The 144,179-nt window shown below is 47.1% G+C and overlaps 2 protein-coding genes and 1 long non-coding RNA gene across 3 annotated transcripts; 1 reads left to right on the top strand and 2 right to left on the bottom strand.

Moving 5' to 3' along the window:
* Nucleotides 1–6,938: 6,938 nt before the first annotated feature.
* On the bottom strand, nt 6,939–10,663 carry HSPA8 (heat shock protein family A (Hsp70) member 8). The gene is given in 13 exon segments (XM_030331535.1): nt 6,939–7,251; nt 7,562–7,794; nt 8,002–8,200; nt 8,437–8,512; nt 8,514–8,601; nt 8,604–8,636; nt 8,853–9,251; nt 9,254–9,421; nt 9,511–9,649; nt 9,893–10,018; nt 10,020–10,081; nt 10,084–10,098; nt 10,431–10,663. Coding segments are annotated over 13 exon segments (1,929 nt in total). The 5' UTR covers nt 10,636–10,663; the 3' UTR covers nt 6,939–7,065.
* LOC115524837 lies at nt 9,534–22,385 on the top strand. Its single transcript, XR_003972230.1, has 4 exons — nt 9,534–9,607; nt 9,682–9,687; nt 12,266–12,275; nt 22,376–22,385. It is a non-coding gene; the product is annotated as an uncharacterized LOC115524837 (long non-coding RNA).
* On the bottom strand, nt 15,066–114,109 carry LOC115524835 (CXADR like membrane protein). Its single transcript, XM_030331534.1, is given in 8 exon segments — nt 15,066–17,496; nt 17,499–17,743; nt 18,322–18,463; nt 19,687–19,809; nt 20,271–20,438; nt 21,432–21,633; nt 39,420–39,577; nt 114,039–114,109. Coding segments are annotated over 8 exon segments (1,122 nt in total). The 5' UTR covers nt 114,070–114,109; the 3' UTR covers nt 15,066–17,443.
* Nucleotides 114,110–144,179: the final 30,070 nt, after the last annotated feature.

Here is a 144,179-nt window from a genome sequence, read left to right on the forward strand (position 1 = left end):
ACAGTGGCTTAAGACAGTAACAATCATTTACTTTGGTCATGAACCTGGGGATTGACTGGGCTCTGAGTAAAGATGGAGTCAGTTGATGGCCGGGGCTGGATCATATTCAAGCCTTTGTCACTCACGTGCTTGGGGTGCAGACCAGGACCGCTCAACAGTGGGGGCTCTTCTTCCTATGGGTCTTTCTACTCATGGGCCTCACAGGGGCGGGACTTCCTGAGGAGTAACTGAAGATTCCTACAGTGAGGGGTGACAGCGGCATGGATTTAACAATCTAGACTCGGAAGTTACCCTGAGTTACTTTCTCCGCTTTCTATCTGTTGGAAGCCAGTCCCCAAAGCCAGCCCATATCCACAGGAAGAGGAATTAGATTCCATACCCTCATGGCAAGGAATGTCAAAAAAAAGTTGCAAGAAAAAAAAAAATGCAGACATGTTTTAAAGCCACCACATGGGGGCGCCTGGGTGGCTCAGTCGGTTGAGCCTCCGACTTTGGCTCAGGTCATGATCTCTCAGTCTGAGAGTTCGAGCCCCGCGTCGGGCTGTGTGCTGACAGCTCAGAGCCCGGAGCCTGTTTCAGATTCTGTGTCTCCCTCTCTCTGACCCTCCCCCGTTCATGCTCTGTCTCTCTCTGTCTCAAAAATAAATAAACGTTAAAAAAAAATTAAATAAATAAATAAATAAATAAATAAATAAAGCCACCGCATGAACCAAACAAGTGAAGAACCTGAAATAAAACTCACTTTGGGCCTAAAGAAAAGCATGGTAGAAACAAGAAAGCTTCTGATTAAATGGGAAATGCCACCTAAGACTCAGAGCTTTCCTGAGACTTCTATGGGATTAATCAGCAATGGCAAGTGGGTAAAGACAAGAAAGCAGACTGGGGGTGGGGGGGACTTTTCCCCATCTCATACAAAGTGCTGACCTTACTCACCTAGGGGAGGTCCCCAAAATTTCACGTGCCTTCTCTCTTTCACATCCAATCCTTTTATTTATTTATTGTTTATTTGTTTATTTTTAGAGAGGTGGGTAGGGGCAGAGAAAGGCGGGGGGAGACAGAGAGAATCCCAAGCAGGCTCCACACAGTCAGTGCAGAGCCCAACGCGTAGCTCGAACCCACAAACCATGAGATCATGACCTGAGCCGAAATCAAGAGTCAGAGGCTTCACTGACTGAGCCACCCAGGCAACCCATTTCCGGGCTTTTTAAACATGCTGTTCCCACTGATTGGTATGCCCTTCCTCCTTCCTCGATCTCCTAGTCCTTCTTAGGTTTAGTGTAGCACTTGCCCCTCCGGGAAGCCCTCGTTAACCCCCAAGCCTGGGTCAAGGCCCCTTCTGTGGGGTCCCATAATTCCCTGTACTTCGCCCTTTCTCAAGGCCCATTAGTGTCTTGCTGCCTGTTTGGTTATTGGTCCCTTTACTGCAGTTGAAGCTCCCTGAGGGCACAAGGCACGATTTTGTACACCTTCGTATTCACAGCACCCCTGATAAGGTAGACTGCCGACTTTCAGGGAGGGTGTGGCAGATTTCTGAGCTACAACAGGACTCGAAGCCACACAAGGAGGCGGCTGCGGGATCTCTCGCTTTATCCCAAGGTACGGTTCATCACCTCCCTGCACAGGCAAACTAGAAGTGGGCAGAGCAGATCTAACAGCACGATTAGCCAGTCCCTTGGTGTGAACAGCCAACACTACGATCTGCTCAACCGTGGCCTCCCCTCCAGCCTCCCCAAATCAGCCAACTCCCCTTCGCAGCTCCTCTCCGAGAGCAGATCGACCTGCTTCCCACTAAAACCACAGACGCGATAATAGGAGGGAAAAAAAAAGGGTCGAGGTGGCGAGGGGGGGGCCCAATTGGTGGCAAGGACACGAGCATAGGTTAATGATGCAGACCTCGCCCTGGCCGCCCCAGCCTGGGCTGGGGAAAGTTCATAGTTGATACCCATTAAAGGGCTTAATGAAATAATTATAATTCGCACCCCAGAGCATCAAAGAAATCAATACGGGGGAACTCTGGAGCACTCTGGGGGTGGCACCTCCCTGGCTTCGCAGTTCAGCGCAGCAGGCAGAGCTGGTGGAAGTAAATGCAGTCCACATGGAAGCTGCATTAAAAGAGGGCAGTAATAGATTAAAAGCTGCCGGGATCCTGGCGACAGTCGTCGATATCCTTTATTCCCTACCTCGCTCCAATTCTGCCCCCTCCAGGCACTATTAGCCCAAATCAATGGGCTGTCAATTGACATCACCAGCTCCAGCATTAATGCGAGCTCACAAAAGCAGCCCGGCCCTATATTATCACTTCTCTCGCTTCCAAATTACCACATAATGCAGGCCACCGGCAGCCTGTGACATGTTAACACTACACACGATTTGTGCGGATTGGACTAAACGTTTCACGGCTAAAGATTTCATCAGAGACTTGATGACAGAAATAAACTGCTGCCCACGGGGGAAATCACTGGCAAGAATAGAATTAGGCATTGTTTGGGAATCCGCAGGGATGATGGGCTGGTAAAGGGATTCGAACCCACGACATGTGAGATCATGACCTGAGCTGAAGTTCGGAGGCTTAACCGATGAACCATCCGGGCACCCCTAAATATATTTTAAACATCTTCTGGATACCAGTCCTTTATTAGATATATGGTTTGCAAATGCGGTCTCCAATTCTGTGGGCTTTTTTCACTTCCTTGATGGTATCCTTTATGGAAGTTAATTTTCAGGAAGTCTTTTTGTGGCTTGCGCTTTTGGGGTCGTGTCTAAGAAAACCTTGCCTAACCCAAGTCAAGATTTGGAGCTCTGGGGCTGGCTCCATCCTCTGAATGCCCTGATCTGTGGCCCAGCTCCTTAGAATAGGCCCTATTCCCTCCAAGTTGTGCTGTCTGTCCTCTCGTGGCAAAGACTAGTTGTGCCTCCTCTGCTCACCCAGCCCACCCCCACATACTGCCCCAACTGCAGGGCAACCTAAAGACATCAGGGGGTCCATTAGGCCAAAGATTCCGACAGTCCTGTTGCCGCCAACTTTCATTTGGCTAGACCTATTCCAGGCTTGACTGATCATTTCCTCCTCTCACCAGCTCTAATCCTGGCTCCCAAATTCTGCAAGGAGCCGATCTGTCAGGGGCCTGAGCTCAGCCAGCCAGCCACTCACCACTCCAAGACCCATGACCGTGACCACACCCTCAGAAAGCTCAAAGGGAGTATATTCTACCACCAACCCGTTGGGTGCCTGTTCTACTCCTTTTTCTTTCACTTGTGCCAAACACTAGAAATATAGGAGTGTGTGAATACTCTTGCATTCTTGGGTTTGAGTCTGGGGGTAGGTGGGAATTCAAGCCTTTCATACAAATAGGATTCTCAGGAGAAGTTCAAAATAACACAGAGGCTTAAACTGGGGACAGTGTATCCACTAAGACTATTCTAACCACAGAGATTTAACCCTTTTTCTCCTCTATGGCTTTTTTTTTTTTTTTTTTTTTTTTTGAGAGAAAGTGGGGGAAAGGCAGAGAGGCAGAGAATCCCAAGCAGGTTCTGCCAGCACTGAGCCTGATGCGGGGCCCGATCTCAAGAACTTGAGATCCTGACCTGAGCAGAAATCAGAGTCAAACACTTTCCCGATGGAGCCACCCAGGCGCCCCTTCCTCCCAAGTTTCAAAGTTCTAGATCTAACCACCACCTCCAAACCCCAAGCACTTGGAGACCTCTACTCAAAGCTATAACCCCAACCAGGAAATGCTTTACCTAGAACACGAATGTGAATACACGGGGCTTTCTTCCTCAGCACTTGCTATGCTTCGGGTTAGGCAAAACCTGTACTTTCCTCACCTACCCTTTGCGGTTGCTTTCTAAATAGCTACTGCCATCTAGTGGGAAAAGAGGCCCTTACACCCATATGCAGACCCCACCCCGCCAATGGAAATTCTGAACTTATTTTTCCTATTTATGTTCCACCATCACTCCACGCTACCTTACCAGAATCCAAAAGGCTGTTTTTCCTATGAAAGTAGAGGACCTGAAAAATTATATGTACTCCATAAATATGTTTGAGCAAAGGACTGTTGCAAGTATTACCATGCTATTTTGTACTACGTTTTAAGTATATAAATATTAATGCTGTTGAAAGTAAACGTCTTGCTGTGGCTTTACAGATAAAAACTACGCCCTTGGTAGTTTAACAATTACTGTTGACTAAAAACTTAAGCTATTGCCAAACACATTTAGCTGAAAGCAACACTAACTCTTAAAAAGGTGGAGATGGGAGGAACAGTGCATTTTTTGCTCCCTCTCCCCAGTCCAGTGGGATCCTGTGCAAAATTTAGGAACCAGCCATCAAGCACCATGATGTTACCGCTTATAACCACAACCCCAAATCACCGTTAGTAAAATTGCCTTTGCCACTCTCTATAGATTTACGAGTGCACAGCTGACCATCCACCCATCCTTCTCCTCGAAGGTTGTTTAAAAAAAGTAGGAAAAGTGGAAGCTACCTGTTAACTCTAAACTGAATGTAAGTGGTAAACACTACTGTTCCTTCCTTAGGGCCACCTTCTCTCCATCTTCTAAGCATTCTTCTTACCAGTTTTCCTGCCAGCATGCCATTTTATACTTTACTTCGGAGTTACCAATTTATCTTCAGTCACTCTCTCCTGCTATCCTATAGACACATAAGGCTGAAACACATTTTTACCAGGTTTTCTATCTATACCACAAACCAGGTTTCTCGCACAGCAGGAACCTAATTAATCACAAAAACAAAAGTTGATTTGAATCACTGTGCTTCTCAAATGCCCAGACTGCTGACTACCGCTTGCGAAAGACGAATCTCCAACTGAATACCCAAAGCATTGGGGGGGGGGGAAGGCTGACCATGAACTCAAACAAATGCTCAGATGAGGGCGCCTGGGTGCTCAGTCGGTTGATTGTCTGACTTCAGCTCAGGTCACAATCTCAGAGTCTGTGGGTTCAGGCCCTGTGTCAGGCTCTGTGCTGACAGTTCAGAGCTTGGAGCCTGGAGTCTGCTTCAGATTCTGTCACCCTCTCTCTGCCCCTAAACCGCTCATGCTCGGTCTCTGTCAAAAATAAAAAATTTTTTCAAAAAATGTTCAGATGAATATCGGGACCAAGTTACTAAGTACACAATTGCATGTGTTTTGAGGACCAAGATTATGAAACTCCTTTAAGAAATATTCTTTCCAGTATGAATCCCAGATGCTCTCTGTTGAAAGGAGCCAGAGTTTCAGAATTCACCATGGTAATGAAGGAGCAAAAAATACAGGTTTGGGAATAAAGCCGATCATTACTTGAATATTCCGATCTGCTCTCCTACCGTGCAATTTGAAATCAATGCAACTCCATCTGTGACAACTGTAAACACCACCTTATGCAGATTAATTTTAATTCTAGCAGAGTTAATTTCCACCTTCTCTACAAAGCCCCGTTATTTGCCCTAGCACAGGTATGGCTTCTCCCATTTGCATAAAGGGACTGCCACCACTTTTCAATCTGTTCCACTGATTATACTACTGTTCCTTTTTGAGATCTCAAGTCAGAGTTTTGTTCCAGTTCATAAAGAATGCAGTGACAAAAAGGGATGAAAACAAGTCAGATTAAGAAAACAAATTATATAAATACTCCACCCTGGGCCTTTCCCAAGGATCATGCATTGCTTTCAAATTTTGGATAAGCTAAGGGAAAATAAATATAAATCACATATGGTACCCCAAGTATCCTGTAGACTCCAAGCACTACATGGGCATGGCCATGGCCATAAATCACTGTGTAGTAAAGTCCATGTAGTAATAACCTCATTTAGAGAAAAACCGAGGACTTCTAAACATCTTCACTATACTCACTGAACTAAACAAAGATCATTCTGCAACTACCACTGAAATCCTAATATTAACTGTCGTAACAGGGGTCACCCAGGAACCAACAATTCTATAAAGGCAGGAAAAGATTCCAAGCAGATCTTAAAGTTGGACTGTTCCACTGGGAGCATTAAGACCCCGCCAACACACAGCAGGTTTCTCCTAAACTGACCACCAGATGGCAGGTATGTCACCAGGCACTGTGGGTAACAATCCCTTAACCGGTTTCCTTGAGGGTTCTCAGGACAGAGCTATACACTGCACACAAGGACATTTTGGGACTGAAATTTCGTGGCAGCACTTTTTGTGTAGCTCAACACCTTGGCTAACATTCCTCAAGAACCAAGGCCACGAATGTACAGCTTTGCTCCAAAACCAGGATCAAAGGCAATCTAGTTAAGTGGATTTAAGTGGAAATGTAGCATGTTTGTTCACAAAGTCCCTGAAGGTTAATCGGTGTTTAGATATTAAAGTCACAATTAAATGCTCATGGTTTGATTCTATGGGTAAATAAACCCTACCTTCCTCAAACTCCATTGCCACCCCCTTCAAGTTCCCACCCAGCCAAGTGAGAAAAGGAACAGAACTGTTATCAAACGTGCTGGCGCAGGGCTTTACAGTTCCACACGTGGGTCAGTTTCACATGCTTAATGCTACTTCCATGGACTGCTATTTCACTGTTCAACTGACCATCCAAGCACAAAAAACCCTTCTGATATTTTTAATACTTCTTTCCCATCAACAGTTCTCACAACACTGAAAATCTGCAAATTCAAGTTCACTTTACTATTATCTCAAACCCCAATACAACATTAACATGAATTCATTAACCTGAGGCCTCTTTGAAAGATGTAACTACCCAAATACTATTTTGTGTGATTTGCAGTTAGCCAAATAAATATCCATCCAGTCCCAAACCAAAAATGCCTACTGCCCTTGTATAGACTCAAGACAATCATATGGTGCCAAGTTTAAATACAGTTTTTATTAAGACATTGCATTTTTCCACTTAACAATACAGTGCTTATAAAGTGCAATGTTGTATTTCCTTTCCTTGTGCACATATTCCTATTCAAGTATCAAGAATGCCCAGTTTATTAACTATAGCAGCTCAACTTCACTGCCATGGAATTTGCTACAAATTTGGGTCCTTCAAATGTTTTGTGTGGAACAATGCTAGACCTATTCTCAGGTTGGCTTAATCAACCTCTTCAATGGTGGGCCCAGAGGAGGCACCACCAGAGGGGGGAGCTCCACCACCAGGGAAGCCTCCAGGCATTCCTCCAGGCATGCCTCCTGCACTCTGGTACAGCTTCGTAATGATGGGATTGCAGACCTTCTCCAGCTCTTTCTGCTGATGTTCGAATTCTTCTTTCTCTGCAGTCTGAAGAAGAAAAAACAAAATTCTTTACTGCAGGTTCCTCAAAGAAGGAAACTTCCTACACCAAGTCAACCTGATGTTCCTAAAATGCGAAGACCTACCACCACATAGGAGTCTTAATTACCAACGAACTCTTGGGTCACTCAGACATCCAAGGAAGGAATCTAAGTTGCCAACATCTGAAGTTCTGGTGGAAACCGCGAATGTATGGACCATTCATCATTGTGACCGATTTGTATCGTAAAATCCCATCTAATCTTGCTGAAACCCCATACCCTCCCTTCTCCGCTCTCAATTTTAGAAAATTACAAACCTGGTTCTTATCCAGCCAGTTGATGATCTCATTACACTTGTCCAGAATCTTCTGTTTGTCCTCATCGTTGATTTTACCCTGAAGCTTTTCATCTTCAACAGTTGCTTTCATGTTGAACGCATAAGATTCAAGGGAATTCTTGGAGGACACCTTGTCTCGCTGCTTCTCATCTTCAGCTTTGTACTTCTCAGCTTCCTGGACCATGCGCTCAATGTCTTCCTTGCTCAAGCGACCTGTGGAAGTTAACTGGTCTTTTAGACAGGACTTTTGACATTGAACCTTCAGTTATCCTGCCAACCTTAACCGTTAATGCTCTAAAGCCCATTAGAAGCGAGCCCTTGGGTTCAATGCCCTTAGACAGATTTTAGAAGATCTATGGTCCCTATGACCCCAGACCAGATCTTTTAAGACAAAGGAAAAAGTGCCAAAGTTGTGCCTACCTTTGTCGTTTGTGATGGTGATCTTATTCTCTTTTCCTGTGCTCTTATCCACAGCAGAGACATTGAGAATGCCATTAGCATCAATATCAAAGGTGACCTCAATCTGAGGAACGCCACGGGGGGCAGGAGGTATGCCTGTGAGTTCAAACTTGCCCAGTAGGTTGTTATCCTTGGTCATGGCACGCTCACCTTCATAAACCTTGGTAGGAAATGAGAATTACTAAGGAGTTGCAAGCATCACAGCATACCAGTTTACAGACGTTCAGGTCAACCAGGAAAGACCTCGCTCAGACATCCAAGGAAGAATTGGCCAACACAAGACTTCTGGTGGAAATACGAATGTTTTGGAATCGATCATCATAGCAGGACAAGTCTTCCCAAAATCCATAGGACCTGAAGCATAACTGAATCAGTACCAATACAGTAAAAACATACCTGAATGAGTACACCAGGCTGGTTGTCAGAGTAGGTAGTGAAGGTTTGGGTCTGTTTGGTAGGAATGGTAGTATGCGCTTAATGAGACAGTCATGACTCCACCAGCAGTTTCAATGCCGAGAGAAAGGGGAGTGACATCCAACAGCAGCAAATCTTGAACGTTTCAGATTTGTCTCCAGAAAGGATGGCTGCCTGCACAGCTAAACAAAAACATTTAGTTAAAAAAAAATAAAATAAAAACAACCTCGTTACCTAACAACGTCTATCGCTCAGACATCAAGGAAAGTTAGACAATCATCAGCTTAAGCTTTTGGTGGAAACTACGAATGTTTAAGAACCACTCATCATAGCGAGTCAGCGTGGGGCTTTCAAGACCACCTGTCAGAACCATCTAATTCGAATAGTGGGATTATTACCTGCACCGTAAGCGACAGCCTCATCAGGGTTGATGCTCTTATTCAGCTCCTTCCCATTGAAAAAGTCTTGTAGAAGTTTCTGAATCTTGGGGATACGCGTAGAGCCACCCAACCAAGCAATATCGTGGATCTGAGACTTGTCTAGCTTGGCATCCCGAAGGGCTTTCTCTACAGGGTCCAGCGTGCCACGGAACAGGTCAGCGTTTAATTCTTCAAACCGGGCACGAGTAATAGAGGTATAGAAGTCGATTCCTTCATATAGAGAATCAATCTCAATACTGGCCTGGGTGCTGGAAGAAAGCGTACGCTTGGCGCGCTCGCAAGCGGTACGGAGGCGACGGACCGCCCTCTTGTTCTCGCTGATGTCCTTCTTGTGTTTGCGCTTGAACTCCGCAATAAATGGTTTACCATCCGGTTGTCAAAGTCTTCTCCACCTAAGTGGGTGTCTCCAGCAGTAGATTTGACCTCAAAGATCCCGTCTTCAATAGTGAGGATTGACACATCAAAAGTGCCACCTCCCAAGTCAAAGATCAGCACATTCCTCTCGGCTCCAACCGCAATTAGAATACAGGTGATTACTCATCCAAATCTCCAATGGTTCAAGTCAGTCGTTAAATGAATCCCAGCTCCACAAAGGATACATACCTTTTTGTCTAAGCGTAAGCGATAGCAGCAGCTGTTGGCTCATTGATGATTCTAAGTACATTAAGACCAGCAATAGTTCCAGCATCTTGGTAGCCTGAACGCTGAGAATCGTTAAAATGGCAGGTACTTGTGACTACAGCATTAGTAACAGTCTAGAAGTATAGAAAAAACAAAACCGTGTTAGAGATCGGTTCATAAATTTGGCAATATTCCCATCTCCGTCTACTTCTGCGTGTACTGAAGATAGCAATCACATGCTTTCTAAAGATAAGGTAGTCAGATTACTATGTGTATCCTTCAATCAAACCCCATGCATGAATTCATCAGGAGTCTAGTTCATAATGCTGCAACTTCCAGCCCAGCCACGTGGCCTCTAGGATTAGCAGGCTACTCACCTTCCCAAGGTAAGCCTCTGCGATTTCCTTCATCTTTGTCAAAACCATGGAAGATACCTCCTCTGGATAGAAACTTTTGGTCTCTCCCTTGTATTCTACTTGGACCTTGGGCCTGCCAGCATCATTTCACCACCATGAAGGGCCAATGCTTCATATCAGATTGGACAACAGCGTCGTCGAATCTACGTCAATCTGGCGTTTGGCATCTACAGAAGTTTATCAGGTCAAGCGTTACATTGCATCTACCAAGTAAGAACCCTAGTACACCATTACTGAAATGTGAAGATCAGAGACCTAGCAACCAAACTCCAGATTAGTCAAATGGACTCAAGTTCTCTCTGGCAGAATTGCTCAGATTTCCTAATCGGATACCCTATTTTTAGCATTTAAGAGTACAAAATTACCAGGTAAATTTTTAAAAAGGCTTTTCCTATTTTCAAAACTTTCACGGCTACCTTACATTGATAAACTTTGAACTTTCTCATTCAGCCTACACCACTTAAAACTCAAGGCATGTTGGTCAAAATTAACAGCTTACCAAAAACTGTGTTGGTGGGGTTCATTGCAACTTGATTCTTTGCAGCATCACCGATCAATCGTTCGGTGTCAGTAAAGGCGACATAACTTGGGGTGGTTCGGTTTCCCTGATCATTGGCAATTATTTCCACTTTCCCGTGCTGGAAAACACCCACACAGGAGTAGGTGGTGCCAAGATCAATGCCAACTGCAGGTCCCTTAGACATAGTTGCTGGAAGAAAAAAAAAAGCCCAGGGGTTTGGAAAAAAAAAAAAACACCAGCACTTGGAAACGCTTCCTGCTCCTCAAGCTATCAGGTATGGACACTTTGGTAAGAAGATTACACTCGGCACCTCCCCCCAGAAACACTGCCCTTGTCGGAGAAAACCACGGCGGGAGGGGCCAGAGCGAAAAATGCTGCATTCGGGGTGTTACCGTGCCAACCGCGGGCGAGTCCGGCCCTGAATCAAGCACCTGCCGGAGGGTCTGCGACAGGAGCACGTGGCCTCGACTCGGCGCAACCTTCCCCAACCCCACCCCCCACCCCGTGCTCCGGAGCCAACACAATACGGCCTGCGTGGCGTGCTCAGAAGCCCCTCCCCCCACGTTTGGGCCGTGCCAAAAGCGGCTTCCTCTTTCTGAGAGCCTAGGGAAGGTCCGCTCCAGGGGCCGGCTGGACTTCCCGTGCCCCGCAAACGGATGCGGCCCACGCCCAGCCCTCCCCGCGGGCACCGCCCTGACCCCGCGGCGACCATCACGGCCTGCAGCCCACGTCCCGCTTGCCCCCAAGGCCGGGTTCGCCGCCTCCCCGTAAGGAGCGCGCCCCAGGCGAGCAGGGGCCTGGGGGGCCCCCCACCTACAAGAAAATGATCAGAAGCCTCTGGGCCTCTGCAATCCCCACCAGCCCGGTGGTAGGTTGCCGTTCTTAGAAACTCCCAAAAGCTCAGAAGACAGGCCTTACCTTCAGTATGGCCCGGCCCCGCTTGCAAAGAAACAGCTACCTGGAGAGCTAACGCCGCGTTGAATGAGGCCGGTTTCCGCCCGCACACCCTGTCTTCTTATACCCTGCCTCAGAACCTTCCAGAAGGGGCCCACCCCTGCCGGCTGCCCATCATGACTTCCTCGACCAATGGGCACGCGGCCATCTCTGTGCGCCCCAATGACTAAGCCGGCTCTACCCTCGGGCCTCGCCCACTCCCGCCCCCATCCCACCCCACCTCGCGATGACGCACTCACCCGCAGCGTTCTGGAACTTCATTCTCGCCCCCGCTCTCCGAACGGCCCCGGGGAAAGGGAGGGTGGAGCCGTGAGAGCCCGCGCGCGGGAGTCCTCAGTCCCCCAGGCGCGGGGGGCCGGGCCGGGGGAGGGGGGGGGTGCATCCGCTTCTGCGCATGCGCTCCCCGTCAGCGCGGGCGGGAGCGGACGGAAGGAGATGGAGGAAGAGGGGCGGGCAATTTTGGAACCAGCCAATGACAGCAGCACTAGCCGCAATCTGGATCGACGTGCAACCGGGGTTAGACGAGCGCAGGGCCTGAAGGGAGGGGTCCGGACCCGGCAGCCCGGGAGCGAAGACGGAAGTGGAGCGAGGACAAAATGGCCGCGAAGGTTGTTGCGCCCCCCCCCCCCCCCTCCGTCCTCGTTCTGTTTTCCCCACCCCCCACTTCGGCGTTGTAGAGGCTCATTTAGGCCCTCCCGGATTCCACGTTCCTGTGTTTCGTATCTAGGGTGCCTTTGGGCTAAGTCGGCCTTCTAGGAACCGGGAGGAATGTTCCCACCCCTGAGCGCTACTAGGGTGTCTTGCCCAGGGACACACAGATCTGTGGCTGGAGGGAGCCGCCTGGCCCCACTTGGGTGTAGGAAGAGACAGGTTAGCCAGGCCAAGCCTCCAGAACCCTCAGTCACCGTGGCACCTGGAGGCCGGCAGCCCTCGAGGCCGAGGTTGGAGGGGCTCCGGCTTTTCAGAGCCTTTAAGGCCGGATGCTGTGCCTGGACCCTCGACAAAATAAGTGGCCAAAGCCGCTTCCCTGACCCCAGACAACTCCGCCACTCCCCACCTCCCTCCAAGAACAGGTTTGGCGTCTCGGCTCTGCCTCTGCATTTGCCCAAGTCCCGCACCTCGCAGTTATTTGTGAAAAAGAAAAGCTTAGCCAGATTTTTCCGTGGGGGAGAATCAGGCATTAGGAACCTGGGTTCCGGTAGCCCCGTGTCCTTGATTTAGACTCTCGGAGCTGCTTTTATTTTCAGTAACATGATGTAATGTCTTTCCTGCCTTGACTTATAAAAAACTAAGCGACAGATCGTTCAGAGGCATCTTGAAAACATTACTAATCGAGTCCACGAAACAGTACTACTTAGAATTAAATTGTGGTGCATGGTGGCAGGTATTTAGGCCTTGTCATTCTAAGAGCCTTTCTCAGTACCTGGAAATGTTTTCCAGTGTGTTCTTTCAAACAGGCAGGGCAGCTGATACTCTTATTTGATAGATAAAGGGGCAGATAGATGAAAAGATTTTTTTTAACACTATCTGACACAGTGGTGTGGCCGGAATTAGAAAGACCTTCCAGACAGTGCCTCCAGAAAGGGTGTCACAAGAGTGAGGACACCTTGTCCTTGTCAAAGCCAGTAAAGCCTACAGACGGATTCAAACATACGAAGGAGACATTTTCTTTTCACATTTGCTTTTTCCGGGGCAATGTTGGCTTGAGTACGTGGAGGTATATACTTAATTTCTATCCACCTCCCAAAATATTAACTTTATATGGTGTTTTCGCAGCATATAAAGTGCTTTCATTTGTTATATCGTTCAATCATCAAAACAGTTTTCTGAGATATACATCCGGTGTGAGGAGAAAAATGAGGTTCAGAGATGTTACTTGTGGAAGGATTAACAGCTAGCTGAGCTCAAATGGAACTTAGCTCTTTTGATTCCAGAATCTTTGGTCTGTGTTTGTTTTGTTTTTTTATTTTTTTAATGTTTACTTATTATTCAGAGACGAGCATGAGTGGGGAGGGGCAGAGAGAGAGAGAGGGAGACACAGAATCTGAAACAGTCTCCAGGCTCTGAGCTGTCAGCACAGAGCCTGATGAGGGGCTCGAACTCACAAACCGCAAGATGGTGAGCTGAGCCGAAGTCGGAGGCTCAATGGACTGAGCCACCCAGGTGCCCCTGGTCTGTTTTTTAGTTACACTACAGTGTAATTTTCTTTCTAGAAACACCTATAACTTCAACTCCAGAAAGTGGAAGATGTGTGCTGTGGGAGGTTCCTTTCAATTTTCTTTGGTATCTACAGTCTTCTCCCACTCAACCTATCAAGGACAGTCTCTGAACTATGCCCTACATATCACAGTTTTTAACTAACCTCTGAACTACCCACATTTTAACTACTGAACCATTGGAAAATGGAACAAGGGCCAAACCACCTAACAGCAGTGATTAAAGTAGAGTAGATAACCAGTTTCCAGTCATTCAAAAGTACATTGTAGGACTTGAACTATGCTCTTATTACATAGAATGATTCAGAGTTTGTGGATTTAAAGGTCAGTAAGATGACTGTCCTGTCTCCACCTCTTTAAATGCACAAGGTTTCAAACACATTCAGGATGGAAAATTAAAGTTTGGGGGCATAGGAACTGCAGTGAAGAAGTCTGAGGGCTTGGGTTTCTGACTGGGGAATGGAGTCCTTAACAAATCTGAGCCTGTCACATGTTCTAAGTGCTCTGTGTATATCACCTCCTCTAATTCTGTGAACTTTGTTTCAGATTCATTTGAATGTCTTGTATTTACTTCTTTTGAGATTTATTTGAACCCCCAAGTGTGGAGTTCTGTTGGCACTTGACCTTGGCATAAAATATGTGCTTAAGAAATACTATTTATTTTGGTAAAGTCTTTTAGAGCAGGAACTCTGCCATAATTTGGTATGTCCAGTACTGCTTAGCATCTTGCCTTGTGAGAAAATAGTACTTGGTATATTTGGGACTGAAATCAATAAATAATAGATCCTATGTAGGCTGAGTTCTCCCATTCCTCTTGTGTCAGCAAGCTAATGAACAAATTTCCAGTGCAGGTTATACGAGCTTCACCTTCTACAGTATCACCTTTACTTATTTATTTTTTAATTGCTGATACAGATGCATCTGTAATAAATATTTGGTTTTTGTGATCAAATACAGTCTCACAAGGCAACTTAGAAGTTAAAATATGAACAGTTTAACACCAGAAATGAAGCAAAATTCTCCATCTTTTTGCATGAGCCATTCGGAAAATATTTTTACACAGTGTAACAGCAAGGGCATCAACTTCATTATTTTCCAAATTTCAGTTTGGTTTATATGTTTTATTGAAATGGTTATTCTCTAAACATTCACACCATTCCATCGTTATCTTCTTCCACAAACATTTTTTCCTTCTACCTTTTAGTTATTTTACCATTTTGTTTGTTTCCCATAAAGGATCAAATGTATTTGACTTGCAGTGTTAATGGAATATGGCTTGAAACCTGTAGTGTCTCAAAACTGTATCTTAAGCCCAGAATTTGCCATGTCTGAACCCAAAAGCCAGACTCCAAGAGAAGTGCACTATCATTGCTAAGACTTGAACATCTTATCTCAGAATTTTCAATTCCTTAGAATTTCTCAGATTTTAGGTAGTTATCTGTGATTTTTTTTTTTTTTTTGTAGATTTCCACTATGAATAGATTTCCAAAATAATCTGGATATCCAACTGGTATTTGTCTTTTAATAACTAACAGGCTTAAATAATCTAAATCTCCATATCATGCAAAGGGGACTGATTCCTGCTTTCAAAGGCATAGGCAGGAAACCTTAGGTTCAAAGGTAGAAATAATGATAAGAACAAATTGCTTGTGATGGTACAGCCACAGCCTCCGTAGTGTACTTGTTTGGCTCAGGTACTGTAGGAATAAGAATTCTCAGAATCACATAGCAGAAGTGATATGTTATCACACTACCAGAGGAATAAAAAAGTAGAGTAAGGAAGGGAGTTAATATCTTACAATGAGGCAGTGTTAGTATAAGAAGCATTCCAAATATGCCAGCCTTCTTAAATTAGTAGACATTCTTTACATTACTTCCTCAATGTCTCCTATTTCCCACCTTTTTTTAAAGAGGAAGATAAAACTCAGATTACAATTTTCACCCAGGGATCAACCCCAGTTTCTTAAAGAACCTTAGAAGGAAATGCATTTGCAATATCTGAGGGCTCTATTGTGAGAAACACAGACGTGAAAAAACAGAAATGGGGCAAAATCTCAGATCCACCATTTCTCTTTAAGCATCTGATTCCCATTTTAGAAACCATGCTGTCATCTCCAAATTCCGCATGATTTTTTTCTTCCCTGCAACCTGCTGCCCTTTTAATAATAAATATTTTGCAATACCAACGGTGATCTGGTGACATCTGCACTGGGGTCCTTGCAGGGTGGTTTCAGGTCTCCCACTCTTGCCACATGATCAGACTAACAGAATAGTTGGTCCGTTTTGATTAACAGAACAGTCAAAAGGATTAAAAAGGCAAGTTCTTGTACTGGAGGCTGCTGCTTCCTTTTTATTTTTCACACACCTTTTTTTTTCCCCCATGAATCAACTCTTCTGATGGTTATCCTGGTGAATCATTTCTGTTGTTTCCAGGAGGGTAACAGTTCAAATGTTAGCAGTCACTAATCCAGCCCTGTCCTGCCACCCACTAGTTATCCTCACCAGCTCTTCCTTAAATATAATTCCCTTTCCTTCCAGCCCACACCTGGACTTCCTCAGAGGCTAGGCTGGGAAATTACCGAAATTCTGTGTCACCCTCTCAGGAGAGAATGGTAATGATGTACTTGCAATGCCATTAGGAAACGGTAATCCTTGATCTTTTTGATAATTTAAGGCTTAGAATTATCAAAAGTCCCAGGTTCACGTCCTTGTCCTAAAATGCAAAGAAATGGAGGAAGCTCCAAGTTTGGTATAATAGTAAACTTCTTTATACCGCTCCTTGACATGTTACGGAATATGAAGAGAAAACCGATCTAAGCTCCCTTTCTAGTCATAGTCAATCTTGAAATTCTGATTTCATATGTTCTCAGAAGAGAATGCAAGGATATGTCACATGATCTTTCAGCATCTCTGAACGAGCTCTTTTTCTCTAGAAGACTTCTGAGAACATTGTCAAATGACACATAGTGAATGTTTTCTTGCTCCAGAGATATCCAGCAGGAAAGTCCTTAGAGACATCAGATTTGAGGGAAAGTCCACAATTGTTCCAGTATAGATTTCTGATATCTGTCAGTGACCCTCTGAACATGATTAAGGTGGAAAGTTTTCTGCAGTCCCTGGTCACACGTTTTGGATTCCTCTCTTAGTTCTCTTACTGTTCACTAGAAGTAGGGAGATTAGTAGTGGATAGAGTGGGAAAACTGGCACCGCCCACTAGTTCGGCGCCTTGTGAAATTAACATCCAAACCTTATGGTAAATGAAGTCAGGTCAGAAGAAACGTTACTTCCTTCTTTGAAATTTCTCAGAAGTGATATGCCCAGTACCTGGTGCAGCTAGGTGTAATATAAGGCTGTGGGTTCCCCTTGACTCTGAATAATCACAATAATCCAGTAGATTTGCAGAAATGCATAGAAAATTTATGAACACCACCTCATTTCCCCTTGACTATGGTGAATCAAAGTATTGATACAAAACATTTCCGGTGAGAAGTTTTAAGTGTGTTCAGTTCCCCTTTCCCCAACTTTTTCCACCACAGGTCCTGGCCAACAAACACACAGAGTTGGACCCCCGCTTTTCCCCACTCTGGTCTCAAGGCACCACGAGATGCCTTTTTGGAGATGAGCAGTTTACATCCTTTTTCTTGTTCGGTGTCCTAGAAAGAAAGCACTCATTTCGATCCATTCCACGCAATGCTCACCGCTACTTAAATGACCGGTCATCTGGTTCCAGGGGGTTGTGTGGCTGGTGACTGAGCTTCAATGACTAGAAGAGTCCTAAGATCCTGACTCCTAGGAAAGCACGGGAGTCAAGTCCACTCTAATTCAGACGGTTTGCAAGGCTCTGCTCTGGCTGGGGATCATGCCGGGTGTGGTTCTGCTTTGGTCAGGGTAGCATGGTGGACTTTCTTTGGTTCAGAACCTCTCCCCGCTGGCCCCACCAGGCTGTATGCATGGGTGGCCAGCCCCGGCTGGGGTGCTGCTTCCGTCGACAGCGTCCGCTGGCTGCGTGAGGCACTGTTTGCTGTGGAGCGAGTGGAGGAAGAACCAGAGCGTGAGCTTCGAGAGCCTGAGGAAGAGGAGCTAGGTTTCACCAGGCGGGCTTTCGGGGCTTCCGCATCTTCTCTGAGGAGGAAAAAAACCAGCAAAGGTAAACTTTAACACCGGCAAGACTATGATACACCTTCCACTACGGTTGCTTCCTTCTGAGGCTTCCCAATAAATTCCTCAAGCCGTAAACTTCACATTATATCACTGGAAGGCAGCCATTTAGGGGAAGAGGGACTTCCCCAGTGGCTGAGACTTAGCGGTTGACTTAGGCAAATGGATGTTTTGTTAGCCCTGAAGTCAACTCTATTACTCTGGGAGAGTACACGCTTACCATTGAGATTGATCTGGGGTTTGTCTACGCAAACCCTGTCACGGCCCATCGGTTATGCCCGTTCCTTATTGTAGGCCCTTCGTAAGTGGACACGAATCAGAAGTAATGTAAAGTTGATCTTTTAATTACCAGTTGAGGATAGGCAGTTTCACGATAAAGGCAAGGGAAACCAGACTTTCTGTCCCTAGGCTGGAACTCCTTGCCTACCAGAATAACCCTTTTAACAGATTCACAGTTAAGAGCAAATGGGACATTTATGTTCGCTGGTCACTACGGAGCTGGAAAGGAAGCCTAGGACAAGGGATTTCGGAGGGAGGTTTACCGAATTTCATTAGGTCTCTCTTCTTCCTCATATCTCTCTTTGTCTTTCCTTCGGATTAGCAGCCATACCAGGAGGAATGTCAGCAGGGCTCCAGCCACCATGCCTGTCACCGCTCCTGCAATCATGCCGATGCTTTGTACATCTATTTTCTCAGAAACAAAAGCAGAAGTGAAACCAAACATAAGCTAGGGAACGCATGAACTTAAAAACATAAGCCCTGGGGGCGCCTAGCTGGCTTACTCTTGATTTGAGGACTCTTGATCTTGGGGTCGTGAGTTTGAGCCCCATATAGGGGGTAGAGTTTACTTAAATAAACAAACAAACAAAAAAAACCCCGTAAGTCCTGGACAGGATGGGTATTTCCAGATCTATCTTTCGGAGTTTCCCATTTACCCTTGATGTATGACTGTCCTTCTTGGTATTGAAAGGTGGCAGAATATGCCACCCCAAAATATGCCTCTTTGCCATTAGGACTGTTTTAACCTAATTTTTTTTCTTAATGTTTATTTTTGAGAGAGTACAAGTAGGGGAGGGGCAGAGGCAGAGGGAGACACAGAATCCGAAGCAGGCTCCAGGCTCAGCACAGAGCCTGTCGCGGGGCTCAGACTCACCAACCACAAGACCATGACCTGAGCCAAAGTCGGACACTTAACCGACTGAGCCACCCAGGTGCCCCTAAGCTGATTTTTTTAAAGTAGGCTCCACACCCAGCGTGGTGCTTGAACTCACAACCCTGAGATCAAGAGTCAAGTCCTATGCTCTACTAACTGAGCCAGCCAGATGCCCCCTTAATCTGATTATTTTTGAGAAACAGCAGACACAGGAGAAGTTCTAAAAACAAAGCACAAGTTCCCCTTTTATAAGGGAAATTTACATTTATAAAGGAAATCTGGGGTGCCTGGGTGGCTCAGTCGGTTAAGCATCCAAGTTCGGCTCAGGTCATGATCTCACGGTCTGTGAGTTCGAGCCCCGCGTCGGGCTCTGTGCTGACAGCTCAGAGCCTGGAGCCTGTTTCAGATTCTGTGTCTCCCTCTCTCTCTGACCCTCCCCTGTTCATGTGCTGTCTCTCTCTGTCTCAAAAATAAATAATAAAAAAATGTTAAAAAAAAAAAAAAAAAGGAAATCTCCCTCCGGTCCCCTCCTGGACCTAACACATTTCTTTAGGGAGCTGACAGATTCACACGTTTGTAAATACAGTTAGCTACACCAGTTGAATGGTCACTGCAACTACCGAATTTATTTTCACGGTCACCACGTCCCCCCGGAAAGAAAGATTTTGGCCTTGACCTTACTCTTACTTGCGATGAAAGGTGCTGTACGCCAAACCACGACGCGACCACAGGAATAAACCGTTTGGATACTTACGCTGTACAGTCACTCGCACCACACAGCTTTCCTTCCCGGCCTCGTTGCCTGCTGTGCACTGGTAGAGCCCAGAGGAGGACATGGTGAGATTCTGCAGCAGAACGCGTCCAGGGTTATTGTAGTCTACATAAGCAGAAGGAACGACTGTAATCCCCTGAGTGACAGGGCCTCTGTATTGTTTGCTTCAGTGCATCATTGACCTAAGATTCTCTAACACAATTTGGTGAGGAGGAGATGGTAGATTTCTTGGAAGACGGAAAAGGCAAACATTCTTTTAACGTGTGCGTCCGCCAAGAGTTACAAAAGACTGAACGTGTAAGGGACACCAAACACGATCATTTAGATACAATGGCTACGCAGTATGTTTCTTCCTCATTTCTTCTGCCACTTTTAGGTGTCATTTGAGGAGGGAAAGGATGGATTTTTCTCTTTTCCTGTCCCGGTTGACGGATGAAAAGTAGGAGCTCAGGGAGATTTGGCCGTGCACTCAAGGTCACGTGGTGAGTTGCTGACAAACGGGATTTAGGATTCATGGCTAGAGTACCATTCTGTGGTCTCAGCAGACTGATGGGAAGGTGACTTACCAATCCTGGACCTGGGAGGGAGATGCTCATCCTCTCCCTCCTTCTCCCGAACTCGCTGCCAGTCATACACGATGGGCTTTGTGCCAGAGGCTGACTCACACTGCAGAGTCAGGTCACTTCCTTCCGTCAGCTCTCCTTCCAACTCACACTTGGGCTTTGATGGTCTCACTGGCAAAAAGAAAGAAGCTTCAAAGATGGCCACACACCAGACTCCATGGAAGAACTATGTCCTGTTGAGTTGTTTCTCTAGCTGGCCATCATCTGGTCAACTTTTGGGTGGGGATTCAGTAGCCTTTTGCTACCTAACTATGCTTTACACCACCCCCAGAAATACACGCCCCTCCATCCCCTGTGTGTGCGTGTGTGCACGCGCGTGCGCACGCACACACACACACACACACACACACAAAATTCTGGCTGCTTCCAGTGGTGCTGTTGTAATTTCCAGAGGCTCCCTCAGAAACCTCCTCATCACTTCTCAAAGAGGACACTGTTGTTTAATTAGAAATTTTCGGGGTGTCTGGGTGGCTCAGTCAGTTGAGCGTCTGGCTTCAGCTCAGGTCATGATCTCACGGTTTTTGACTTCGAGCTCCGCGTCGGGCTCTGTGCTGACAGCTCAGAGCCTGGAGCCTGTTTTGGATTCTGTGTTTCCCTCTCTCTCTGCTCCTCCCCTGCTCATGGTCTGTCTGTCTCGCTCTCTCTCAAATAAACATTAAAAAAAATTTTTAAATAAAAAAAAGAAGAAATTTTAGGAAAGTTGAGTGTGATTTTACTAATACCGAAACAGGGACAGAAGTCTGTTAACTCGGAAGCAATTAAATGGAACTCAGCAGCTCTCGCTGTCAGAAACCAGAAAGGGAGTTGAATCGTACCTGCGAGATTTAAGTTAAATACAAGAACACCACTTAAACGTCAAAGGAGATTTACATTTTGTAATGCACTACCAGGGAAAATTGTGATTCTTCTTTCTCCTTTTATCACGTCTAAAATATAGAACATAAACCATAGAACATACACACTTCTTTCCGGAAACTGGACTCGCTGATCTCTGCATGTATGATGCAGGGTATTGAAAACTTTCATATCCCCATGATGCATTTGGCTATTCCTCACAGAGACCTTGTTACTAAGATACAGGCGTTTACCTTGGTGCTGTCTTACCTAAGACTTTTAAGGTGACGTGGCTCCACACATAGCGCCCTGAATTCTTCACCTTGCAGGTGTACCGGCCCTCATCACTGGGCTTCAGAGGCTCAATCTGTAGGGAAGCATCTCCTGCCAGGAAATTGGAAGCAAAGGCCACTCGGCCCTTCTGTTCCTCAGTCAAGTTACTGTAGACATGATGACTGGAGTAAGTGATCACCTGTGGGACAGACCAAGGCAGGGTCAAGCAATGTGGCCCTCAGCCTTCCTCTCTTGCTGATGTCAAGATGAGGGATGAGAACACTCCTAATGGAACAATGCAGCCAAGACTGGGGCTGATTCCAAGGGTCCAAAAGACCTCTGTTCGAAATGAAGTTAAAAGCACAATATGTTTCTCTAGGCCTTTCTCCTCCTTCCCAAAATGGCAACACTTCGTATTTGTGCACGTTTTAATTACAGAGTAGCAACTGTTTCACTAAATTCTCAGAACCATTTCATTTCATTTTTTTTTTTTTAAGGTTTCTTTCTTTCTGAGACAGAGGGAGGGAGACAGAGCAGGAGTGGGGGAGGGGCAGCGAGAGAGGGAGACCCAGAATCGGAAGCAGGCTCCAGGCTCCGAGCCGTCAGCCCAGAGCCTGACTCGGGGCTCGAACTCACGAACTGTGAGATATGACCTGAGCCGAAGCTGGCCGCTCAAGCGACTGAGCCACCCAGGTGCCCCAGAACCATTTCATTCCATAGGTAAGGAATTTTAAACTTGAGTTACTTGTGTAATCATGACCACACAGCTAAGGCAAGGAAGGAAGCTGACGCACAATAAATGTATCAAGAGCTGGCTGTGAGGAGAACTGGCAGAACGGCATGGGAAGGAGACTTTCCAACTTTTGCATTTCCTACGAACTGCATGTGAGCTGTTCAAAATACACCACACTCAGGGCAGCTGGGTGGCTCAGTCAGTTAAGGTCTGACCTCGGCTCAGGTCATGATCTCACAGTTGGTGGGTTTGAGCCCCGTGTCGGGCTCTGTGCTGACGGCTCAGAGCCTGGAGCCTGCTCCGGATTCTGCGTGTCTCTCTCTCTCTGCTGCTCTCCCACTCACACGCGCACACACACACACACCAACTCTCTCTGCTGCTCTCCCACTCACACGCGCACACACACACACACCCACTCTCTCTCTCTCTCTGCCCCTCCCTCACTTGTGCTGTGTCTCTCTGACTCTCTCAAAAATAAACAAACATTAAAACATTTTTTTAAAAAATACACAACACTCCTTGTTCTGGGTGCTTTTACATCTAGCTTATTTCTCACATGATTTTTGCAAGTTAAGTAGCCCTCCTCCTGCCTTATCTGTGGTTTCACTTTCCGTGGTGTCAGTTACCCAAGGTCTGGAAGCAGATGATTGTCCTTCTGACATATTGTCAGAAGGTCAATAGTAGCCTAACACTGTATCACAACGCCTGTGTCGTTCTCCTTGTCCGTCTCATCACAGAGGCACTCTCATCTCACATCATCACAAGAAGAAGGGTGACTATGGTACCATAAGATTTTGAGAGGGGGAGAGAAAAACTATGGTCATATAGCTTTAGGGTCATTTTATTATTAGTTATTTTATTAATGATTGTTAATTTCCTACTCTGCCTTACTTATCAATTAAATGTTATCACAGGTATGTATGTACAGGAAGAAACACAGTGCAGATAGGATTTGGCGTTATTCACAATCTCAGGCATCCAGTGGGGGTTTCAGAACACATCCCACGTGGGTAAGAGGGGGACAGTGTATTCATGATCTCCATTTCACAGACAAGTAGCAGAACTCGGATTTGAACATCACCGTCTAAGGCCATTCAGTTCGTTGTCCCGGTATACCACTTATCTCAGCCACTTCCTGTGGCCATCTCCACTCATTTCACAGCTCATTAACTGCTTTTCTAGAAAGTTTGGAAATGAAGGAGGAAAAGAGACACTATCAAATCAATCTGTTTTGTTCTTACGAAAGTTTAGAGTCCAGGGGGTTCCTGGTTGGCTCAGTCGGTTAAGTGTACAACTCTTGATTTCGGCTCAGGTCATGATCTCACGGTTTGTGAGTTCGAGTCCCACATTGGGCTCTCTGCTGTCAGCATGGAGCCTGCTTGGGATCCTCTGTCCCCCCCCCCCCCGCCCCGCTCCTCTCTGTCCTACCCCTGGTCACTCTCTCTCTCAAAAATAAATAAACGTTAAAAAAAAAAAATCAAAAGTTTAGAGGCCAGCCAAAGGGTTTGGAGGAGTTAAAGAGTAGGAGTCAATGCTTAAAATTCAAGTCTAATACTGAGGACTTCATTGTTTGGCTTTCCTTTGTGGGGGGTGTCACTGACAATTAGTAAAGGGAAGTCGGGTGGAAAAAAAATGACATCCCTTCCTTCCATAAAATACATGTGAGCCATCATGCCTTTGTTTTTCAAGGCAGGGAAACCAAAGTTTAGATCTCCCTAGCAAAAAAAAAAAGAGTTTTTGTGAAGTTTCATCTGCCTGCATCACAGCCCATAGTTCTCGAATCCTTCCTGGGTTCTGTTCCTCCTTTGTCTCACCCCTGTTAGTCACAAAAACCATACTGATCCAGTCCACCAAGACTTCAAGCTATATAACTTCAGCTTTGCCCTTCCTACCACTCATCAATCATATTCTTAAATTCATTTGATTTTAAATGCCAGCAAACATTTTTTTGGAATGACTGCTTCCCATCAGGTCCGGGGGAGGCTATTCAGATGACTAAAACCCTCTTCCTGTGTTCAAGTGATTTAAAATCTAATGGGATTAACAAGGAGAGAAGTATAAACATAGAAAAAGGATTAATTAACTTGAAATAGTATCAGAGAGAATGTCCCAGAAAAGTTGGAAGCATTCGAGTTAGGCTTTGAAAGATAAGTAGATGAAATAAGAGATAACAGAGGCAGGGCGAAGCGGGCTGCAGGGAGCATTCCAGATACACAGAAGGCACTAAAAACAGGCTTGCAGGCATAGGGGAGTCTCCCAGGCACATTTCTGGCTGCAGCTGTTCAAATTGTTTCGCTCCGCTCAAGCCCTGAACCCCGTCCTCCATCACAGGATGCTCTACAATGCATCAAATGCTTTCCTGAAAAGATTTGAAGCCATCCAAGAAAACGTCCATCCGTTCTCTCTCCATTATGTCAAAACCCTTCGGTGGCATCCATGTTACCTTCTCCATCTTTCTGAGAAACGGGTTTTCTCCTTTCTCTGCGTACTCTTTTTCATCAGCAAACATGTATTGCGTTCGCATGGCAGCGTACAGGGCCGGGTGCCGGACAACAAGCAGGAATAAGACACCAGAGCCTACCCTGAGGACCTCACACTCTTGTGGGCGACACGTTGGGGAGAAGAAAGTAAGAGAAAAGTAAAGGTAGACCCTGCAACCGATACTAAACTTAAGACATTTTCGGGGTGCCTGGGTGGCTCGGTTGGTTGAGCGTCCGACTCTTGATTTCAGCTCAGGTCATGATCCCAGGGTCATGGGATGGAGCCCTGTGTTGGGCTCCACGCTGAGCGTGGAACGTGCTTAGGATTCTCTCTCTCTCTCTCTCTCTCTCTCTCTCTCTCCCCTCTACGCCTCCCCCACTCACACGCGCTGTCTCTCTCTCTCTCTAAAATAAAAATAAAAAATAAATAGACTTAAGACATGTTTAGTATTCAATTCCGCCCACTCGTTTCAACCAGCACTACTGTTGTGATCATTCTCATCTCTCTGTGCCAACACAGTTTGGGGCCCCAGTTTCATATTTCCAGCTGCGTGGCTGCGTCTGTATTTCTGCCCTCTGCAGCCTGTAACATTGTAAATTGGATGCCAAGTTAATACCAATGTAAAACTCACAGGGGCTCTTTTCCAGCTCAAAAGCCTTCAGTGGCTCCCGGCCACCTCTGAATGATGACCAGATTCAGTCTAGAGTCCTCACAGTGACCTCTGCTTTACCTTCCCAATCTCAGCTCCTATTGGCCACCTCCCCTACCTGCATACTATCAGGTAACATCATCTCCCTTCCATTAATACAGGTTATGCTTTCTTTGTACTCCATGCCTTTGCCCGCTGCATTTTCCCACACAGAAACTCCCTCTTCTCCATCTCTCCACATAAAGAATTCCCAATCATTCTCTTAAATCCAAAATCAATGTTAACTTCGCGTGACACATTCCCTGTTAATGACACTCAGATTAATGGTCTCTTCTCTTTGCTTTCACCCATAGCGTTTTTTTGTGTTTTGTTTTGTTTTGCAGCATTTTTATGTGAGGAGAAATCGTGAAAGACTTTGGTCTCATAGGTTGCTGGATCCCCTTCCTGTAAGGCTGGGTGTCGTCCAGGAGAGCGTTGAGGGCATTCGGGTTTTATGTGTCTGTTGCCCTGAACGGTCTTTGGCTAGGCTGTTTTGCAACTCGGCAGTCCTTTCGTGAATACACAGTCCCTGAAAACAGACTCTGTACTTGGCACTGTGCTAGAGAGGATACCAATTCAGAGAAAATTGTCTTATGAACGTGTTGAGGACCAGGACGTGCCAAAATACGCCACTTTGCACGTGCCTAAGAATTCATTTCAAATGCTGAAGGCGTTTGAGTTCCTGAAGTTCCTTATCAGACCTAAAAGCAGAGCCTCTCAAAAGAATTTGTCCTAAATCCCCTCCTGAGAGCAACTCTAATCTCTTCGAGGAGACCAGAAATCTGGCACCACACCCCCCACCCGGACAGACAAGGTCACAGACTAGCAGATCTCCCATCTGTTCTTCTGAGGGCCCATTTCTTTTCCTCAGAAGTCATTTGCTTTTCCCTAACTGCCCTCTCTCCTCTTCCCTTTCCCCCACTAAGTTAGGCAGACAGCCGAATTCTAGCCACCACTTGAGGTTACTCATCTGTGGGTATTCACTGCATGCTACATAAATGGTACACAGAAGTTACACACTTGTTTGTCAGTTTCCTGTTAATCTGTCCCTTGAAATATAAGGGTTGTACATCTGAAATATAAGGGTATGTGTCAATTGCATCTCAGTAAAAAACTTTACACTTTTTAAAGAGAGACAACAAACCAACAAAAATCTTTTGTCAGTCCAATTTATAGTGGCCCAGCTGGAGATCCTAGGAAGAGAAAGGGGAAAAGATATTCTTTTCCCTCTCCTGCGGTTTTAAAAGACAACTTAGAAAAGAAAAGGGTAAAGGGCACCTGGGTGGCTCAGTTGGTTAAGCGTCTGGCCTTTGGCTCAGGTCATGATCTCGCAGTTCGTGAGTTCGAACTCCGCGTCGGGCTGGAGCCCGCTTCCAGCTCTGTGTCTCCCTCTCTCTGCCCCTCCACCACCCCTGCTCACATTCTGTCTCTCTCTCCCCAAAATAAATATTAAAAACAAGGGGGAAATTATGACCCTCATATGCATAGAAATAGGCCCATGTTGAAGATTTTATTGCACTCACTAATAAATGATGGAACCAGAAAGATTTTGCAACAGGTTCAAATGAGAATTGGACTAAGATTCATAGTCTCCTTCAGACAAATTTAATTTGCATTTCTACAAACAGGAACCACAGCTATGCGATGGGTAGGAAACAGGGAAATCGCTATGGGCATTCCACGAGTTAATTTCTACTTCTGCAGAAATTAATACGTGAGGAAAATTAGACCCTAATTCATCTCCGGAAAATATGGAGTCTAAGCATGAAGATGATGTGGGAGGGAGGGACCTTGTATGTGGGAGGTGGAAGCAAGTGTTCCTATTGGGGTAGGGGGGGAGCCTCGAAGGGTTAGATTCCTTGAAGACCGCTCCCCTCTGCCCTGCCCCTACTCCCCGACAGCCTCCTCTGTCAGCAGGTGGCTTCACAGTTCAACTCTGCAAATTGAATAAGGTGGTCAAAGTAGACCTTATTGGAAGGAGACAGGACAGTCAATACTTGAGATGTGGAACTAACCTTGGAGCTTTCTAGGAGAAAGAGAGTTCTAAGTGGAGGAAAAAGCCAGTGCAGAGACCCTAAGGCAGAAGAGTGCCTTGACATACTTGCGGACCAGCAGAGAGGTCAGGTGACTGGAGTGAGCCAGGGGAATTGTAAACGACGAAGTCAGGCAGTGGGACCAGATCCTGCGGGGGCGGGGCTCTGGTCCATTATAAAGATGATGATGGCTTTCATTTTGTGGAAGTGGGGGGCTATTATAGGATCTTGAGCAGAATAGCATCATGATATGATTTATTTTGAGAATAGGCTGTAGGAGGCCAAGAGTGGAAATGGGAAAACCAGTCAAGAGGCTATTCTAGTAAAGATCCAGGCAATAGATGCACAGCCTCTACGGTGGTAACAGTGGAAGAGACAAGAAGTGGTCAGATTCAAAGTGTACTTTGAAGATGAAACCAACTGGATCTCCCAATAAACCAACACCCTTCTTTAAGCATTTTTTTAATGTTTATTTTATTTTTGAGACAGAGAGAGACAGAGCATGAGCGGGGGAGGGGCAGAGAGAGAGAGACACACACAGAATCCGAAGCAGGCTCCAGGCTCCGAGCTGTCAGCACAGAGCCCGACGCGGGGCTCGAACTCACGAACCGTGAGATCATAACCTGAGCAGAAGTTGGATGCTTAACCGGCTTAGCCACCCAGGCATCCCGTGACCACCTTATTTAAATGTATATTTGTGGTATGAGAAAAAGAGAGGAGTCCAGGACCACGCTCAGGTGTTTGGCATGAGCCTCTCAAAAGAGAGAACAGCTACTAACCAAGAGAAGAAAGCCAGGGAGAGGAGGTTTGGGGTCAGAGTGTGCACAGTGAGGGGAATTGGGAGTTTGGTTTTCAGATACTTGTTAGACTCCCAGAGGAGGCATAGAGTAAGTAAGCAGTTGCATAAAAATGAGTCAGATATTCGGGGGGGGGGTAGTCCTGGAGATATACATTTGGGAATTCTAAGCTTGTGGATAGTATTTAAGGCCGTGAGACTGGATAAGATCCTGGAGGGCACGAATCTACAGATTAAGAAAAGAAGGCATAAGGAGGCTATCCAAATGGTGGATATCTAAACACAAAGGTTAAAACTCATTAAAATACCACGGGGTGGGGGAGGCGGCTGGGTGGCTCAGTTGGTTAAGCGTCCGGCTCTTGATTTTGGCTCCGGTCATGATCTTGAGGTTTGTGGGATGGAACCCCATTGTCGGGCTCTGTGCTGACAGCGCGGAGCCCACTTGGGATTCCTTCTGTCTTCCTCTCTGCCCCTCCCTCATTCACGCTTTCTCTCTCTCAAAAATAAACATTTAAAAATAAATAAATAAACAAACAAACTTAAAATACCAACCTCAGAGTAAAATTGATAATGCCATCTCGGATCTCTTTCGCTGACTATTCAAGTCCAGCCTTTGCTCACCATTTCCGGCCTCACCCCTGGATGAGACCACCTCTGCCTCCTACCCTCTCTTTCCTAGAGACTCAGTGAGTTGAATCCTGAAACCACCTGCTGAGGCAGGAGGCAGTAGGGGAGTAGGGGCAGGGGGAGCAGCCTCGAAGGGCTTCATTACACTCATTATCATACAAATAGAAGACCTCTCCCTACCCCACCCTGAACACCTGCCCATAGCCTCCCACAGACACCACAGGGAGGTCACTCCTGAACTTCATCTTCACGCAGGGGAATATTCTGGAAAGTACAGGAAATGCATGACTTCAATCAAATGTGCAGTGTTTACTTCCGGACAAAAGTTTTACCTTGAAGTCCTGCATTCTTTTCAACAGGGAGCTGTAAATTACGGGGGCGGCGACAGAGGGAGAGAAAGGGATTTAGCTTCAGGAATTTGGGGTTTAGATCCTAGCTCTGAAATCTGTCTTGGGCAAGGGGCTTCACCTTTTAAAGTCTAAAAGGTATGAAGCCCCGCACGGTCCATGAGTTCGAGCCCCGTGTCGGGTTCTGTGCTGACCGCTCAGAGCCTGGCGCCTGCTTCAGATTCTGTATCTCCCTCTCTCTCTGCCCCTCCCCATGCTACCCTCTGTTTCTCTCTCTCTGAATAAACCTTAAAAATGAATGAATGAATGAATGAATGAATGAATAAATAAATAAATAAATAAATAAATAAAAAGAAGGTTTGAAGCCCAAGTTTTCTGGAGAAGAATTAAGGTCTAATTTTCTTCACGTATTAAAAGAAAATTACAAAAACAATTCTTAGCTCCACAAGCTTATAGTACTAATTTTAAGAGCAGATATCTGTGGAAGGACCTCGTTCCTTTGCTCACTGACCATTCAGTGACTACACTGTGACAAATTCAGCACTCGGCCCCGGAGTTAGGAAAATATGCATCAGGCCTAGAAACGAAAATCCATCAACACGACGCAATACGTTCGGCCAGGGGGTTGTGTTTTTATTTAACAAACACATATGTGGTATTTATTTTGTGCTAGGCACTGTCCTAAATACTTTACAAGTATTAACTCCTCTCATTAAAGAGAAAACCTTGGCAGTGAAACATTCACGAGATTAAGGAGATTAAGGAAGTGAGTCTCTGAGACAAACTGCTTAGATTTAAGGCCGTTCTTTTGTTTCACAAATACTTAGAGAAGGCCTTCAACGAAGTGGGTACATATATCCCAATCTAAAATGGGGCGGCTGCAGTCTGGTCCTACTCAAGTGGGGCTGTTTTTGTGGGCCCTCCTATGTTCACTAACTCATTACTGCATTCCCATGGAGACTGGGCATCCCAGCAAGGAGTTCTTAGGGCCAGGCAGAGGTTTCTTTCCTATTCTTATCCCTTAAAATGTGACCAACCTTGTGTGCCAGGCTACAGCCAGTAATGTGGAGAAGAAAGGCAAAAGAAATATAGATAAAATTAAATTTCCCTACAACTTGCAGCTCATTGGGGCATCTTGGTGGCTCAGCTGGTTAAGCACCCGATTTTGGCTCAGGTCACGATCTCACCGTTCAGGAGTTCGAGCCCTGCGTTGGGCTCTGTGCTGAGAGCCTGGAGACTGCTTCGGATTCTGTTTCTCCCTCTCTCTCTCTCTCTCTGCCCCTCCCCCTCTTGCACCCTGTCTCTCTCTCTCTCTGTCAAAAATAAATAAACATTGGGGCACTTGGGTGGCTCAACCGGTTAAGTGCCCGACTTTGGCTCAGGTCATGATCTCACCGTTTATGAGTTCAAGCCCCACATTGGGCTCTGTGCTGACAGCTCAGAGCCTGGAGCCTACCTCAGACTCTGTCTCCTCTCTCTCTGCCCCTCCCCTGCTCACTCTATGCTTATCTCTCTCAAAAGTAAATAAATATAAAAAGATTTTTTTAATAAATAAAAAAAAGAGAATCATATTTTTTTTTTAAAAAGAAAGGATAGGTTTCTTGGGGGCTAGTGGAAGGAGTGACCATAGAAATGCCAAATCGCTGAGACAATAGCAAGAGGAGGAAATAAGTTAGTGATAGGAAAAAACCTGGAAGGCTGGGATCTTATCTCTTAAGACTGAAAGTTGGGGGCTGATGTATGGAGTAAGATGGGAATGCCTAACAGGTGCCCAATTAATGTCCCTTTCTTTCTGACTTCTTCCTATTACCTCGTAGGTGCATAATCACTACGAGGAAGTTAGTTTGTACTTCCTAGGAAGAATGAAGAGATTCTAAACCTAGAAACCGGTAAAGCGCTGGGTAATTTTTTTTCTTTTCTTTTCTTTTCTTTTCTTTTCTTTTCTTTTCTTTTCTTTTCTTTTCTTTTTATTTATTTTTGAGAGAGAGAGAGAAAGAGAGAGAGAGAGCAGGAGCTCAAGCACGAGCAGGGGAGGAGCAGGGAGAGACAGAATCCCAGGTGCTGTCAGCGGGGAGCCCGAAGCGGTCTCCAACTCGTGAGATCATGAGCCGAAATTGAGAGTCAGATGCTTAACCAACTGAGCCAGCCAGGCACCCCAAGAGCTGGGTAATTTTTATGCATTTTGGGGTTTTGTGGGCTTTGGGAAGTTGGTGAACCTTTACACATAGCAGGTACATACAACCGAAGCGTAAGTTTCATGAAATAGCTTTTCCAGTCGGTGGTAAAAAAAAAAAAAAAAAGAAAAGTCTGCTCACTTAGAATCCACTACAGGGCCTTGATTTTTTTTTTTCAACGTTTATTTATTTTTGGGACAGAGAGAGACAGAGCATGGACGGGGGAGGGGCAGAGAGAGAGGGAGACACAGAATCGGAAACAGGCTCCAGGCTCCGAGCCATCAGCCCAGAGCCCGACGCGGGGCTCGAACTCCCGGACTGCGAGATCGTGACCTGGCTGAGGTCGGACGCTTAACCGACTGCGCCACCCAGGCGCCCCTACAGGGCCTTGATTTTGAAAACCTTAGCCCCAGGGCTGCACCAGGGCACAGTGATTGAGAGTGAGCTGGCTGGAAAGTCCACCGGTTTACATTCCAGTGGGAGCCCCGCCACTTAGAGCTGTGTGATGGGGGTCAGTTAATCAACCTTTCCAAACCTTTAGTTCCTCAATTGTAAAACAGGAATAAGCTACTTCATCGGGTTTTTGTGGCAATGAGAGAATAAGCGCTCACAATTACTTTCATTAGTCTGATTCCGGGTTTACGAAAGCCCCTAAGGTTTCCAAAATTGTCCAGCCCAGTACCCAAACAACATTAGTCATTCCACACATTTGTATATTAAAGCTTCCCTAGCTGAAAGCCTCCATTTGTTTTCCATCACCTGTGTGCCCTATGGACCAAAGCTTAGCCCTCTGAATGTGGCACCTAAGGCCAGTACAGCCTGGACTCCACCTCATCTTTGGTCCCTGTCCTCACCTCTCTGAAGAGCCTAGTCCCCAAATTCGATGTCCCTTGATTCTGGAACAACACCCTCAGATGTGTCTTTGTCTCAGATCATGCAGTCTTCTTCTTTTGAAATGCTTCTCTTTTATTTTTGCCTACACAACACCTACAGGCCTCAAGATCAAGCTCAAGGGCCAGCTTCTCTGTATTCTAGCCTTTCCTGGCTCCCTGTGTAGAATCACTGACTTCCTCCAGCAAGCCTCAGCCCTTTGGGCAAATCTCCACCATAGCACTTAATACATTCAGGCAGGGCTGACTCCTGAGGACTTTTCTCTCCTTTCCCCCAAATCCTGCCCCCCATTATTATTATTATTATTATTATTATTATTTTAGAAGATTTTATTTTTAAGTAATCTCTACACCCAACATGGGACTTGAACTCACAACCCCAAGATCAAGAGTCACATGCTCTACCGACTAAGCCAGCCAGGAGCGCCCCCCCCCACCCCGTCCCATTAATTAATGGAAAGAAAAAAAGGAGCGGGGGGGGGGGAGACAACCAAGGTAAGTAGTTAACATCTTTGGAAAGTGGACATTATACAACTCCATAATAATCTGACTATAATTAAATAACCATGACCTAATATAAGCATTTTACACTCATTTATGACACAGGTTGGGGATCAGTTACAGCCTTGCAGTTTGTCTCCATTTTTTCAGACATACATTTAATCTTAGATACTTGTGTCTCTTTGTTTTGTTGTGTGATTTTTTTTTTTTTTTAGTTTAAAATAGTTTTATAAGGATATGTTATAACATACGACTGTTCACGCCACCAAATTTTGATCATAGAGCTTATTTTGTTTGGCAGCAGCGGGCAGGTTTTCCAAATAGTCATCATTTTTCTCTGGTCTGCACAGACGTCTTCTCATTAGCTGCCTTCTGCTTTTGTTGCATTATCTCAGAGTCCCTCGGCTTTCCCTGAGAGGTAGTCAAGCTATCCTCTTTTTGATGAGGGAGCCTAAGGCCAGCTGACACCCCGCAACCCCCTTCCCCCGCCCCAGGTGGGACCTGTGTGACATTCCTCAGGCACTCCAGGCAGCCCAAGAACAAAGGAAAGAGAAAAACCAATGGTTGACTGATAGAGATCACAGTTAGCCAGGATAGGAGTCTCCCATCACTTTACAAAAGTCTTAGTAAATTACAAGAAAAAAGCAATCTTATCAATAGCCTAATCTCCAGAAACCCATAGACTCAGTTTCCCGGAGCCCCAACATCACCCTCCCCTCCATAGTGCCGCGGGGAACAAAGGCAAGAAAAAAATGGTAAATAAAATTAAGTTTCTTTAGAACCTGCAGCCCACTGACAAATACTTGAGACAGGCAGAGTAAAACATTCCTCCAGGAACTCTCAGTCTTTATGTTAATGCCTTACTGGAGGGAAGATAACTTTAGTTCAACAATAACAAGGCCTCCGCAGTCCTCTTTAGCATATGAAAGTCGTTTTGGGAACCTCCCTTTGGCCTTTACCTCCCCCCCCCCGACTCCACGGGTCCTGTCCCCTGCTTTAATAAAACCACCTTCTCCTCCCAAAGACCTCTCAGGAGTTCTTTCCTGGCCATCGGCACCAGACCACCGCCCACCACCCCAAAACCACATCATTTTCTTTTTCCCTTGCTAATTTCCTGGGGTTTCTTCATGTTTTTCTGGCGGGCAAGTTCTCGCTAATTTCCGAGGGCCATGCAGACCCCGGACCGAGCCCGGAGGAGAGCTACTGGGGAAAGAGCAGCGGCCTCCCAGCTCGCTCAGCGAGGCTGTCGGTCATGCCCACCGGCAGCTCTTGAAGGCGAAGCCCCTAGGGGCGCCCTCTGCAGGGCAGACACCTCTGCTCCTCCCACAGCCCCGCCCGCCGAGGCCCTGCTTTGTTGTGGTTTTAATTCTAGGAAACCCAGAGCTGAGGCTAAGTCCTTGTTCCAGGTGTGACGGGAGAACAGCGCACATACATTCAATCCTTCTGCAAACAGACAACAAATGAAGTACATGAACTGCAGCTGCTGTGGGGCTGTTTGTCTTCTGACATTCCAGGTGGACCCGTTCCCAGCGCATTTTTGAGAGGAGGAGGACGGTTTGTTAGGACCTGATGGAACAGATGGAGCAGCTCAGCTTTCTAGCAGGGGCTCTGCTGCGCCAAGGGCCCCGCGCAGTAATCGTGCAACTGCCTTGAACGGAAACGAACGTAGGCCCCTCTCTGTGGTTTCGATGAGGGTTTTTCCTGTACGGTATCAAAGAAAAGGGGCAAAGGGAGAAAGGATGTGCCAGAGAGGTCTGGCAGGGGAATGAGAACATCCCTGTCCTAATTTCTTCGTCTGAAAAATAGAAGGGAAAGGTGTCCATTGTGTGTGCATTGTGTGGGGGGGAGGTGGTCACTCCGACTTTGGAAATTAACTATGTGCCCATCCCTAGAACCAGGAGGAAAGCTCCAGAGTTCTAGCGGCCATGCTACCCACCTGGACTGAAATTCATATATTCCCCAAACTGCCTACCCACCCCCAAGCGTTTCCGGCACCTCTGAGCATCCTAGACAAAAGGGGTGGAGCCAATTCTGCTCAGATTGAAACGCAAAGCTAAACTTGGGGTCTAGGTCATTGGCTAGCCTACCTTAGGCACCACCTCCGTTCCAGCCCCTCCCGGATTTTTTTCCCACCCTCACTCTCATTCCGGACATGGTGCCAAATTTACCCACTACATTTTTATTATGCCCATCGTGATATTCCAACTACCCATGGCTATAGTTTAAGCCCTTATTGTATAGCTTGAAATTGTTCAACTGATCTTGCTTCCATTCGAGTCTGCTTTAAATCAGTGCGGCGCTGCGCGGGCCGGAGTGATCATCTGAGATGCACATATGTCCCTTTCACTCCTAAAATCCTTCAAGAAACTCCATGACATCATAGAAAAGGATCTGAGCTCCCTAGCATGGTACACAAGACCTTTTTCACGTTCTGGTCCTGCAACCTCTGCTTGCTTACGTTTTGAGCTCCGCCTGTGCTAGCTGCTTACTTTACCGTTTCCCAGAATATTGCAGCCTTTGCGTCTGTGCTCTTGGGGGATCCTCAGGGCAGTGCCTTCTATCAACAGTCAGATCAGCTGTGACTTCTTATAGGGAGCTGCCCTTGGCCTTTCCCCCTCCTCCAACTAATTCTGGCCAGTGGCTCCTCCTTTATGTTCATCTAGAACGCTCTGCTTCTATCATGATCTATGTCAAATTGTCTCTTTACACATTTATCTCTTCAACCACCTCCTTCATGACAGAGTACGTGTATAGTGGGAATCCAGGGTTTATTCAATTTAACCTAAATTGCTTTTTAAAAAAATTTTTTTTTTTCAACGTTTATTTTTTATTTTTGGGACAGAGAGAGACAGAGCATGAACGGGGGAGGGGCAGAGAGAGAGGGAGACACAGAATCGGAAACAGGCTCCAGGCCCTGAGCCATCAGCCCAGAGCCTGACGCGGGGCTCGAACTCCCGGACCGCGAGATCGTGACCTGGCTGAAGTCGGACGCTTAACCGACTGCGCCACCCAGGCGCCCCAAACCTAAATTGCTTTTTGAACTTTTAGAACGTTCAACAGTGCCTGGCTTGTTCCAGCATTAATTAGGGCCCTGGCATAATTCGTTCTGTCTGGAACAATTTTCTTCCCACGTTCTCCTGATTTCCCACATAGCACGTATTATAACTTCAAATTATTTATGAAGGGAACATAGCTAGCAGTTAACAGCCCAGGTACTGACATCACAGTGCCTCATTTCAAACTGCAAAATGGGTGAACTTCTGCATTTTTCTCACTGTGTGTGTGTATGTGCACATGCTGTATGTGGTTCCTTTCTTTTTTGCAAAATAGGACTAGTAATCCTGGTTACGAGGATTAAGTTAAATGAGATCATATGTGCTAAACAGACTTGAACCTGGCAAGTAGCTAATAGTGCTCTCTGCTTAAAAAAATTTTTTTTGTTTGTTTTAAATCACTGAATGGCTGCATTGTAAGCCCCATGAAGGCAGGGACTTGGACATCTTCTTCAGTATTGTAACCCAGTGTCTACCATGGCATACGGTAGGTGCTAAATAAATGCATGTAATCTGAATGACTGAATAAATGATTGATTCTTACTTTGGAGTGTAATAGGAAAAGATAGGATTCAGTAGGCAGAGAGGGAAAGGATAGGACCTGAGGTCCCTGGGGGGCTGGGGGTGGGGGGGGGGAAGCACATATTTTGGAACACCGCTGGGAGTGTCTGACCACAGCAAACTCCCCTGGGCCTAAAGTTCCTCTTAAGACTATAACTCACACCAGGGCGCCTGGGTGGCCCAGTCGGTTAAGCACACGACTTTGGTTCAGGTCATGATCTCGCAGTGTGTGGGTTCGAGCCCCGCGTCGGGCTCTGTGCTGACAGCTTAGAGCCTGGAACCTGCTTCCGATTCTGTGTCTCCCTCTCTCTGTTCTTCCCCTGCTCATGCTCTGTCTCTCTCCCAGCAATAAACATTAAAAAATAAAAAAATTAAAAAAAAAAAAAAAAAGAACGTCAGAGACACCACCTACCCCCCTCAGGATTCCCTCAGGAATTTGATAAAAGACCTAACTAAAATAAGTAGTCATAAAACATATGACCCACAAGGAATGACATGGCCATAGACCACCCCTCATACAGTGCAGTGGTGGCCATCGGGAATGGACAACCCAGCGCCTAGAGCTTATTGAGCCAGAAAGGGTGTGACCTGAGAGGGAACGAGGGGGGAGGGGGGGATGGGAAGGGGAGTGGCAACCAGAACCCTATAAAACAAGGACCCTTGTCTATTGTCGCAGGCATTCACACTTTGAAATGCCCCCTCTCTGGAAAGAGAGCTTCCATACTATTCTTACTCTCTGATTTTCCACTCTAATAAACTTCTGCCTACTGCTCATTCTGCCTCCACCTCTTCATTCTTCCAAGTGGTGAGACAACGAATCCCGGGTATTGAGAAAAAAAATCCTGCGACAGGAGTATGAATTGAAGACAGGTAGGGAACTGTCCCTGCTCCAAACGTCTCTGAAAGGCCTGCTTGAATCAACAATTAACTTCTCAGCCTTATATTCACTTGGCTACATAAGCATGCAACCTTTCTTTTTCTTTAAATGAAAACTCGTGGCTAAAAAGTTAGATGAGCGGAGTTTTTTATTTTTTTAATTTTTATTAGCAGACATGGCTCTTATTTGCTTCATGCAGAACTGAGACTATCATGTCTATGATTGACTAAGACCCCGTTGCAATCAATATGCTCAGGTTAAGGTGACCTTGCTCTCCAGAGAACAGAGAGTCTCAGGACGATGTACTATGAGAACAAAATGACAAAGTGATGTAGGAGCTAAAATCCAACAGTTACCTTGGATATTTTTTTTTTTTTTTTTTTTTTTTTTTAGTGAAAATCTTAGCTTTGGGGCACCTGGGTGGCTCAGTCAGTTGAGCATCAAACTCTTGATTTCAGCTCAGATTATGATCCCAGGGTCACAGAATCGAGCCCCATGTGGGACTCTGTGCTGAGCGCTCCCTCTGCCCTTCTCCCCTGCTTGAGTGCTCTCTCTCTCTAAAAATAATAATAATAATAATAATAATAATTTCTTTAAGAGTGCCTGGGTGGCTCAGTAGGTTAAGCGTCCGGCTTATGCTCAGGTCATGATCTCATGGCTCCTGTGTTTGAGCCCAGGGTCGGGCTCAGTGCGGACAGCTCAGAGCCTGGAGCCTGCTTCGGATTCTGTGTCTCCCTCTCTCTGCCCCTCCCCCGCTGTCACGTGTTTGTGTGTGTGTGTGTGTGTGTGTGTGTGTGTGTGCGCGCGCACGCGCACGCACTCTCTCTCTCAAAAATAAACATTAAAAACATTAAAAAAATTTATAAAAAATAATAAAAACCTTAGCTTCCCCCAGCACAAACCATGGTATGAAATCAGCGGTATAGACAGAGGAGAAGAAAGGACACCTTTCACTTTTTAGTAGGGCAAGAGGTAAAGTCCTGAAAAGGACAAAAAGTCTAAAAAGTCAGCTTCCCTGGTATTCTGTGTGATGTTTTTAAATCACAAAACTTTCGACCAACAGATTTTTATTTATTTATTCTAGATTTTGTTGTTGTTTTTTTAATTTTTTTTTCAACGTTTTTTATTTATTTTTGGGACAGAGAGAGACAGAGCATGAACGGGGGAGGGGCAGAGAGAGAGGGAGACACAGAATCGGAAACAGGCTCCAGGCTCTGAGCCATCAGCCCAGAGCCCGACGCGGGGCTCGAACCCACGGACCGTGAGATCGTGACCTGGCTGAAGTCGGACGCTTAACCGACTGCGCCACCCAGGCGCCCCTAGATTTTGTTTTTTAAGCTATCTTTACACCCAATGCGGGGCTCCATGTCACAACCCCGAGATCAAGAGTTGCACACTTCACCAATGGAGCCAGCCCAGGTGGCCCTCAACCCAAAGAATTTTTAAAAGTCAGTGGGTAAATGGAATAGGAAGAGTTACGCTAGAAAAGCCAGGTGGAGGAAAGGTACAGAGGCTGAATGCAGCCAAGTCAGACAGGATAATACAGTAGCTAACTTAGTTCTCGCTCGGTAGAGACCAGCCCAGCGGATCGTTGGGAGCAAAGCACTCACTACAAGCTCTGTTGACATTGCCCCAAAAGCACAGAAACACCAACGGACCTCCCATCCTGAGCACCGAAGACCCAGGGTCAGTTCCTTCATTTTTCCAACTCCAGAACCCATATCAATTCTTCTGCTGGCCAATTATTGAAGCGTTAACATTTTCAGTCCCGTCCTGCATTGTATGTGGTTTGTCGTATTATATACAATCTCCGAGCTTGCGAGTCATGGCTTTGTGCAAAACTTAAATGTAGGCAGGTGGTAATGGTTTCCGAGGATGGGGAGGAGCAGGCTTCCTAGTATAGATTTGGGGTTCTGGCCACTTGGCTAGGGAGTCAAGCTACTGTATCTTAGCTCCCTTCTTAGGAAAGACACTAATACTGCAGATGCCCTCCTTGGGCAAATGATAGGTGGCTTCCTAGGAGTGTTTGCTTGCCCAAAGAGCACAGACTCTCTTATCTTTAAGACCCAAATACCTTTTCTTATTTATAATGTTTGTATCTGGAGTCTTTCAACTATAAGCCAGATGGAAGAAACAGAAAACTGGAGGACTGAGGGAAGGCGACTGTAGGAGCGTGGGGAGGGGAGCCGGGGGAGGCGAGGGGTCTGGCCAGTTGTACACTCACCACTTTTTGGTTCCCTTCGTTGTCGGTGAGCAGCCATTCGATATCCAGCGTGTCTTTTTCCGGAAGCCCCAGCTGATGGTGACAGGGCAAGGTGACCCTTTCCTCTGCCACTCTCTTGATCTCAGTGTGAGTCCCCAAGGTTCCAACATAGTAGGACACTGGAAAAGAAGAGCCTCTAGTGAGTAATGCAGAAACTGGGTAGCAACGTATAGGAAGCAAATATTACAAATAATAGTTATTGGATGTTCCTGCAGGCAAGGGGCAAATCAAGGTGTCTGAAGAATCCTAGACCAGAAGCACCGGAAGTCCTGGAATCGCACAGTGGTTCCTCCATTAACTGAATTCATTGTATCTTCCATGGCCCCCCAGATTACACTCTTACCTACCTTATTGGTTTTTTATGAGTGATGGAATGACTCAGGTCAACAACTGTGTGATCTGGACCTTCTCTCCCTTACTAGTGGAGGCTTCCTTAAGAACAGAGACCGAAGGAGAAAGGCAGGGGTTGGCATCCTCCCCAGAACAGGCTCTAGGTACCATTTTCACTCCTTGAGCCATCTTAGAGACAGGTGATCCCCCCACAGACCTACAGGGGGTGCAGGATGCCTCAGAGAATAAGTGGGCTCTTATAGGCAGTTACTACTTCCTTTAGGGACACGCATTCTCTTAACCCCAACTTCTATCTTCCATTCTTTATAGTTTCACACCACATGGCTTCAAAATATAGAGGCAACCCTTCCTATCCAAAGTGAAATTCCAAGTTCCCACATTTGGATCCCGTCCCTCCACCCATCCAGTATCCCTTTGGCCACCGGATTTCGGTTCCATTTTTGACTTTCTTTACCTCTAATTTTCATCTTCTTAAAAATATTTTTTAAGTGTTTATTTATTTTTAAGAGAGAGACAGAACGTGAGCGGGGAAGGGGCAGAGAGAGAGGGAGACACAGAATCCAAAGCAGGCTCCAGGCTCTGAGCTGTCAGCCCAGAGTCCAATGCGGGGCTTGAACTCATGAGCTGTGAGATTATGACCTGAGCCGAGGTTGGACGCCTAACCGACCGAGCCACCCAGGCGCCCCTAATTTTCATCTTGTTCCAGGAACGGTATTCCGTCAGCAACTCCGGGCTCCAAAGCTCACCTTCTCTCCTTCCTATTAATCTCAGACATTGTTGGCCATTAAATCCACAGAATTAAAGAACTTCCCCTGGACTCTAGGTATGATGTGTCTGGCGTTAAGGTGGGCTGTAAGGTCCTCCTTTGTCTCCTTACACAGTGACCAAGAAGCTCAGCGTGAAAATGGTCTCTTTCTCTTTCTAGTCACTTACAACATCCCCGTGCCTCATTCGCCATGTAACAGAATCATACAACCTCTGAGTTGCAATAGCCCCCAGCGTCAGGGTTTCTACGAAGTCCCCTTTCCCGGGGAGAACTCACTCTGCCAGTTCAGAGAGTTTTAAGCACTAAGCATCAAGGATCATGACTAACGGAAGCATGTAAGCTACCTTTTTTATTCTGTGTTCATTTCCCAAGATAGATTAGCAGTAACTCTGTGGGAAGGAAAAGAGCCTGAAAAAAGGAAGAAGGGGGCAGGAGAGACTGTAGTTCCCTCTCCGGGGAGGCAGACTGGTTTGATGTTGCAGGGCGGGACCCCCAGAGGCATCCACCCTGGAGAAGCAGCAGGTGGATTCCCAAGCTCGGAGGCAAAGAAAGGAGACCACAGAAACCCGTTGGGCCTAAGAAGGGGCCTTCAGAACCAACGGGATAAGCCCCTTCCGGAGTCTTACTGACACTCCCAGTAAGGTTTCTGTTCTGTTTAGAACGTAAACCTCGTTGAGGGTGGCCGCGGTTTTGTGAGCCCTTTGTGTGCCTTGGCTGAACACTGAGCGCTCAACCCCATGAAGAAAGCGTTGTTATCCGCATCTAGGGATGAAACAGGAAGAGGAGCTCAGCACTTTGCTCAAGGTCACGCCGCTAAAGGTGCCAGATCGGGGGCTCAACCCCAGATCTGTCCTGCTGCAAAGCTCACGCCCTGACGGCCATTCTGTGCCGCGTCCCCCCTGTGTCGTATGCGGCTTCCCGGACACCTGGTTCTCCCATTAGCCTCTAGGCTCCTTGAGGTTAGGTACCATCCACTGCTACGTTCTCAATGCACTCGGCTCAGGGTCTCTCACATCGCAGGTGCTCACTAAATAGTTGTTGGACTGACTCAAATTTAACCTGTGTACTCCTTTCACCTTGAGCGAACTGAGGCCCAGGGATAAAGGAGTCGCCCTGAGGTCCTACAAATCACTTAAAGGCAGAAATAGCCCATACAAAACCCATCCTCCCTCGGTCCCGGGAAAGCACACTTCCTATAGAGCAGCAGGGAGATTAGCCCAAGAAGGAGTTCCGCCTTCTACCCCTGCTCACTTTCCCCTGGACACAACAGTGATCAAATGAAACCAGCATCCCACACCCCTGGCAAAGCGAGAGAACCCAGCACCGATCTGGTGCATACAGTAGGCACTATACGTTAAATACAGGCCAAGAAACAACCAGGCAAGTTGCCGATTGGAGCCACTAGAGGGACTCAAAGGCTCAGATTTGGTGGCTGTCCCCAAAGGAAAGGAACAAAGCGGAGGGTGGTGTATTTTACCAGAGTGCCAAGTTCTATTTATACCATATCCAGAATTAAATACAGCAGGGCAGGGAGGGGGCCAGCCAGCGAATACAAATGACTCCACCAAGGCAGGGAATCTCAGACTTCAGGGGTTTGCTGGGATCCCTGCAAATTTCTCAGATTGCTCCTTCTGTGCTCCCCCCACCCCTCCCCTGTGGCCGATGGCCTGAACACACAGGTGCCTGGGCTCTATTTATAATTCTCAGGCTTGGCAGTGTGTAAGGGGACGGCCAAGCATGTGTCTGTCCACTGCCTGGTGGGTGAGTGGGAAAAGCCAGCCATGGGCTCCCGGGCATCGAAGGATTCATCTTCATCGAGAAAGACCGTAGGAGGGGTGCCTGGGTGGCTCAGTCGGTTAAGCGTCTGACTTCAGCTCTGGTCATGATCTCGCGGTTCGTGAGCTCGAGCCCCGCGTCGGGCTCTGTGCTGACAGCTCAGAGCCTGGAGCCTGTTTCGGATTCTGTGTCTCCCTCTCTCTCTCTCTGTCCCTCCCCTGCTCACACTTTGTGTGTGTGTGTCTCTCTCTCAAAAATAAACGTTAAGAAAAAATTATAAGTCTTAAAAAAAAAAAAAAAAAGAAAGACCTTAAGAGATCATCAAAACTTAACTTAGGAGGAAACCACAACCCAGAGAATTGAAATGTTAAGTCACAGAGTTAGCGGCAGAACTGGTAGTAGGAAGATACAGCTGATCTGGAACAAAGCAGGGTTAGGGACACCGGTGCCCCTCGCAGTCCAAAATCCACGTATAACTTTTGCCTCCCCCAAAACTTAACCGCTAGCCGCCTACCGTTGACGGAAATCTTTACCGACAACACAATCATTTGACACATAGTCTACATGTTATACGTATTATACGCTATATTCTTGCAATAAAGTCTGGTGGGGAAAAGGAAAATACTAAGAAAATCACAGAGAAAACACTTGCACGCTACTGTACTGTCAGAAATCCACATATAAGTGGATCCACACGATTCAAACCGGTGTTGTTCAAGGGTCAACGGAAGTCTCCACTGGGTGTCTGGGACACTCGTGGTAGTTGGTGGCGGGGAGGTGCTGGAAGGTAGCAGGGGTGCAAATCCTCTCTGTGTGCCCGTGCAAGAGGCAGTCATGGAAGCCTTGGGCTCTCCCTGAGGGAAGGCTTCGGCGTGCAACTCAGGCACTTAACACAGGACCTTTGGGAGCCTGAGCTTGGGAGAATTAGCCTCTCTGAACCTCAGTGTTCTCATCTGCAAAATGGGAATTAACCAAGACACTGGAGGTAAGGCACCCAGCTGTGTGATGGCACATGGGAGTCTCCCCCCGCCGCCAAAACGTCAGTTCCCTTCCCCTGCTTTCCTCTACTAGAAGGAGGATTTTTGTTTTCTCTTTGTTTTTAATGTTTATTTATTTTTGAGAGAGAGGGCACAAGCGGGAGAGGGGTAGAGAGACAGAGAGGGAGACAGAGAATCCAAAGCAGGCTCCAGGCTCTGAACTGTTAGCACAGAGCCCGACGTGGGGCTCGAACTCACAAACCATGAGATCACGACCTGAGCTGAAGTCGGATACTTCACCGACTGAGCCACCCAGGCGCCCCCTAAAGATTCTCTTGAACCTCCTTTAAAGAGATGGGGCAGGGGTAACGTTTGGTTTTTCAGCATAAATACTTTTATATAACTGAGGGACATAAGGTATCTGTTTCGAAGGTGAATCCGCTGAGGAGATAATAGTACATTTTAAAAAGGAGGTTTCTATAACCAGTTGACTGTTCCATTCACACAAAAACAGACAGAATCTGAGCCTTTAACCACTTTTATGCTCAGAGAGCCAGCATCGTTTCTGCTGTCAGGTAGACAGATGTCTTGGACGATCCATTCAAACAGGTTCACGCAGTCCAACCACACGAAGCCTCTATTCCTCACACGCTTGTGTCCCATCACATATGGAGGCCATATTTCTGGATCAAACCAATGACATACAGACAATCCTGTCAGCTTGGGCAGACGCGGCAAGAGCAAGAACTTGGCGAACTTTCTCGAAGGGCTCCTCTAGAGCTGCTGGTACCCATCTTGCTCTTGCGGATTCAAGGAGGCAAAAGACCAGGAGAGCTTTTCACAGCAACCAGGATGCTGCATTTAAAATATCTACTTCTCTCTTATTTCCCTAACGGAGAATTCTTCAGCTTCTCAAGGACTCCCTGATGCCCACGGGGTGCAAGGTGCCCTAGGACCTCATGGTTAAGTCTGCACGCTCACTCCCCGCCAAGGATGGACCCTCCAGCACCTGTCGTCGACACAGGCACCCAATGCTCCCTGGCGCCTCCACCTAGGAGAGGCCACAGTGATTGGTGCACAGGTCAACGATAGATAGGTGCTTTTTTTTTGTAAGACTTGAGCTATTTACCAGGCTGTGTAGACACGCAATTTGCAAGTAGCAAAGTTAGAGAGCGGCAGTTAGAGTCACTACCTGATGTCGGGTACAGGAGCTGTGACCTCACCCCGTTCCATGTACAGTGGGGCCCCCACCAATGGGCTTCTGGGGTGGGTAACGCCTCCTTCCACTAGGGATCGTATTTTTCTCAATGGGCCTGTTCGCTTACCTGAATGGGAAGAGAATTTTCTTGTGTTTCCCTTCACATGTTCCAGAAAGCCTCATGAGAATCAAAATCATCAAATGTCCGTCAGGAAAATAAAAAGGACTTGGGAATTTTTTAAATCAACTTCTCTTGCGTTATAGATCCAGAAACTGAGGCTCAGAGAGAAGTGACTCACCCAAAGGCCTCCTGATTTCTAGACTAATGACATACATACATTTCTGTGTGTGTGTGTGTGTGTGTGCACGTGTGTGTTTGCAGGCATGCGCCTTCCTGGCTGTTTCTGGAACACTATGTACAATTCAAGAGACCGCATGATATAATAGAAAGAGCATAAACTTTGGAGTCAGATCAACAGGGACTTAAACAGTACCCATACGTCCAATTAATTTCCTGACCACTCTAGGTCATTTTTCCTCCCTGCAAAACGAGAAGAAAAACATCAACCCGGAAAGACTGTTGTAGGATTATATATGATGTATGTAAAGTGCCTAGCACAGATACACGGTATACAGTAACCAGTCACACATGGTAATTATTATTATTCATAATTCTACAACTGTACTTCAAAAGGCAAGAAAAACCAGAAGAACATGCTGAGGAGATAAAGCAGGATGGTGAGGAGTTTGGAAATCATTTTGCTGGATAACTGTTAGTATTTGGCCGTATTTGCTTTGTCTCTCTCTATATATATGTATATTTTTTGCTGCACTGGTTGAAAGTAAGTCGCAGATAGCAGAACATTTAACCTCTAAATGTTTCAGCAAGCACCTCTGAAAACTAAGGGCATTCTCGGGGCGCCTAGGTGGCTCAGTTGGTTAAGCGTCCGGCTCTTGATTTCGGCTCAGGTCGTGATCTCATGGTTTGTGAGTTCAAGCCCCGAGTCAGGTGCTGCACTGCCATCATGGAGCCTGCTTGGGATTCTCTCTCTCTCTCTCTCTCTCTCTCTCTCTCTCTACCCCTCCCCAGCTTGCGCACACACTCACTCTCAAAATAAATAAACATGAAAAAAAAAAAAACCAACGAAGGGCATTCTTCTACACACCCATAATATCACACCTAAGAAAGTTAATAATAGTATATGGAAGCTCATTTATTTTTTTTTAAGGTTTTTTATTTTTAAGTAATCTCTTCTACACCCAACATGGGGCTCAAACTTACAACCCCGCGATGAAGTCACATGCTCTACTGATTGCGCCAGCCAGGCGCCCCTGGAAGATTGTTTCCGACATGAGTGGGTGAAGGAGGCTCTGGTGATAAGTGGGATTGAGATAGTTCTGGAAAGACAGACATGCTTCTCCTGCGCAGCCCGGAGGTGGTGTAGGGGCAACTTGAACAGAAGGTAGCACGGTCTTCTCCTGTCCCCTCCTTCAAGCTCCCTCACTGACAACTAGAGAAGTCTCTCTTCTATATATTTTGCCTTCCCAACCTACTCCCAGTTCCACCCCAGAATCTCTCGGGCCAGTTCCCTTTATGAGGTCTTCGGAAAAGGAAAACCACATTCACTGTGACCTATTAAGCAACTGATATGCTCTCATGTCTTCTCAAACACAAACATATATTCGATATTTAGAGAAAGCCTACAGCCAACTCAGCGAGGCTTGTGGGTCATCAGTGGAATTTCAGGCATCTGAAAGGGCGGGTGACTTCTTACTTGTGTCCCTTCCGAGGCGACTGTTTGTTCTTGAAGTCCCTAAAATTCGTGGTGTGTGTGTGCAAGGACCCAGGTGGCAGCCTGAGAGGTGGGCTCGGGTCAGGGGGCCAGATATTGAACTTCCTCCCCCTCTCCCGTCTGTGGGTTGGTTTGGGGGATGAAAAGAGAGAAAGGGAGAAGGAAGAGGAAGGAAGAGAGAACAGGAAGATGGAGTGGGGGCGGGGTGAGTGAAGAAGGAGCCTAAGAGCCTGAGCTAGTGGGGGAAGGTCAGAGGAAGAGGGGAATGGAGAGCCTCACACTACAGAAGGCAATTGAAGACATCTTCAGACTAAACACAGATGGATTAAAAGTGATCACCTCCCTTGGCGCGCCTGGGTGGCTCAGTCGGTTGAGCGTCCGACTCTTGATTTCAGCTCGGGTCATGATCCCAGGGTTGTGGGATCCAGCCCCACACTGGGCTCCACACTGAGTGTAAAGCCTGCTTAAGATTTTCTCTCTCTCCCTCTGCCCCTCTCCCCTGCTCATGTGCTTTCTCTCTCTCTAAAATAAAATAAAATAAAATAAAATAAAATAAAATAAAATAATATATAATTATCTTGGGGCACCTGGGTGGCTCAGTTGGTTAAGCGTCTGTCTGGCTCTTGGTTTTGGCTCAGGTCATGATCTCATGGCGGTGAGCCTGCTTGAGATTCTCTCTCTCTCTCTCTCTCTCTCTCTCTCTCTCTCGTGCGCGTGTGCTCGGCCCCTGCTCCCCTGTTCCGCTCTCTCTCTCTCAAATAATAAATTTTAAAAAAGATATATAATTATCTTGCTAGCTGGGATCCTGAGCCAAAAGTGAGATGACATTTAATAGAGACAAATGGTAGAAGTTACAGCTAGACGCAAGCCCAGAGCAGGAAGGCCAGGGGACCTGGGCAGCTACAAGATTTATAGTGACCACCAGTGTGATATGGCTGCAGAGAAAACTGACAAGAGTCTGGGCTGCATTAACAGAGGTCTGAGGTCCCAAATATGGGGTGGCACACTTCCATCGTATTCGATGCTAGCCAGAGGAGGGGGTCTGAAAAACATATCCGATGAATAAGGGTTGACACAATTATAGGGGAAAGCTTAGGAAGATGGGAGGCTAAGGGGCCGCACAGTAGCTACCTTCCAACATTTAAAAGGCTGCAAAACAAGTATTGTTACTTGTAGGGTGTTCTTCTAGAAGGTAGGATTGGGTCCAGATGGCATAATAGCTCGGACCATAAAATGATAGACTGGGAGATCTCCAACACCTCTTTCCAGTTCTCAAATGATATGGTTTTCTTACAAAAGACTTATTCCATTTCAGCTTCCTATGTTGACAGACTTTCTAACAGTCCTGTCTGACAGGAGAATGAGCTGTATCATTTGTTTGTTTGTTTGTTTGTTTACTTATGTGTGTTTATTTATTTTTGAGAGACAGAGAGAGCAAGTGGGGGAGGGGCAGAGAGAGAGAGAGAGAGAGACACAGAGAGAGAGAATTCCAAGCAGGCTCTGCACTGTCAGCACAGAGCCAGATGCAGGGCTCAAACTCACTAACCGTGAGATTGTGACCTGAGCCAAAACCAAGAGTCAGACGATTCACCAACTGAGCCCCCCAGGCACCCCCCTTATTTCGTGGATTTTCCATTACCGGCATCATTCAAGTTGGGGATGCGTCAGGGGCTATAAGAGGGATCCTTATACATGGATGTTGAATCAACATCAAAGTCCTTTCTAACCATAATATTGTCCGAAGTATTAATTGATATATTAATATCCAAGGCATTGTCCTAGCTGAATGGGATGCAAAGTATAAGATAAAATGTATTCTATTGTCAGTATAGTGTGTTTTGTCACCATCAATCATCTCTTATGCAATTTACAGAAATGATCTAGTTTGGTTTCATTGTTATCATTGCTTTTAAAGATTGTTGAGGTACTGTTTGAAAGAATTCAAGGGAACTGACCCGAGCAGTTACATTTCTTTCCTATCTGTGGACGTTTAAATCCACAAGGGGGCAGAATTTACTTAGAGAGGCTTAGCCATGCCTCCTCTTTAATGCAGTTCTTATATTAGTAAGAAGGATGATAATTGACAAAGAATTATAGATGACCTTGGATTTAAGCTTGATAAGCACTTTGTTGCCACTTGTGATTATATACTAAATTTCAAACGATGCACATTTAGTTTTCAAGGGCAACAGGAATCAGAAAATACGGTCAGACGTTTGAGAGGAACCTTATCAAGGAAAGAGAAGCGTATACTATTTTAGTAGCTTAAGTTCACGATTTTAACTTTTTCCAACTGAAATGGATGTTTACCTTGAGATCAAAAACCTTATTTTACTTGTAGAATTTATTATGAAGCAAATCGATTACTCAGGCGCTGTGAAGTATTGTTTTAGCAGAGAGTCAATAAGAAAAGACAAAGGGAAGGAACAAAAATCCATCACAGATGGCTTAGAAGGACTGAGGAATCAGCAAAAGAAATCTCAAGGTCTTTTCAGTCTTGAAGTATAGTCTTTGTTCTAGGCCGGCATCGTACTGAATTACAAAATCCTGGAATGTCCTGGTTATACGTAATCTACAATCTCAAGTTTGGGAAGGGCTCCAGAAGGCCATTGTCTTGCCTTCCGGACAATTTCATATTTAAAACCAGTCTGCTGAAACGTACCAAATAGTTCATGTTCTCTTATTATCATTGAGAATCTGAAATCGTAGCAAAAGTGTTCCAAGATATTGATATCTGTTAGGATCAAATTTTTTAGTATTGTACAATCAGGAGATGCTTAGGGATATTGACTCCTATGTCGTAGGATAATCAGGGATACTGACTTCTATGGAATGTCCTTAAACAAACACCTTATGCTCAATGCTTCAGATTCTGGGTGCCCCCAAAAGAAACATTGACAAAATGGTGGGTAACCCGAGGGGAGTAACTAGAAGTGCACCTTTGTTGGACGAACATGAGTGGCATTCCTGCTACCCTACTAGATGCTGCTGGAAACAAAGATCAATGTCATTGTCTTTTGTCTATAAAGAGATCACAATAATAAAGAAACAAAACAGGTATTCAACAAACCCAGTTCAGGACGGTGTGTGATCAATATCAACGTGACGGTCAGGAAGTGGTAAGGGAATTAAGAAGAGGGAGATCACCAAGGTGATCAGGGATGGCTTCATAGAAGAGGAAGTATTTCACCTGGGCCTTGAAGGATTATTAGTGAATGTGCTGCCGAAGGGAGCACTGGACCCTGAAGAACAGATTGGAATTTTAGCAGTGATAACTGAGGGGATGGCATTCCAAAGACTGAAAATGGCAGCCTGACTGCTTAGGAAACCAGTTGCAAAGCCGACCTCAGTGCTTGACAGATTGGAACATCACCGTGGACCCTTGGTCTTGACAAGTTCCCACGGAATGGGCAGTAATATCACATAAACGGCATGTGAGCTGTGTCACAGTCCTACAGACTGGGGGTTGACTTTGTTGACTGTGCAAGAGTTTTATCCTGATACCTCTAGTAACAATTGTCAGAGAAAGGATACTGACCTGGTCCAGCAGGGGATCAATCACCCTGCTGCTCAGAAATACACTTGTTATCCCTCGGAATTCTGTTCTTGGAAACATGCTAGTACATTTTCCATACACGTATTCGTTTTTATACATGTAGGAAAACCTGTGCAGAGAACCCTACAAGCATGTCTGTGTCCGTACACAGATCAGACAAGAATGTGAGCCTTTTGATTCTGAGACTCTGAGAACTAGATCCCTCACTAACCTATTTCATCGACATGTCTATTTATAGCCTCTGTCTCATTTCAAATGCTAAGTCTCTTTCTAAATCTAAATCTTTTATTACCTTCGGCAGAGATTTGAACAGAGGGAGGAAATTAAAAACACAGTCTTACACTTGAGAATGCGATAGTCCGTTGTTAGGGATTCATGGCAATAGAAAATTGAGATTACGCTGATAAAAATCCACTGATAAATTAAAGCAGCAATTCAGCCATTATCTATCCCATCTACCTTCCTATAAAAACTAATAACAAAGAGAAGATGATCTTCAGAGAGAAGATCTCTTTCTCCCTCAGTCACCTTCTCTAGGGATAGAGAGGAGAGTCATGAAACTTTGAAAATGAATAAAGAAAAAATGTCCACCAAAATGGAGTTGGGAAGTTCTGAAGGGACGTGCTTATGCAGGTACCACTCCTCAAAACTTACTTTACATACCCCAGCAGGAAGAAGGAAGGTTTTCTTCTTGCCCGGCAACAACTCAGCTAATGAGAACCACTGCAACTCAGCCAATGAGAAGTCACCATAACCCCAAATTCTTGCTCTGGTCCAATGGACTTTCATTTAAAACAGCCCCTCCCAACTTCCTTCTTTCCTCTAGAAAAGAATATTCTTCTCCTTTGTTGTCTGGACTTGCCTATGGTTCACCATGCTTTGCATGTCCCAAATTGCAATTCCTCTGCTATTCCTTGATTAACTCATCTTGCTGATAAACTCACTGGTTATTTTCTTTTCAAGGTTCACAAAACAAACAAAAAGAATCAAGCAAGCTGTATTTTCTACTCACAGGCAAATCATTTCCTACATGAGACAAAATGATAGATAATACACATTCGCCATCCAGTATATTTTAAAACCCCTCTATGGAAACATTTCTTAACAATAGCTAGCAATTTTTGAATGCTTATTATGGGCAAGGCATTGTGCTACTTGATTTCTATTCATTTCCATTTTTAAAAAATTTGTAATGTTTATTCATTTTTGAGAGAGAGAGACAGAGACAGAGACAGAGCATGAGCGGGGGAGGGACCAGAGAGAAAGGGAGACACAGAATCCTAAGCAGGCTCCAGGCTCTGAGCTGTCAGCACAGAGCGCAACACGGGGCTTGAACCCACGGACTGTGAGATCGTGACCTGAGCCGAAGTCAGACGCTTAACTGACTGAGCCACCCAGGCACCCCTATTCATTTCCATTTTTAATCTTCTCAACAATCCTGTAAGGTAAGCACTAACTATTATTACCCACACTCTACAGACAGAGACACTGAAATGCAGAGAGATGAATTTGTCCAAGATCACAAAGTTAGTAAGGACTGGTGCCACAGTTCAAACCCAGCCATTTTAACTCTAACATCCATACCCTTAATGGTATATTATACTGCCTCCCAGGATATATATGTAACAAAAATTTTATTGATCGAGTGTCACGCTAGCATTCTTACGAGTTCCCTCAAAGTTTTTCTTCATCTTTTCTACTCTTGGCCACATACAGAATTGCTTCTCAATATCTCTCTACTTATGCTCCCATTTTTTGCATATATAAAAATTCACACTCTTCTTTACTGTTATTTGGAATAGATTAAATACTGTGATTACACAATGGCAGTTTAGAGGACACTTTTAAGAACCTAGATACGAATATAATGCTGATCAAAAGAAGACAGACACAAAACAGTACATACCACGTCATTCTATTTACGTAATGTACAAAAACAGAAAGAATTAGTCTATACTGTCAGAATTCCAAAGAGTGGTTACTCAGAGGAAGAGATGATGAGTAGAAGGGAACGTAGGGAGGCTTCTAAGGTGCTGACTATGTTCTATTTCTTTTCTTTTTTTTTTTTTTAGTTTATTTATTTATTTTGAGAGAGAGAGAGAGAGAGAGAGAGAGAGAGCATGCGTGCATAACTGGGGGAGGGACAGAGAGAGAGAATCCCAAACAGGCTCTGGGCCATTAGTGTGGAGCCCTATCTGGGGCTCAAACTCACAAACAGTGAGATCATGACTTGAGCCAAAATCAAGAGTTGGACCCTTAACCAACTGAGCCTCCCAGGTGCCCCTGTTCTATTTCTTGATTTGGGTGCCTGTTGGGGCATGTTCATTTTGTGAAATTTGTTAAGCTGTACACTTACGGGTTGTGCATTTTATGTATTACACTTTTCACCAATCATCTATTGCTGCATAACAAACTCTTCTAAACTCTGCAGCTCAAAACAACCAACATATCTTATCTCGGAGTGTCTGGGAGGCAGGAATCCGGGCATAGCTCAGCCGGGCAGCTCTGGACTCTCATGAGGTGGAATCAAACTGCTGGATGGGGCTGTGGTCTGATCTGAAGGCTCACCTGAGGCACAGAGAATCCACCTGTCAGCTTACAATGTGGTTGGTGGCAGGTCTCAGCCACCACGTGGGCCTCACCACAGGGCTATATCACCACATGGAAGCTGGCTTCCCTCGGCGTGAGGAATCCAAGAGGGAGCACAAAACAGTGCCTAAGATGGAAACTCAGAGGAGACATCTGTTGCCATATTCTATTTGTTATAAGCAATCAAATCATTCCAGCCCACATTCAAGGAGAGGGGACCAGCAGGAGGCAGGAATCATTAGGGACAATCTTAGAGGCTGTCTACTACCCAACTTAATAAAAGCTTTAAAAATTATACAATAATTTCCTCTACCTCTCCACTCACAATGATAATCATTGTCTTATAGACTTAAAAAGTGCTTTAACCACTCATTAATGTTTTGGTAATCACAACTTCCCTTAAGAGTAGGTGATGACATGAATTTTTCATTCTGTTTTATGGAAATGCAATAATAAGTTTGATATTACCACTTTTATATTTGCATAGCACTGTTCAGATTTCACAGTTCTTCCCCACATGTATTTTCAGTTTTGCTATGCAGAATAAGTGGGAATTATAGTTTAGTGTTAGTTTATCTGAAAGTACTATGAAAATTACAAAAACGTTTTATAATATTAATAATAACTAGCATCTATTGAGCGCTTACTATATACCAGTTACTGTATGCTAAGGAATATTTACATATGTATACATATGGTGTGTGTGTGTGTGTGTGTGTGTGTGTGTATACTTAATCATTCACTTAATCATTTAACCCTATGAGGCAGGGTTTTGCCTCATTTTACAGAACAAAACTGGAGACTCAGAAAGGCTACTAATTTGCTAAGACTCCAGAGCTAATAATATCTAGAGCCAAAATTCCAACCTAAAGATTCTGATGTCAGACTTCCTATGCTCTCCAAAGAAGGTAAACTATAATCTTCATATCACTCTGATAATACATTTTCCTGGAATTATGTCATGGGAATTTTTTTTTTTTTTTTTTTTTTAGATAGAGAGAGTGAGCAAGGGGCAGAGACAGGGAGAGAGAGAGAGAATTCCAGGAGGGGCAGGGAGAGAGAGAGACAGAGAGAGAGTGAGAGAGAGAAGTGGAGCTCACCCCAAGCAGGGCTCGTGCTCATCCCACGTGGGACTCGAACTCATGAACCATGAGATTATGACCTGAGCCAAAGTCAGATGCTTAACTGACTGGGCCACGTAGGTGCCCCATCATGGGAAAATTTTTATAAAAGCTGTGCCATCCTGATCTTGGTGTGTGTTTGGGGGCGGGGGGGGGGGGGCAGAACTGTCTTCAGAGATTATGGCAGGTAGAATGCGAAAGACAGTAATTCCCCATATGGTGTTTGTATCCAACATTAAAGACTATTTTAATCTTTCTCCGAGAGGCTGATGCTACCGAGCTGTGATCATTCAGGTAAAGTGCTTGGAATACATTCTTACTAACATATTCGTAAAAAGCTGACCATATTCATCATACTATTCACTTAACACCAACTCTTTTTAAAGGGCTTAAAAATAATTAGTGTATTAGATAAGCTCTTAAGGACTGCAGTGAGCTTTCATATTCTTCTTACATCAAGTGTATGAGCAGAATTGTAATCAGGTATCGCTCACGCTTCACAGGAAACATAGAGTTTCTCTTCTCCCAGAGACAGATAATGGCAATTAAAAATCTGGACGTTGATCTGTATGCTACTTAATGATGGTATGCAGATAAATCAGCTACAGCAGACGGCAGCTTCTCACATTAAGGTGGCAAGAATAGATCCAGAATTGCGATCTGGCTCCCTGCACTCAGGATATATCCCCGAAGAACATGTCAGTTCTCTGCAAGGGAGGATTCGTAATGCCAAGTAATTTCCCCTAACTTTGCTCTCTTCCTGTTACTCACCCACACCCAGATGACTCACATGGCTGCTTCTTGCTCATTTATTCATTCATTCCCTCATGTATTTATTCAAATGGCCTAATGATGAGTCTTGGCTTTGCAACGCCCAAGAATTGTCTTCCAGATGATCTTCGCCATCAGCAGTGCAAACAGGTTCCGGTTGACCTCCCTTTCCCCCTGCCCCCTGACCAGGTGTATTTCACGCTTACGGGAGAGGACTGGTGAAGAACAAGACATCACCCAAGTGCTTTATAACTTAAGATGGGTGCCTTCCAAATCCAGGTCATTATTAGGACCATGTAAAAAAGCTTTTAAAAAACTTATTGGGATAATATAATATAAGCATATGGTAAACAAACAGAACAAAATGCCATATGGTGAAAAGTCAGCCTCTTGCCCACACCCGGGTCTCAGTTTCCCTCCTACAGGTAACACTTGTTAGTTCCTGTGCATTCTGTGTCTCACGCTTGATTCACGGTTCGGCTGGGTATAGAATGTTAGGCTGGATAGGATTCTCACTCAAATTTCAGAAGGCATGGCTCCATGGACTTCCAGCTTTCCAGGGTTACTGTTGAGAAATCTGATGCCAAATTTAATTCCCATCTTTTGTAAGTGACCTCTTTTTTCTGAAAGTTTTTAGGGTCTTATCTTCATTCCCAGAATGAAGATGGGTGCCCAGATGGGTTTTTGTTTGCAAGGCCCTTGTTCTGTTCATTTCAGTCTGAAAGCCTATTTTATTTAAATGTCAGGAAATGTTATTATACTATTTAAAAATAATTCCTTCCAGAGCGCTGGGTAGCTCAGTCAGCTGGGCATCCGACTCTTGATTTCAACTCAGGTCATGATCTCATGGTTCGTGGGCCCGAGCCCTGCATTGGGCTCCATGCTGACAACCTACGGAGACTGCTTGGGATTCTGTCTCTCTCCCACTCTCTCTGCCCCCTCCCCCTCCCCCCGCATGTGCCCGTGCTCTCTCTTTCAAAGATAGATAAATAAATAAACAAATAAATAAAGAATAATTCCTTTCATTTTATTTTCTTCCCGTTTGTATATATATATGTGTTATATTGATCCTGGATTGATCCTCTATTTTTCATGTTTTTCTCATGGTTTTTGATTGAGTTTTTCCAAGAACTTTTTTCAAAGGCTCTCTCAGGGGATGTTATAAATACGGTAGTTGTTAAAATCAGGGATTCAATATATTTAGTATACACGCCTTTCTAGGTGTATGACCTTTGACACTTCCCTTACCTCTCTGTGCCTCAGCTGTCTCATGTATAAAATGGAGGGGAAATAATGGTACCCAACTCATAGGCATTAAATGAGGAGTAAAGGAATGCTATGCTGGTAAAGTTAGCTTTCATACAAGCCTGGTACACAGTAAATTTTCAATAAAAACTGCTATTATTATTATTATTAATCTGTTCCTTTTGCAAAACATCGTACAATATCTTCCCTTATGTCTCCGAGGATATTAATCACAGGGTTCCCTGCAAAATCTGTTTCTATTTGTTTTCCTCTTACTTTTCGCAAATGGCTTTGTACGGTGGGTTTCTCTGTAGCTTTTTTTTTTCACGGTGGCCTTCCCAAATGTCAGCGTCTGTAGGCTTCTTCTCGGAAGCTGTTCTCTTTCTCCGGAGGAGAATTCTTAAATCACCCATCTGTCAGTGGGAGGTGGGCAGTGGCCCATGATCTCCGAGCTGGGTGAGTAAAGGGGTTGGGGAGTCCAATTTGAAATGCAAATCAAACAGCCTCAGAGAGAAGGCCTCTCAAACTCCCTTCTCCTGTGGGATGGGGGAGGAGCTGGGCCGTTCCATGGACCGTCCAGCAGGAGAACCTGAGATCTTTTTAAAACAGATTTTCATCTGACTCCCCAGCTTTAAGACCATGTCTCTGCTCCGCGTTTTGCTGTATCTGTGGCGCCCCCAGTTCCTGAGACTTTTCGCGAACTGGCTCCCCATCCATAAGCAATGGGGGCTCAGCTTTACTAGATTTAGAATACTCTGTCTTTAACCTGGTCGATACCGCATTCGGGGGAAAAAAATTCATTTTTTGAGATGGGGCACAAGAAAAAGATCACTCTTGAGGTTCCACCTTGAAAAGAAAAAGCCAGTGTTTGCACACAGCCGCAAGACAGCCCCGTTTTTGTGCAGCTCACCCGCACACAGTGGGCGTGCATACACACGCACAGACACGGTTCACCGCGTCCGTTTTGACGTTAAGAACCGGGGCTTGTTCAAGTCACAGGTGCCCCCACGTTCCTCAAGGAGGCGGTTGAATTGCACGTGCACCGCGAGAAAGTGAAAATAAACAAGGAAACAAATATGGCAAGCCCCCTGTCGGGTGTAGAGATTACTTAAAAATCAAATTAAGGGGCGCCTGGGTGGCGCAGTCGGTTAAGCGTCCGACTTCAGCCAGGTCACGATCTCGCGGTCCGTGAGTTCGAGCCCCGCGTCGGTCTCCGGGCTGATGGCTCAGAGCCTGGAGCCTGTTTCCGATTCTGTGTCTCCTTCTCTCTCTGCCCCTCCCCCGTTCATGCTCTGTCTCTCTCTGTCCCAAAAATAAATAAACGTTGAAAAAAAATTAAAAAGAAAAAATCAAATTAAAAAAAAAAAGCAGCCTTAAAAAAAAAAAGAAACAAATACAGCAAATATATGTGCTTGGCATTCAGAACTCGGCCCAAAGCTAACACTTAGGAATTGTCATTAAAGGGGTTTTCACTCCTTACAAAAAGGCCCTCGTTGCATATTTTAAAATTTCAAGATCCCAGAGAATTTGGCAAGTTGATTGTCTCTCCTGCATCTGCTTCGCTTCACCCAAACATTTGTCAGCCTTTCTTTCTCCTTTGTTTCCTCCCTCATTCTCTTGTCCTTGTGGATTTATATCCATTTTACTCCTTCACTTTCATCTCAATGGGATTCGGGGAGCAGAGAAACACAACGGTGTTCCATCGACCACATGACCTCAAACATCAGTAAGTGATTTGGGTGGGGGCAGGTATCGTCTTCGATACTGCCCTGATTTTAACTTTTTTTTTTTTTTTTAATTATAGTTTTTGGGAGAGAGAGAGAGGGAGAGACAGAGCGTGAGTGGGGGAGGGGCAGAGAGAGAGGGCGACACAGGGTCGGAAGCAGGCTCCAGGCTCTGAGCTGTCAGCACAGAGCCTGATGGGGGGCTCGGACTCATGAGCCGTGAGATCATGATCTGAGTTGAAGTCGGACGCTTAACCGACCGAGCCACCCAGGCGCCCCTATTGTCTTCAATACTGTAGACACTTTCTTTTCACCATTTTTGAGAATAACTCAAGGCTTGATAGTATCTGTGGCTTTTTACCCTCCCTCTTCCTCTGTCCAACAGGCAGTCATCTCGGCAGGGCTATGTCCCTCCTCTGGGATCCTGCCATGGAACCCTGTGCCCTTTGGGGTCATTCTTTGTGAACAGAAGTGCTTATTCTTGCACTTGGGATGTGCGCATCGGGACAGGGTGGTCACGCTCCTGCCAGAAAGCATTTCTGCTGGAACAGCCTTTGCTCAGCATGATAGAAGAGGGAAAGGAAGCTGCTGCTTCCCAGCGCATTCTGTCTCTTCTCCATAAGATCTTGCCTGAGAGAAGGGCACAGAAAAATGTGAAAGCAAGTCTCATCTGGAATGAGAAAACCGTGAGTCCTTTTGCTAATCTTGATTTAGGAAATGCACAGAGAAAAGGTGTGCGGGAATTTTGTGAATGTCTTCCTTTCCTTTCCTTTCCTTTCCTTTCCTTCCCTTTTCTTCCCTACCCTTTCCTTTTCCTTCCTTCCTTCCTTCCTTCCCTCCTCCCTTCCTTCCTTCCCTCCCCCCTTCCTTCCTTCCGTCCTTCCCTTCTTCCTCCCTTCCCTTCTGTTCACCAGGCATGTTGCATTTAAGCTATTTTGGTCAGACTGGGGCAAAACGCGTCAAGGTTCTCAGACCACATGAAGGAAGTGCAGAAATCCTGGGGACGAAGTCACTATGCTCAGCATAAATGAAACCCTGTTCTGCCAGACAGAGTTCCTGCCTGTACCCTCCTCTCTTCTGCTGTGTCTGCAACTTGGAAACCCTACCAGAGACTGAGGCCTTCTCAGGACACATGTTTGTTGAACTCTTTCGTTTTCTCTGTGGTCTTTAAAAGCCACTGTGGTTTCTAGTCCTGGAATCAGCTTTTCTGGGCATGATACGTTGGCCTCCAGCTGTGACCTTTCTGGGGCCACGAACTCTAACAGGACTCTAGCAGAGATCTGAAGATTCTCGTTAATGAGTTGGTGGCAAACCCCGTGAGCAGCTGCGGGGGACGGGCAGGCAGACTTCGGTGACTACCAGCTCCTGTAGCGACCAGTGAACCAACCACGTGACCAGGTACCCCTTCCCAGCCTTGCACGGGAATGCTGTGGAAGACAACGGGAGTAGGGTTAACACGGGAGTCCCGGTCCCGTCCTCACGGAGCGTCCAGTAAAGTGCTAAGTTAGATGAAAGAATCAAAGAATACCAGAAGACAGCACAAAAATTGGTACAACCTGGAAAGCCACAGGAACTCAGAGGAGATGGCAGCCTGTGGATGATGAAATCAGTGAAGGATATGAAACTTCCAGTGTGAAAGATCCGAGCATTTCACTGGGTGGGGTGGGTGACAGGGTGAAGGGATTTGGCCAAGCCAGAGAGGCAGGAATGAGTGCTGGACGTTCGAGCAGGAGTGGATTCATCACTCAAGGTTGCAGAGAGGAAGGAGTGAGTCATCTGAGGTGAGATTTACGAGAGGGAAGCTTCTAGAAAAACACTGTTTGAATTGGCCCCTCGAGAATAGCTCTAATTTGTTGTTGTTGTTATTTTTAGTTGAACAACTGTCTCTGTTTTTATGTACAATTTTCCCAGCTCACTGGTTAACCACTGTTTGGGATTAAATCAGAGGCAAGTGGAGACTTATTTTTGCCACCCCCCTCCAACTTTCTTAAATTCCCACGCTTTTGGTGGACTAAGGGACAAGGCTCTATCTCAAAAACTCAGCAGACAGACCTGTGGGGCAGCAGAGGACTGAAGCGCCAAGATGATTGGGCTGCGTCTCTGAAATAATCCAACAGCCACCTGTCCACGTCACCTTTTAAAGTATCTGGTCAGGGGGCACCTGGGTGGTTCAGTCGGTTGGGTGTCCAGCTCTTGATTTTGGCTCAGGTCATGATCTCTTGGTTCGTGAGACTGAGCCCTGCATCGGGCTCTTCACTGAGCATGGATCCTGCTTGGAATTCTCTCTCTCCCTCTCTCTCTGCCCCTCTCCTGCTTACGCTCTCCACCCACCCGCCTCAAAAAAAAAAAAAAAAAACAAAAACCAAAAAACCATTTACAGTATCTGGTCAGGGGGCGCCTGGGTGGCTCAGTCAGTTAAGCTCCCGACTCTTGATATCAGCTCAGGTCATGATCTCACGGTTCATGAGATCAAGCCTCAGGTTGGGCTCTGTGTTGACAATGCGGAGCCTGCTTGGGATTCTCTGTCTCTCTCCCTCTCTCCCTGCCCCTCCCCTACTTGTGAGTGTGCACACTATCTCTCTCTCTTTCTCTCTCTCTCTCTCAAAATAAATAAACATTCAAAACATTCAGGGCATCTGGGCAGCTCAGTGGTTAAGCATCTGACTTCAGCTCAGGTCATGATCTCCCAGTTCGTGGGTTCGAGCCCCACATCAGACACTGTGCTGACAGCTCAGAGCCTGGAGCCTGCTTCAGATTCTGTGACTCCCTCTCTCTCTCTGCCCCTCCCCTACTCGTGCTCTGTCTCTGTCTCTGTCTCTCTCAAAAATAAATACACTTTAAAAAAATAAAATAAAAACATTAAAAAAAAGAATATCTGGTCAGATTATGTCATTTCATGGCCATCATTCATTCATTTATTTTTTTATACGAAATTGATTGTCAAATTGGTTTCCATACAACACCCAGTGCTCATCCCAACAGATGCCCTCCTCAGTGCCCATCACCCACTTTCCCCTCTCCCCCACCCCCCCATCAACCCTCAGTTTATTCTCAGTTTTTAAGAGTCTCTTATGGTTTGCCTCCTTCCCTAACTTTTTTTTTTCCTTCCCCTCCCCCATGGTCTTCTGTTAAGTTTCTCAGGATCCACATAAGAGTGAAACCATATGGTATCTGTCTTTCTCTGTATGGCTTATTTCACTTAGCATCACCCTCTCCAGTTCCATCCACGTTGCTACAAAAGGCCGTATTTCATTCTTTCTCATTGCCACGTAGTATTCCATAGTGTAAATAAACCACAATTTCTTTATCCATTCATCAGTTGATGGACATTTAGGCTCTTTCCATCATTTGGCTATTGTTGAAAGTGCTGCTATAAACATTGGGGTACCAGTGCCCCTATGCATCAGCACTCCTGTATCCCTTGGGTAAATTTCATTTAATAAACACTTCCTGAGCATCTGCTAAGTGTCAGACACTGAGATTGCTGGGGATATAGCAGTGAGAAAAATGGGTGTTCTCCTTATTTTGTACTTCTCAAACAAATATGCTCATCTGCCTGGGGGACATGGGCAGTATGACAGGGCCACAAAAGCTGTAGAATAATCACATAATCAGTATTTTCGGGGAAGCTTGTGGTGAGTAATTGAAAACAAGGACCTGTATATTTTTAAAAATATAGAACACAAAATTCATATGTAGTTTTAAGCTAAAGCAAGACTTTAAAGAAATGCCCTTGTGGCAGGTTATTCTGGGCTGTGTTCCCAAGTCCCCCGGGGTACACATGCATGCTCCTTCCTCTGCCTTTAGGCGTACTTGGGGGGAAAGTCTGCAAAGCATTGCCTTCCTTAACTGCCTCCGATGGCCTCACCTTGGCCTACAGGATCAAGGGGAAACTCCTCTGTGAGCATTCAACGTTCTATATCTGTAAGAGTGGTCCTGGGCCACTTTGCTGAGAACTCACTCTCCCTGCTTCCTAGACCCCCCTCCCACGGCAGGAGTGAGCACGCCCTAAACAGACAATTACTGAGCACCTATTCAGTACCCACCAGCCTCTGTAAAAGTATTAATGAGTTTATTCCTTATCTATCCAGTCATGAATTAAATATTTACCAGTTTTCTACTACTACTGAGCCAGGTTTATGAAGATAATAGTAAGGAAAACAGAGTTAGTCTCTCCCCTAATGAAGCTTATAATTGTCTAAAGAAGACTCACAAGAATAAAAGAAAAATAATGATAAGTATCTAATTATGTTTAATGTGATAAATTAATATGATTAAGTAATTAGATCAAATCTGTAAATGTGATAAATGTTATAAAGGAAAAGCATGGGAAGCTATAAACCTATACTTTCATCATGAAATATATTTGATTTCGTAATATCCTACACAGCTAAATAATTTTTGAGTACAGTAGAATTCTTCCTTTTTAAACTTTTCCTTCACCTATTCAAGCTCTTTTTGAACCATATTGTTAGACTTTTCCACCTTTTGAGATAATGACTTCTTTTCCGTATTGGTAATTAAGACTGCTTGGACAGGGAAGGGGGTACTAAGGGGACAATCTCTTTCACATTTAAAAACCAGAGATCGGGGCACCTGGCTGGCTCAGTCGGTAGAGCATGTGACTCTTGATCTTGGGGTTGCAGGTTCGAGCCCCACGTTGGGTGTAGAGAGTACTTAAAAATAAAATCTCTAAAAAAACCCACACAAACGGAGATAGCTCTTCTGGAGGAATGACAGCAATTCTACACAAAATCTTTCAGAAACCAGAGAAGGAAGGAACACTTCCCACCACATTTTATCAATATTACTCTGATTCCAAAACCCAGATAAAGATATATCACACACACACACACACACACACATCTCACACACAAAAACCACAGACCATGTGAACACGTATGCGATCATTTCTTAACAAAATCAGATCAAGTAACAAATACAAAAAATAATGAATCAGACCAAGTAGGTTTTATCCTCAGAATGTAAGGTTAGTTCAACATTAAAAAAAAAAAAAAAATCATTGTGGGTTGCCTGGGCAGCTCAGTCAGTTAAGCATCCAACTTCAACTCGAGTCATGGTCTCACAGTTGGGTTGGTGAGATCACTTTGGATCCTCTGTCTCCCTCTCTCTGCCCCCCCCCCCCAACACACTCTCTCTCCCTCTCTCTCTCTCTCTCAAAAATAAACATTTTTTAAAAATCATTGTAATTACCCATATTTATAGAAAGAGAGAGAAGCAATATCATTTAAGCAGATCAAGAAAAAGAACATAATAAATTCAACACCCATTCATGAATTAAAAAAAAATTCTCAGCAAACCTGGAAGAAGAGGAACTTCTTAAAAAACAAAACTGAAATAGAACTCCCAGTAAAAAAAATTGGAAGACTAATTTAAAATGTAATCATCAGTGATCTTTTTATTTTTTAATTATTTTTTTTAACGTTTATTTATTTTTGAGACAGAGAGAGACAGAGCATGAACAGGGGAGGGGCAGAGAGACAGGGAGACACAGAATCTGAAACAGGCTCCAGGCTCTGAGCTGTCAGCACAGAGCCCGACGCGGGGCTCGAACCCACGGACCGTGAGATCATGACCTGAGCCGAAGTCGGACGCTTAACCAACCAAGCCACCCAGGTGCCCCATCAGTGATCTTTTTTTTTTTTTTAAACGTTATTTATTTTTGAGACAGAGAGAGACAGAGCATGAACGGGGGAGGGGCAGAGAGAGAGGGAGACACAGAATCTGAAACAGGCTCCAGGCTCTGAGCAGTCAGCACAGAGCCCGACGTGGGGCTCGAACCCACGGACCGTGAGATCATGACCTGAGCCGAAGTCGGACGCTTAACCGACCAAACCACCCAGGCGTCCCATCAGTGATCTTTTTAAAAATCAAGTCATAAACTGTATAGATGTGGGAAGAACCCTGTGGAGCCCCTATGCTCATCATAAAAGTTGTACCTATTTTATAGAGTGGCTGTAAGTATAAAAAGATAGTGCTCACTGAGCTAATTTTATTGAGCACTTGCTAAGTGCTCAGTGAACACTATCTTTTTATACTAACAGCCACCCTATAGAATAGGTACAACTTTTATTCTAATTTTACGGACAATGAAACCAAGGCTTGGAGAAATCAGGTAAATTCCTAAGGAAATATGACTCACAAATGGCACAGCCGGTACTTGAAACTAAGGACCGTGGGCTTAACCACTGTCCTCACAACGTCTAGCCACTTTGCCTTACAGAGTAGGTGACTGAATGTCAGGTCACACCGATGCAAGTTAATGGCAAGACTGGGACAGGAACTCGGGCCTTCTGACTTCCGGGGCGCTGTTTTTTTCCAGAAACTATGTGCTCCTTTCACATCGAATCCTTCCCCCCTCACTCCTCCTTTTCACCAAAACACACATTTTTCCTCCATGGAAGCTCTAGGCCCAAAATACTAGAGAAATAAATATAATTTAGAGAACCAAGGACTGAATTTCATCTCCTACTCTGTTCGCAGTGGAAACCACTAAGCCACAGACAGGAAGCCGCCCACATTCAGAAAAGAACAGGCTGAGGCAGGATCGGGTGGGAGCCTCCCTTCCTAGGAATGGACACGGTGAGAAAGCACATGTGTTAAAAAGAAAAGGAAGTTAAGAAAGTTAGAGGCGGGGATAGAGAATACTGGATGGTATTTACCTTCTAGAAATGTGAAGCTCTGGGGCCCGAACAGGGAAACCCCAAGTGTGTAAGTGCCTCAAGAGGCCTGGGACTGGCCCTTTGGTGACAAAGATCAGTTCCCATCCCAGCGACTCACTCACATGTTACCTAGAACAGCCCGAGAGGTGCTGGGAAGTGACCCCCCGGGGCAAGGAGGCTCAGGTGTTTTGATCTGCGCTCTGGAAAGCTTTGGCAGTGTTACAAAGGAAGAAAAACATCCTTGCAATCCGAGCACTGAGAGTCCAGAAGAACAACGGTGTGGGCTGGATGGTGTCTGAGCAGATCAGGAGGGAAAGAACAAGGTCAGCACACTTTCTTTTACACACGGTGGAAAGCCCCCAAGTGACATTCTCACCTTCCCTGGCAGGCACCCAATGTGACCAACGACATACCCGTGTCTTCTGCACGAGCCGGGAATGTACAGCAAGCATTCTGAATGATGAGGGTTGAGCTTCTGAAAATGGTTGGGGGGTGGAAAGTAGTTCACGAGTCAGAAAACAGTTCAAAGATCTAAAACTTGGTTGAGGGGCCCCCCGGGTGGCTCTGACCGTTAAGCCGTTCGACTCCTGGTTTCAGTTCGGGTCATGATCTCGCGGTTTGTGGGTTCGAGCCCAGTGCTGAACTCTGTGCTGGCAGTGTGGAGCCTGCTGGGATCCTCTCTCTCTCCTTCCTCTCTGCCCCTCCGCCCCCCTCAAAATAAATAAATAAACTTAAAAAATGTATAAAAAATAAAACTTGGTTGGAAGTTGCTTCTTCTAAACACCATCATGGTCTCTCCATGGGGGTGTGATATTCACACCCAACTAAAAAGGTGTGCTAAGACCCAAAAACTCTTTGTTTTTCTTCCCTAAATGGATTTCAAAAATAATAGACATCATTCCAAAATGGGATCTAGATGATTGTTTTTCCTTCCCTCAAACCGCATTTGGTTCGAGTTCTTTGTTCTCCTCCCTCAGATATAAAGGGTACGGAAGAAATTTCACTTGCCCTGTCAGTTCCATTAACAAATATTTCCTGGTAGCCACAGAGGTTAGGCAACAAACAGGGAAAAGAATATTTGGAGTCTTGGAGGGACTATTGCACTCCTCTTAGCTTAATTTTATGTATTTAAGATTAGGAGCAAAGCAAAACAAACAGACGATAACAACAAAATAAGCCCCAAATTTACTTCTCCAAACTCCCAAAATAGTAGGTTTAAAGACAGCATGGAGAACGGTCACCTAAGTGGGCTTGGGTCCAAAAGGAGTCCTTAAGTAAGATCCCCCTCCCCCCCCTTTTTTTTTTCCTTACGTAGATCCTTAACTTTAATAAACCTGGTTTTATTATCCATAAATTGCCTAACAATAGTCCTGATTTCGCTGGTCTATTGTAAGGATTAATCACAGGAAAGCTGGGTTTAAAGCACACAGTATGAAATCTACCTTAGCTATTATAACAAGGAGTACAAAAGTGGAAAGAAAGGAATAATCCTAGTGAGAGGGAGGACATAGAGGCAAGAAACCTCTCAGGAAGCAGCAGAACCAACCCTAAAGACGGAAACAGGGTCTCTAGTTTCTGGACCAAAGTGCAGAAGGACAGGATTTCTATCTTCCTTCAGGCTGACTGAGCCCCACACAGACACAGGCCAGTAAGTGCGCAGCAGCCCTTATTCAGGCATTTGGGAAAGGAATGATTGCTTTGGGGAACTGTCAAAGACAATTACTGTATGATCCCACTTAAGTGTGGAACAGGGGAAGCCGTTTGGAGGGTGGATGTGGAGAAACGATTTCTTTAATAAGTCACCACAGTGTTTCCTATTTCTCTGCACTATGACATTGTAATTGCACCCAAAGGAATTCCAGAGTTGTTGGATGACCCGGAGAAATGCTCAGGGAAAGATGAGAAATTTCCAGGGACTTTAGTAGGGAATTGACAGGAGCTAGGGACTGGAAATTAACTGGAAAAGTAGATGGGGCCAGACCAGGAAGAGTCTGCGCGACATGCTAAGGAGATGAGAATTTCTCCTTGAAGCATGGGCAACCGGGAGCCAGAGGAATTGCAGGCAGGGGTGTCTCATGTCCACATTGACACTCTAGCATGACAGCTCTGTTCGCAGTGTGACAAATTAACTGCAAAGAAGGGGCCTGGATCACGGGGGCCAACTGCAATGAATCTGAGAGCAGCAATAAACAAACGAACTGTTTTTGATCCTGGTGATTTTGAGGTGAATTTCCTTATTCACCTCAAGAATAACAACACGTTGGGCGCCTGGCTGGCTCAGTCCAAAGAGCATGCAAAACTCGATCTCAGGGTCGTGAGTTCAAGCCCCACATTGGGCGTGGAGCCTACTTAAAAAAAGAGAGAGAGAGAGAGAGAGAAGCATAGCAAAATACTCAAGAAAGTTGCCAAACATGATTGCAATGTTCCTGCTGATGTTCTGAGAAAGTAAGGTTGTTCTGTGAAAATGGCAATCCTGATTTGTGGAGTGCAAACAATAGGCACGAATGGCCAAGGCTAAGGGGAGACAGGTTTTTTTTTCTTAATGTGTTTTTATTTTTGAGAGAGAAGACAGAGCGTTAGCGGGGGAGGGGCAGAGAGAGAGGGAGACACAGAATCCAAAGCAGGCTCCAGGCTCTGAGCGGTCAGCACACAGTCTGATGCGGGGCTTGAACCCACGAACCTTGAGATCGTGACCTGAGCCGCAGACAGACGCTTAATGACTGAGTCACCCAGTAGCCCCTAGATCATTACTTTTAAGCAACACTTCTGAAATCTAGGCCCAAAGTGTAACTTTCTCATAACCTGCCTTAAGTGGAATCTCACGTATGGGCTGGCCAACAGCCCTCAGTTTTAGGAATGGCAAGCTGCCCACACCGACTGACAGGGTCTGTCCGCATTCCAAACTGGGCGAGAGCAAACCTCCCCTGTCCAGTTCCTGGAATCCCACAGAAGTTTCCATGCAGCCCTTCTTTTCTAGAAAACCAAATTAATCTTCCACCTTTGAAAGCTTGAATTTCCCCCTACAAACCCCTTTCACATTCAGAAGAAACCGGTTCGAAGCAGGGGAGTGGGCGGGTGGAGGGAGTGAGAGGAGAAAAGGCCTGTGAAGCCTGCGGGGTCCCAGAGGGGAGATGGCCATCTCCCTAAGAATGAACCGTGTCACCAGAAGCTGCGCTGGGGACGTGTGCTCGCTGTTTGCTTTGGCCAGCGCTGGCTGAGAGGTCGCAGGGTTACTTCTCCCCAGGGACCCTGAGCAGGGCCCCAGGCAGCCCCAGCTCCCCCAGCACGCTGCCTGCAGCCTGCAGCCCTCGCCTGGGGCTGCCCTACCATTTCCGGAATGTCCTAGAAAGGGGAAGCCAGCCAGCCCCGAGGGGCCCAGCTCTGAGCAAACAAAGAACTCAGAGGGCCTCCCGAGCTGCTGCTGGGCTTTACGGGGGTGGGCTGGGCGGAAGGCGCAGGGCTGGGGATTGAAACCACATGGGCTGGAGGGTTCGAGAAGGCCTCAGACCCCACCAGGCTTTGGGGCGGAGGAGGGGCAGGCTGTGAGGCCTTTTCCGACTCCAGTCTCCCTCTGCACGGCCCTGGACCACCAGTGTCCCCGCAGAAAAAGCACTATTGTAGCTGGCTTTTTCTTTTTTCTTGTCCCCCTTAATTTAGTGAAAGGTCATTCCTCGCCTCCCACCCCCGAATAACAGAAAATGACCAGAAACACCAAGGCCTGGGGCCTTTGACTCCGAGCCCCGTCTCCTGGATTTTTCTACTTATAGGAGGTTTCCCAACTCCCTCCGGTAAGACAGCAAGAAGGGCCGGATTTGGGGGTGAAGGTCCGGGGCCGGTATGTATATCAAAGTAGTTGTAAGAGACACATTAACCTTTTTTCAATGTAAAACTTCACGGGCGCCTGGGTGGCTCAGTCGGTTAAGCGGCCGACTTCAGCTCAGGTCATGATCTCACGGTCTGTGAGTTTGAGCCCCGCATCAGGCTCTGGGCTGATGGCTCAGAGCTTGGAGCCTGCTTCCGATTCTGTGTCTCCCTCTCTCTCTGCCCCTCCCCCGTTCATGCTCTGTCTCTCTCTGTCTCAAAAATAAATAAACGTTAAAAAAAAAAAACTAAAAAAAAAACTGCGAAGAATTACAAGACTGATACAGAAATATATTCTCTCATTCTCCTCAACCCTCCTCCCCTCCCCCATGTAATTCCTGGTAGCGATTTTAGAAATGTTCTTCTAAAGTTTCCTCTCGGTAGTTATACGTACATGCATGTGTACATATACATAGAAAACTCCGTTTCACATAGAACAAAATGAGATTCGTGTTGCGTGTATGGTTTGCCACTTATTTTCACTAGGCTTTGAAAGTTGTTTCATGCCAGACTATAGAGAGCAAACTTTTGTTCCCAAATTGGATTTATAATTATAAAAAGTGGGGAACAAGCAAGAGAGAGGGATTAGCTATAGTAATTTATCAGCAGTTTTTTTTTTTAAACTTAAAAAAATTTTTTTTTACCTTTATTTATTTTTAAGAGACACAGCACAAGTGGGGAGGGGCAGAGAGAGAAGGAGACACAGCATCCAAAGCAGGCTCCAGGCTGCGAACTGTCAGCACAGAGCCCGACACGGGGCTCGAACCCACAGACAGAGAGATCATGACCTGAGCCAAAGTCGGACGCTCAACCACCTGAGCCACCCAGGTGGCCCTCAGCAGTTGTGACCTATAGGCCAAATCTAGTAACACTTTTCCTGTCCCTGCCCCTGCCCCCCCTTCTGTATGACCCGGAATTAAAAATTAAGAATGGTTTAGGACATCTAGGTGGCTCAGTTGGTTAAGTGTCAGACTTTTGGTTTCAACTCAGTTCACAATCTCACAGTTGGGGCCCTGAAACAGGCTTAGCGCTGACAGCGGGGAGCCTGCCTGGGATCCTCTCTCTCTCTCTCTCTCTCTCTCTCTCTCTCTCTCTCTGCCCCTCCCCCACTCACACACACTCTCTCTCAAAATAAATAAACTTTTTAAAAAGTTAAAAAAAAGAATTTGTTTTTCCACTTTTAAATGGCGGAAATACAAAAAAAGAATAATGTTCTTTGTCACACGAGAATGATACGAAGTTTAACTTCAGTGTCCATAAATCCAGTTCATTGGAACACAGAGCAAATGCATTCCTGTCTGCATCACCCGCGGCTGCCTTCACGCTACAGCGGCCCAGCTGAGTATTTGCAACAGAAATTGCGGGGCCTACAAAGCTTAACATGTTTACTCTCTGGTCCTTTACGGAAATACGGAAATACGGAATACGGAAATACGCAAACTTCTGAGCTGTAGAACAGTTTTCAACTTAGGAGGAACCACCTTGGATGGGAGATTTCAAAAGGCTATTGTATTCTTAGAAATCAAAAAAAGGGGTGCCTGGCTGGCTCAGTCGGTGGAGTATGCGACTCTGAATCTCGGGGTCGTGAGTTCGAGCCCCCGTGGTGGGGGCGGACCCTGCTTAAAAATAAAATCTTAAAACAAAATCAAACATACAACGGAAGAAAGAGGACTGGGCTGGGCGCTAGGGGCCTGGGTTTGAGAGCCGGTGATGTTGTCCTACCTGCAGGAAGGAACTCAGTTTTGTCTCTTTATGGCTGAGTGTCCATATCTGTAATACTGAGGGGTTAGACTGGATCTCGAAGCACCCTTTCAGTGATAACACTTTAAGATTCTAACTCTGTAATTCTTCCGTTCGCTGCGGCTGGCCAGCCATATGTCAGAAGATGGGCTGTCATTAGTTGGAGAGGGAGAACCCTCTAGATTAGCGTGTGGGGCGGTGGTTGGTGCCTCCACCGTCCCGCCATCTGTTGCTTCGCTCCCCTGCTGCCCCGCCTCCCCCAACCTTTGCTAAAAGGCTTCCTCTCGGACAAGTCTAGACCAGAGTTTTTCAACTTTGGTTTGGTTTCGCTTTTTTCAACAAGTCAGCACTGTTGACATTTTGGGCCAGATAATTCTTTGTTGTGGGAGCTGCCCTGTGCTTTATGGGATATATAGCAGCATCCCTGGCCTCTGTGCACTCACTCTACAACCCCTCCTCCCCCATCAAGTTGCAACAATCGAAAGTGTCTTCAGACATGTCCAGATGGTTCCCGGCAAACAAAATGGCCCCCGTTTGAGAATCACCGCTCTCTAGGGTCTCTTTCTAAGCCTGGCTCAAGCTACCAGATTCTGGTTCACAGTGGGCTCTTCCATCTGTGCGTCGGTAAGGCATTTACCCTGTATTGTAATTCAGCACTTAAGCAGAAAAAATTAATTACTGAGTTAATTTAAATAGTTTTTCATAAAGTGGCTCATATTGGTTTGGGTTCATCATTTGCAGTGTGCCGATTTCACCCCCCAAAGCGTAATGAATGTGTTCGGTAGGACAGGGACGGTGTTTTGTAACTTCTTTGATTTCGCATGAGTGCCCACAAAGACTTCAATAGTACTTATTCACACAAATATTCTCCTCTCCACTGTGGCCCAGCAGGACAGCTCTCTGTCAGAGCCAGAGAGAATTAAGTGGATCTGGTCAAAGTTCTTCAGGTGGGACCTTGATCCTGGAGGTCAGGGGTGGGATAAGGGAGGCAATGGGAGATCCAAATGTCTAGGTGCTTCCCTTACGGGTACTCAAATGATCTTAAAGTTGAAATGTGAGCCGAAGATTAAAGAGCAATCTTTAGGGAAGTTTCCATGGCACCTGGCAGAGGAGACAAAGGAACCTATAGTAAGTGGCTTTGACCTCTGAATCCCACAGGCAAAACACTAAGTGGGAGAAGGGGGAAATGAAAGTTGTGGGGTTTCTGTTGTAAAATCACCTAGGAAAAGTTGTGGTTGAGGCTCCTGGGTGGATAGGATTTCTGAAAATAGTCAGTCTGCTGCTGGACATGAGTTCACGATTTCTTAGCTCCAAGCCAAAGTCCTACCTCTCATCTCTGGTGTCTCTTGGGTACGTCCAGGGAGGGACACATCAAGAACCCAGTGAAGGCTCCTGACAACCTATTCCCTGGGCCAATCCTCTCCTGTGTGATGGCACTCCAGAGTTCTGGGGGGTCCTATTTCTAGCCCTACTCCCCAAATTTTTAGCAAGCTGCTTAAGGGCAGGATCCTTATCACTGTCCCTATTTGGTGGAAGGAACAGTGGCCAATGGAATCAGAACACATGGACCTTAGTCCCCTACAAGCTGAGTGACTACTGCTGATCATTTTCCCTGACCCTCACTGCTCATCTCTGATAAGTAGGGATATTGCCATTGTGGTGGATAGACCCTAAGGGGGCCCCCCTAATCCCTACCTCCTGGTATTCATGCTTTTGTGTAATCACTGGCCCTTGAATGTGGGTGGGACCTATAGCTAGCTTCTAACCAATAGAACGTGGCCAAGGAGATGGGCTGTCACTCCCACGATCACATCAAATTATAGGCTCCCACCTAGCAGACTGGAGTTAGAAGCACTCCTGCTGGCCTTGAAGAAGCAAGCTGCCATGTTGTCTGCCTATGGAAAGCGCCACACGACAGGGAACTATAGGTGGTCACTGACAGCAAGCTAGCAAAAGACAGACACTCTCAGTCCTACAACCACAAGAAACCGAATGCTGCCAGCCGCCATGTGAATGGAGAAGCCCATCCTTCCTCAGTTGAGCCCCCAGATGAGAACCCAGCCCTGGCCAACACCTTGACTGTAGCCTTGAGAGGCTCTAAGCAGAGGATTTAGTCAAACCACGTCTGGACTCCTGGCCCACAGAAATTGTGATAATAAATGTGTGTTGTTTTCAGCTGCTAAATTTGTGGTACTTTGTTACACAGCGATAGGTAATTAATACACCTGCCCCTTTGGTCCGTGTGTAAAGGATCTGTAATCTGCAGGGTACGACATACTCACAGCCCAACATCTAGCATAGGGTCAGACACATCACACTCTCGATAGCTCTTTGTGGATGATGACATTCTTGGTCAAATAAGGTTAAAATGGGCATCAAAGTGAGGAAGGATTTTGATGCCTAGGATTCTTCCCTTGGACAGTGGGGATCTTTACCCCCAGAATTCAGACCTTCTAAGAGATGAACAGATCACGCCTCGAAGGACTCCAAGTCTAAACGCTAGATCCCCGAAACCTTCCGCCCTCGCCCCATCTGTATCTCCCTGGCATTTACAGTGGGAAGAGAGTCAACCAGTGTGGTTCTGGTCAGCACTAAACATTTTTTAAATTACCAAGACTTGTCCTTCACCAACTCACTGCCTCTGTTCTGTTGCATAGAGGCTGAGGTCTAGGGTGTCCGCCTGATGTCTTGGCTTCTCGCTGAAACATGAGTAGCACGTTAAGGGCTACTTCCACCCTATCGTGGCTGTAACCACTGCTTTGAAAGGCAAGGGTTATATTCTGTTTCCTGTATAATCAACGCATGTGCTCAAGCAACGGGAATTGGGCTAGGATGTGGGGATGGATGGGCCAGATATCAGGGGCAGGTGCCTAGATGATCACCAGAAGGCATGGCTGTGAAGAATATGCCACAGCACGTGGCTCTGAAAAGCCCACCGAGCCTTGGTGAGAAGGCGTTGTTGTTGTTGTTTAATTTTTTCTTTTTAATTTTTTTTTCAACGTTTATTTATTTTTGGGACAGAGAGAGACAGAGCATGAATGGGGGAGGGGCAGAGAGAGAGGGAGACACAAAATCGGAAACAGGCTCCAGGCCCTGAGCCATCAGCCCAGAGCCCGACGCGGGGCTCGAACTCACGGACCGCGAGATCGTGACCTGAGCTGAAGTCGGACGCTTAACCGACTGCGCCACCCAGGCGCCCCTGTTTAATTTTTTTTAATGTTTATTTCTGAGAGACAGAGAGAGAGAGAGAGAGAGAGCGGGGGAGGGGCAGAGAGAGAAGGAGACACAAAATCCGAAGCAGGCTCCAGGCCCTGAGCTGTCAGCACAGAGCCCGACGTGGGGCTCGACCTCATGAACTGTGAGATCATGACGTGAGCCAACGTCGGACGCTTAACCGACTGGGCCACCCAGGGGCCCCATGTTGTTGCTTTCTTGTTTGCTTGTTTTATAATGTTTATTTATTTATTTTGAGACAGGGAAAAAGCGAGAGAGAGCATGCGTGCGATCGGGGTAAGGGCAGAGAGAGGGAGAGAGAATCCCAAGCAGGCTCCATGCTGCCAGTGCAGAGCCCGACACGGGGCTTGACCTTATGAACCAGGAGATTATGACCGGAGCCGAAACCAAGAGTTGAACACTCAACAGGGGCGCCTGGGTGGCGCAGTCGGTTGAGTGTCCGACTGCAGCCAGGTCACGATCTCGCGGTCCGTGGGTTCGAGCCCCGCGTCGGGCTCTGGGCTGATGGCTCAGAGCCTGGAGCCTGTTTCCGATTCTGTGTCTCCCTCTCTCTCTGCCTCTCCCCCGTTCATGCTCTGTCTCTCTCTGTCCCCAAAAAAATAAATAAACGTTGAAAAAAAAAATTAAAAAAAAAAAAAAGAGTTGGACACTCAACCAACTGAGCCACCCAGGTGCCCCAGGAAGGTGTCGTTTCACATCTGGAAATGTTAGCGTTTGCTTTGGCGGCATGTCGAGGAACTTCTGGAAATCTTAGCACTTCTGCCGCATGCATGCGAATGGGATTTGCTCAGGGTAGTTAAGAGCGTAGGAGAAACTCAACACTAATCAGCAAGACGTCGCTCTTCCACAAAGAGAATAGATTCCTGGGAGGCCGGGCGGTCTGGTGCCCGTCTTGGTAGTTTTCACAAAACTTGCTTATTGAAACAAACTGACTTAGGAGCCCCGGATTACAGTCCTATCCTAAGGGGAAGAAAAGAACAGCAGGCCCACTGATTCTAGCCCATGCAGGCTTCTTGATAAACACGCTGAGAGGAGAACGAGTTGCTCTGATGTACTGGGGTCCTTCCACCTGATCTCACCACGTTCCTTTTACAGCCAGACTTGTCCACTCAGCAGGGGGCCTTCCACGTGCCACGCAGACACACAGCGTGGGGACGGCAGCAGGAAGCAGGACAGGAGAGCATCCGGGAGCTTAGGGGAAAGGACCTCTCCGGCACTAATGGGGAAGGCCATGGAGAAGAAACCACTGGGTTCTGCCTAGAAACCTGTTCCATGAAATCAGTTATTTCGTGTCGCGTGTCCCACTTCCCCAGCAATTCTGTGCGATCGAGTCCACAAGCTTTATGAAGTCCACTCTGTGCATAAGAAAGCAGGCTAATTCTGTACAAAAAGGCCACGGCTGCCTGCAGTGACCCGGTGGTCCAAACCACTTACTTGAAGTTTCTTGGGCTTTGTAGACTTCTCTCTTAGGTTGGATTTACCTGCCTGCACATGAGGCTGTCCTGGGGACACCTGGGAAGTCTCCAACCCTTGTCCTCAAGGTCTTTCCCCTCTGCTTTATATGTTCTTTTCCTCCCCTATGCTCATGTCCCACTTACTCTCGCTCATTCATTCATTCATTCATTCACTCAACAGGTGTTTACTGAGCTTCTAACCCCTGCAGAATGTTACTAGGTACTGGATATACAACGATGGAGAAAAGACTGTCACCTCCCTGGAGGAACTCACAGTCTGGGAGGGGACAGATATATGCACACACAGTTCCGGTACAACATACCAAGGGTCTGTAAGGGGCACGTGCGGACATACCTGCGCTTTTGTTCTCCCTGCTCCTGTGTCCAAGCCGGGAAAGAATCCAAAAGATTAAGTCGTGCCGAGGTCCTGAAGTCCGATGAGACCCAAACACGCTAACCCCTCCCAGAGGCATTTTTTGCTTACTTCCCAGCGTTTTCATTTCTCGCCCGTTTACCGATCAAAAGCAGCACGGTATGTCTGTTTAAAGTGTTCCGGGTCTAGTACCGCTCCTCTAACTCGGGCTGTCACCACCGCACTCCTCTTCTTTCTAATAACTCCCAGCCCCCTGCTCCCCGTCGGCAAGGGGCTCCTCACACACAGCCTGTCAGACTAATTCCCTTGGAGCGAATTCTGATCGCGGCCCTCTCATCCGCTGGCCAAGCAACTTAAACTCCGCCTCGATCTCCGAAACGTATACAATGGTTATGACGATGCCCTGCTGATCCTGTTACGTATTTGTGGCGAAGAAACGGGACGACGTTTGTGAAAAATCCTAACGGGTGTAAGGAGAGATCCCGCGTATGTTATTCTTGTTGTCATTTTACCAGCCAAGTTCAGGGCCCTGCATGGGAGAGAGTCTACCCACAGCCCAACCCTTCACTCTCAAGTTGCAGGCCACTGTCTCAGGCTCGTCCCTCCTCGTGTCTAACAAAATGAATGCTCCAGTCTTACAGGATTGGTCTAATCCACATCGCCCGTGTGCGTCTTCTTAGCATCCCATCTGCACCATTCTCCAGGCGATTCCTTCTGCCTGAAATGTCCTCTCCTCCTCCCCTGTTAACCCCCACTCTACCCTCAACCGAATCGTATCTCCTTTCCTTTTTAGCTGGTTCAGTTTTCACACGCTTCAGGATAGGCTCCTTTCAAACCACACTGGCTCATGGCAATTTCCCCATCCCCTGAGCGCCTTCCCATAATACCACACACCTGGCAGGTAGCACGGCAGCCACATGGATAGATTTGTATCACTTTTCTTTTTTTTTTTTTAATTTTTTTTTTAACATTTATTTATTTTTGAGACAGAGACACAGCATGAACGGGGGAGGGGCAGAGAGAGAGGGAGACACAGAATCAGAAGCAGGCTCCAGGCTCTGAGCCATCAGCCCAGAGCCCGATGCAAACTCACGGACCTCGAGATTGTGACTTGAGCCGAAGTCGGATGCTCAACCGACTGAGCCACCCAGGCGCCCCTTGTATCACTTTTCAATGGGTGTGAATAGTTTCCTCCTCTAAACACCCCTTGCATGGGTTGAGTTATGTCCACCCTCCCTCCCCCCCCAACTTATGAATGTTGAAATCCTAACCCACAGTACCTCAGAATGTGAAGGTATTTGGAAATAAGGTCTTTAAAGGGGAATTAAGTTAAAAGGAGATCATTAACGTGGGTCCTAAGCCAATCTGACCGATGTCTTTACAGAGGAGATGAGGACACAAACAGGTACAGAAGGAAGACTACAGGAAGACACCAGAAGACAACCGTCCACATCCCTGCGGACACCGTGATCTTGGACTTCCAACCTTCAGCATGGTGAGAATGAATTTCTGTGGTTTAAGTCATCCAGTCTGTGGTACTTTGTTATGATGGCAAAGTGACACCACGCTGAAAGGCCGCCATATTCCAATTTTCTCCAGAGCTCAAATAAGGGAAACATTTGCCAAGGACCTTGTCATTTTTTTTCTCACTTGGCTCCGTATCCCCACGCCCCCCAACCCGTATCTTTTCATATGGTGTATCATATACGTCCCACGCAGGCTGTAAATTACTAAAAGTCAGGGCCATGTCGTCTATTACACATACTCAGTAGAGCCCAGTAAGGGACTTTGAGCACAGAGGTTGTATAAGAAATGCCTGAAGGGGGAAGCATGTTGGAAAAGCATTTCAGCCACTGGGCTGATACAGACTGCCCTCAAAGGAAGTTCGTTGAGGACACTCGTTCTTTTTTCTAAAGGTTTTTCTCCAGGAAGTGAACTCTCGTGATGAAACGCATCTGGCTGAGAGCGTACAGAGCAATGACATTAAATGTAATTGACATTAAAGCATCTCCCTGGACTGCGGTTGACGGAGCTCCCAGGCTTCAGCGCTCGGGTTGCACCAAGCACTGACATTCAAGCTTGCCCATCGTCTGGAACACTGAATTCTTCTCCTTTCCCCAGGCACAGAACGGCCTCCAGGGGGTTGAGCAAATAAGAGCTCCAGCTACTTTCTCTTTACGGAGAAAGGTGCAGCTCAAAACTTTTATCTGATCGAGTTCCTTTTTTCTCCTGCCAGCTTCTCCTTTGAGTCCTGTTGCCTGGACCACATAAATCCCCAGAGATGTACCTCCCCCAGTTAAGATTTTGGCAGAAGTATGGAAAATACAAACCCTGTTTTCGTGCCCTTGAATAAAGCAGAGGCAGGCTGGAACATTCAAAAGGAACCCGACTAGGGACTAACAGGGAAGGGGGCAATAGACACGGACACGGACACGGAGCAGAACAACATTTACAAACATTTGTTCTTAAACAATCGGCCCAATTAGCTTGCTCACAGGCACTGTTCTTTCCACCTCTAGGCTGAGTAAATTCCTCTTTAATTCTTTGGCTTTTCTTCCTTTGGTTTTTTGTTTGTTTGTTTGTTTGTTTGTTTGTTTTGGTTTCTTTTCAGAGAAGACGTTGGGATTAGACATCTGTCATATACTGACCTTCTGACCAAATGGTGGGTTGATGGCCTGCCCCGGGGTGAATACAGAGCCCCTGTAATTCTCAGCTCTCCTTCTCCATGGCAGCAAGGCAGAGCATGGCTGAATCATGCTGTCACCCCCTGCTCCGTGCAGGTAGGGTCAAAGATGATCTCCTTGTCCCCTCTCCTGACTTGACTTCTATTTGTTAGTGAGAAGCTAGTTTCTCTTTGGGATTGGAGTGTGGGCCAGCGAACTTGAAGACACAGAACTAGCTCCCTACCTTAAAGCTCTAAATAGCTCTAGAACTTATTGACACATCCGCTAATGGGACAGCCCTTTAAGAAGGCCACATGAGCAATGGCCTGTTCTATGATACTTATGGGCCTCTCTCCATTTGGGGGGTTGGGGGTCTTGCCCATTTGTGCTATCCATGCAGCTGGGGCCTTGCAAAGGTGGATGTTTTATTCCAGAGTTCTGTAATGTCAGACTGAGGGAGACCTTGGATCTCTTATTATGTCCAACATCATGAAATATGGTACAGCACATGAAATGGATAGGGTGACTATTTAGAGTTCAGGGATGGTCACTGGTTTGGAATCAGGAGGTCCAGGTTTGAGCCCTAGATCTATTACTAACTAATCTGAATGAACTTGGATAAATTCCTTCATCTTTCTAAGCCTCTAAAGTAACGATTGCTTTGATTTTCACTGAAATTATCCCAACTCAAGGTGGAAGCACGGATGGTCTTTCACTGATCAGAAGTTCTGATGAGCAGTTATATAGGCTTTAATGAATATACCGGGAAATGAAACATGCAGTTAATGACATTTGTTTGGGGATCAAAGATCTACCTTCCTTCCTTCCTTCCTCCTTCCCCCGTCTTTCTTTCTCTTTTCTTTTTTCTTTTCTTTTCTTTTCTTTTCTTTTTTTATCTCTTTTTCTCTCTGTCTCTCTTTCTTTCTATCTCTACACCCAACGTGGGACTCCAACTTAAAACCCTGAGATCAAGAGTCGCATGCTCTACCGACTGAGCCAGGCAGGTGCCCCTGGGATCAAAAGTATTTCAAAATATAGGGCTCATTGAGAGAAAAATCAGAAGAGCCTTGGGGGTTAAAAAAGTGGGGACCGTTCGACTAGATGCTACGGAAATCCCTCTAGTTGTGACAATTTGGGATTCTTGTCTTGTGTTGTCATCCTATAGAAGTTGTCATTGTACAGACTGGAGAAGGTTGGGGAGGGAAGGAGTATTTACCTGATGAGCACTACTTGTGACACAGCACGTCTGTTCTGTCATTTAACACAACCATCCTGAGGAAGGTGTAACAGACGCAGGATGGAGAAACAGACGCAGAGAGGTTTAGCATGTGCACAGCTTACAACTCGGACTGCACTCTTTAGGGGACACCAGGCATCAGGGCATGAGGACCATAAAGCAATACGTGGGAGAGACCCACATGGGGAGGAACCAAGGCCCCCTGCCCACAGCCAGCACCCTCTAAATACGCCACCTTGGAAGCTGTCGTAGATTGGATGTGTCTCCTCCATTATCATCATGTTGATGCCCTAACCCCCAGTGTGGCTCCATTGAAAGATGCGGCCTCCGGGGCGCCTGGGTGGCGCAGTCGGTTAAGCGTCCGACTTCAGCCAGGTCACGATCTCGCGGTCTGTGAGTTCGAGCCCCGCGTCGGGCTCTGGGCTGATGGCTCAGAGCCTGGAGCCTGTTTCCGATTCTGTGTCTCCCTCTCTCTCTGCCCCTCCCCCGTTCATGCTCTGTCTCTCTCTGTCCCAAAATAAATAAACGTAAAAAAAAAAAAACTAAAAAAAAAAAATAAAAAAAAATAAAACAAAAAAAAAAGAAAAAAAAAAAAAGAAAGATGCGGCCTCCGAGAAAAACAAGTATCATATGACTTCACTCATCTGTGCAATTTAAGAAACACAACAGATGACCAGAGGGGAGGGGAAGGAAAAAGAAGACAAAAACGGAGAGGGAGGCAAACCGTAAGAGAGTCTTCAATACAGAGAACAAACTGGTGGTTGCTGGAGGGGCGGTGGGTGGGGGATGGGCTAACTGGGGGATGGGCATGAAGGAGGGCACTGGTGGGGATGAGCACTGGGTGTCACATGGAAGTGATGAATCACCGGGTTCTACTCCTGAAGACGAGGCTATATACTGTATGTTAACTAACTTGAATTAAAATAAATAAATAAATACATTTGATTAAAAAAAAAAAAAAAGATGGGGCCTCTAAGGAAGTAACTGAGGTTAAATGAGGTCAAAAGGGTGGGGCCCTAATCTGGTAGGATTATTGTCCTTATACAAAGAGACACCAGGGAGAGTGCCTCCCCTCCCCTCCCCCGCCGTGCTGTCCCCTGCACCCGTCCACCGAGAAAAGGCCACGTAAGAACACAGTGAGAAGGTAGCTGTCCACAAGGAAGAGAGTCCCCTAAGAAACCGAATTTGCCAACACCTTGATCGTGGGCTTTTAGCCACCAGACCTGTGAGAACACAACCGCTGGCAAAGCTACCGGGCCCGTGATATTTTTCTTACGGCAGCCCAGTCAGACTAATACGGACAACCAGATCCTTCGGCCCTGCCGAGGCTGCAGATGACCAGCGCCAGCCTGACTGCAGACTCGGGAACAATTGAGGGCCAGAGCCGTCTAGCTAACCTCTTCTGAATCCCTGCCCCACAGAGACGGTGAAACAATCGGTGTTTGTAGTTTTAAGCCCCTAACGTGGGGAGTGGGTCACTGGTTTTGCAGCCAGAGATACTTGATGCCAGGGGACAGGGAGGGGGCCCTATTTATCCCCAGGGCGTTTTGCATAGCAGCAGGAAGGAACCGGCAGTCATGGATGGGGCTTTACTTGTGGGATGGGGCCCAGCTCTGCTCTGTCCTACAGGCAAAAAGCTCATATGATGCTTCCTTCTTTCAGCTCTGCAAAATGGTGGAGAGATGCTTAGCTGTGCTCGGGCCCGCAGAGTAACATCTCCCTAATGATGCTTCCTTCTCCCTAAAAAGATTTGCTGAGCATTCCTCAGCCCTGCTTGTGGCTCCAAGGACCCCCCCCACCCCCCCACCCCCGCCAAGAATATCACCGATTGGACGCTTTCTTTCCAGAACTCTTTTACCTTGCTAATAAATTGTTTGGTTAATGTTTCTATTGAACGCTGAGGCTTATGACCACAGTAACGTTTAACAGTTTGAGAAGCGGCAACACTGAGGGATATACATTCAGTCCTGGCAGAATGTTGGAATCGTGGGGGTTAAACACCTGGGACCCATTTATCGGCGGGCTCCGAGAAGAACTTGGAGAGGTGACTGCCACCGTTGCAGAATTTTCCGAGTGGGTTTAGGACATCAGGCCCAACCTTAAACGATCCCCGTTTAGAATGTCAGAGCTACAGTACCTTAGACGTCACCAGTACCTTAGAAATCAACTTCTTTCTTTATGTCGCAAGTAAAGAAGAAACGAAGGCCCAGGGGCTCAGTGCCCTGCCCACGCGTCAAGTGCCGTGCAGGGAGATGATTCGGCAGGGGCTGGAGCTCTGGCCTTGGCATTTGAAGTGCAGGCTGTTCTAAGTGCCTCCAGGGCTCCCTCCAGAGGAGAGTGTGGAACTATCACCTTCTCCTGTACCAGCACTGTACCACACCCCTCTCTGTGGTCACGCATTTTCTTCTGCTCCTTCCTACCTGGTCCCGTCTGCACAAACCCCAGAAGTTTGGTCACACTGATCACTCAACACCCCCTTTCAAAAGGAATCCATGCTGCTCTGTTCAAACTCTGACGGCCAGCAAGCCTCTGTTAGGGCAGGAAGATGGTGTAAGGGCTAGAAGATAGTGGAGAACGTAGGCACGGTGGAAGGCTTGAGTGCCAATCTCTACCGCCAGAAATCAGACCTGGGGACTCCATGGACAGCACGACCATGGCCTGCTGGCTTTGGGCGGGCCTGTTAACCTAGCCGGGCCCCACCATCTCCCTCTCTAAAAGGCACTGCTCGGGGCACCTAGGTGGCTCGGGCGGTCAAGCGTCCAACTTCGGCTCAGGTCATGATCTTGTGGTCCGTGGGTTCGAGCCCCGTGTCGGGCTCTGTGCTGACAGCTCAGAGTCTGGAGCCTGCTTGGGATACTGTGTCTCCTTCTCTCTCTGCCCCTTCCTTGCTTGTGTTCTCTCTCTCTCTCTCAAAACTAAACATAAAAAAAAGGCACTCCTAGTTATTTTCTCATAAGTTCTGCTGTTGGGTATATCATTTTAGTTGCGCAAAAAACCCACAAAGCCAGTAGACTACCCAAATATTTACAGTCCGTGTGATCAAAGTTTGTTCAACTGTTGACCTCACATTGTGTTGTGGTAAATACGGGGGCTCTGGAGCTAGACGGACCTGGATTTAAAATCTGTGTTATCCCTTCTGGGTGATGGACCTGGCCAAGTTACTTGGCCCCTCTGAGCCCCGGGTTGTTTTCATTTACCAAATATGGTGGTTGTTAGTGCCCAGGTCGCAGGTGGTTATGAGGGTATTAAATAAAATCATCCCATAAAGGACTTCTCAGTGTGGCACAGAGAAAATGTTCAGTGGATATTAGCTATACTTTTTCTATCTTGTATCTAATTCCTTAGCCCCCTTTATGTGCCAGGAATTGTGCTGGGCACTGGGGATTCCAATATAAGAGACAATAATTTTCTCAAGAGGTTCAGGAAGTAGTTCCTATCTAGGCTTGGCTCTAAGACCTTTGGAAAATGTGGGAAAGACCAATGATCTGTCAAAACACTAAAGAAACGAATGTATTTAAATATGGACGTGTGTGTGTTATTTTTAAAAATGATTAAGACACTGTCTGAAAAGCTCAGCAAAAAGCCAGTATCTCCTGGGAGCCATTTAACAGCTATTTTCAGTGAGAAGATAAATATCAGGCTGTGAACTTTCCAGAACGTGCTCATTCACGATTACCTGCAGGCCACTATGAAGACAGAGCTGCTGTCCCCACCCTGGGCGAGCCGGGGCATGAAGGGAAGGAGGGGGGAGAAACAGATCCAGTGGGTGAGAAGGGTGAGTACTGTCCCCTAGGGTCTGTTCAGGTTCCCCATGCACCTACAGGCAACAAGTGATGCCCCAAGCAGGTGTGGGAATCATCTGAGTACGCGTAACGTCTGAACGAGAACATGAGAATACGTGGCTTGCTGAACGGAGTCAATAGATGTTGAAAAGCTGTGTGCTGCGTGGGTTATAATTTCTGTTAGCTTTACTGCTTCAGTCTTAACTATCTCACACTTAACAGAATAGGGATGGTCAACTGACTTTTGGAAGGCAGTGAGGTAAGTGCTGTTCCGGTGGAGACGCCAAGCTGTGCCGGGGGCCACATGGGGGAGGGAGCGGCACCCTGGACCTGATGAAGTGTGGGAACACCCACAGGACAGCTGTGGTGCCCTGCGTCTACAAGGAATGGCGTTTTCCATAATTCTCTGCAAATACTCTCAGTTGAGTCATAACTGTTGCTTAATAAAGTTCTTTTTAGGGCACCTGGGTGGCTCAGTTGGTTAAGCGTCCGACTCTTGATCTTGGCTCAGGTCATGATCTCACAGTTTGGGAGTTTGAGCCCCATGTCAGGCTCTGCACTGACAGGGCGGAGCCTGCTTGGGATTCTCTCTTTCTCTCTCTGCCCTTCCCCCACTCACGCATGTGCCGGCTGTCTCTCTCAAAATAAATAAATAAACTAAGGGGCGCCTGCGTGGCTCAGTCAGTTGAACATCCCACTTCAGCTCACGTCGTGATCTCACGGTTCATGAGTTCGAGCCCTGTATTAGGTTCTTTGCTGTCAGCGTGGAGCCTGCTTTGGATCCTCTGTCCCCACCCTCCTCTCTGCCCCTCCCTTGCTCACACATGTTCTCGCTCTTTCTCTCTCAAAAATAAACATTAAGAAATCTTGCCATTTGCGACTGCGTGGACGGAACTGGAGGGTATTATGCTAAGCGAAATTAGTCAGAAAAAGACAAATATCATATGACTCCGCTCATATGAGGACTTTAAGACAGAACAGATGAACATAAGGAAGGGAAGCAAAAATAATATAAAAACAGGGAGGGGGACAAAACACAAGAGACTCTTTAAATATGGAGAACAAACAGAGGGTTGCTGGAGGGGTTGTGGGAGGGGGGAGGGGCTAAATGGGCAGGGGGTATTAGGGAATCTACTCCTGAAATCATTGTTGCACTAGATGCTAACTAACTTGGATGTAAATTAAAAAAAAAAAATAAATTAAATTTAAAAATAAAATAAAATAAAATAAAATAAATAAACCTCCAAAAAAATTAAATAAATAAATAAATAAATGAACTTTAAAAACCGATCTCTTCCGTTTCTAGTCCAAAAGGGAAGAAACGAGGAGCTCCGCGCCCAGCCCTGGGCTCTGCCTGATGGAATTTGCCGGAGAAGTAGTCTAATAAGACTTGGTCTCCAAGTGCAAGTGACTTATAATCCATGTGGGGAGGGAGAGCTAAGATAGGTGGAGCAAATAATTTTACCCATTAAGTATTTCTCAAGCCCCTGCTGTGCCTGCCTGAGCTGTGATTTCTCTTCCTCACAGCCAGAACCTCACCTCCAGGGCAGTGGTCCTCCAAGAGCCATTTTCAAACAGCTTCAGCATCATCCGCCAACCTGTTACAAATGCAAATTGTCCGTCCCCTCCCGCAGTCCCTGGGGTGGGGCAGGTGCTCTGCGTGTCAACAAGCCCTCAGGTGCATATGACGCGTGCAGGCACTCAAGTTTGGGAACCATCGGATTCAACAGGCCTGGTTGGTGTGGGAGGCCAGAGAACAGCTTGTCCGGGGGCAGCTCCTGGAAGGGCTCGAGCTCACCCTGCATCCTGAAGCTGAGCAGGACCCCAAAGAGCCGTGGGAGGACCTCTGAGGGGACAGACGAGCCAAAGGGCCGGAAACAGGAAGGAATGGAAAGCGTAAAGCCGGTAACCTGCTCTTGACTCAGCCCTGAAGAAGGCATCCCTCTAGTCACTTCACAAACGATTCCTGAGTGTCTACCCTTGCAGCTGATTATTTATGATTGATAACTCGCCAATTTCCAAAAAGGATTCAAGGGGATTTACAGTGTCGCAACACGTCTAACACAGGGGCATAAATAATGCAGGTAGAACAGAGTCCCACTAAAAGAACTGGGAAATAGATCTTTCAGGCACCGGGGATGGATTAACTGAGGGCTTGCTGGGAGCAAGGCCCTGTGCGAGATGCTGTGGGGTTTGCGGAGAGATGAAGGAACGCACAAGGGGAAAGACACACAAATAACCGTATTTGGGCAAAGAGCTGTGCGGGTTTGAGATGTTTCCAGCTGCGGAAGAGGGTGCCCAGGCCTTGAAGGAAGGAGAGGGTTTGGGTGCTGAGATTAGGGCCACGGCTGGGCCTGGGAAGGAGCATCAGCGGAAAGAACAGTGTCTACAAAGTCCCCAAGGCAAGAAGCAATGGAGGTCACGGGTAGGGTAAACCAATGGGAACCATGGGATCTCTCACACCGAAAAAGCTGAGGCTCACTCTTACAGGATCTCAACTTCCGTTAGAGACATTTGCGTCCAGTGTGCTGGTCAGTGGGGAGTCACCGGAGGCGTTACAGCAGGAGAGTAACGTGAAGGAAGTTGCATTTTAGGAAGTTGAATTTAGCAGAAGACTGTAGGATGGGGCGGAAGCAGGGAGTCCAGGAAGGGAGGTCACTGAGGAGCTGGGGTCTCAGCTGTAGAGGAGGAAGGATGGCCTGAGCTGGGGCAGCAGGCACGTAAGGAAGAGAGAGAGTTGAAAGAGAGGCTTTGGAGTTATAATGGACAGCTTGCTACTCAAAGTGTGGTCCTGGGAACAGCAGCACCAGCATAGACTGGGAGCTTATTAGAAATGTGGGGCCTTAGGCCCCACCCAGATCCTTACTGAGTCAGAATCTGCATTAAAATTTTTTTATGTCTATTTATTTATTTATTTTGTGGGGGGGCGGGGAGAGAGAGAGAGAGAGAGAGAGACAGAACGCCAAGCAGGCTCCACGCTGTCAGCACAGAGCCCAATATGGGGTTCAGATTCACAAACCATGAGATCATGACCTGAGTCAAAACCAAGAGTCGGATGCTTAACCGACTGAGTCACCCAGGCGCCCCCAGAATCTGTCCCAGAATTTTAACAAGAACCCTGGGCGGTCTATATTCATAGTAAAGTCAGAGAAGCATTGTTCCTCAGCCCAGACAGCTTACTGACTAAAAGTAGGGAGTAGAGAAAGGAGATTCTAAGGTAATGTCAGATGTTTTGAGGGTTAGATCATAAAGAGTAGGGGGTAGAGTCAGAATAAGTTTGCGCTGAGGTGGAGAAGACCCGACTGATGGCCAGCTTGTGGGTTCAGAAGCCTATAGTAAGAGGGATATGCTGGGAGCCAGAATGTTCGTTTTAATCTTTGTATCTTTATTTTGAGTCCAAACGGTATGGTGTAGCCACTTAAATCATATTATGTACAACTGCTTCTGTAAAATGGAAAAATGATGATATTACCCAGATTTTATAGGGGAAAAAATCCAAATTAAGTCACCAAACATTTGCCAACAATAATGATAATAGTGTTGATAACAACATATATTACCGTTTGTTGAGTGCTTGCTCTGTTCTAGATAAAGTACTAAATAATTTACTTCTATGTAAATCCGTAAGAACAGGCCTGCCCAAAACTGCCTTTTTTGTTGTAAAGTTTTGTACCATATAGTTTATCTACTTATTTGTCTATCTCCCCCGCCCCCCAAAAAAAACCTCGTTGGTTTCCCAGTACTAAATATAAGGTCTTACACTAAACTTGATTTTTTGGGTTTTGTTTCAGTGAATGGAAAACCAATGGAGGGAGAGTAACTACCTGTACAGTGCTTTAAACATCATGCTGTTTGCGCACACATGATGTTTTGTTTATGTATCTGCCTCACATAGGCAGAGACACCTTTCATCATTCTGTTCCCAGTAGTGAACTCAGCATCAAGCATATAGTAAGTGCTCAATAAATTTGGACGAATGAATGATCTTGTAGTTTGCACTCAAAGGTTTTCGAAATGTGATAATCGACTCCTAAAGTTAGTAAAAGGGACCCCGGAACCCCCAGGACTGAAACAACCAAAGAATGTTGTAACATAATCAAGTATGTTTTCATTTGGCCAAAGAACGGATGTCATAACCAAAGAGTCGCGATCTCTATGAAGTTCTAGACAAAGGAAACAGAAAAACGAGGTTTGGGCGGCGTCATTCTACCCTGTGCAGGGAACAGACTGTTCTTCTAATGAAAACAGACACCTCTTCAAGCTGGAGACGGCTTGTCCAGTTACACCAGCCGAATGGAAGGATCCTTCTAGTTACCACAGCATCCCCTGGTCTGTAATCTGCCCTCCTGAGGACCTGTAACCGCCCCTGGCCCCGTGGGAGTGTTCTAAACAAGTAACCAATCTTGGTATAGGCTGCTAAAACCAGCCTGACAGAGTAGAAAGAAGTTTGGATCCCAGCTCCATCACCGCCAAGTCTGAAACCTTGAGCAAGTTCCCTGACTTCCATGAGTGTTCGTTTCTTCATCTGTAAAAGAAGAATGAAACTAACTTCCCGAGGTTATGAACGTTAAGAAACAAAACAGTGTAGGGGCGCCCGAGTGGCTCAGTCGTTGAGCGTCTGACTTCGGCTCAGGTCATGATCTTGCAGTTGACGAGATCGAGCCCCACGTGGGGCTCTGTGCTGACAGCTCAGAGCCTGGAGCCTGCTTCGGATCCTGTGTCTCCCTCTCTCTCTGGCCCTCCCCTGCTCATGCTCTGTCTCTGTCTCTCAAAAATAAATAAACCTTAGAAAAAAAAAATTTTAAAAACAGTGTAGATAAAACCCAGTGTCTAGAACCTAACAAAATAACCATCAATGCTCCCGTCCATCCCTGCTTCTGATCATCCTCCCCCCACCCCCACCCTCGGATATCCCTCTGATGGTTAACAGGGACATATTATTATTCTGCATTCCTGCAGGTGGACGCAGGCCCATGGTGACCACCATGGCCTCAGCAGCAGCAAGCCTGTCTTCATACCCTTATTTGCAGTTTCCAGACTTCCTAGCAATTCCTCCAGCTGACTTTAGGGCCAGTGTTCTTCTCGCCCAACCCCAAGTCTGTAGGACCAGTTCCAGACCCTCTTTTTTACCCTTTCATCCTCCTGGGCACCTAAAGAGCACGAGGTCTACCTAGAACACGTGGAATCTAGTGCGCTCTCCCCTAGCAGAGACCACGGAAGTCCCGACGATGCCAAGGGCAGAACTTGCCACAGGTCAACAACCAGACTGGACTGTGGGTGCTGTAAGCCACCTTTCCCTTTTCCAAGCTCTGTGAAAGGTCTGCTACTTCCAATGTGCAGAAAAGGGTCTTGAGGTAATCTCAAGGGAACGAACAAAAGAAAAATTCAGGGGCATAGGAACGGAATCCCCCACCACAAGGCCATATGGGCTTGTCTAACATTAAAAGTCCACTAAAACCTCTTTTGATTGGTGGCCCTGATCTTTCCATTCGTTCCACCTTCCAACCTCCCTCTGGCACTGGCTTGTTCTTACCCCGCGAGCCTGAAGGGGGAGCCGCCGAGCCCAAATTCTGGGAAATCAGTGGCGTTCGGAGGTAGGGAAGTTTCTAGTAGTTACGGCCTGCCTCCCCTGTGCCAGGTGCCTTTCCTCCAACTTCATCACTTTTGCCCAACCCCAGGGCTACACCCTCTTGAGAAGGATTGACTATAAATGGTCATCAGGGGGAAGCGGCCAGAATGCCAAGAGCTATAAGCCCGACAGAGCTTGTGTATCAGCCTGACAGCTTCAATAGCCCAGAGTCTGCATGGAATCCCAAACAGCCCTTGTTTCTTCCTCCCCAACCACAGGCTGCCTGCCTGCCTCCTTGGCCTTGTTTAAACAAGAGACAGCAGGCTGCGTTTGGACGAGAAGGCTGGTGACCGTTCCTCAGTGCTGGAGAGCAGGTCAGCAAGTCACCGCTCAGACTGAACATGAATTGCTTTCCTGCTTTGGGGGTCTTCCCGGATTCTAGAAAGTGGGGGGCGGAGGAGTTTTATCATTTGAGAAGTCTGCTGCCAGAGGTGAGGCATGACCGTGAGCAGGGTCAATTGCCGGGGACTGCACGTACTAATAATTACAGCAAACGTGACTGTATGCCAGGCCTGGCATTAGGCACACAGAGTGCTCGCCTGGCCCTTGGCACGTAGTAAGTACTCAGTAAGTGACAGCCATTACCAGCAACCATCTTGTAGACCATCCTACAAAAAGATCACCTTTCTTTCTCCTTTGTTTTTTGGCAGCTCAGGATGCAGACACTCAGAGAAGTTCAAAGACTTATTCAAGCCTCCATGGCCAGCAAGTCAGAAAGATGGAGTGCGGAGCCAGGCTGGTTTGGTTGCAGAGATCATTCTGTGCCCCCTATACCGTGGTGGCAAGGAGATGACCACGGATTATGGTCCCAGCTCTGATTATTCCCTCCCCATTCCCCTCCTACATCCTCATTCTGGGCTTGTAGTAGGAGTTGAAATCAGTGACCTCCGAGGATCCTTCCAGTATGACGTGCCGTGACTTGGGATCGCCAGTCTCGGGGAAAGGGGGAGCTCCTCCCTGGCTGAGAAATCTGCCTCCTTCCCTAAGAGAAAGCTGTCACAGATGAGGACAGACGATGGAGTTCCCCGAGAAGAAATGAAGAGCTTGGGCTCTCTTATCAGGCCCTAGGAGGGAAGACAGGCTACCTGGGGTGAAGGACGCTTCGGAGAGCAGAATGCCTGTTCTTGAGCTGACTGAGGCCACCAGGCCACCAAGGTGGCCAAAGGAAGTGGGACCGGAGAAACCTTTTCCAAACAACCCGAGCTGGAAATCTACATTTGGAAATCTACCGCGGTCATTTCCTCTTTCCACTTTATCCACTGCCCTCCCCTAGTCCACTGAGGGATCCATGGCTTTCCATCACAGAGGAGCTGCAGAGGGCGGGGTCATGTATCTGGCCAGGGCAGTGCTGTGGCATCGCACCCCGAAGTCAGGGCCAGGGTACTCCAGCTTCGGCCAGAAGCACCGGAGGACAGCCACCCACACCAGACTCTCCCCCCCATACATCGGGATTCAACTGGCTTCGTTTTGTGGCTTTTCTCTGAAAGTCCTTTCCTTCCAGTCTTGGAAACAACTGTGGTAGCGGGCTAGTTACTGGGAGTCTGAGGACCCTTGGGGCTGCTTTACTCCCCACCACTTCGACTGTGCTGCAGTGCCCCCCGTGAGGGGGATGGGCAGCCAGTCAGTACCCTTCCCAACTCCGCCCTTCCCCAGTCGAAATTCACCTCCTCCAAAAGCCCTCTGAGACTTCAGCACTGTATCCAACAGCACAGCTTTCTGTCCCCACCCCCTCTGCGGAATTTACAAGGTTCACATGCTATTGATTATGTTCTCATGTATATTTCTCTGAGGTTGGTGCTGTGTCTCAGGTTTCTAATTTTTGTTTCCTTCTCTATTTTGTCGACCCATTAGATCAGGAGGACTTTAGGAACAAAAAGCCCTGAGTCTCCTCACCTCCCTCCGTCCTGAGTTTTGCAGCATCCAATCTGGGCTCCGCACAGGGCTCCGCCGTGCGGGTTCATGCAGGGTATGTGGGTACCATGCAGTGGGTTCACTCTGCCCTCATGTCTCCAGGATCGGGGCATAGGAGAGGGCAGTGGGGAAATATCTGGTCTTTAGAGACCCTGGCCCAACAGGGGGGAGGAGGGGCAGAACAGGGCTGGTTCCCCCAAAGCCCAAACGACCAAGCGTCTATTGTTGCCCCCCTGAAAATGAGCTGTCGGGCCCCTGCTGGGGAATAGCCTCACGGAGCTGGGCTTCCCAGAGGCAGCTGGGCTCAGAGGGTCCAGGAGGAGGCGCAAAGAGGGAGAGATGCTGCCTTGGCTGTGAGGGCCTCCGGGACTCCCAGGGGAATCCACAGTCCTCATATATATTTATGTGACTGCAGATGCTAATGAGGGCTGTGGAGCCAAAGCCCTACTGGGCTTCGGGAGCAAACGCCTTACTAGCAACAGTCTCCTTTGTCTGCGGGGCGTTAGGTTCAAATTGCAGATTCTGGGTTTGGAAGTGCAGCTGAACATGGAAAACTGCCCAGGCCTAGAGCTGAATCATAGTGGGCCCTGGGAGAAAGCAGAGTTTCCAACTGCGTTGCCTTGGACGATACACTGAAACCCAGGTCCGGCTGAGGTCACCTTGTCTACCTTCCGGGCTCCCAGAAGGGCAGTGCCCAACTCCTCTTAGGGAGATTCTCACCCCATTCTGAAGGCATCACCCCACCCCACCCCCATCATTCGTCTAGTCCAGTGACAGCAACCTGTGGAAGTTCCTCCTTTTGGCTAACTTAAATCTGGCTGCAATGAAGCCTGCTTTTTCTTGCTGCTTCCAGGGAGGTCAGGCCACAGCCATCTTACAGAGACTACCTACCTGGCCTGGGAACTCCCTGCTGCTTCATCTGTCCCAGCTCAACCACCAGATTTGGTTTTGTTTTTTACCTACTCATCCCTGGGCACCTACAGACAAATGAGTCTCAGACTCCATTCTCCCAGTCGTATGGTCCTATGTGGGGAGAGAGGCAGCGGGGAGGGAGCAAGAGACATAAGGATGCATTTATTACAACAAATTGTTTTGCGCAAATGGCGCTATGGGCAAAGTCTCTGGGAGCAGAGCCAACAGCAACCAGTTCTGCTTGGAACTCAGGGGTAAGATTTCGCAAAGGGGCTCACCTCTGATCTTGGCTATAAAGGTCAAGTAAGACTTTCCCAGGTAAAAAAGGAAGGGAAACTGTGTTTGTTTGTTTGTTTGTTTGTTTGTTTGTTTGTTTAGAGAGAGTGCTAGAGAGAGAGTGAGCGTGCGTGGGGGAGTGGGGCAGAGGGAAAGAGACAGAGAGAGAGAGACAGAGAGAGAGAGAGAGAGAGAGAGAGAGAGAGAATCTCAAACAGGCTCCATGCTTACCATGGAGCTCTACTTGGGGCTCGATCCCACGACCCTGGGATTACAACCTGAGTGGAAATCAAGAGTCGGACTCTCACCCGACTGAGCCACCCAGGTGCCCCAGGAGGGGAAAGGGTGTTGTAAGCAGAGGGAAGACCGTGCATGAAGACTGGAAGATCAAAAGGGTCTGCCCCATGCGGAACAGCAAATCACACGAAGGAGCTTGAACCCTGTCTTCTAGTTTAGAGGCAACAGGCAGCTGAAGCCTGTGCTAAGCCAAGGGGTATTAACCCTCGTCAGCTTTGAGTCATAGAAGGGAACCCTGGAGACAGTACAGGCTGGGCTGGAGAGGGAGCGGGAGAGGAGGAAGGGCCCCTGGGAGCCTCCGGTCTTTTTCCAGCAAAAGAGAAAGCCATTTAAGGAGGGGTGGCCCTTAGATATTTAAGCCATTATTGAAGAAACATTTAAAAATAAAAGTTATACCTACTTATTATACAAAACTTGGCCAATAAGGACAAAATAATGAGGAAAATAACTATCACCAATAAAACTTCCTTACAGCCTTTTTTCGGTGCCTTTACATGAGCGCAAAGTAGCGACTGTACCGTATGCCCAGTTCTGTTGTGTTTTCATCAGTCAACATGATATCATAAGCGTTACCCAAGTCATGAAAATTCTTTGTTATGTCTCGCTAACAGCATTCTATTCGATCGTACAGATCCACGAACATAATTTACTTAGCCATGATCCTATCTGGGGACACTTAGTTTGTGCTGGTGTTTTCACTGCAGTAAACATTTTTGGACATAAACTTGGTACATTCTGTTTATCTCTTCAGCACAGGTTCCCAACAATGGCCAAGACTATGAGTATTTTTAAAATTCCCGAGGCAGAGGCGCCTGGCTGCCTCAGTTGGCTGAGCGTGCAACTCTTGATCTCGGGGTTGTGAGTTCGAGCCTCACGTTGGGTGGAGAGATTACTTAAAAATAAAATCTTAAAATTCCTGAAGCAGACTTCTAAACTATTCCTTAAAGTAGTTTGTGCTACATGTACCCCAATGTTTATAGCGGCACTTTCAACAACAGCCAAATTTTGAAAGGAGCCTAAATGCCCAGCAAGTGATGAATGGATAAAGATGTGGTTTGTATATACAACGGAATACTACTTGGCAATGAGAAAGAATGAAATCATGCCATTTGCAGCAACGTGGATGGAACTGGAAGGCATTATGCTGAGTGAAATAAGTCACTCAGAGAAGGACAGATATCATATGTTTTCACTCATATGTGGATCTTGAGAAACTTAACAGAAGACCATGGGGGAAGGGAAGAGGAAACAAATAGTTACAAAGAGAGAGGGAGGGAGGCAAACCACAAGAGACTCTTAAATACAGAGAACAAACTGAGGGTGGTTGGGGGGGTTGGGGGAGAGGGGAAAAGGGGTGATGGGCATTGAAGAGGGCGCTTATTGGGATGAGCACTGGGTGTTGTACGTATGCGATGAATCACGGGAATCTACCCCACAAACCAAGAGCTCACTGTACACACCATATGTTAGCCAACTTGACAATAAATGATATTAAAATAAATAAATAAATAAATAAATAAATAAATAAATAAAATGACAAAAATAAATAAATTTCAATTTTTGGTTAAAAATAAATAAAATAGTTTGTGCTAACTGTACCCCACTAATCGTAGATGAGCCTTCCTGGAGGGACCTTCTGAAAGCATCATACTCTTCCTCTTCACCGTTCTGATGACACCCTTTCAGGGTGCAGAACATGTCACCCCTGAATACCCTTGGGTCCAGACCAGGAGCCTCTCTCTCCTCTTTATCATTGCCTCAAAGCTAACACCCTCTTTCCCAGATTCCCTAGAATAATGGCCAGTAACAGCAGATATGGTTTGCCTTGATCTCTTAGAAAGAACTCATTTCTGAGGCACCTGGATGGCTCAGCTGGTTGGGTGTCCAGCTCTTGATTTCAGCTCAGGTCATGATCCCAGGGTCTTGGGATCGAGACCCACATTGGGCTCTGCACTGAGCATGAAACCTGCTTAAGATTCTCTCTCTCTCTCTCTCTCTCTCTCTCTCTCTCTCTCCCTCTGCCCCTCTCCCCTACTCGTATGCACTCTCTCTCTCTTTCTCTAAAATAAAAATTAAGAAAGAAAGAAAGAAAGAAAGAAAGAAAGAAAGAAAGAAAGAAAGAAAGAAAGAAAGAAAGAAAGAAAGAAACTCATTTCTGGGATGGGACAACAGGTCCAGGATTATCCCAAAGTGAGCCACGTGTCACTAATGCTCGAAAGATCAGCGCTGGCATTAGTCAGAGCATAGGACTGCTTTTCATGTGGCTGAAGCCACTGCAGAGCCTGATTTCTGGGAGATTCCCTGGTTCTGTCCTGTTACTGCTAAAGTATTTTTATGCTAGTCAGACCACAAACTTGCTCATGTTTGCAAAGCAGTCTTGGATGAATATATTCATGGACGCATGCAGATGTGAGCTGACACGTCTCTTTGTGCATGCCAGATGGAAGTCTGTGCCTAATAACCACAAGGGAATGACTGCACAGCGCCTGGCTCCCGACAGACATTTTAATGTATATGATCTCATCTCGAGAGTTGGTGTGGTTAGGGAAAAGAGCACAGGCTTTGCAACAAGATATGTAGAGGGTGGGGACTTTGGCCAAGTTCCTCCATCTCTAAGCGCCTTGCCTTCCTCCTTTGTGAAATGGGAGTCGTGTCCCCATTTGGCAGATAAGGAAACGGAGCCTCAGTGACAAGTGACATAGCTGATAGAAAAATGGAGCTCTCTGGGGCTCCCTACCTCCCTATCGATCTTAAAATTCCAGCTCCCTACGTCTAAACTTCTGCGAACCTTAAGCTTTCTACCTGATGGAGAGGCCAGGACTTACCTTCTCACACTTACTTAAATGCGTTTCTTACTACGATATGCTTCCTCATATCGCCCTCCAAATCCAGTTCTTTGGGAACAGGAGAGAATTTGAACATTTTTTTTTTTCCATGGGTAATAGGAAGTTCTGACTATGGCCTTCTTTCTTATTCAGGGAAACAAGATGGTCCAGAGGAAGGGACAACACAAGCAAGGGTCATCTGGACTTAAATCATCCTGAATTCTGGCTCCTCTCCCACCTGGATACTAAGGCTCTGTCTCCCGAAATGTAATATTTCTCAGCTAAGCCTGACATTGGGTCTCCTTGAGCTGATTTATTAAGCTTTGGAAAAATAAATAACAGAGTCTCCCACTTGCTTCCTTCTTTTGAAGACGTGTTTGGTCTCTGGGGAGGCTTTGCAGTGGATGACCCCGCTGGCCTGTTCATTTTCTGAAGAAGGCCCTTCTGTCTAGAGGCAGCCTCCTAACATGCTTTATCTTCTCTTTCTATTTCAGGCCCCATGGATTTCCTTTAATCTCGAAATTAAGAAACACTTCGGTTGTGTTTTTTTTTTTTAATGGCTGTTTAGGGTTATTTAATTCATACCCTGTGACTCAATCCAGCATTCTTTCCTCTGGCCAAAGCCATCTGGTTTGTGTTCGTTGTGAAACATGATAATGGGATATTACGTTTTTGAAAGTTCAGGCAGGAAAAGGGAGTGGGGGAGGCTCTATCTTACAAAAGTGGTAGCATTTCCTTCATTGTTCGAGACCCGCAAATGTAGTTGGAAGTACGTTAGCTTTGGCTGGATTGTGATTCACTTGGGCCGTTGCATTTGTCAATGAAGACTCCAAACTCGTGAGTCTCAGGTGCAAGTGGAATCGGAACTCGGGGTGTCCCTCTAGCAAAGACACTTCGGAGGAAGATGTTGGTCACCTGGATCCTGCATAAGAAGCTGGTCTGAAGGATCATATCCTGGCCTCCAGATCAGGTGCAAACTTTCAGGGTCATAGAAAGTTTGATTCCTAGGGCTGTGAGTTACCTCAAAGAAGTTTTCTCATCTGGTGATTTTTTTTTTTCCCCTTTCCTTTCCTTTAAAAAAAAAAAAGTTTACGTATTTATTTATTTAAGTAATCTCTACACCCAACGTGGGGCTCGAACCCTCGACCCCAAGATCAAGAGTTACACATTTCTCCAACGGAGCCAGCCAGGCGCCCCTCATTGATTTTCTAAGTCTGGGGTATAAACTGGCACCTCTGGAACATGAAGACATTTTCATAGCTTCCTAGAGAAGAAAAAATATACATGATGGAATATGAATGGCGTAAAACGAAATAGGAGTAAAACTCCTAAATCGGCGCCCAGCGTAGAGTTAGCACTCAGTCCGTGTTAGTCGTTGTAGACAGAGGGCTGTTCTTGTGTGGTTGTCTTTTTGCCTTTTTGCTATTATTGTTGTTGAAATTCCATTTCCTTTTAGGAATAATTTTAACAGCATGCCGGTAGTTTGTCTTTTCGTTTAATATCTGTAGTCAGCAATATTTGAAAAGTGGGCCCCACATGTATTTGGTCCCTGAAACCTAAAAGTCCGAGAAACACTGATTTAGGCATGCCTATACTTCAGATCAAATTTTGTCTAACCCGTAAATGAATTCCTTTTCGAGTGACCTAACGGAAACTTAACTGCTCGGGCCATTCCACGTTGGCCCACAAGGAATGGATATCTCTGGACAAGGAATTAGAGCGGTGATCCATGAGCTCTACTGCTCTATAGACTTCCTTCCAAGGTTGAGATTGAGCAAATGGGACCCCAGTTGCTGAGCCCCACACCCCCTGGCTGAGAACCGTTCTCTACCCTTCTACTACCTCTTCTCCTGGGTCACTAGCACCTGCTGGAACCACTGGAGGCAGGAGCTGTGTCTCCCTCAAGAGATAGCCTCACCAGTGACAGCAGTCAATTTCCTTCTGTGAGCCAAGCCTGTCAGGCCAAGCCTCACCTTTGCTTAGAATTAACAGTGTATGTGAAGAAGACAGAGCATGTATCTCCTTGGCTCTATTTATATCACACGAGTGAGAATCCTCATTTTGGGTGTAATACTTCACGTGTGACATCTGGTGTGAGAGGCGCCAAGGTAACGTTCGTTCAGCTCTGAGTCCTAGACAAGCCCACTGCAGAGCAGTACCGCTGTTCCTGGAGGTTTAGGACAGGTGCATCATTCATTCATTTGTTCAACAAGTATGGTTGTGTACCATGGGTCAGACACCACAGGGGATGCGAAAACGATCAAACCAGGATCATGCCTTCAGAGAGCTTACAGTGAAAGAAGATGTGCGTGTGGACAATTATGTTTCAGAAGGTAGAAGGTGCTTGCTGACATAATGGAAAGTTGATGGCAGTTTAGAGCAGACAGAGATGACCTCGACTGGGGAGAATGAGAACGCTCTTAGGGTAAAGATGGTATTCAGGCCATTTCAGTCATTCTAGAGTAAGCCCTTTGCGTTCAGAGCCCTTCACTGGGAATCCTCACTACTTAGGGTATTTTGCTCCCTTTGATGCAGTATGTATTGGGGGTGGGGGTTCAGGAGACAAGGACATAGGCTGGGAAGATGGGAGATGGACACTGACCCTGTGGCTCCTGTCTTCTGGGTGTCCTCTTGGAGATTCCAGTGGGTCATCTCATTCTTGCTGAATTGAGAACCCTGAAATTTGAGGCCTTATCTGGAAGACCAGCCCCGCTGGATTCCATTTTACTAAATCCTTCAACCCCAAGAACTTGATGGTTAACTTATTCTTGAACCCAAGTGGAAAGTACATGGGAATCTGGAGAAGCCAAACTGGGCTGCACATGCGAGTGTAGATCAAAATAAATCAGAAAACTATAAGGTAGCATGGAAATCTAAGAGGCTAAAGGGTCCTACCCCACCATCGGGATCATCTGGGTCAACACCTTCCCCAAGGCTTTCTAGGGACTGGAGATGGGTTTTCATCTTCCCTGGGTCCTTCTCCTGCCCACCCTCACAGTGAAGATCAGAATCTCAAAAATTCATTACTAGGGCTGTTATCCTTGTGGATTTGTGACATATATTTAAAATATCTTGATTATGGGGGCACTTGGGTGGCTTAGTCGGTTGAGCATCTGACTCTTGATTTCGGCCCAGGTCATGATCTCACGGTTCCTGGCATTTAGCCCACATCGGGCTCTGTGCTGACAGAGTGGAGCTTGCTTGGGATTGTCTTTCAAAACAATATGTGTGATATATATATATATATATATATATTATGGTTGCAGTTTAATGGTCATATACATATATACATATATGTATTGATTATGGTGGCAGTTTAATGGTCATATACACAAAATTAAATAAATAAATAAATAAATAAATAAATAAATAAATAAATAAATAAATAAATATCTTGGTTATGGTAATAGTTTCATGGACATACATCCACGCCAAAACATAACAAACCATACATTTTAAATATGCATGGTATGTTGTATTTCGGTTATATCGCCATCATTGATGCTGTTTTTTTTAAAGTACTTAGAATTGATGTCAAATAACCTCCCCAGACCAATGCCTTCAATAACTCAAGACCCCACCCCCCTGCATAGATCAGGCTCCCGTTTTGTGCGAAGTCTGTCTGTAGGGGAGGCCATGCGTGCCAACACAATACAGAAAGTTACAATGGGAGGGCAGCCAGATGTGCGTCACTTCCCACTCGGATCCCCACTGTCCTCATTCCATCCAGCGTTCTCCCTCATGTTCACAGTCCAGGAGACCCACGCTCAAATCCTGGCTTGCCGTCACTTACTAACTGAGTGACACTGAACAAGTCACTTCTCTGGGTTTCAGCATTCCGTCCATCTATAACATGGAGACCTCTTAGGGCTCCTACGGAGATTAATTCAGTCTACATATTGTGTGCCTGGCACATCTCATGGCTTCAGTCAATGATGGTGAGCCCGACTATTATGAAAACTAGGGGAAACCGTTCAAGGAAACTGGAGGGTTTGGTTCCAAAAGAGAAGAGCAGGATGGGAGACATACATGAAAGCAACTTCCCTCACTTATTCACAGGGCTTTGGGGGCAGAAAGAAGATATGTGGAGATACTGTGGTAGAAAGGACATTGTCCGTGCAGCCTATTGGCTGTGTATCTTGGGACGAGTTGCTTAACCTCCTCCCTCCGAGCCTCAGTTTCTGTATTTGTAAAATGGGGATTGAGACTACATACTTCAAGGTATGGTTATTGGCCTGAGGTGACACACACATGAAAATATCTAGCACAGCACCCATCATAAAGTGGAGGATCCTTGGGACCCCGGGTGGCTCAGTAGGGTAAGCGTCCGGCTGTTGCTTTTGGCTCGGGTCATGACCTCATGGTTCGTGAGTCCGAGCTTCGTGTCAGGCTCTGTGCTGACAGTGCAGAGCCTGCTTGGGATCCTCTCTCTCCCTCTCTCTCTGCCCCTCCCGCCCCTCTCAAAATAAATAAATAAGCATTTTTTTTTTTTTTTTAATGGAGGGTCCTTTACTTGCAAGGCAACTGTGGCAATTAATCTTTGTAGCCTCGGTTGGGGGCAGTTCCCAGGAAGGGTGACTCCAGCTCAGAGTAGAATGTCCTTCCTGGTAGTAAGAGCCGTCTCAGAGTGGAAGCATTTGTAAGTACTGACTTCCTGTTGTTTGCTCCAATGGAGGACACAGGATCATCTTTGCAATCTCTAATTCAGGTGGCTATATTCCTGCAAACAGTCTTTATTTTTTTTTTTTATTTATTAAAAAAATTTTTTTAATGTTTATTTATTTTTGAGACAGAGAGACAGAGCATGAACGGGGGAGGGTCAGAGAGACAGGGAGACACAGAATTTGAAACAGGCTCCAGGCTCTGAGCAGTCAGCACAGAGCCCGATGCGGGGCTTGAACTCACAGACCGCGAGATCATGACCTGAGCCGAAGTCGGCCGCTTAACCGACTGAGCCACCCAGGCGCCCCATCAAACAGTCTTTAAAAATGCGGGCATGCTTCCAAATCCCTGAGGTTGTGAGCCATTGGAAGGGCCTGGAGCTAGAAGTAGGGACACCGGGCTGGAGTCCCTGCTCTGCTACTAACTATCCACATGATCTAAAGAAAGCCACCTAACCTTGTGAGCCTCAGTTTCTCTCCCTCCATCTCTCCTCTCCTTGCTGAGCGTTATTTTCCACAGACCAGCAGCACTGGCTGGGAATGTGGAAGCAGAATCTGAGCCCCATCCCCCGCCCCAGATCTACCAAATCAGAGCTGCATTTTAACAAGATCCCCAGGTGATTCAAAAGCACCCCAAACTCTGAGAAACACTGGCTTTAGAGGACTTGAGTAGTACTTGAATTTATGGCATCAGCTCTGTGGTCAAACTGCCTGGGTCCAAATCCTAACTTCATGCCTTACCAGCTTTTCAGTCTTCAGCAAGGGCTCAACCTCTGTAGTGTTCCACGTTCGCCTCCGTAAAATGGGATCCTGGTGGTGGCTACTCAGTAGAGTGGCCGTGGAGATGGAATGAAATCATGGGGATGACGATCTTTGCATATAATTGGGCCCATAAATGACTTTTGTCATCTATAAACTTTCTCTGTCGCTATGCATGTCACACAGGAAAGAGCACACGTGTTTATTCGTCACACCTTTCCTGAGCCTCTAGCTCTGTGTCAGGCACTGTTCTTAGCACTGAGGACACAGAAGTCAATGATGCAGGCAAAGTCCAGACTCTCATAGCAAGGAACAATAGAAAAGTGCATGAATGGAGGGAAAACGAGTATTTCCGACTGTGATAAATATCAGGGAGAAAATAGAACAGGGTAAGGTGAGAGTGAGCAGGTAGAACTCTGGTTAGACCAGGGAGGGTGGGTGGAGCTCAGGAAAAGGTCTCACTGAGGCAATAGTTGCACTGAAACCTGGAAGGCAAGGAGCCAGCTTTGCAAAAATCAGGGGCAAAGAGTATTCCTGGGGGAGGGAAAAACAATGCAAAGACCTTGAGCCTGGAGGGACTTTGGCCTCTTGGGGACAGAAGCCTGGGCAGGATCAGAGTGATGTGGGGTCCATTCCCATTCCAGCACAAGGGAAAGCAGTGGGGGCCCAGCCCGAGCAGCAGCAGGGAGCCTGGGGGTGCGGAGCTGAGGGGCAGGTGAGAACCCCAGGAGTGGCTTGGGGCTCTGGCCTCCCACAAAGGAATACCGCAGAGCCCTCCATCTGCAGAGCCAGAAGGATCTAGAAATTCCCCGTTAAAATCTCCCCTCTTGCACGGTGAAGACCCAGGCCCAAAGAGTGAGGTGCTCAAGGTCACTTCTCAACACCACCTGAGGAAGGCCCCCAAAGGGGCCTGTAAACTGAATGAGTGTTATTTCTAGAGTCAGATGGAACAACTATTTCACATGGTCTCTGGCCCCACATCTCGTGCCCTTTCCCCCTCTCTTCCTCTGCTCCGGGCTCTGCCTCTCTGGCTTCCTGCCCCTCCCTGGCCCCAGATGAAATGCCTTCAAGTCATTCTGTATTCACCTCACATTCCTGCTCCACCGTTGGCTGAAGGAAGCGCTCGCACCTCGATGACTACCCTTTCCCAAAACTCCTAGCCACTTCCTGTCCGTACCAAACACTTGGGCATTTTATGACAGTCTGTCCAACATCTTTCACCATTTCCTTCTCCTCGGCCGGTCTGGTCCCCCCACCAGACTTTGATGCGTGGGGTCTTGGGTCACGAACGGGTCCTTCTCTACCCTCGGAACCAAGCACAGAGGGTTGCTTCACGATGGAAATCGGTTATCCTCTTTTAAAATCCACCCACACCCAAGCCCTTCGAGATCCCAGGGAAAACGACGAGCCGAGAAGAAACTGCTACAAAACCGACCGACCTGGGTCACAGGCATCTCCCTTTATTACCACAGAGGTGACGGTTTGATTTCTTGGTGTCAGGGTGGGACGAGTATCACGACAGAAATCAGCTTTGCCCAAAACCGCTCTCACTGAACGGATGAACACATTCATCTCCCCACCTGCCTGTCACCCCGTCCCTGGGGCGGCCCTTATTTCAGAGTCCCTACTGGCCGTGTGACTTGGAAGAGAGAGAAAGTTGACAAATGTGGGTTATGCTTCTTTTAGTCCGAGGCCGCGCTGCCAGCCCAGAAATACGAATGTCTCTTCCTACCTTGCCCGGTGCCTGCGATTTTAACGTCTTGACGGTCAGGCTGCAGGGCCCGGAGACGAGCAGAAGATAACGGGCCAGCACCGTCACGGAAAGGCCTGGGACCAAGGCTTTGACCCCGGTTTGCTTTGAGAAGAGCCAAGGTCTAGAGAAGCTGTTGGGACCTAGCAGGAGCTGGCAACCGCGTCCTCTCCCGGAGTACAGGTTCAATCACTTCTTGTTTGCAAAGCTGGGTTCAGCTCTTGTGACAAGGAGCCAGGCACCAAACGGGAGAAAAAAAAAAAAACCGCATGGGTTCGGAATACCGCTTTTACAGCCTCATTATTCCTTCAATAACTGACCACCGAGGGTGGGTCTGCTCTTCGCCACGCGTAGCTCTGTTGTATGTTAAGTGCGCCCCTGTGCTTTCATTTCAGGTGTTTGAGTCCCCGGCCCCGGGGGGGAGCTTAGCCCGCTGCCACCATTGCATGAAGTCTGGGTAATTGGCTGCTCACTACGGACAGTGCCAGCCTCTCCGGAGTCAAAGGGAGGGTGAGTCCAAGGAACTTCAGAGCCTTAATAAGAACATCATCGTTTCACAGACGGAGAAGCTGAACCCTGGATCATGTCATGCCGAGACAGCATCAAGACACTCTCCCACTTTGCACGCACCCCAGTTGGGTCACACATGGGACCCCTGACTTCTTTCTTCCTCAGCCTATAAGCCTTGTGTGTCTAACGCACATCAGCTGAGGTCACGGCCAAGCTTTTCCCAGGTCAGACAATTCAGGTCCGAATCTGCCATTTCCCCAACTCCTGTCAAAGGTGTCTTAGATCCTGCTCTATGTAGCTTCTCAGATGTTTCTTTTCTTGTTTCTTTTCTTTTTTCTTTTCTTTTCTTTTCTTTTCTTTTCTTTTCTTTTCTTTTCTTTTCTTTCTTTCTTTCTTTCTTTCTTTCTTTCTTTCTTTCTTTCAACGTTTATTTATTTTTGAGACAGAGAGAGACAGAGCACGAGCAGGGGAGGGGCAGAAAGAGAGGAAGACACAGAATCCGAAGCAGGCTCCAGGCTCCGAGCTGTCAGCACATGAGCCCGACGCGGGGCTCGAACTCAAGAGCCGCGAGATCATCACCTGAGCCGAAGTCGGACGCTCAACCGACGGGGCCACCCAGGCGCCCCATTTCTCAGATGTTTCTTATGTTCAGTGGGGATCCCGCACAGACCTTGCAGTGTCTGGTTCAGTGGGGCCTGAGATTCTGCCTGTCTAACCAGCTCCCTGTGATACCGCTGCTGCTGATGTGAGGACCACACTTTGAGTAGCCAGATGGTTGACCAGCAGAATGGTTTTCCCGGGACGGTTGTGGTTTCAGCGCTGAAAATCCTGTGTGTCCACATCCTGAGAAACCCCGTGATCCTGGGCAAATCAGCGTGGTCCGTCACCGCACATACGAGATCTCAAACCTCCCCAGAGAGGAGAGCAGCCATACCGGGCAAGGATCTCTCATTCAGCGCACACTCAGCGAGTTGCCGGGACAACAGACGACAGGGTGGGGGCAGGGAAGAGGCCAGCTCAGGCCCGTGGGATGCTGCTGCTGCCACCCCTAAGGGGGCTCCAGCTCGTGTGGAGAAGTGGCACAAGCAATGATCCGGGGGCCAGGAGAACTGGCTTCTCGTTCTGGCTCTGCTACTAATGGGGACATCCCTTAACCTCTCTGATCCCTCTTCTATAAAATGGAAGCTGCCACACCATGCTGTCATGAAGAGCTAATGTATGCAGAAAAGCACTCAGCCTGGAAATAAAATAAAATAAAATGTAAAAATATCGCTAAAACCCCACCCCTGTTTTCGGTGTTCGTCGGCCGATGAGCGTTTCTTCTGCTCGCCCTGCCTCGGTGACACTGCGCTAGTTAGTGAGGTGCAGGGTAAATCCGCCAAGGCAGAGGAGAAAGGAAGAGAAAGAGGACTTTTAACTCCGTGTGCCCAAGGACGAGCCATTCACCCCCAGAGGGCCAGGGAATGAGTCGGTCAGCATGGCTGGGCTGGCCTTCTCCACTAATGAGGCTACAAGTTCAGATTACGCCGGAAGGGAAAGCCTCAGGTTTCCCAAATTATTACAGCACATGGAACATGGAAAATAAGTCCCCAACGTGTAAAAGGGCTGACGACTATAGGCTCCCCACCACCGGGCGGAAAGCAGAGGGTTTTCAGGGTGTCTGGCCACTTCCTACCTATGCACCTGCTCACCGCACAGCCCTGACCATCCCCTTACAAAGAGAGCGTGTAGTCCTGTTCCAGGAGCGACCAACGGTGGTTGGCCTGCTGGGGGGTAGGGTTTCCAGGCATGCTGGACCGGCTGCTCTATCTGGAAATCTTTCCACCATCTTCTGTTTTGTGCCTAAGATCACCATTTCCTCCTCGGGGTCTTTCTGATGATGAGGAATCCTCATTAAAGATACTTTAGGAATGGGGCGCCTGGGTGGCGCAGTCGGTTAAGCGTCCGACTTCAGCCAGGTCACGATCTCGCGGTCCGGGAGTTCGAGCCCCGCGTCAGGCTCTGGGCTGATGGCTCGGAGCCTGGAGCCTGTTTCCGATTCTGTGTCCCTCTCTCTCTGCCCCTCCCCCGTTCATGCTCTGTCTCTCTCTGTCCCAAAAATGAATAAACGTTGAAAAAAAAATTTAAAAAAAAAAAAAAAAAAAAAAAAAGATACTTTAGGAAGGGACACCTGGGTGGCTCAGTCGATGAAGCATCTGACTCCTGATTTTTGGCTCGGGGCATGATTTCGCAGTTCGTGAGTTCCAGCCCCGCCTCGGGCTCTGCTGCTGACAGCATCGAGCCAGCTTGGGATTCTCTCTCCCTCTGTCTCTGCCCCTCCCCTGCTCACCCTCTCCCGGACCCCTCTCTCTCAAAATAAATAAACTTAAAAAAAAAAAGATGCTCTAGGAAGAGATCAGCTTTTTATTTCTGTAAGCTTATACTTTATATTCATCAACTTTTTCATTCATAAGTTTGTTATTTATTTATTTATTTTTAAATGTTTATTTTAAGAGAGACAGAGTACCAGTGGGGGAGGGGCAGAGGGAGAGGGAAACAGAATCCGAAGCAGGCGCCAGGCTCTGAACTGTCAGCACAGAGCCCGACGCGGGGCTCGAGCCCACGAACAGTGAGATCATGACCTGAGCCGAAATCAAGAGCTGGAGGTTTAACCGACTAAGCCACCCAGGCTCCCCACTCTGTTTTCTCTCTCTCTCTCTCTCTCTCTCTCTCTCTCTGTGTGTCTCTGCCTCTGTGCATGTGTCTGTTTCTGTCTCTCCCTGTGTATCTCATCTCTCTCTGTGTGTTTCTGTGACAGCAGGGCATACTGGGCCCAATGAGAGAACGAAAGAGCGAGGAGAAGGTCAGGTTAACGTGGCAGGCGTGTGAGGGACTGGATTCCTCAGGGCTGGGGAAGCGGCAGGACTCCGGGAACAGGGAGGGAGAGGCAGTGGAGCGGAGAGGGTGGCTGTGGAGAGGTGGCCCCGTTTCTGCCTCTTCTCCTTTGAGGGGAGAGAGGGTAAGGCGGGAGCCTGTTGCGCTTGGCCGTTGGCCGAAGCAGCCTGGGGGGATGAAACTCCACCAGAGGGAAGCAGATGGAGAGCAGGCCTCGGCTGGACACCCAGACCCTACCTGCCTGGCCCAAGGATGCATTCGGAGTGGGAATTCTAGGTCTGCAGAAATCTGGGACGCTCTGCTTAGCCCCGTTCAGTGGAGAGGGCTGTCACACTCTCTGTTGTTCAGGTCAGTGGAAAAAACAGACATTTTCCTTCTCACCTTGAGGTTTTCCCGTCCTCCCAAATTTAAAAAGGAAATATAACTCAACACATCTTGAATGTGGGTGCTGGGCGTGCTGCAGTCTAATTCTGGTCAGGACAAAAGACAGCCTGGAAAGTGGGTGAACGAAGGGCTGACACTTCCTTCGGAGGCCACATCCTCAAAGGCCAGGCACACCTTGGTCCCTGAGCGGCCTCCCGTCTCTTTATTCCCGTCTTCCCTGGATCATTGCTGAAGCAGGAGGCAAACCCAGCTCCAGTCCGTACGACAGAACACCTGACCCCTTGTCTCACTTTGCTGACCTATAAAATGGGATACTGGGGGCGCCTGGGTGGCTCCGTCGGTTAAGAGTCTGTCTCTTGATTTCAGCTCAGGTCATGATCTCATGGCTCATGAGTCCGAGCCCTGTGTCGGGCTCTGTACAGGCGGTGTGGAGCCTCCTTGGGATTCTCTCTTTTTCTCTTTCTCTCTCTCTTTCTGCCCCTCCCTTGCTCACATACTCTCTCTCTCAAACTAAAAATAAACACTAAAAAATAAGAATAATACAATGGGGATAATATCTGCCTCACAGCTTGTTAGGAGGATCCAAGAAACCACTCGTATGGAAGTCCCTAGCACAATGCCTAGTACGTAGCTGATGCTCAATAAAACACTACCTGACGGTGAATGCAGAAATGAGGCACCCAGTGTCTGCCCGGTGGGGGCAGCCCACGTTGGCACAGGCATTCGGGAGCACGTAGCGGCGAGGACAGAGCCTGGGGAAAGAGGGGCTTCACGCTGAGCTACTGTCTCAGCAACCTGCACATAGGGTGCCAGGTGGGGTAAGGAAGGGCACCTCTTGCCCAGGGCTACGTGACGCAAACATTACTCTCCCAGGGCGGCTGCACGCAGTTAGCGGGGGGCACAGATGGGGTCTGTGCACCTGTTGGGGTCCCGGAGCAGGGAGACATTCCCCAGAGGACATCTGGGGACTTGTCTGCATGGGGGAGGAGCAGCAGTGGCCGGAGCTCCACAGGCTGGCCCTGTCGGCCCGGTGTCAGCTGACTTCAAGCAGAATATACCCACATCGGCCAAATCCCCATGGGCCGACCCTCCCCCAGCAAGGACAGTCATGGTCATCGCCACGGCCATTGGATTCCTTTGTCCCAAGCAGGGCGCTGAGATTCTTTATATGCACGACCTCGGGTAACTGTCGCTACAAACCTGTGACATCGTCACTAGGTGCGGTGGCCGGGGAGAAAAGTAAGGGCAGAGGTGAGGGTCACGTGATGGGGAGGTGGCCGAGCAGGGCTTCAAAGCTGGGGTCTGAGGAGCCCGGGGCCCTGGCTCTTACTGAAGTCGCTGCACTGCTGGTCCTTCCATGCTTCCCCTGCTCTTCCCTTGAAGAGTGATTGGAAATAATTGGAACTGTCACTGGAAGTAATGAGAAGTGACAGAGGCTGGGTTAGAGGCTTACTGCTCCCAGTCTGAACGATCCCGACAAAGCCCAGCCTAAATTTAAACAATGAAGTCACAAGGCAATTTCCCCCCCTCTGAGATCTGATTGCCCCGCCCTCCAACCAGAAAAGTAAGACTATGACGGGAGCCGAGTCTCTGCTCAATACAATGGATTTCTCTTGGAACAAAAAGTCCTTCTTGGCTTGATCCTATGTGCTTTCCATGTGGACAAATACCAATTACAGCCGTGGGTGAACAGACCTCTGCTCTTAATCACGAGATCCAAATTCATCGATGTATTTCTTTCTCTTTTTCTTTCCTTTTTTTTTTTTTTTCTAACATCCCCCGAAGGATGAGGCAATAGAGGTAGCTAGGGAGCTGGCAGGCTGTGATGAAGGATGAGACCATAATCTTCAATAGGCAAGGACATCGGGAGGTTCAATCCCTCCAGGAAGCACCTGGCCGAATGCCAAGGACACACACCACTTAAATATCCTTTCTGATGATGATGGGGGGGATCCATCACAGCCCCCACCCACCCCCGAGCTGTTTATTTAGCACCAACCTCAGGATGTGTTAGTGCTGTGAAGGATAGAAGGACAGCTGGCCCAGTCCCTGAAGACCTACACGAGAAGAAATACCCTATTTCCACAAGACAGTTCATAATAAAGTTCCTTTCCTCCTTGGGACTCCTAGAAATCTTGGTACTTTCCTCGACGAGAGCGCTTTCATATATCGGTAATTCCTCGTTTATGCCTATTTCTCCCCCACTGGCCTGAGTTCTTAGGCGGTAGAAACCGTGGCTTTCTCATATCCCGGGGTCTGAGAGCCTACTACGGGACCTGAATCCACGAGGCGCCTCCCTTCTACCTCCCTCGCTGTGTCACTTCAGAAAAACCTCCAAAATCCCCCCACTGACTGGGGAGCCATTCTGAAGATGGTTACCCATTTTCTCTTCCCCGCTTCCCCGTGGGCGCAAGGGAGACCGCTTTCTCCCCTGCCTTCTACTGAAACAAAGCAGCTTTCAGTCTTATCACTCCCAGACTCTGGCTGATGCTGGACACACAGGGATCCAACGGACGGTCACTGACAAAATAAAGGTTGTTTGATTTCAGCATTCCTTCCCATTTTGATCTATACGGTGCCAAAGGAAATAAGCTTTTGTTTTTCTGGAATCCAGATACTTAGGAAGTTCAGATAACCAGATTTTTTTGTTTGTTTGTTTTTTGGTAGAGTCTGCATTCTTTTTTGGAAGGGGAGGCAAAGAAGTCAAAACTGCTGAAAACAGGGATTTAACTAGAAAAGCCACATATAGGGCAAGTCATACCCAATCATACACCTTCGCCACCCATAGCCACAGGACTGTGTGCTCAAGACGATAGTTCACGAATCTGACCCCGAAGCAGGGCAAGGTCTCTTGAATACTAACTACCTCGATATTAATTTGAATAACCTTGGATAACTGACTACAAGAGTCTTCTGCTTAATCAGAAGAGCTAGTAATCCATGTGAGACGTACACAGGAATCCTAAATCATAAACAATAGTCATATTAACCCAACCCACACAAGCCAGATTAACCATTTGAATGGAATAGGGGAAGGGGGTAAGTGACAAATGTCCTCACTGTATTTTCCACCGTAGGGTTTATCCTCTGGCATCCTGTCAATGAAGCCTCTGCTTCTTGGTAATATAGTCTTGATTCTAGAATATTTCCGTCCCTCCTGGTAAATGAAAAGCAAATGGTCTTTGGAATCTGAAGTGCCGGGTTGCTATTCTGGCTCAACTATTTACTAACAGGGTAAGCTTGAGAAACTTACTCGAATTCTCTAAGCCTCAGTTTATTTACCTGTAAAATGGCGTAATAATGACATTTGCCCTCAAAGAGTGATTTAGGGATGAGGTAAAGTATGTTAATAAACTTTGTAAATTGCTCAACCTTGTACGATTGTTAGACATGAATTCTACCGTCATGATAATCTTACCCTTATAATCCTCTCCCAGGTACTACAAGTAACCTAATAATATACAATTCATATCTCGAAACCTAACCACAAGTTCAAAACCGTGCAAGGAACCCGTTAAGCCACATACTTAATAGATCGCTTTATTATATGTGAATTACACCTTATTTTTAATGCTTAATGCTTGCAAATAGTTTCACACAATAGACCCTCTATGCAGAAGTTTACTCTGGTGTCCACGCTGGGGGCTGTTTTGTAGGTAACTCTGCTTAGGATGAGGTCATTTAGGTGAGTATTTCAGTTACTAACCTTCTGGGGCATAGGATTCTAACCACCCATCCTGACCTTGAATGATCTTCTCTCCCTCGTTAACAGTGCCACAGTGCACTTCCATGGTGAAATCTCTGCTCTCTTCGCATTAGGCAGAATGCCCTTCTGGATTTATAATCATATGCAACCAACTGCCATGAGTGGACAGTGTGTGAAAAAAATCAGAAACGCATGCCAACACCCATGTGTTCCTAAAACCCAACCGCATTTAGACCAGCCAGCAAATTCTCAGAATTAAAAAAAAAGAGAGAGACTGTTAATGATGTACAGAAACTTAGAGATAACCTTAGTCTAATGATCTCACATCACAGAAGAAGAAACTGAGGTTCAAAGTGGTAGAATTCACCCAGAATAACCCGGGAAAATTATGAAGGCGCCAGAGCTACTGGTTTTCCAATCTATTCCTTGTAAACACACACACACACACACACACACACACACACACACACTCTTTGGGACTATGGGTATAATTCTCTTTTTCTGAACACACCAGACATTCTACAAGGCACTGCAGAAGTTTCCAGGATTTCCACTTATGATGGCTAAATTGGAATGTTACGACATCTGCCCTATTTTTCAGGCAATTTCTCAACACAAAAACCAATGCCAATTAATCAGCATGTAGCACATTTAACTGAAGCATCTGAAGCGCAGTTGTGATCTTGGAGCTTAACTACACGAGCTGAAAAGGAAGGAGAGACCTTTTCTATTTCAAGAATGTGTGACAGAACAGATTATGGAATCAGGATTCCGGTCTTGGCCTTTCTATGAAGCTAGCTGTTTGACTTCAGCTGAGTCTTTCTGAACTTTGGTTCCTTCTTCACCATAAGAAAAGGAGTAGCATTTACTCGGTCCCGAGGAAGGGCATTAGGACGTCCATGAATCCCTAGAGGTTACAGGCAAAATTCAATGTATATATGCCTTTTTCTAAGAAATGGTTTCATGGGTTTCATCCGATTCTCAGTGGGGTCTGCAATTCCACAATTCTGTGTATATTTTTTTTTCAAGTGGTACTAGTCCCATTTGCATTAATGGACAAGAAAGCACAAAGGCAAGCTGAGTTAAAACTGGGCTCCTCACAATTGTGTCATTCCACAGTCAGAGTGACAATCCTCCAATCTTTCACCTCTCTTGACCTTAAATGTTCCAAAAATCCAACGATCTTAACAAACGGTCCACAGCTTTTAGTCTACGCAAGGTACTGAAAGTGGTACATGGATAAAGGAGACACTGACCTGCCTGCGCGGAGGCAAAGACAAGTCTCCGGATCACTATCATGCCAAGCAGCCTCACAGACAGACGGCTGTGATTCAAAAGAAGGAAAGTGTATCCTGTTGGGGAAATCATGGAAGGGCATACGGAGGAAGCGGTGTTGGGGGTGAGATGTGAAGGGTGAACAAGATTTTGATCTGCTGGGGTAGGGGGAGAATAAGAGGGCATCTCTGGCGGAGGGATTCTCATAGGCCAAAAGAATAGAAACAGAAAGAAGCATGGGGCTTGGGTAAGGCACAGGAAATAATCCAGATTCCCTGCAGAGCTGCCTGGGGTGGGAGGAGAGGACTTGTGAATGACATTGTGTAAAATCTTTGAATGAGAATGGTGTTGGTACTCGATGTTATAAGCAATGGAGATTTCCAAAGGTTTATGGATGAAGGGAGTAAAATCATAGAATTATAGAAATTCTGAATTAAAGATCTCTTTGCCCCTGTTTTAGGGACAAGAGAGTCAGAACAAGAACCCAGAGAGCTTTCCAGATTCCTCAGTCCAAATTCTTTGCATTATACCAGCTGCCTCACGAGGTCCCTCTGGTAGCAGTGTGTAGGGTGGAGAAGGAAGAGTTCAGGCAGGAGACCGATATGGCAGCCATTACAGGAGTCCAAGTGAGAATGTAAGGTGGAATAAAGAGAACCTGAGCATCAGGGGAGGGAGGCAGTCAGAGGAGGGGCTGGGGCTGGGGGAGGCCATGAAATACCCCTTTTCTCTCCTCCATGAAGCTCAGAGCATTACGTGTTCATTCACATCAGAGGGGTGTGGCATTTGATTTCACTCACCGGCAGGTCCAGAGTCAACCGGTCCATCCTTGCTCAGCTTATGAACTCTTAGCCCTCCCAACTCCCCTTCAGTACTGTGCATTCTCTAGAGAAAAGAGGCCAGAAATCACGCCGGCAGTGATCATAAGCAGCCCTGGAACTGTTCCTTTAAGGGACCGGTAGATGATTTTAGGATTCAGGCAACTCTGAGGGTTTTCTTTCTGGCTTTGCTAGAGTGCCAGGCATACCATGGCTCAAAACCACTTAGCAAATGAGGTTCCTCCAGCCCACAGGAGTGCTTCCCTGGGGGCTTCTGACCCATGCAGGAATGTCTGGCATAGAGGGGTCCCTTCCAGTGTTTTTCCCTTCAGTGGCCGGTCTCTGGATCACCAGCATCACCTCAGGTCTGTTGCTTTGTCCCTTGTCCAGACCCGTCAGCTCATCAACTCTGTGACTGGCTCATCTTTCTTGAACTGGGATGTCAGGAGTCTGAGTATGTCTGACCAAGAACATAGGTGTGACAAAAGCTGGAGAGTGTGAATGGCAAACATCCAGTTGTGCAGAATGCTAAGTCTATAGTCTACCTTTTCCCTTCTACGTTGGCCTTTCATTTGTGCCAGTTTCATAAAGACAGAACCAACAAGGGAATCATGAGAAGCAGCTTCAAGGAGAAAGAAAGTATCAACCCAACAGATTATTTTCTTGCCAGAGGAAAGGCCACACGTAACAGGCGTGCAGTAAAGAGGGGACAGTGAATCAGTGACATCTTTTTGATGCTTGTCTTATCAGTTCCTCTTTCTCATGAACCAAGAGGATGACGATCATCGAGGCCAGCCAGTTGATTTCAACGGACCATGTGGGACAGTCACTTTTCACTTTCCACCGTAAACTGTGCCCAAACGGTGCTGGTATGGAGCAGGTGTTCAGACAGGCTTAGCTTAGTTTTCTCTCCCTTCCCCAGACCCCTCACTGGCAGATTCGCTCTGACACCTCAGGCTTCATGACGAGGACTAAACCGGATTTCGCTACAAACAACACCTTCAAGTCCTTCTGTCGTGAAAGAAGGCTGTACTCACTGCGGTTTAGCAAGCCATCTCTTGAGGCAAACAACCTACATTCAAGTCCCATCACCCGTTCACTACGAGCTTACAGCCTCGAGCAAGTTCTCTGACCTCTTTACACCTTGATTTCCATTAAAACGGGGATAATGACAGTGGGTAGCCAATAAGATTGGTGTGAAGGATAAATGAGTTAACAAGGTGGTGCATATCAAGCACCCGGGGTAAGTACTTAAAGAACTCCAGCTGCTTTTCATAAGGGAGCTCTGAAGTTTGAGTCTACTGAACATCTGGTGATTCATAGCTTCGGGCTAGGGGCCAGTAAAGGGGACCAAGGTGCCGTCCAGATACACCAGCTGTGCACCGAAGCAGCACTGCAAGACTCGGCCAAGTATCAAGGACAACACAGTGGTTCCCCACCTGCCCTACTTGAGCAATAGTTTAGGCTAATCCACCTTCTTTATTCCTCTAACCTGGGTGATTATTGGCCCGAGGCTGGCCTCCAAAGGCCTGCACGTGGCCTCCTCCGTTTGTACTTTTAAAAACAAAAGAGAGGGGCGCCTGGGTGGCTCAGTCCGTGCAGTGTCTGACTTCGGCTCAGGTCATGATCTCAGTCCATGAGTTCGAGCCCCGCGTCGGGCTCTGTGCTGACGGCTCAGAGCCTGGAGCCTTCTTTGGATTCTGTGTCTCCCTCTCTCTCTGCCCCTCCCCTGCTCATGCTCTGTCTCTGTCTCAAAAATAAACAAAAACATTAAAAAAAATTTTAAAACAAAAGAGAGACAGAGAGCTCTAGCCATCTGAGTCAGGGTGGCTATTTTGTGCCTCTTCACTTCGATTTGGGTTTGGTTTTTCTATTTCTAGACATCAGGCCCTGTCGCCCTCCCGGTGTTTCGGGCCGTCGGAGCTACATGGGGATTTAGGAACCATCTAATGTGCTTGTTGTGGAGCCAAGGAAACCGAAGCCCTGGGTAGTGAGTAAAGTTGCTCGAGATCACCCAGCTAGTCAGCTCAAAGTCAGGACTCGTTCTGTCGGGAGGTCCGGTGTCCCAGGCCGTGCGCGCTCTACCAAACCCAGCTGGGTTCGGTTTCCTGAATCCTGGCTAACTTTTCTGTCCTGTCCCCAGGGAGCTCCCACCTTCCCTGGTGCACACCACGACTTTTCTTCAGCTCAGCTCCTGCCTGCCCCTGGCGCCTCAGACACTCCTGGTCTTCCTGTCCGCTCTTGCCCACACACATCCTTGATGGGAACTGTCCTGCCCTGTCCTGCAAACCCGACTGCTTCCAGCCCAAGTGCGTCTGCGCCTTAGGGCCTGTGAGGTTTCAGGAGCCCCGCCTGGGTGACATCCAGATGGACACCGGGAAAAGCTCTTCTTTGCCCCAGAACCTGTTCCTCTCTGTTCTTCTCTTCCCACTCCATTTTCCTCTGTCTTCCCGACTCTCTGTTGCTCAATCTCCCTCAGTCTTCCTCCTCTGCTTCCTATCCCCCGGTTCTCCTCTTTTCTCTCCAGCTCCCAGCCCGGTCTCCTTGTCCCTCTTCTCTCCCTCCGTCCTCACTTTCCCGTTCCTGGTCCCGCCTGCGCTCTGCCCCTTTCCCTCTCCTCCTTTTCGTCCCCCCACCCTCCCCCGTCTCTTCCTCCACTCCCTTCCTCTCACCCTTCCACACATCTGTTTCTAATCTGAGCCCTCGAGGCGCCCGTTTGAAACAAAAAAGCTCCCCCCACCCTCAGGAACCTGGCACAAAAATTCCTGAATAAACCTTCCTCCCTCCTCCGATCCTCCCGCTTCCCCAGATACTCCTGAAACTGACCACCAGCCCTCCCCGCCCCCCAACCCTCCGCATCAGACGGTTCACGCCCAAAGTCCCCCCGGAGACGCGCCCCCCCGCCCCCCGCCCCCGGCCCCCCGCCCGCTCCCGGGCCCAGATGTGCGAGCCGCTGGCGATGGCCGACCGGGCGGGTCGCCGCGGCCAGATGTGTGCCCCCGCCCCCCAACCCCGCGCGGCGAGCGGGGACCCGGGCGCCCGCGCTCCCCGGGGGCCGCGGGGACGGCCTTGCGGAGCTGGCCCGCGCTCGCGAGCACTCACCTAGCCAGAGGAGGAGGAGGAGGAGGCTCATCCCGACGCCCCGGGCGCGGGCGCTCCCCCGCTCAGCCGCTGCTGGGCTCCGGGCCGGCGGGGCGCAGCCGACGGACCTCGGGCGAGCCGGGCGCGGCGCCTCGGGGTGCGCGCGGGGCGGCCGCAGCCATGTGCCGGCGCGGGAGCCGTCCCCGCGCCCGGTCCCCGCGCCCCCCGCCACCCCCCCGGCGCCGAGGGGCAGCTCGCGCCCGGACGGGAGCGGGGACCAGGGTCGGGGAGGACAGGGCCAGGCGGGAAGACGCTACCGCTCCGCGGAACACTTTTCCCTGTTAGGAAAGAAAAAAGAAGTGAAGAAAGAGAGGGGGGGGGAGAAAAGAGTGAGCTGGAACCACATGGTCGCCTCCCACCGGCAGCCCCTCCCTCGCCCCCACCCCCCCCCTCCCCGCGCCCGCCCTCGCGCAGCCGGGCCCGCCGCCGGGGCCGGGAGGGCAGGGGGCCGGGCCGCACCGACCCGCGCGGGGGATCGGCCGAGGCCTGGCCGCGCGTCCCCGGCTCCGTTCTCACTTTGTGCCTCTCTCCACTTCTCCCTGGCATCTCGTTTTCTCGCCCTCACTCACCCTCTGGGCTTCCAACTCTCTCCCTCATCTGCCCTCCCTCCCGCCACCGTGTCTCTCTCTCTCTCTCCCTCTCTCTCTTTCTTCATTTCTCTCCCATTTACATTCTTCTGGCCGCTCCCCTCTCACCTCCTCCCTCCTCTCCCTTCTTCCCTCGCTCCTTCTCTCCTCTGCTCGGCCCTCCCTGTCTGGCTGCGTCGTAGGAAAGCGCACGCTGACCATAAGGACGCCCTGCCTGCTTGGGAACCCCAGCCACCCTTCGCCTGGCCCTCCCTTGGCCTTTCGCATTCGCTCCCCCTCTCTCTCTTTCTGCTGTCAGTATTTACAGCAGCCCAGCCTCAGGTCCCCCGGGGGAGTGGGCTGTCCAGACCTCAGTGGAACTGGTCCATTAGGAAGCACTGCACGTGGCTCCGGCCCAAGTATGCATCACTCCCTTCCAGAAAGAAAAGGCAGAAGGCGTGCAATTCCCTCCTCGCCAGGGCCGCGCTCCTGGGCCCCAGGGACCCGCCTGCCGGCCAGTGGCACAGGTGGGAGCCGGCCTAAGGGAGGGAGAGGTCTGCCCTAGAGGGCCCTGGAGCACAGAGGCTAGAGGATACTAGAGGAAAGGGCGGTAGGGGCCGCGCTCGGGTCTCCACTGCCTGGAGCACGACGTGTGGCACACACGCCTCCTGGGCTCTGGGAAACCTTGGAACTGGGCTCTCTGGTCCCCAGACTCTGGATGTTCCTGGAGCGGTGACTTCTCTTTCAGCCACATTGAGGCATGAGGACCCGCTCCTCTCCAGCCTCACTGGTGTCTATGAGTGAGAGCTGCCGCCCCCCGCCCCCCGCGCTGAGAAGTTGGGGATGCTTTCCAAGAGATGAACCCCTCCAGGCCTGTTAGGCTTGCCTGATCGCACATTTGCCCCATTTTTCCAGGCCTCTCTCTAGGAGTCTTAGATCCCAGGAGCTGTATAGTAAGTACCCTCTGGTCCTAAGGAAGACCAACCCATTTCATAGACGAGGAAAGCAGAGGCTTGGAGAGGTAGGGGACTCTCACCACGTTGCTCACCACGTCGCTCAAGGCAGGGGCTGTCGTGGCGGCTTTGGGATCAGCTGTAAGTTCCTTTAGAATGCCAACGTTTATCCGTGTTGTCTCTGCTTCTTCAGTAACGATTTATTCATCTACTGTGCACCAGGTGCTTTTTTTAGGGTGAGGACACAAAGCGAGTAGAACTTGGTTACTGACATTTTTTCAATATTTGGAACTAACATGGCAGGGCACCGACTACAGACCAGGAATTATGTTAATTATTTAACATTTGTCTTTGCATTTAATTCTTAGAGCAATGCTAAGGGATAGGCATTTTTTTTAAATTTTTTTTTAATGTTTATTTTCGAGACAGAGAGAGAGCATGAAGGGGGGAGGGTCAAAGAGAGACAGAGACACAGAATGTGAAGCAGGCTCCAGGCTCCGAGCTGTCAGCACAGAGCCCGACGCGGGGCTCGAACCCACAAACCATGAGATCATGACCCGAGCCAAAGTCGGTTGCCCAACTGACTGAGCCACCCAGGCACCCTGGGATAGGCATTTTAAAAAAAAAAATGTTTATTTACTTTTGAGAGAGAGAGAGAGCAAGTGTGAGTGGGGAAGGGGTGGGGAGACAGAACGAGAGAGAGAGAGAGAGAGAGAGAGAGATAGAGAATCCTAAGCAGGCTCCATGCCATCAGTGCAGAGCCCCACGGGGGGCTTGATCTCGCGAATGAGATCATGACCTGAGGGGAAAGCAAGAGTTGGACACTTACCCGATTGAGCCACCCAGGTGCCAGGAAGAGGCATTTTTAACTCCATCTTAAATGATGAGGAAACCAGAAACTAGAGAGATTAATATTATGCCTCATATCACAAAATATTAAAACCTCTCTCTTTTATTAATATTCTAACTTAATATTCTTTTTTTTAAATGTTTGTTTATTTTTGAGAGAGATAGAGACGGAGCATGAGAGGGGGAGGGGCAGAGAGAGGGGGAGACCAGAATCCAAAGCAGGCTCCAGGCTCCGGGCTGTCAGCACAGAGCCCGACGCGGGGCCCGAACTCACAAACTGCGAGATCGTGACCTGAAGTCGGATGCTCAACCGACTGAGCCACCCAGGCGCCCCTCTAATTTAATAATCTAAAATATTTTTATTTTATATTATAAGATTTAAAAGCTCTCTGACTCTGAGTAGTTTTATCTTCCATTTTGAACCATTTCTGGTTCAATAGGAGAAATCGAAATATTCACAACTATAATTCACATGGGGATGTGTTGAAACAAGGTTTATTCTTAAAGGCTGACAAAGGTGAGAGGGAAAATAGAGAAGGTGGCTTTTTGTTATTTCCACTTTAAAATTTTATTTAGTATTTGGAATAATTTCAGGCTTACAGAAAAGTTGCGAGAACAGTACAAAGAATTCTTGGGTACCCTTCACCCAGATTCCTCCTTTTTCTTTCTTTCTAAGGGAGATATTTTTGCAAAGGTTTTAAAGCCCCATTTCTAATCCCCCTACCACTGTGGCCTTTGTCCTGAACCTTGTGACACCATTTATTGCTTAAGGGCTGGTGTGCACAGGACAGATGTGTGTGGGTGTAAGCATGCGTGTGTTTAAACCTACCATTGCTCAAGCTGGAAGGTAACAAGACTTCACTCCAAGACATGAGTCATCAGCAAAGGAAATGGATCACCTGGGCTGAGATTAGGTCATAAACACTCGGTTTTCCCAGGTCCAAAGTCTTATAACCAGTAGATATTTGGCATATGTTCCTTGGAAAGAGTTTTGTGTCCCTGAAGATGACTGTCCCTTTACCTGAAGCCTCTTGTCTACTATCCCGCATCTGTGGGCCCTGAGTGGACAGTGCCTTGGGACGGTTCATAACTCAGCAGCCCATTGCGTACCTACGCCATAGCCCATGCTGACCCAGCTGGGTGACACGGGAATCGAAAGAGCTATGTGGCAGTCCTTACCCTAAATGGACCTCTCCGTCCCGTGGGAGAGGAAAAGTCAACATGTGAACTGTTTCAGCCACAATATGAGAAAGCTATGTAGTTAAGTGCCTGAATAAATTATCCTGACAGTACGAAACACTGGGCATTCCAAGAAAGGAGGGAGCACTGTAGGCTGGGTGGTGGCGAAGTTTCCCTGGGAGAACAAGGCTGGAGTCAAGCCTCGGGGGATGATGAATAGAATAGAATTTCATTAGATGAGAAGACCTGAGGAGGACCATTGAGGGGGGGGGGGTGGCATTTCTAGACAATGACGCAGAGGTAGAGTTTGGTGTACTGGGGGGTATTGAATGAAATGAAATACATGAAAGGAAAAACCGATGGACAAGCGAAGTCCCCTGGAACAGATAGCCTGAAGCAAAAATGGTGGAGTCCTGAATGCGAGGCAAAGGATTCTGGAAACGATTCTGTGGCTTCTCCAGACTCACTGACAAAACTTTTAGCAGAGGGGACTTTGATGAGAACCATATTTTAGGAAACAGAAATTGGCAGCTTTTGCCCAGAGGTGATCCCAATGACGGCCAAGGGTGGAGGGTTTCTGCACCCCCTTTCCTATCCATCAGGCTCCCTCCCCCATGCATTATGGTGACAGCTAACATTTTCTCAGTGTTTTCTTCTTTTTTTTTAATGTTTATTTATTTATTTTGAGAGAGAGAGAGAGTCAGGGAGTGGGGAAGGGTCAGAGAGAGGGAGAGAGAGAATCCCAAGCAGGCTCCATGCTGTCAGCACAGACCGGATGTGGGGCTCGAACCCACGAACCAAGAGATCAGGACCTGAGCTGAACACAAGAGTCGGATGCTTAACCGACTGAGCCACCCAAGTGCCCAGCTCAGTATCTTCTAAAGTGATAACACATGCAGTTTCAAGACAAGTCCCTTATCCTCCCCACTCAATGGGGGAGCCAAGAGCACCACCCTACATTTCTTTTGTACAGGAATTTTAATTTTTTTTAAAGCTTATTTATTTTGAGAGAGAGAGCATGCGCAAGCATGCATGTGGGAAGGGCAAAGAAAGAGGGAAAGAATCCCAAGCAGCCTCCCTCCGAGTTATCAGTGCCCGACACCAGGCTCAAACTCGGATCCACTCAGGAACTGAATCATGAGATCATGATTTGGGGCTGAAATAAAGAGTCGGATGCTTAACGGACTGAGCCACCCAGGTGCCCCTGTACGGGAATTTTAGAACCACCACAGGGTGCATGAAAACATTAAACGAAAAACCTGAAGCAGAGAAACTGATCAGGACTTGTTGCATCACATGGGGAGATCACATGAGGGTTGTGAAACAAGCAAGGAAGATACTTGGAAGAGAGATTACACAGGTCATAGCCAATGGTCATCGTAGTGGGGGGGATGAAAGAGACACCAAAACTAAGTGATCTCATATATTGTTATATATGCTAAGATTACTAACATTTATTTATTGACCTCCTAGTCAATTCCAGGGCTTAGAAACATCATCAATAAGCCCCACAATACCATATTATAATGAGGACACTAAGGTTCGGAGAGATTAAATCAATTGCTTATAGTTCTATGTAAACAACTGAGGCAGGACGTAAAGTCAGAAGACTGAAAGCCCTTATACCTCACTGTCTTTTGATGATACCACTAACAAACTAGGGAAGTCAAGTAAGTTAACTTATCAGGAAGGGAAAGATACATTTGAGACATGGTAACTTTCAGGGGATGGTAAACCATCATTTGTCATCCATCTATCCATCCATCCATCCATCCATCCATCCATTTTTTCTATTTTTTTCTTCCAATCAGCAATTCAGTGGAAAATCAATGGAAATTCAGTGGAACATCAATGGTGAACAAAGCCAAAGTTGCCCTTGCCCTCCAGATGTTTATGGTGAGTTAAGGAGGATGGATAATTTAAGCAGTCACGATGGGCAATGAGAAGTAATCTGAACGGGAAAGTGCACAGCACCATGGGGCTGATGGCAGGACCCTGCACCCAGTGGAGGAGCCATCCAGGGAGACCTCCCCCGGGGCGGGGCGGGAGAAAGCCCTGTAAACATAGGGGGCGGGGAACAAAGTGACGAAGCTCTTCGTGGGTGGCTTCGAGTAGGTCATCTGGCTTCACCGAGCCTTCCTTTCCTCTTTCCCCAACACTGTTCCGAGGAAGAAAGGAGATTCTGAAGAAAGTGCCTACCCCAGTGTAACCCACAGGAGACTCAGTAAATATTTGTTCCGACAAGATAAGTTGAGTTCATAGGATCCCATTCCCCGCAGTAAAAAGGAGCCAACTTCTGTCTCATTTCCTTTTTCTACTAAAACTAGGTTATCTTTTAATGTTCTTTCTTGTCTCGCAAGGATGCTTCTTGACCTGGCTCTTCAGTGTGCTGGTTCTTTGTCTGGCTGAGCAGTACGAGGCCACGGCTGGCTTGCAGGGTCATGACTGGAGGCTGTGTCTAGGGATCCCTGTGAGCTAATGGGGGCCAAGGAATAAGGAGTTCTTCCAAAGGTAGAGAAAGCATCTCTTTTCCACCCAGAGGGCCGGGGAGTGGGGGAGAAGTGCCAATTGCCGGGCCCTGCTCTGTCCCACCCTGTGAGAGGACAGTCCCCAACTTTGATCCGTGTGGCCAGCTGAGAAGGCAGGATGCACAGACCTGTCCCTCGACCCCATTGGGGTCTGGAGGGGGCCAGTGGGAGAATCAAGAGCCAAGATGAAACACAGAGGCGTATGTAGCTGCTGAGCCGAAGGATGCACAGTCAGAATCTTTACTGCCCCTTCTTCCCAGAGGTCAGCAAGATCTGGGGGTCCCCGGCTTCTCCCTACATCCTACTTTCAATTTCTGCTAAACTCACACCCTCGGAGAGGCAGTTTAGACTTTGGAGGAAGACCGGCTGATTTTATTTTTCGGGGTGCCTGGGTGGCTCAGTCGGTTAAGTGTCCGATTCTTGGTTTCAGCTCAGGTCATGATCTCACAGTTCATGGGTTCAAGCCCCCCATCGGGCTCTGGGCTGACAGTGCAGAGCCTGCCTGGGAGTCTCTCTCTCCCCCTCTCTCTCTGTCCCTCTTACACTTGTGCTGTCTTTGTCTCTCTCAAAGTAAATAAATAAACTTAAATTAAAAAAAAAAAACGGTTTTATTTTTAAGTAATCTCTCCACCCAACACGGGGCTCGAACTTAGAACCCTGAGATACAAGAGCCACACGCTCTACCGACTAAGCTAGCCAGGAGCCAAAGGCAGGCTGGTTTGAGATTCTCGCTAGTCTCCTTACTGTGGCCAACTTGGGCAAGTTTCCTAACCTCTCTCAGCCTCCCCTATTTCAGCTGTAAGATGTCTCTTGGGGTTGATCAGAAGATCCTGTGAAAGCACCTAACACAGGGCACATGGGTGGTGGGTAAGAGTCAAGCTCCCTTCTCTGTTCTCTCTTTATTAATGCGACGGCAAGCCCCCTGACGCCAGTCTACGTGGTAACTGGATCTCTGCATGCTCCTTTCACCCCTCGGAGACTGGGAGGACAGAATCTCCTCCCTTGAAGGGTGAAGTCTTATAGCTTCCCTAGAAACACACAGCAAAAGGAGAAGCAAAAGCATCAGTAGCTTTCTCCCTCACCTCATTCCCCACCTCTGAGTTGGGATCGACGCCAGAAGGTTCTTCTTTGGTTAATGATACTCAGAATTAGGGGCACCTGGGTGGCTCGGCTGGTTAAGTGTCCGACTCTTGATTTCCGCTCCGGTAACGATCTCACGGTTCGTGGATTCAAGCCCCTCAAGGAGCTTCATGCTAGCAGCATGGAGCCTGCTTGGGATTTGAGATTCTCGCTCTCCTTGTCTCTCTCTGCCCTTCTTCTGCTTGTGCTCTCTCTCTCTCAAAATAAGTAAATAAAAACTTAAAAAATTTTTAATATTTATTTTAGAGAGAGAGAGAGAGAGAGAGAGAGAGAGACAGCGTGAGCAGGGGAGGGGCAGAGAGAGAGAGAGAGAGAGAGAGAGAGAGAGAGAGGAAGGCACAGAATCCAAAGCAAGCTCCAAGCTCCGAGCTGTCAGCACAGAGCCCGGCGCGGGGCTCAAACTCATGAACCGTGAGATCATGACCTGATTGGTTAAACCCAGCCGCTTAACCGATTGAGCCACCCAGGCGCTCCGACAAATAAAAACTTAAAAAATATAATAATACTCAGAATTACCCACAAGACCAACTGTCCTAAGGAAGCCAAATGGGAGAACAGTAAGATTAAGCACTAAATTTCAGATCGTCGGATCTAAAGGAGTATTAGGGGCCACTCATCAAACTTGATCATTTTACGGAAAGGACACAAGCTCAGAGAGGAACAGCGCCTCGTCCAGGGCCACACAGCTAAGTTGGTGGCATGGCAGTTATGAGAGCCCTAGTCTGATTCCTAGTCCAGCGTCTCATGCGGGCCCGCTGTGGTCCCCTGGGTAACCAGACCCACGCCTGGCTTCATCCTGCAGCCCAACAGAGACCTGGGTGATTTTTCCGAGAACGCTCCAGCATGTTTCCCTCTGTGACGTGTAAACACATCGCAGAGAATGCAAACTGCCCAGCCAGAAGAGAGAAATAATTCATATCTTTCCGGCTGAGGAGCAGTGACTTGCTGTCCCCAGCTAGCACGAACTCTCGTGTCCTTTTCATTCATTCAGGCCTGAAAGCCGCGTTCCGGCCTGAAAGCCTGCATTAGTTCCCCCTCTGGGCAGCTGCTGTCTCCACTATCAAGCTGGATGGGTCCTTCGAGTTCCTTTCAGTTGAACTTCCTCATTTTGCAGACTTAGCCCCAGACAGGGCATGTGCTGTCTCGGGGGTCACAACTCAAGTTAGAGGCAGAGCCAAGTTTGAGACCAGTTACCCAGCCCCCTTCTCCTTCCAGCTGTGTGCAAATTAGCTTACAGCCTCTTCCTGAACAGTCGGGAATGAGAACAGAAAAATCCATGGTGGCAGAAACAGGTGTGATAGGGCTCAGGGAGGAGCTGGGACACTTTCCTTTTTCTTTCTTTCTTGCTTGCTTTCTCCCTCTCTCTTTTTTCTTTCTTTCTTTCTTTCTTTCTTTCTTTCCTTTCTTCTTTCTCTCTCTCTCTCTCTCTCTCTCTCTCTCCCACCCGCCCTCTCGGGCTCTTTCTTTCTTTCTTTCTTTCTTCCTCCAAATGGATGAGGCTGTCAAAACCACAGCATAAAACTCAAGACAACATATGCAAAGCCTGAACAGGCCACTAGGGTCCTGTGGGGAACGCGTATTTTTGTGGGCTGAGATGCTGAGAGCTGTCAACAGCTGCTTGCAGCTGCTCTGTGGCAAGACTCATGTGTGTGGTGGCCAGGCCGAGGAGACAGGAGGGGAGGAGAAACATTTCCCACCTTCCCAGCTACCACGCACGACACCAACTTGGGTCGTGGTCATGCAGCCCCTTGCATTGTCTGGCATCTGTCCCGACTATACTATTCCCAGGAGCAGGGGTGAGGAACAGGCCAGCTGCGGTCCGAAACCGCTGTGTGAGAGGCAGTGGAGGGTAGGGGATGGAGCCCGACGCGTGACATCAGGAGAGCAGGATTGTATACTACCCGGCACTGGCACTCACCGAGTTACCTTGAGCGAATTGTTTAACCTCAGGCTTCTGTCTGAAGAAAACAGGGATGCTAGTGCTTTGCGAACTCTCAAGTTCTTTACGGATGCGAGGTAAGGATTGTTAAGAGTGTAAATTGCAGGAAATGGAATGACCTAAGTTGAGTTGGTCATTCTTCTCTGGGCCCCCTCTTTCTCAGCTGGAGCAGAGAATCGATCAGTCCAGGAGTGTTTAGTGTCTACCCATGATAGACACAGAAGCAGCAGAACCCGGGCTCAGGACTCAGGGTAGCTCTTCCCCTCTGGCTTCCCCGAGGATGTGCTGAGCACAAAGACAAGTTTGGGTGAGTCTGGTCCCTGGATCCCCCAGCCCCAGTCTCAACACAGCTCTACCATAGAGAGAACTGAAAAAAACCTGAAACCTTTCCAGGGCCTGCCTTGCTCCGGGGAAGTCCATGTGACGTCGTTCTGGCCAACGTGTCAGGAGTAAGAGAAGTTTGCTAAGGAGTTTTTGGTAAATATTTGCTTTATGCTATGTGTAAGCCAGAAATGGATTTTGCCTGTAAAGAACATCCAGTTTTAAGGGGGAGCGTATAATGTGTGTGTGTGTGTGTGTGTGTGTGTGTGTAAGTAATCTCTACACCCCACATGGGGCTCGAACTTACAACCTGGAGGTCAGGAGTGGCATGCCCTACTGACTGAGCCAGCCAGGTGCCCCTAATGTGTTCTTAAATAACCACAAACCTAAGATAAGGCTTTGGCCTAAAACAGGCATAGTCAAGTGCTGTAGAATTTAAAAGGAGGACACTATTATTTCATCCTGTGTAGTCATCAGGGACTGCTTCATGGAGGAGGTGGCATTTGAGATGGATAGAACTTGAACAAGCAAGGTCGGGACAATCAGACATGTTTCCCAGCGACAGACTCACCAGCCCCAAACTTCCCCACTATTCTGAGCCACGTTGTAGGTAATCTAACTGTTCTCGCCAGGTGGAAAAATTATAACTTATAACTCCGGACATAATCAGATATTCCATCTTGTACTCACAGAGCACGTTCTTCAGAGTCCTTTAAAGATACAATCTGAGGGGCGCCTGGGTGGCACAGTCGGTTAAGCGTCAGACTTCAGCCAGGTCACGATCTCGCGGTCCGTGAGTTCGAGCCCCGCGTCAGGCTCTGGGCTGATGGCTCAGAGCCTGGAGCCTGTTTCCGATTCTGTGTCTCCCTCTCTCTCTGCCCCTCCCCCGTTCATGCTCTGTCTCTCTCTGTCCCCCAAAAAAATAAATAAACGTTGGGAAAAAAAAAAAAAAGATACAATCTGAGGCACCTGGGCAGCTCAGTCGGTTGAGCGTCCGACTTCGGCTCAGGTCATGATCTCACAGTTCACGCGTTCGAGCCCTGCACCGGGCTCTGTGCTGACAGCTCAGAGCCTGGAGCCTGCTCTGGATTCTGTGTCTCCCTCTCTCTCTGCCCCTCCCCTGCTCATGCTCTGTCTCCCTCTCTCTCAGAAATAAACATTTAAAAAAAATTTAAAGAGGGCGCCTGGGTGGCGCAGTCGGTTAAGCGTCCGACTTCAGCCAGGTCACGATCTCGCGGTCCGGGAGTTCGAGCCCCGCGTCAGGCTCTGGGCTGATGGCTCGGAGCCTGGAGCCTGTTTCCGATTCTGTGTCTCCCTCTCTCTCTGCCCCTCCCCCGTTCATGCTCTGTCTCTCTCTGTCCCAAAAATAAATAAACGTTGAAAAAAAAAATTAAAAAAAAAAATTAAAAAAAAAAAATTTAAAGATACAATCGAACTCATCCGTCTATAGTGGGCAGGGGTGGATAAACAATAAAGAAGGGGGCTCACAGACATGAAGGGAGGTCTCGAGATTCTAGAGCTGTTTGGAAGGAGAGCCTGCTGATCAGCCTTGAAACGATCTGAGGCACCTGGGCTTGGCCATATCAGCCTTCATGGAACCTTCCACCTTCATCTTTAGCCACGTAGATGCACAGCCTCCCCTGCGTGTGCACTCACACAGTGGCGGTGGGAGGGCTTTATCCAGTATGCATCATCTAACGAATTCCCATGCACAGTGAAGGTACATGAACTTTCTACAAGGAAGCTCTGTGCTTGGGGTTGGTTCATTATCTCTAACAGCAATTCATGGATGAGCCCAAGTAATTCGAGTGCTTTCCCTGGTGACCAGTGAATGCTTTTGTGAGATTCCTGGCTGAGCTTAGGGCTGGCATGTCAAATAGAAGCTAACCTGGTTTCCCAGGGACCATTCTTCAACCCCTCCGAAAAAGCTAACCTGGACAACCACGGGTGGAAAAATCTCCATCCATACATTCAATAGGATGGCTTGTGTAAAACAAACGAACAAAGCCCAGAAAGTAGTAAGTGATGATGAGGATGCGGAGAGATTAAGACCCTTGGGGACCCTAGTTGGGAATATAAAATGGTGCAGCTGTTGCGGAAAAAGGTATGATGATCCCTCAAAAAATTAAACATAGAATTACCATATGGCCCAGCGATTCCACGTCTGGATATATTCTCAAAAGAACTGAAGGCAGGGACCCAAAGAGGTACTTGGACGCCCACGTTCATAACAGCATCGTTTACAATAGCCAAAAGGCAGAAACAACGCAGATGCTCACTGACAGATGAACATATAAACAAAATGTGGCATACCCGTACAACGGAATATTATTCAGCCTTTAAAAGGAAGGAAATTCTGTCCCGTGCTACCACATGGATGAACATTAAGGACACTATGCTAAGTGACATAAGCCAGTCACAAAAGGACAAATATTGTATGATTCCACTTATATGAAGGACGTAGAGTGGTCAAATTCAGACAGAAAGGAGAACAAGACTTTCCAGGGGGCTGGGGGCAGGAGGGAATGGTGTTTAATGGGTACAGCATTTCAGCTTTGCAAGATGAAAGGATTTCTGGAGATGGGTGGTGGTGGTGGTGGCCTAATGATTTGAACGCACTTAATGCCACTGAATTGTACACTTAAAAAATGGCTAAGATGATAAATTTAATGTTACATGCATTTGGCCACAGTAAGAAAAATTTTTCCTCTACAACGTTGGTTCCTTTTTAAAAAATCTACTCCTAGGAGAGCCTGGGTGGCTCAGTCGGTTAGGCATCAGACTTCAGCTCAGGTCATGATCTTGTGGTTTGTGAGTTCGAGTCTAGCATTAGGCTCTGTGCGGACAGCTCGGAGCCTGGAGCCTGCTTTGGATTCTGTGTCCCCCTAGCTCTCTGCCCCTCCCCCACTTGTACTCTGTCTCTTTCATAAATATATAAATACATAAAAATTTTTAAAATCTACTCCCAAATGGTCCAGCTCAGCCGTGACCTAGTCTACCTTTTGGAGATTATTAATAGAACTCAAATCGCTAAATCTTGAATCAGAAAGCCCAGATTCAAATCTCAGTTCTACTGCTTGTTAGCTGTTTGATCTTGTTCTTACTGAGCCTCAATTTCCTGGTCTTTGGTCAAATATAAGATCAATTTTGACTATTTCCTCAGGCAGATATGAAGATCCAATGAGATAATTTATGCATGTGGTGAGCAAACTGCAGAACACGAAACAAACATGAGAGACTTTTTTTCCGGAGAACAATGAGGTTCTCTCTGGGGCCTACTGCAATATTTTCCAACTTTTCTTGCCAAAAATTTCCTTCAATCACACCTAAATTCCTTCTAATCCAGCTTCAGCCAGCTTGGACCTAACCTTTCCATTGGGACATCTCCAAATTCCTGGTTTAGAGATCCTTCCATCTGGCGGGCGTCAAAGAGGACAGTAGGAACCATTAACAGAACCATTTGGAACCGGTAACTTTTGGGGCCCGAGGACAGAATTCTTCTCCAGGTCCGATTTGGCTTGCAAATTCCTGGCTGTCATAGCAACCCCAAAAGCAAAGGAGGACTGTTTCGCATCATCTTTGACAGCAGCCTGGGCTGGGAGTGCACTCAGGTTGGCCCAAGTAAACAGCGTTCAGTGGTAACCACTCTGTGCCCCTCTCTCTGGGCCGAGGGGTGGGGGGAGGCAGGGAGCTGGCCAGCCTCAAGCCCTCTGGCCGCACTGCTTCCCTCCTGGTGTCACCCAGCTCCCCATCTGCTTCTCATCTCCCAGCGGCTTGGCCAGATCCAGAGTGGGGAGGGGTTTCCGGAGGAGGCCCACCTGGGAGATGAAATTAACGCCACCACGGGAGCAACGACGGCACCTTGCGTCAAGATGTAGGAGGATGACTTGGGGAGGAGGTGGTCGATGGCACTTTCACGGTGTTTCAAGCGTCCCCGTTAATTTCACAGTTGGCCTCGGCTGACCCCACTCCAGTGTTTGCAACCGGGCCCATTTGTCTCTAGGGATGATCTAAAAATGTTGAAGATCTTAAAAAAAAAAAAAAAAGTAACCAGCTTCACAATATGAAAAGAAAACATGAAAACAAAATTAAGCTACCTCACTAAATCTACAAAGACGTTATTATGCCATTTTAATGGTTACATTTACCACCCGATTTTTACCTACCCAGAGAACAATTCACAGGCTAGTTTTTCCTCATGGGCGCAATTCCCGAGTGGGTACGATAACTGCCGAGGAATCATTGTTAGGCCAAATTAGAAAAGTAAAACTATAGGGGCGCCTGGGTGGCTCAGTCGGTTGAGTATCCGACTTTGGCTCAGGGCATGATCTTGCAGTCCGTGAGTTCGAGCCCCACATCGGGCTCTGTGCTGACAGCTCAGAGTCTGGAGCCTGTTTCCGATTCTGTGTCTCCCTCTCTCTCTGACCCTCCCCCATTCATGCTCTGTCTCTCTCTGTCGCAAAAATAAATAAATGTTAAAAAAAATTTTTTTTAAAATACTGCAAGATTTTTGTAGTTAAAAAAGTTAGATTTGCGGTATGTTTTAATATGCTTCATAGAAAGTGGTCTGAGGGTTCTAAAAGGCCTATGGAGGCCTCAAAATGTTCCCGCTTATTGCTTATAAGTTGATTTCTTTTTCCTTTCTCTTTCTCTTACTCTTGTTTCTTTCCTTCTTCCTCCTTCTCTCCCTCCTCCTTTCCCTTTCTTTCCCCCCTTCCCTTCCCTTCCTCCTTTCCTTCCCTTCCCTTCCTCCTTCCTTCCTCCCTTCCTTCCTCTTTTCTTTCTCCTCTTTTCTTCCTTCCTCCTCTTTTCTTTCTTCCTCTTTTCCTTTCTACCACAGAGCACAGTACTATTGCTCCCTGATACCGAAGCAGTATGAAATCGTACAGAGGATCTATGTACTCAGACAGCTTGTGTTCTCATCCTAGGAACCTGGACACATTGCTACCTGCCTGGTCCTCTGCTATCCATGTATCCACTTATAAACCAGTAACCATTGCTTCTAAGACTTCTTGCGCCAGTTAGACTAAAGCATTGGACAAAATTAAGTTGTTCTTAATACCGATATAAACACCCACCCCATTTCGCTCGTCATCACCAAACAGTAATATGTCTTCTAGCCACTGGAATATTCCTCCTCTAAGATGCGCAGAAGCCATGTCTGTGTTTCTAGTTCTTTCTGTATTCAGGCAAGTGCGGTATCCTGTCCAAAAGTCAATGTTGTTAAACCTATCTGATTATCATGTTTCTCCTCTCCGTGGGCGATGTTCAAAATTACTGTGCACGTGTCAACTAATTCTGGAGACTTTCTGTCGTGTTCAGTATCATCTCTTTAGGTGCTGGATCATGCGCGGGGCTCAGGGGCCTTTCAGAGGAGGACTCAGGGAAGTTGGGGGACTCCAACGAGCCTAGACAGTAATTGCTGAAATTTGTCAATGTGGAACAGTGCAGAAGATGTACTCTTAGAATAGAAATATTCCAATGTTGGGGCGCCTGGGTGGCTCAGTCGGTTAAGCATCCGACTTCAGCTCAGGTCACGATCTCACAGTCTGTGGGTTCAAGCCCCGCATCGGGCTCTGTGCTGACAGCTCAGAGCCTGGAGCCTGCTTCCGATTCTGTGTCTCCCTCTCTCTCTGTCCCTCCCCTGCTCATGCTCTGTCTCTCTCTGTCGCGAAAATAAATAAAAACATTTAAAAAAATTAAAAAAAAAGAAATATTCCAATGTTTAGTAATGAGCATCCCAACTGAATATCAGCCTTCCTCACCCCATCGTAATCCATTATTAATTTCTGCATTTATTCTGTCAACACTTAATTTTGACCCGCTTCTTGTGCAAAGCAACAGGTTAGACCCAATGGGGGATATTAAGAAGAATAAAGAAACATGCCCTAAGGAAACAGCTGGTCTCGTAAGAGAGCTATGGCATATGAACAAATGGCCTCAGTGAGGACAGTGCATGAAAAATGTCATAAGAAAAGTATACTTGACTTGGGGGTCAAGAGCGTGAAGTCACCTCGGGCTAGAAAGATCATGGAGGACTTCACGGAGAAGGTAACTTCTGAGCTGGGGCCTTGAAGGATGGGTAACATTACAATACATGAATAAGAAAGACATGGCCAGGGCAGAGAGGCTCAGAGGAGGTGGAATAGAATTTTGGAGGGTCCAAGTCGTGACATTTGGGGTGCATAAGACACTTGTGGGTACAGGTAGCCCAATGGGGTGGCATTGGGCCAAATCGCTGGGAAAATGTCTAGGCTTTACTCAGTAGGCACAGGAAGCTGTTAGTTTTTGACCCAGGGAGCAACACAGTCCTCACGAAGTTTGATCAGATTCACATGTATACACCTTAAAGGAAGGCAGTGGGATTGGAAATGGTTGAGGAGAGCGGGTAGAGTGCGCTGGGACCAACTGGGGATGGAAAGTTCGCCTTCAAGGCATGCAGTGTCCCAGGTGAGAGGTAAAGAGGGCTGAGCTGGGACAGAGGCAGTATGTCTAAGGAAGACATGACGAGTCTCAACCTGTGAATTGACAGTCATGAGATGTAGTGATTGATTAGAAGAGCAGGAGTATGGGAAGGGAGAGAGAGAAGTCAATTGCCACGTTGGTCTCAAGCCAGGACAAAAAGAAGAGTTACCATTCTTCTTTTTTTAATGTTTACTTATTTTGAGAGAGAGAGAGAGAGAGAGAGAGAATGAGGGGGAAGGGGCAGAGAGAGGGAGAGAGAGAGAGAATCCCAAGCAGGCTTCGCATGTCAGCACAGAGCCCAACACGGGGCTCGAACTCTCGAACCGTGAGATCATGACCTGAGCCGTCAAGAGTCGGACGTTCAACCAACTGAGCCACCCAGGCGCCCCAAGAAGAATTACCATCTAAGATCAGAAAGAAACACAGAAGCCAGGAGAAGGAGCTGCTTGCGAGGAGGACCCAGTGAATGCATTTACGTTGAGCTTGAGTAACGAAAAGGACACCCTGCTGGGATGTGCGCTGGTCTTCTAGCTTCAACGTGGATTATTAGTTATCTACACCAGGAGGGACCCGAGCTGCCCCCTGGGGCAAGACTGCTAACAGACAGTGAAAACTAATGAGCAAACAGGGTGGTTAAGGACACTGAGATCTCCGGGCACCATCAGGGCAAAGGGGAAGGCCAGAGGGTGGGGCACGGTGGAACAGCAGGTTGAACCAAACTTTCAGAGTTGAAATCTTCTAGATCAGACTTTCAAATATAGCCACTTGATGATAAGTCCTGGTGCAGCGGTTCCCTCACCCGGCGATACAGCAGAGTCACAGGAGAGCTTTTAGTAGGACATATTCTTGTGATCCCCACCCCCCACCCCGGATTCCAGTTCTCAGGCGTTAGTCTGGTGGGATTAACGCCTCTCATCTCTGCTTAGCCTGGGTCCTGGTTGGTTGCCGCAGAGCTGATCCTGTAGGTGAGAACCTGATGTTCCTGGTCTCCTCCTCCTCCTCCCCTTCCTCGTCCTTCTGAGTGGAGAGAAGACAGCTACATGGAGGGTCTGGTCCTCAGGTTGGCAAGAGTTCTGCAGAGAGGTGAAGGTGAGCATCCTGCCAGGGAGCCCTCGGCAGAGAAGTGATAGCGACGTCCTGGCTGTGGACCGACCACCAAAGGGCAGAGCGGAAAGAAGAAGAAAACCGAGTACCAGCACTGTGCGTCCTGCTGTGTGCCGATTCCCTCACACCGCCTTCCTTCTCAAAGACAGTCTAAGCTCCATGAGGGCGAGAATTTCTTAAAAATCTCTATGGCACATTTCCAACCTAAAAAAGAAGAAGAGAGAGGGTAGTGTGATGTGCCCCCATAGCTCCTCTGATCTCCTATTTTGCAATCCAACAGCCCCTGGTGAGAAGAATAGTCTCTGAGGATGGGAAGGAGGGATCAAGGAAGAATCATCAGTTTACCCTAATTCCTCTTTTAGACACAGAGGCCGTCATAAACGTTGCTCTTTCAAAATGCCACCAAGTCTCCGAGCAACATCTACAGACTCTAACAAAACGAAATACACAAGAGGCTCTTGTTAGACCAGTTAGAATCAGAAGGGCTGCAATCTGAGTTTACGAGTGTACTTTCTGCATTCAGCAGCCTGGTCCGAATCATAAACAAATGATAATTCTGCTCCGGAGGGCGAGGCTCTGGAGAGCAGAAATATGTGCATGGTTCAAGGGGCTCAGGGCAGTAGGTAGGAGCTAGTGAGCCTGGGTGGTCTCCAACTGGAAGACTGAAAAAAATTGTTTTCATGTTTTATTTACTTTTGAGAGAGCGCGCACACAAGCAGGGGAAGGGCGGAGAGAGAGGGAGACAGAGGATCCGAAGCGGGCTCCATGCTGACAGCAGTGAGCCCGATGTGGGGCTCAAATTCATGAACCGTGAGATCATGACCTGAGCCGGAGTCCGAAGTGCAGAGGACTGAGCCACCCAGGTGCCCCACCAACTGGAAGATTTTCCCTCTGCTACTCTTCCCTCTCATGGAAATCTCTCTGTTCCAAGGTCACTGCACACCCCTCCCCTGGCCTGCCCCTCCTGTAGCCCCACTTCCATACCCAATTATGGAGCAGAAAAACTAAACTGAGCAAAAGAATTTGGGGAAAACTCAAGTATTCATAAATCCCCTTAAACCCACTAGTCTTCTGGGGATCGGGAGTGGGAGAGGCTGGAGACTCATGGCTGGTGGGAATATACGCAAAGGAGAAGGGCTGCGGAGAAGGCTGGAAGGAACTGTGGCTGCAGAGGGAAGCTACTGCAGAGGGCGTGTCCTCTTTTAGATGCCATCCAAGGAGTTCCGGTCCCCCGGGTGCTGAAAGGGCCCCAGTCAAGTGTGGAAGCTTCTGGGCAGTGACTTGATCACCAAGATGTCATGAACAATATCACAGTAAGCTGCTAACATTATGGTGCCTTTTATTCATTTAGTTTAAATGTTCATTTATTTTGAGAGAGAGAGAGAGGGAGGGAGGGTGTGCACGCACAGGGGAGGGGCGCGGAGAGAGGGAGAGAGAGAATCCCAAGGAGGCTCCGTTCAGCACGAAATCACGACCTTAGCCCAAATCAAGAGTCAGACACTTAACTGACTGAGCCACCCAGGCGCCCCTACAGTGCCTTCAGGATGGGATACTTAAGCCTCTTGCGTTATGGGAACCACAGAATAAATATGGGACATCTTGAGGGAATTCAAATTTACCAAAGATTTTTTTTTTTTTTTTGGTGGTGGTGGGGGGACCATTATTCTTCATATTGAAATAATCTTGGATATCTGACGGAATAGCATGCAAGACTTCCATGAATTTATGAAGCTACACACAAGAATTGAAGTGTCCCCTCCAAATGAATCAATCAATGAGTGAATGAAGCGTCCCAATTGTCGAGGTCTTTTTGGAGAGTTGTTTTCTTTCTTCTGCCTTCAGGGCTATTCGGGGAAAGTTTTGACAGGCACTGCCCTGACGTTTCACGGGACAGGTGAGTTACCATGAGTTTGCGGGTGTCTGTCCATCTGACGCGTCAGTTCGCGTCTCCTGCCAGCCTGTGAAGTTGGCGGTTTTGGGGTCTCCAGGGATGTTCTCACCCTTTCCTCTCTCCGAGCCTTTGTTCAAACTGTCACTTACGTCTGGACAAGCTCTCGCTTCTTGACAGCCACATCCCATTCTCTTCCTCTCCTCATAACGCAATCCAAGGCCCTTTTGTCCAGGAGCCCTTCTCCCAGTTAAGAGAATCGGCCCTCAGAAGAGAATCTGTTAGGGAATGAACAAATCACAGGGACCTAAGGTACAGCACAGGGAACACAGTCAACGGTCCCGTGACGGCGTTGTGCGGTGACAGGCAGTAGCTGCACTCGGGGTGAGCGTAACACAGACTCGGTGAATCGCTGCGTGGCACGTATACGTCAATCAGTCCATCAATCAAAATTCAAAAAAATAAATCGAATGAGAAAGAGAGGAGCTGAAGGAAGGGCCAGGCTGCGACGCCAAAAACGATTCTGCTACTAAATATTTGCCTCGTTTGGTACACGACTTTACAGTGTTTCCAACTGTCAGAGGCATGTCTTATTTAGAAATCATTACGGGGCGCCTGGCTGGCTTCATCAGTTAAGAGTCAGACTCTTGCTCTCAGCTCAGGTCTTGATCTCCGGGTCGTGAGTTCAAGCTCCACGTTGGGCTCTGCTGGGCTTGGAGCCCACTTCACAGCAACAACAAAAAGAAATCACTACAACCCTAAGAAGTATAGAGGTCAAGGCTTTTTTTGTTAATAATTTTTTTAATATTGATTACATATTACAATAATATTTTGCATACATCAGGTTAAATAAAATCTATTATTTTGGGGTCCACCTGACGTCGGCTCAGGTCGTGATCTCACGGTTCGTGGGTTCGAGCCCCGCGTCTGGCTCTGTGCTGACAGCCCAGAGCCTGAAGCTGTCTCTGGATTCTGTGTCTCCCTCTCTCTCTCTGACCCTCCCCGCTCTCTCTCACTCTCTTTCTCTCAAAACTAAATAAACATTAAAGATTTTTTAATAAAAATATACTTTTTATTTTCCTTATTATTTATTTGAAAGAGAGAGAGGGTGCAAGTGAACAAGGGGCAGAGAGAGAGAGAAGCAAGGCTCACCCGAACCAGGGCTCATGCTCACCCGATGTGGGACTCGAACTAACAAACTGTGAGATAATGACGTGAGCCAAAGTCAGATGCTTAACGACTGAGCCTCCAGGTGCACAAATAACATATATTATTATTTTCACTGTTTTACCTCATTTAATATGACTACTAGAATTTTTTTTAATGTTTATTTTTGAGAGAGAGAGAGAGAGAGAGAGTGGTGTGTGTGTGTGTGTGTGTGTGTGTGTGCACGAGTGGGATGGGGGCAGAGAGAGAGAGGGACAGAGGATCCAAAGCAGGCTCTGCGCTGACAGCAATGAGCCCGATGTGGGACTCGAACTCAGAAATCCCGAGATGATGACCTGAGCCAAAGTCAGATGCTCAACTGACTGAGCTACCCAGGCACCCCAAGGATTATTTTTCATCCTCATCTACCAGTCAGGCAAGGAAGCTTTACAGATGTTAAGTAACTTGCCCACAATGACACAACTGTTAAGGGGTTCTTTCCACTCTGTTATGAAAAATGATCCAAAATTTGGAAATAAAGCAAGAGGGTGACTGCGTGTCCTCTAATGTCATCATGGGGCATTGTTTAAAAGCTCTCCCAGGGTTTATGTAGTTCTTCTGGCCGGGCTAGCTTCCTGGGTTGCAACCTGCACAGTCACCCAGAACCCTGCACGTTAAACCATTAACTTGGTTTAATGCTCTCCTATTGCTGTCGTGACATTCTTCATAATTTTTGAACATGGGGCCCTGAATTTTTATTTGCGCTGCGCCCAGCAAATTAGTCAGTCTCTAGGAGAATAAACTGATGTTTGGTTTTGTTATTCACAACTAATTCAGGGCTCAGGCTCTGCGAAGTTACATGTTACCTTGTAGATGGGAGTCCAACCCATAACATGTATCTATCTGTAGAGGTACAAATAATTTCTGTCCTTTGGAAAAGATAACTCATGCTTTTATTCCCTTCCCCCTCCAAAGCCCCCGTGGAACATTAATTATATTTGTCTCTAATTTAAAAAAAAAACACTAATTTTGGTGAGCCTGTCCCTATGGGTTATATAAACCCCACTTCCTTGGCTGCTCTTGGGGTCAGTGTTTCCACCTCACTGATGCCTTCGTGTTTTTAAGTATTTTGTGAATTACACATTGACAACTCCATACTCCAAGCTCCTTCCATTATATCATGCAACCAAAGTCACTCTTTGCTCTGCACTCTGCTGGCCAGGAACACACCCTGAATTCTTTTTGTGCATTTTGGGTGCACCGGTTAATTTCTGTCCTGTCACTCTTTCTATCCCATCAATTCTTTTAAACTTGTATTTGCCTTTTTTTTTTTTTTTAACAGATGATGTATTCACTTGGTTCAAATTCAAAAAGTGAAAAGGGTAAGGGGCTCCTGGGTGACTCAGTTGGTTAAGTGTCTGACTTCGGCTCAGGTCATGATCTCACGGTTTGTGGGTTCACGCCCCTATTGGGCTCATCGTTGACAGTGCAGTGCCTGCTTGGAATTTTCTCTCTCTCCCTCTCTCTCCCCTCCTCCCCCGCTTGCACTCTCTCTCTCAAAAATAAATCAACTTTAAAAAAAAGTTCAAAAGGGTGTATAGGAAACATTTTACCTCCTACACTATCCCAGACATCCAGTTTTCCTCTCCAAAGACAACTTCTATAACTTCCAGTGTTATTTTCTACATGTATCATCCAATGTGTTTATACATATTATCCGTTTGTTTTTAATTTTTTTTAATATTTATTTTTGATAGAGAGACAGAGTGCGAGCAGGGGAAGGGCAGAGAGAGAGGGAGATACAGAATCCAAAGGAGGCTCCAGGCTCTGAGCTGTCAGTACAGAGCCTGATGCTGGGCTCGAACTCATGAACAGCGAGATCATGACCTGAGCTGAATTCAGACGCTTAACTGACCGGACCACTCAAGTGCCCCTTGTTTGCTTTTTTTCAATAAATTGCAGAACATTCTACACACTATCCTGCAACTTGGTTTTTTCATCTAACGATATAACCTGGAGATTATTCCATTTTAATGCATGAAGAACTCCCTCGTTGTTGTGTATGGCTATGTATTTATTATTCCACTGGATAAATTTAGTCATTTATCTTACCATTCTCTTATCAATAGATATCTAGGTTGTTTCTAATTGTTTGAAATAGCAGGCAATGGTGCATTAAATAACTATGTGCATATATCATCTTGTACATCTATAAATTCCCAGAAGTGAAGATGATTGGTCAAAGGACATATGCATTTATTATTTTTGAAGTGTTTGAGGAATTATTGTGCATAAAGGTTGTATCAGTTTATACTCCTACCAGTAACATGTAAGCCCTTGTTAACATTACAGCAATGTGTTGCAAAATTTTTGAACTTTGAGAAGGGGCATATTATCTCATTGTAATTTTCACTTGTAATTTTTTAATTAATAATGAAATGACGCATTCCTTTCATGTATTTCTTTTGGGGATAACTGCCTGCTCACATCCTCTGCCAATTTTTCTATGGGTTTGCTAATCTAAGATATAAGTTGCAAATACTGTTTTCCCTGGAAAACAGTATTTTTTTTTAATGCTTGTTTATTTGAGAGAAAGTGAGAGAGAAAAAGAGAGAAGGGGCAGAGAGAAAGGAGAGGGAGGATCCCAAGCAGGCTCCACACTGTCAACATGAAGCCCAATGCGGGATTTGAACTTATGAACCACGAGATCGTGACCTGAGCGGAAACCAAGAATCAGACGCTTAACTGACTAAGCCACCCAGGTGCCTCAGAAACAGATCTTTTTATTTATTTATTTATTTATTTATTTTTTAAATGTTTATTTATTTTTGAGACAGAGAGAGACAGAGCATGAACAGAGGAGGGGCAGAGAGAGAGGGAGACACAGAATCGGAAACAGGCTCCAGGCTCTGAGCCATCAGCCCAGAGTCTGACGCGGGACTCGAACTCACGGACCGCGAGATCGTGACCTGGCTGAAGTCGGGCGCTTAACCGACTGCGCCACCCAGGCGCCCCGAAACAGATCTTTTTAAACTTTGTTCATGGTGATTTACACCACGTGGACTTTTTATTTGATGCTGTTGGATTTGTCAATCTTTTCTTTTATGGCTTCTGGCTTTGTGTCATAGTTAGAAAGGTCCTTCCTGATTGAGATTACAAAAGAACTCTCCTAGATTTCTTTCTGCAAGTTTATGGTCCTATGTTTCATATGTAAATCTTTGGTTCATTAAGAATTTATTCTGGGGGCGCCTGGGTGGCTCAGTCGGTTAAACATCCGACTTCGGCTCAGGTCATGATCTCGCGGTCTGTGAGTTCGAGCCCCGCGTCGGGCTCTGTGCTGACCGCTCAGAGCCTGGAGCCTGTTTCTGATTCTGTGTCTCCCTCTCTCTGACCCTCCCCCGTTCATGCTCTGTCTCTCTCTGTCTCAAAAATAAATAAACGTTAAAAAAAAATTTAAAAAAAAAAAGAATTTATTCTGATGTGAGTTGGGAAGTTTGAGTCCAGCTCGATTTTTTTCTTCAAATGGTTACCTTATTGTTCCTGAGCCCTCTTTCGAATAATCTTTAAATAATCCATCCAATAGAGTCCTCAGCTTGATTCTACACTAATTTGTCTTATGTATTAGTGTTTGCTTTTTTTTAATTTCCTCATCTAGTCCATGATCTGTCTATTCATTGTATGAGAACTGCATGATTTATGTTAACGTAGCTTCAAAATGTATTTAAATTGTAGCAAAATGTATTTCTGCTGAGGCTTGTGCTCCCCTCATTACATTTCTTTTAAACATTTCCAAGAGATTCCTGCACGGTTCTTTCCCCACATCAATTCTGGGGTCAGTTTGTTTTTAAAAATCTTGGTATTTCATTGAGAGTGCATTAAATTTACAGATGTGTTGGGGAGAACAGATTTCTTTATTTTTATTAAAAATTTTTTTTCTTTAACATTTGTTTTTGAGAGACAGAGAGAGACACACACAGAGCATGAGCAGGGATGGGGCAGAGAGAGGGAGAGCCACAGAATCCGAAGCAGCTCCAGGCTCTGAGCTGTCAGCACAGAGCCCAATGCGGGGCTAGAACCCATGAACTGTGGGCTGAAGTCGGATGCTTTTAACTGACTGAGCCACACAGGTGCCCTGAGAACTGATTTCTTAATAGCGCAATCTTGTCTGTTTACCAAAGAACATGATAAGCCTCTTCATTTTGTCAGGTTTTCTGTTCAGTTTAGTTTCAGTATTGTATTGTACTGTATTGTATTGCATTGTATTGTGTGTATTGTAATTTAATTTTAGAGAGAGAGCACAAGTGGGAGAGAAGGGCAGAGAGAGAACCCAAGCAGGCTCCACACTCAGCACCCAGCCCCATATGGAGCTCAATCTCCCCCCTACCACCCCCGACCCTGGGACCATGACCTTGGCAAGAGCCAGATGTTCAACCGGCTGAGCCACCCAGGCGCCCTAGTTTGTATTTGAACGTTTTATTCGTCTCGCATAATTCTTAAGTTTATTTCCAGGTATTGTTACATGTTTTTTTAACTGTTATTAAACAGGCCTTTTTGGGGGCGCCTGAGTGGCTCAGTTGGTTGAGCGTCCGACTTCTGCTCAGGTTATGATCTCGCGGTTTGTGAGTTCGAGCCCCATGTCAGGCTCTGTGCTGACAGCTCAGAGCCCGGAGCCTGTTTCAGATTCTGTGTCTCCTTCTCTCTCTGCCCCTCCCCCGTTCATACTCTGTCTCTCTCTCTGTCTCAAAAATAAATAAACGTTAAAAAAAAAACAGGCCTTTTTTTTCATTCTATCTTATGCTTATTTGTGTATATGAAAGTTACTGACGTCTCTTTATAATTGTGCATGAGCCAGATTACGGAATTTCCTTAACCCTAACACCTCACACTGAGCACCTGAGCTAACAGATTGGTGCCTGAACGACCCTTCACGTGCCCTCTGGGGGGCTTCTTAGAGTGTAGTGACAGCTGGCACTAAGGGAGAATTTCGTCTATCTTTCCAGGATGAAGTAGATTGTTAATAATTTCTTGCCAGACTGGTTCATTCCCAGGGACTTTTTAAATGATGCTTAAAATATTGAACATCCTGCTTGTGCCCCTGACACCACCACCAGGCCACTGGCAGCACGTGCGTGCGCGCACACACACACACACACACACACACACACACACCCCTTGTCACCCTCCGGCCTTCAGCCACTGCCCGATAAAATGCCCCAGTGCTTAGTAGCATATTTGACTAGAAACCATGGGCTTCCCTTGAACCATTTTGCTCTGTGTATTTTAATTATAATTAAAGTGATTTCTCTACACCGAGCAACTCTTGGAAGAAACCCCGGGAATTATCATCATCTCCTTAGGCTTTGTTTCAATTCTGGTCTTTATTTCTTTCTTTGCTTTTTTCTAGCTTTATTACGAGGTTATTGACATATAACATAGCTAAGTTTAAGGTCAGGGAGGAGTCAAGGTGGTGGAACAGCATGGAAGTTTGTGTGTCTAGCGTCTAAGTTTGAGGTATACAATGTGATGATTAGATACATGTATCTATTGCAAAATTATTGCCACAATAAGGTTAGTTAACACCTCTGTCCCCTCACAAATTATGGGGTGTGTGTGTGTGTGTGTGTGTGTGTGTGTGTGTGGTGATAACATTTAAGATTTATTCTCGAAGCAACTTTCAAGTACATACGTGCGTTAGATCTCCAGATCTCGTTTATCTCATAGCTGGGAGTTTGCACCCTCTGACCAACATCTCCCCATTTCCCCCACCCCCAGCCCCTGGTAACCACCCCTCTACTCTAGTTCTTTACCAGTTTGGCGTCTTTGAAAGCCCATCTCTTAGTGCCAGATTTAGGGCTTCCAAATGGCCTGCGGAGACCTGCCTGGGTAAGAAAGCTGAGAAGTGATGACTTTTGCTTTGTCTTAAACCCTGAAATAATTCTTGGGGCGCCTGGGTGGCTCAGTTGGTTAGGCAACCGACTTCAGCTCATGATCTCATGGTTCATGGGTTTGAGCCCTGCATTGGGCTCTGGGCTGACAGCTTGGAGCCTGGAGCCTACTTCCAAGTCTGTGTCTCCCACTCTCTCTGCCCCTCCCCTGCTCATGCTCTGTCTCTGTCTCTCAAAAATAAATAAATGTAAAAAAAAAAAAAAAAAAAAACCCTGAAACAATTCTCAAAGGGAGTAACCAGGCGAAGAAGGTAATCCTCACCCAGTCCGTCTGGGATCCGGGTCTCAATTTAACTTCAAGTGGGGTGTAAAGAGGTGGAGGAGGGAAGAGCCCCTGCACAGTATTGCTGCTCCGTGGAAGTTTCACACAGGAATCATTGCAGCAGGACAAAGGGGATGATGCAGCTCCGCCCTAGATCGGACGGTTCTGTGGGTTTCTTTTTTTAAAACAACATTAGTGGTTACTCTGTAAATTTCCAGAAAGTCAGCTCTGCGGGTTGGAGGATCTCAACGTAGCATCCTTGGAATTGGGCTAACATTCTAAAGGGTAAAAAGAAGTCCTGGCATGTGACCTAAATACCCACAGCATGCCCTCTCCCTGGCAATATTTCACACCTCAAAATGAAAACACAAGAGCTCATTGGGATTGCCAGAAAAGGCCACAGCGGCTTTTCACACTTCTTTTGCCAGCAAGGTAACACTCTAATTTGGGTCTCTGACTTCCTCTGGCTCTGGAGGCAGAGGTGGGGTTACGTGTTGGGTTGTTCTGCCTGCTTCTCTGGTGGGTATCGGCTCAAGAGGGTGGTTTGACTCCCTCTTTTTTTCCCTCAAGGACTCTGGAGGATCTGGGGCTCACCCTGCAGCCTCGGGGAGCAAAACTGGATACAGGATTTCAAGGTGACTTTGCCCATCCCTTTTCTCACACCCCGTACTCTTTTTGCTAAAGGTCTCGCTAAGCAAAGAGAAGAACAGTCCAAGTTTCAAAGTTCAAGGGAAACTCCCGTTAAGTCTGCAAGCTTTTCTTCGGCTTGAATCTCGTTAGCTCCTGGTTATGGGGCTTGGGGTTCTTTTTACGGCTTCTTGCACCACAGAGCTGTGGGGGACGGGAGCACACGGAAGACCTTGCCCACTGCTGGTCTGGCCGCAGTCTGACTCTTGATTTCTGCTCAGGTCATGATCCCAGGGTCAAGTGACAGAACCCCGCATGGGCTCTGTTCTGAGTGTGAAGGCTGCTTGGGACTCTCTCTTTCCTTCTTCCCCTGTCCCCTACTGACACTCTAAGAAATAGATAGATAGATAGATAGATAGATAGATAGATAGATAGATAGATAGATACGGACGCCTGGGTGGCTCAGCTCGTTAAGCGTCCAACTTCAGCTCAAGTCATGATTTCACAGTTCGTGAGTTCAAGCCCCACATCGGGCTCTCTGCTATCAGCTCAGGAGCCCATTTCAGATCCTCTTTCTCTCTTTCTCTCCCTCTCAAAATAAATAAATGAAAAACATTAAAAACAATCAAAAGAAAGAAGGAAGAAAGAAAAAGCAAGCCCAGAAGAGGGGGGAGGAATGTGATTGATAGCTTACGAACTGGCCTCTGTGCAAAAGTGCTTAACAGCTAGACATACTTCATCAAAAAATACCAGCCTAGGGGGTGCCTGGGTGGCTCAGTTGGTTAAATGTCCAACTCTTGATTTTGGCTTGGGTCACGATCTTGTGGTTCGTGGGTTCCAGCCCTGCGTTGGGCTCTGTGCTGACAGTGCAGCGACTGCTTGGGATTCTGTCTCTCTCTCTCTGCACCTCCCCCCACTCACACGCACGCGTGACTTCATCCCCCTATATCTGGAATGTTTTCTCCCATTGCAACATAGGAGGTCAAGTCCCTGCATCCCTTGAATCTCGGTGTGCTGCTCAAATTGCCTTGGGCTTCATTCCAGTCTCGTGAGGAGGTGGGTGATGGAGAAGGATTTGGGTGGGAGGGAGGACGTGGGGGCAGTTTCCTCCCAAGGCGCTACGGGAGCTCCTAATAACGCGCTGCTTAGTGAGGTTCTTGCATCTACCAAGCGACAGAAGGGCAAAAGGCATTCATAAATGTGATTATGGGGGCGCCTGGGAGGCTCAGTCCTTGAACGCCCGGCTCTCGATTTCAGCTCAGGTCATGAGCTCACAGCTCATGGGATCGAACCCTGAGTCAGGCTCTGTGCAGACAGCGTGGAGCTGGCTGGGGTTCTCTCTCTCCCCCCACCCTCTCTGCCCCTCCCCTGCTGGCACTCTCTGTCTTAAAAGAAATAAACTTTACAAAATGGGATTATGATGTGGGTGATATTTTCAAAAGTGATAATCTGCTAAAAGGAAGAAGTACCTGCTAGGAGGTGACTGTGTTAGATCGCGTGCGTCAGCCAACGCCATGGGGCCAAAGGCCAATGCCATGCAGCCTTCGGTGGCTGGTACAGAGACGGCTCCGATGAGCTACGCAAACCAGGGGGGCTCTTCCAGTGGCTTGATGTCCTCGTTTGGAGTGCTTCCCCACCCGGCATTCCCAAACATTTCCATCTCCTTTCCTTGCCCTGCCTCTCCCTCCACGCCATGCTCCGGCAAATGAACTTTGCTCTGTTCCAAGTACATGCCCCAGGCTTTCCCACTTTTCTGCCCTTGCTCAAATTCTTTGCTCCATCTGGAATGTCCTTCTGTCTCCTTCTTTGCCAAATTTCTAAATATTACTGATCCTTAAGGCCTTGTGCAAAGTCCTCTCTGTCTGTTCAGCTGGAAATGGTCATAGCACATTTTCTATTTCCTTTTGGTGGAACATTCCTTACTTCTCCTTGTAGACATACTATATTCTCAGTCTGTAACACGTGACTTTGAATGCAATAGCCATTTACTCTTTTGCTGAATGAATGAATGAATGAATGAACCAATCCTGACAGAATACTGGATTGTGTGTAGGGCTAGGTTGAAAGATTGTCCCAGGAGAATTCTATTTGTTCATTTACGAAGCACCTACTAGGTTCCAGTTCCTCTGCCAGGATTTATTATCAAATCCCTTCTGTTTTAGAATGGTCTCTAACAAACAAATATGCATAACAGAGGGCTCCCAATCTCCAAGAGAAATACATCAAACCAAAGTGAAAAATAAATAAGTTTTGTGTGTTGGCTGAAGGGGGAAAGGGTACCTGGGTAGAGGTTGCAATTAGGAAAAAGACTGCCCAGGTCTGACAAAAACAAGGAAAGAAGGAATGACTTTAAAAAGATAGGTTTGGGGGCGCCTGGGTGGCTTAGTCAGTTAACAGTCCGACTCTTGGCTTCAGCTCAGGTCATGATCTCAAGGTTGATGACTTGGAGCCCTGCATCGGGCTCCAAGCTGACAGTGTGGAGCCTGCTTGGGATTCTCTCTGTCTCTCTCTCTGCCCTTCCCCTGCTCATGCTCTCTCTCTAAATAAATAAATAAAAAAGAACAAAAAAAGATGGGCTTTGGATTGGGGTTGACAATACCAGTGGGCACCAGCCAGAACACACACTTGATGGTATGACCCCTCAGGGTAATGAAGGATGTGTCTCATGGACCATTCATTCAGCCTATAAGCATCTACCGAGAAGTAGCTGGAGCCAGGGGTTGGGGTAACAAACATCAAAATGACATATTTTCTGTACTTGAGATGCTCACTGTCCAGGTAAGAGACAAAAAATTAGTGCCATGATGAGGGCTCTACTGAAGGTTGTTTGGGATGTTCCAGGAGGAGACAAGAACGTTTCATGCCTGTTGGTTGTGAGAGAGGTTTCATGGAGGTCATGGCCCCCCAACCAAGCCTGAGTAAGGAGCATGATGTGAGGGTTTTAAAAACAAACTCTAGAGTCCAACTGACGAGGCAGGACTCAGGATCTGGGATCTGATCTCGCCGTTAACCACTTGCGTAATTCTGACGTGAGACTGAGCCTCGGTTTCCTCCTCTGTAAAATGGGATAACTGTGTTACCTGTATCACAGAATTATTATGAACATTCAAGGAGAAGATTCCCCAGCCCCAGACTGTTGCTTCACTGAAGATACAAGTGGAAGTTCCTCCTGTTCACTCACAGCTGATTT

Source organism: Lynx canadensis, chromosome D1 (assembly GCF_007474595.2).
Source record: "Lynx canadensis isolate LIC74 chromosome D1, mLynCan4.pri.v2, whole genome shotgun sequence".
NCBI classification, from domain to species: Eukaryota; Metazoa; Chordata; class Mammalia; order Carnivora; family Felidae; genus Lynx; species Lynx canadensis.